Source organism: Solenopsis invicta, chromosome 5, assembly GCF_016802725.1.
Source record: "Solenopsis invicta isolate M01_SB chromosome 5, UNIL_Sinv_3.0, whole genome shotgun sequence".
In the NCBI taxonomy this organism is placed as follows: Eukaryota; Metazoa; Arthropoda; class Insecta; order Hymenoptera; family Formicidae; genus Solenopsis; species Solenopsis invicta.
Genome location: NC_052668.1, coordinates 6,157 through 136,639, shown reverse-complemented (window position 1 = coordinate 136,639; position 130,483 = coordinate 6,157). Strand labels below are relative to the sequence as shown.

The 130,483-nt window shown below is 32.3% G+C and overlaps 7 protein-coding genes and 1 pseudogene across 12 annotated transcripts; 7 read left to right on the top strand and 1 right to left on the bottom strand.

Moving 5' to 3' along the window:
• Positions 1–7,222: 7,222 nt before the first annotated feature.
• Positions 7,223–8,443, bottom strand: LOC120357957. The gene has a single exon (XM_039450085.1). The coding sequence runs from the start codon at positions 8,441–8,443 to the stop codon at positions 7,223–7,225; it is 1,221 nt and encodes a 406-aa protein (XP_039306019.1).
• A 1,967-nt stretch (positions 8,444–10,410) lies between these two features.
• Positions 10,411–43,764, top strand: LOC120357710 (aminopeptidase Q-like). 2 transcript variants are annotated; one of them, XM_039448969.1, is made up of 11 exons: positions 10,411–11,000; positions 15,312–15,764; positions 17,853–18,027; positions 18,101–18,257; positions 19,313–19,394; positions 19,490–19,878; positions 40,691–40,968; positions 41,218–41,408; positions 42,124–42,390; positions 43,377–43,446; positions 43,522–43,764. In XM_039448969.1, the coding sequence occupies exons 1-11, from the start codon at positions 10,480–10,482 to the stop codon at positions 43,657–43,659; spliced, it is 2,721 nt and encodes a 906-aa protein (XP_039304903.1). In that variant the 5' UTR covers positions 10,411–10,479; the 3' UTR covers positions 43,660–43,764. The 2 variants fall into 2 exon arrangements, with proteins under 2 accessions (XP_039304903.1, XP_039304904.1); XM_039448970.1 differs by having other exon boundaries at positions 43,526–43,719.
• Positions 43,765–47,095: 3,331 nt separating this feature from the next.
• On the top strand, positions 47,096–50,329 carry LOC113005452. 2 transcript variants are annotated; one of them, XM_039448975.1, is made up of 3 exons: positions 47,096–49,340; positions 49,981–50,065; positions 50,137–50,329. In XM_039448975.1, the coding sequence occupies exons 1-3, from the start codon at positions 49,144–49,146 to the stop codon at positions 50,290–50,292; spliced, it is 438 nt and encodes a 145-aa protein (XP_039304909.1). In that variant the 5' UTR covers positions 47,096–49,143; the 3' UTR covers positions 50,293–50,329. The 2 variants fall into 2 exon arrangements, with proteins under 2 accessions (XP_039304909.1, XP_025996843.1); XM_026141058.2 differs by having other exon boundaries at positions 47,108–49,340; positions 49,999–50,065.
• Positions 50,330–51,288: 959 nt separating this feature from the next.
• On the top strand, positions 51,289–67,506 carry LOC113005455 (aminopeptidase N). Its single transcript, XM_039448976.1, is given in 11 exon segments — positions 51,289–51,857; positions 57,522–57,974; positions 60,229–60,403; positions 60,474–60,627; positions 61,704–61,785; positions 61,881–62,269; positions 64,367–64,644; positions 64,883–65,073; positions 65,803–66,069; positions 67,101–67,170; positions 67,241–67,506. Coding segments are annotated over 11 exon segments (2,715 nt in total). The 5' UTR covers positions 51,289–51,339; the 3' UTR covers positions 67,379–67,506.
• A 2,522-nt stretch (positions 67,507–70,028) lies between these two features.
• Positions 70,029–73,023, top strand: LOC105194136 (annotated as a pseudogene).
• A 3,703-nt stretch (positions 73,024–76,726) lies between these two features.
• Positions 76,727–100,881, top strand: LOC105201062 (aminopeptidase Q). 4 transcript variants are annotated; one of them, XM_039448967.1, is made up of 11 exons: positions 76,727–77,244; positions 81,399–81,851; positions 83,485–83,659; positions 83,729–83,888; positions 90,114–90,195; positions 90,292–90,680; positions 97,742–98,019; positions 98,258–98,448; positions 99,178–99,444; positions 100,476–100,545; positions 100,616–100,881. In XM_039448967.1, exons 1-11 carry the CDS (start codon positions 76,727–76,729, stop codon positions 100,751–100,753), a joined length of 2,721 nt encoding a protein of 906 aa, XP_039304901.1. In that variant the 3' UTR covers positions 100,754–100,881. The 4 variants fall into 4 exon arrangements, 2 of the variants coding, with proteins under 2 accessions (XP_039304901.1, XP_039304902.1); XR_005574725.1 differs by lacking the exon at positions 100,616–100,881 and having other exon boundaries at positions 99,200–99,444; XR_005574726.1 differs by lacking the exons at positions 100,476–100,545; positions 100,616–100,881 and adding an exon at positions 99,566–99,902 and having other exon boundaries at positions 99,200–99,444.
• LOC120357712 lies at positions 84,019–89,947 on the top strand. Its single transcript, XM_039448972.1, has 2 exons — positions 84,019–85,472; positions 85,566–89,947. The coding sequence occupies exons 1-2, from the start codon at positions 85,094–85,096 to the stop codon at positions 86,414–86,416; spliced, it is 1,230 nt and encodes a 409-aa protein (XP_039304906.1). The 5' UTR covers positions 84,019–85,093; the 3' UTR covers positions 86,417–89,947.
• An 8,960-nt stretch (positions 100,882–109,841) lies between the features above and the next one.
• On the top strand, positions 109,842–127,164 carry LOC105206898 (aminopeptidase N-like). Its single transcript, XM_039448966.1, is given in 11 exon segments — positions 109,842–110,424; positions 117,491–117,943; positions 119,546–119,720; positions 119,791–119,944; positions 121,507–121,588; positions 121,684–122,072; positions 124,158–124,435; positions 124,615–124,805; positions 125,535–125,801; positions 126,809–126,878; positions 126,949–127,164. Coding segments are annotated over 11 exon segments (2,778 nt in total). The 5' UTR covers positions 109,842–109,906; the 3' UTR covers positions 127,150–127,164.
• The last annotated feature ends 3,319 nt before the right edge of the window (positions 127,165–130,483 follow it).

Sequence of the window (130,483 nt, the reverse complement as noted above, 5' to 3'; positions counted from 1 at the left end):
TTCCTTTCTCTATTAATGTTACCTCAGACATTGCATAAGTCATGTCAATATTTTTAACAATATTTTGTAGACATTCATTGTTTTTTAGGATTGTATTTAATAAAAATTAATACAAGTTTTAATATGTCTTACAATATCCATGAACCATTAATTCTTCAGAAAATTATTAACAATAGTTTCAGGGAAAAGAAACTTGACAAGGTTATACAGCATTATTAAATATTTTTTTGTTCTATTATTTTTATCTGGAATTATGAAATATTTTGTTACAGATAAAAACATTTGCTGAACAATATGGAATAAATATACAAACGAATTTAAACAACAGGAAAACAATCTTAGACAAAATGAACAATAATTTGTCGAAATTTTTTGGTGTTTTAAAAAATATAAGTTAATCAATACGTTCAGCAATGATACATCATAATCAGATTTAATCCAGGTTTAAAATAAAAGAATGAAAAAGGGTGTACAAATTATATATATTATATATTAGAAGAAATAATATTCTAATATAGCATTATACTTTATATTGCGTATTAATACTATTAAATGATGCTTTTTAATTCACAATTAATCTAATACTAATTTTAAATAAAAAATGTTTAATGATGAGTTTCTAAAATGCGTTTTTATTTTTATTTTATAATTCTCATTATCCCTACAGCCCCCAAAAATTTTGGATGTATTCTAGGTATAATTTGAAGATTAAACGAACTTGAAAAGTGAAGTTCGATCTTAATTATGCCTGGGTCTCGTCCGGATGGACTTACTATGTAGTTATGCTCCTGCTCGTGTTTCGACAACAGTGTTCACAGAAATAAATCCGCGCGCACCCCGCCGCCGCGCGGTAGCGCGGCTCGCGTCACGTGGTCCGTTCTGCGCCATCACACTCATTATTTTCAAAGTGTTGAGGCAAATAGTCTATCTAGAGCCGTAATCTTGGAAGAGCAAAAAAGGAAGCATGGCAAGTAGGCCTATATTTCCTTTGGGTGTGGAAGGTCCATCCGGATGAGACCCAGGCATAATTAAGATCGAACTTCAAGTTCGTTTAATCTTTAAATTATGCCATTGTGTCTCGTCCGGATGGACTTACTATGTAGATGTTCAAAGAAAGATTTGCCCCACTCTAAATCACTATATAGTCTCTATCATATTTGGCGGTGTTTACACCGAGAACAACTTTCACTTCGCATAAAATATCATTTGTAACAGACTTTGCAACATAAATTAAAAATAAAAGGATTTGCCATAACGTGTAGAAAAACGAAACGCAAGTTTAGGTATAATTTGGTTTACATAAATAAGGCTAAACGGTGCTTATGTAGAAAAAACCGCGTTACAGAAGTCTTCCGGATTAAGAATCGGTCGCTTATAAAATCTTACAAAGATTTGGGAGTCGTCTGACCATCCCGCCGCACGTTTAATTAAGTCTGTTGTAATTCTATTTCTATCTGCTAGTAAAGTAGAGGCGTGTCGAGTGCTGTGGACCGAGCTCACTCCGCACTCCACACTCCTCTAGTCCTTTGCGCAACCATCGACTTAAAGTGTACGCTAACTGCTTTATGAGGTTTTTTGCAAGCTATAAATAATTGCAAGCTATAAATTGTCACATTGCGCTGCGCGTAAGTTCTTAGTGATTCGTAAATAGTGTTCTAAAATATGGGCGATACATAAATTCGGGCGGTCAGAAAAACGGGCGAAGGTAAGTATTGGTTGCGGACGCCCTGGGGCAGACGTCTTAACTCGGTCCGGAATTCTAATGACGACTTTCTTTGTCGCGAACATAATTTGCGAAATTTGCGAATTTTGATGGCTGACAACGTTTGCGCTCGTTGTCCTGAGCCCAGTGCTAGTAACAAAATAAGCTTTGTAGTAATGGTTTCTAATGACATAGTGTCATATGGAAATATTTTTGCTAATTTGGCGATCACTAGGGCTGGATCCCAAATAAAATCATAACGGGGTTTTTGAGGTTTTACAATGCTAGCCCCTTTGCAAAAGCGTTTTATTAAAGAATGATCGCCTATTTTATTGTTTGAAATGAGAAAAACTGCTGAGCGAGCAGTGTTAAGCATAGAATACGATCTTGAGTTTTGTAATTCTTGAGTTAGAAATTCTAATACTTGGTTGACTTCTGGCGAGAATAGGTGAATCCGCTGTGTTTGACAGAAGTTTCACCAAGCTTGAAGTGGGCGAGAATATTGTTTAATTGTAGACTTAACTAGAGAGGCTAAGATCGTATCTAATGCTGTTGCCGGTACGGCCCGAGCTTGGAAAGTTTCCCTGATAACTTCTCTGCTGCCAGGGAAAGGTTTTTCCACTGAGAGTGTTGGTCCCTAAAAGGAGATGATAAGAGCGAATGAGATGACTGAAAAACAATTGGGTCGTTAAGTAAGAGGTGATGAAAGGTGGGGAACCATGGTTGTGAAGGCCATCATGGCACAACCAAGATCCCCGTTGCCTCGTCGTCTACTATTTTGCGTAAGACCTTGGGCAACAAAATAAATGGAGGAAACGCATAAAAGAAGAAACAATGCCAATTTATGGTGAAAGCGTCTATTGCCCATGACCCTGAGTCCGGGAACCGCGAGATATAAATATCGTTTTTTGTATTAATTGCTGATGCGAAAAAATCGATATCAAAATCTCCATACCTCTCTTCAACACCTTGAATGCTTGATTTGATAGCGTCCACTCCGTGTTCACATCTCGAACTCTGGATTCACTGTCCGCAATGACATTGTCAATAAAGGCAATGTAAGAAGCGTGAAGATAGATATTTCTCTCCTTACACCACTTCCAGATTTCTCTGGCTATTTGTGATAGTAGGGGGTACCAAACTGATCCGAATCTATTCACGTATGAGAGAGCCGTTGTGTTGTCAATGCGGAGCAAAATGTTACAACTATGTAGATCCGCTGCAAAACATCTTAGTGCGTTAAAAGCTGCTTTTAATTCTAAAATATTGATATGGAAAAACTTATCGTCAGGTGACCACCATCCGTGTGTACTTTGATCATTGCAAGAGGCTCCCCAAGCTGTTAATGATGCGTCTGAAAATATTTCGCGTGTAAATGGATTTGAACGGACAATATTAAATTGCTTGATATTTGAAAATATTTTGGTCCACCACTCAAAATTTTCTTTTAAATAACAGGGAATATACATTTGTTTAGAATAATTTCCAGAACAGGTTTCTAGAGCCAAGTATTTTTCTCGTTCAAAATTCTTTATATATAAAGGCCCGTATTTAACGGCTGGACACACTGCTACTAAAGATCCGATAAAGCTCGCAAATTTCCTAATAGAGCAGTGCGACTTGCTCGACATGCGTCGTACTAGCGATAAAAGTTTTCGTCTCCTGTCAGGTGGTATGGCTATTGATTGTTGAGTAGAGTCGAACATGAAACCGAGATATCTACATCGCGATGACGGATTTAGCTGAGACTTAGAATAATTTATAAGGAAACCTAAAGATGTAAATAACTGCAGTGATGCATCGACATTATTTGCACAATCTTTGGTCGACGTTCCAAAAAGCAGTAAATCGTCGAGATAGATTACTGACTGGAAACCTTTTTCTCTTAGGTTTGTAACAATTGGGCGTACAATCTTAGTAAAGATAAATGGTGCTGTTGCCAGACCAAATGGCATTGACGTGAACTCATAGCATCTACCCCTCCACTGGAAATGAAGAAACTTCCTGTGAGTAGAATGCACTGGTACTAGTAAATATGCGTCTTCAAGATCTAATGATGTCATTTTTGTGTTTGGAATCATAAACCGTATTACCGTGCGCCAGTCTTCCATTTTAAAATGTGGAGGAGAGATGTATGAGTTCAGGTCTCGGAGATTTAAAATAAAGCGTTTCCCTCCGGAGGCCTTGTCGACTAGAAAAAACGAAGATAAAAATTGATTTTCTGACTGCTCGACTCTCAGTATCGCACCCTTTTGTTGTAAACGTCTTATCTCCTTGTTGCAATCCTCGGCCTCTGATGTGGAGAAAGAAGGCTCCCTCAGAGAGGGTCGAGGTATTGGCGGTGTGATGAACGGAATCTTATAGCCTTGTACTGCTTCCAAAACTTTCGGGTTTGTGGTTATTTGTCTCCATCTATCCGCGAACAAGGCTAACCGGCCTGCCGACCTTACCGGGTTTAACGGCGTGTCCGTGATCTAGAGTGGGCTCTCCTGCTGCGACTTTGGTGTTGAGAGTTGTCCCTCCTCGGTTGATGAGTTGACGGCATTCCGCGAGGAGGGCCCATCGGGTTTTTTGATTTTTGCTGTATATTCTTCTGGCGTTGAGCTGGCTGTGTCGGTGGTTGTGATTTTCTGGCCATTTTGCGAGCGACCTTTTCGACCGTCTGAGCGGTGCTAATTTGCTCAGCAAAGTTGGCCCCAAAATGGCAGTCGTCTACCACTGCTGTATCTGATACCGTTTTTGCCAAAAAATTGAGTGACGGGACAATAAATGCTCGTCTTGCTTGCAACAAACGGTAATGATGATCTGCTAAGAGACGAATACCCTCTGCAATTTTTGTGGCTGCGTTTCTCGCTTCTTCCGAAGCCTGAAGAATTTCAAGATTTGCCAAATCCGAAAAACCTGAGCCGATGGCGTTTAGCGATGCTCCTACTTGAGCCTGAGCTTGCAGTTGATGCTTGTCTCGAACCCTAGCCGTATTGCCTAGGTTAAGAAGAATTACCCCATTTAATTTGGGCGAGCTGAGAAAATCCAGATCCTCTTTCGGTTCATACTTAACGAGGAGTGCGTCTCTCAACTCGTTTTTAAGCCCTGTGCGAACGTCGGTTTTTGTAGTGCTAAGAATACCTGGTAGCCACGATGCGGTCGGAGGCCGCTGAGTTTGCTCGCCGAACAGTTCTAAGACGAAGGAATCTGGGCCTGTCGTTTCTCCGATAGCGTCCGCTTTGCTAGTATCCATTATTATGGCATTGCTAAATACGACGTTGTTAGTTCTCGCTGGACTAAGAACGTCAGCACTCCCGGAAAAGGAAAAAATGGTCTTGCAGAACAGTCGGTTGTGCTTCCTCTTTGCCATAACATACGTACGGGTCGACAAGGAAACCCACCTGGTTCGCTGTCCCGACCGTTACTGGTCGTCTGTTCGTCAGCGAGTCTTTCGGGAGTGTGAGACACATCGCCTGAATCTGTCGAGATTCCCGCCAAAGAAACTAAATTCGCCGATCTGTCGTGTTTCTGCGGAAAGGCTGTCCCGCCGGAAGCCCTCGATTTTTCATGAAAACGAGAAACTCGTTAAAAGTTTCTAACAGCCTTACATGTTGCTGCGGCAAGATATCTCGCATGCCGGGCGCGTGGCCGAAAAGGGTTGCTGGAGAGGTTTCGCGCTCTATCCCGCGTTGACTCGTGATGTCTGCGTCTCCTCTTCCTGGAAGAGCTCGATAGATCCTCCCCGAAGAACTACGACGTTTCCTGTTCTTTGGTATTGCGTAAAAACACACTGTCCTGTAAACTGACCTGTTGAGTCTTACACGAACAGAAACATAATGAGTGTGATGGCGCAGAACGGACCACGTGACGCGAGCCGGGCCACGCGGCGGCGGGGTGCGCGCGGATTTATTTCTGTGAACAGTGTTGTCGAAACACGAGCAGGAGTATAACTACATAGTAAGTCCATCCGGACGAGACACAATGGCATAATTCTTTATTCCACCACGCTAAAAAAAAATGGTCTTGCAAGTACAACAATTTTTTGGCTGCAAAAAGATAACTAAGATAAACGATTATCAAATATTGTGATTTTGCATGATGTTTGATACTTAACTGATCTATATAATAGAGACAGAATTTATATCTGAACTACTTGTGAAATTTAGGAAGAAAATTTGTCGTGACGTCTATTCAACCATATTTATAATAAAATTTGACTATAATTGGCAATAAAATTTAAATTTTCTAGAAGATATTGTTAAATGTTACTTCTATGAATTTTATATGTGACAAACAATTCTTTTCAGCGGATACAAAAAATAGTGAGAAATTTAACTACATCAGCAAAATATTTTTTTGAATGGAAAAACAACTGTTTGAACAAAATGGCTCCAACAAATAGTTACAAAATATATAAAAGTTAAGAAAAAAGTACTTTGCCGTTCAAAGGCCAGCGCGCACCTCACTCGTTTGTACTTTTAGTCCTTGATCTTTTTTAGTATTGTATTACTTAAAATGTGAAAAGTTATGCAAAGAAGGATACCATTTTTGGCCAAGACAGATCTTAATCCTAATAATATAATATATTGTCTAAATAAAAGACATTCAAATCAGCGAATATGATAACCTATGGAACTACAGCAACACAGTCAAGCGATAATATTTTTCTTAAACCGTTTTTCTATTAGGGGAGAGTGGGCACCCTTGAACCACGTTTTTTCAAATGACATTAAAAATGGTTTTTAATAACTTCATTAGAATATAAATGGGACTATTCGATGCTTAATATAATAAACTTTGTTTGTAAATGACTTAAGAAGTAAATTTTCAGAAATATTTTGCAAAAATATTGATATTTCGAAATGCTGCGTTTGTCACAGTGGACCCCACGCGTGGGGTCGATTGAGTCACAGCGTAGGGTACACTGTGACATGCAATGTGAAAGGTAGGGTACCCTGTGACATGTAATGTGAAAGGTAGGGTACTCTGTGACACGTAGAAGAAATCTGTTTAAATCCTGTTTATTACAGATTTTTATAAAATCCAACATAGTAATCGGCAATATACTATTATATTATAATATAACATTTGGTTTATGCGACTAGACTTATAATCTAAGACGTATTGCATTTCAAGACGTATTGCATTTAGTTTTATTGCTTAGCAGCAGTTTTTCGGGTCGTCTTTTTTTTCGATGCAGTCTTAGGCTCAGTCTTAGATTTCGCAACGAGCGCCGCACTCCTTTTACGCTTATTCTCGTCGATTAATTCTTTTTTTATGAGTCTGGCATTCATCTCTTCACATAAAGAGTTCTTAACAGGGCTGTCTGTTAATATTGCACTACGGACTCTCTTTCTGTTAACACCCTTTCGTGGTGCAGCTTTTGGAAACGGCCGTACATCCTGAGATAAAACGAGGTTCTCTTTGTTACCAGCTTTTATGCTATCAATTGCGCCTGGTCTAACTTCGCAAGGCATAGGAACTTCCGGGTTTAATACCAAGACGTCACTAACACCAAGCGTCATGGTTGGTAAATTAAGGTCGATCGGCTCCATCGAAGTATTTAATACAAACGTCGTTGGAGTTTATAAGTTGAGCTTTATTATTAGGCAATTCGATAACATCGAGATTAGGATCAATATTCCTGTTCGAAAGAAGACCGGTATTTTCCGACGCAGTATCAGTAACCGCAGGATCGGGCCTATTCGTGACAGAAGAGCACAGGAAGTCGGAGTCTTTGAATACATTTCGATTCAATTTCCAAATACCGGTCGATTCAAATCCTTTCTTAATATTATCAGGTGTGAAAGCCGAAGGATAAGCGATTCCAAAAAGTTCCGCCACTTCATAAATAGAAATTGTTTTGCCCGGATTACTGATCATCCACTCGTTACAAGCCGCGTTAAAAGCACTTTTCAAGGACTTATAAACGGTACGGTCAAGTGGTTGTAGTTTGTTAGAGGTATGCGGAGGCAGAGTCAGAAGGATGATTCCATTTTGTTTACAGAAATCTAAGCTCGTTATGGTGACGTGTGATTCGTGGTTATCAAGAATGAGTAGAACCTTTTTCTCTATAGACGCACGCGCGTATTTTTGAAAATGCTCCAAAACTTCAACAAACAATTGGCCATTCATCCAACCGCTTTTGGATGCTCCCCCGCTAGAGCCCGGCGGAGCCCCTTTCAACATGTGCTGTTTGAAACCTACGCGCGGAAATACCATGTAAGGAGGAATCGAGTTTCCGTTAGCCGCAATAATACCGCACGCCGTAACCAAAGTTCCCCGCTCACCCGATGTCACTTGGCCTACTTGTTTTTGTCCTTTTGGAGCGATAACATTGGGTGGATTGTGAACCGTCGACAGAGCAGTTTCGTCTAAGTTATAGATTACAGCGGGCGATAAGTCAGCTCCGAGCTGTTTATACGCGGACTCTAAATTATCGAAAAAATCGGTAACTGAAGTACGATTGAAACTAGTGGACCGAGCTAAGCTAGTTCCTTCAGGTTTTCTTAGCGAAAGCTCAGAATGCCTTTTCATAAAGCCATAATACCAGTCGACACCGGCAGACTGTTTTTCTTGCCAATTCTGTGGGCAATCAAGCTTGTTCGCAACAGCTAGCTGGTATGCTAATTGCATAACTTGCTTGCGAGTTAATCCATGATGCATTTGGGATGCAGTTATTAGGTATTCTTTCAGATTTTCTTCAATAATAGGTGAGAAGACCACTTTTGTTGCGTAGTTCGGTGTGAGTCTCATACATCTACGCTCCTCTGGTGCAGTCTCCTTATACTTTTTGACATAGCGTTGTAAAGTTGTTCGGTTTGTAAAGTTGTTCGGTTTGTGCCCAAGCTCTCTGCTGTAGCTCGAATACTCCACTCATCATCGACAACTTTGCGAATCCCCAGCTCCATCGTAGCGGCGTCAACAGTCTGCCGGTCCGTTTTCTTCTTTCTCTGTCGCGGCATGTTTTTCAACGTAATATATTAACTCCTCTCTCTACAAAAAGGACAAACCAAGACTGTGCTAGAGAATCAATTTATCAATAATCGTGTCATATTTGTTTCATCAGATGACCTAAGAAATTGAAAACTGAAAACAAAGTCCTATAACCTTATTTTTTATCGTAACCTAGCAGAGATAAACTCACAGCGACTCGATTACATGTGATCTGTAACTAAAGGGTGAAAAAAAGAGAAAATGAAAGTGTGGATATGATTATCGATGGAAATTATTTCATTTTATAGGAAAATTTAGGCACTAACATTTACTATTCCACGATCGAAACACACTACGGAAACTCGCGCTGTCACGTACCTAGGTTAGGTAGTTCTGTAAGCGTGGCACAGAGGACCCCATCAACCTGCGTCACATTGGACCCCACTAAACATCGATATTATTTATCGTAAATATTTCAGATACAGAACAATTAAACGTTTTTGTGCGCACGTTGGTATTGAACCTAGATCCCGACGAACGTCTTATGAATTTTTTTTTAACTGTAGAATTCCTAGAAATCTATACATATCAAAAAGTTATGACAAGTAAAAATTTAATTTGCAAGGCTCCAATTACATATCTGCCTTTAACTAAAGTATACATGCTTATTTCGGCATAATTTTTTGATGGAAGTTATATATTTTGAAAACGAAAGTTTTCATACCCACCGTGACAATTTTGCAGAACGTTAATACAGAAAACTTGCACTGTCACATTGGACCCCGTGGCTCAAGGGAGCCCACTCTCCCCTACTAAGCATATAAATGGCATATAAACAGAATTATTTAAACATTATATGCGACGAGCAGGACATTTCATCAATCTTATAGAGTCATTTTTATATGTTCTTGCAACCGCTGAATAAATAACTACGTAATGGCAATTGTTAAAAGTTTATTGGCAGCAGTCTGTTAAATACATAATTTTAATAATGTTACTTGATTTTTACTGAAGACGTCCGCATTGGTCAAAAGGTCTAAAAATTCATAGTATTGAATCAGTATATTGTTATTATCTAAAGATTGTTTATATCAACACGACGACCTAGCTCTGCTTCTATAGCCCTTGACAATTGTTTGTTTGATTTTAAATCTAAAGAACATTGATTTAACATACTATTGTAAATAACTAATATTTTACTTAATATGCTATTTTATACACAGAAAGAAAAATTTTCGCTGTCATAGCTAACCATGGCTTGCAAAGGCTATACTTACTGTCGTAACTATAAATTTATGATTACAGCAAAACGATTTGCTGTTGTTCCTAATAGATTAGTAAAGTAGCAAAACATGCATGTCTATCAGAATCACATCGTATATAACATAAAAATAGTTATCGGATCTAACCAATATGTTAGTGTATAGGTAATACACTTGGTAGCTAATTATGAAGTTATCTAGAATAACTTTTAGCTACTAATTGTAAGTTTTTTTTCCTTTAAAGTATATTTTGGATATAACAAATGAAATATTTATAAATAATTGCAGATAAAATATTTGCTGCCCATATATTATGACGGAATTTAGATACCATATGCATTTTTTTAGCTACGACAACTATTTTTCTCCGTGTAATAAAAAACATTCAAAGCAGCGAATATGATAACCTATGGAACTATAGCAACACAGTCAAGCGATAATATTTTTGTTAAACTGTTTTTCTATGACTAAGCATATATATAGTATAATATAAATAGAATTTTTCAAACATTATATGCGATGAGCAAGTCATTTCGTTAGTCTTATAGAGTCAGTCTTATAAGTTCTTGTAACCGCTATATAAATAATTACGTAATGGCAATCGTCAAAAGTTTATTGGCAGCAGTCTTATTACTTCTCACCAGCCAAGGCGTTTTTCTTCAAGATAGTGAAACAGTAAATGATCAAATAGTGCAAGATGTCAACGAGAATCGATTTCGTCTACGACAGAATGTTGTGCCCATCCATTACGATATAAAACTAATACCACATATTGTGGAAAATAACTTTACTACTAATGGCGAAACGAACATCGATGTTGAAGTGCGCGAATCGACGAATGACATCGAATTGCACGTTTTAGACCTCACAATAGACAAATCGCTGACAAAGCTAATTCGCAAAGGCGTAGATGTAAATTCTAAATCGGAGTATGTTCCAGAGCAGCATGTATATAACTTTGAAACACAAATTTTGACAATAAGATTTGAGGAACTATTGGATCCTGTAATGTATACGTTGCATTTTACTTTTACGGGTGTGATACGCTCGAATGATTATAGGTATAATCGCGGATTGTTCAGAAGACTTTATATTAACGACAAAGGAAACAAGGCGTAAGTATTCATTTTAAAAATTAATTTAAATTATTAATAATAATTTATGCAAATATAACGTTATATGCTAATATAACAAGATGACATAAATATGAAGCAAATAACTGCAAATAGAAAACATTTATTGATCTACATATATTATATGACATAAGAAGTAATTGTGGCTCAAAAAGTTGTACATCTACTCTGTATGCTAAAGTCCCGAATTCAAATTCGACCAATGAGAAACATTTAATTTTATTCTATCGCTATTTCGGAAGGCAATCGTAAACTGCAGAAAATATTTTGCCATAAGGACCTTTTTAAATTAGGCCAGTTGCAAGTGGCCTTAAATTGCAAATCTCTCTAAATCTGTGTAAATTGTAAATAAGCGTACACCCAAAGTACGCTAACGGGTTACCACTCTAAAAAAAGATTAAAGACTGACTGAGTAGAAGATTGTATAACAAAGAATATATATTTCCTGCTAATTTATTAATTTTTATACTTTTAATAAATATTTATGTTATAGTATTTATACTCATAAATTGAACACCATGATCGTCGTGTTATCATATACTAAAGACTTAAAACTTAAAAAGTTGTATAGGTGGTAACATTAAACAAAAGGATTAGAATGTTAAATAACTGATATTATTTTCAGTTAAATTTAATTATTTCATCTGTACTTTGATTCATATTTAATTATTAAATTACATATTAAACGTTTATTAGTTCTATGACTTTCTTGCAATAATTAAAGAAAAATAATCGATACCGTGACGTATCACATTGTTTATGAATTATATATCATAACAAAAACTAAAATAAAGCTTTGAAAACATAATACAAGTAAGACAGTGTTATGTATTAGTTGTATTACGTATATTATTATAGCAATTTTTATAATATTGTTTCAAATTTTACAATTACTTCGGAACTTTAATGTGCTGATGAAAATTGGCTTGTGATATAATATGTTTTAATATTCAAAAATCTATAAAAAACATTTTGTTCGATTTAAAATAATTAAAAAAATCATTATTTTATAAGACTGTTATTTATAAAAATATGACGTATCGATAATCTGGTAAAAAGGAAAAGTACGGTAATATGATTAGCAAGAAAAGTAAAATTAAAAATTTGGTTTAATTTAAAATATACAAAATATTTTGTTACAAAATTGCATAATTTTAATTTTTTATTTTTTAGAATCTTTTTGCGTTCAAAAACATTCAAAGTATCTTTAGAAATATTATTTTTTCCCTGTTTAACGTTAACCCTTTCATGCCCTTTTAACCCTTTCATGAAATTAGCATCCAATTCATGCTATATTAGAGATCTTCAGAGACGTTGATTATGAATATGTAATTAAGATTTCAAAATTCAAAATAGCGGATTTAATCTAGCAGACCAAATATCACTTTCGAACCCAACAAAATTAAGTACATTTGTCCGCCATATTAAAGAACAATGGCACTTTAGGGCTAAAATTTGCCCATAACGGGAAACCTGTGAATTTGGTATATTTTTGTTTTTGGTTCTGCTGAATTCAAATATAAAATTTAAAATTGTTCAAAATTGTTTAAAGAAATTTATAAAAAAAGAGGTCTTTGAGTTCAAAATTACTATTAGAAAACATGTATCGCAAAACTAGGTTTTTGTGTAGAAATATCGCCTTTTCATAAAGTTCCCTGAACTTTGGATAATTTTAAATTGTATATTCAAATTCACCAGACGCAAAAACATAAAAATATACCAAATTTACAGGTTCCCCGTTATGGACAAATTTCGGCCCTAAAGTGCCTTCGTTCTTTAACAGTTTAATTACAGATTCATTATCAGTTACCCCAAAAATCCTTAGAATACGATTTGATCAAATCCCAAAAAATTTTACATTTTGGTCCGCCATATACAGAGTAATGCTTGGTGATTCATTATGTTTGGAACAACTATTTACCATAAGAGATGACATACCGACTGCACTCTATGTAATTTATATGGAAATCAGTAAGTCATCTCTCATGGTAAATAGTTGTTCCAACCATTATGGATCACCCTGTATATCGGATCTAGTGACAATGTGGCATAAGGAGTTGCGAGTTTGCTCTTCATGCTAAAGATTCGAGTTTAAATCCATCCAGAACAGTATAAAATTGGTTTTTAATCGGTTTAGAAGTACCCTAGTAGCACAAAATATTGGTTCAATAATGGAAAATAATGTAAACCCAATCTATTGGGTGTGAATTGATTTTCAATATTGGTCCAATATTGCAAACTATGATATTGACCCTTATTTAACCAATATTGGAGTTGTAATATTGGTCTAATATTGAAAAAAAATATATATATAAGTACGATATTATATATTGGCTGTGCATTGGGTTTTCAACATTGGTCTAATATTAGAAGGTTAACACTTTAACTCTGTTTAACCAATATTAAAGTTGCAATATTATTCGAATTTTTTTTGGACATAAGCGGTCATCCATCCAAGTTGCAACTTCGGTGAACGTTGCTTGACCTGTGTGATTATTGCAAACTAATCCCTCGTGATGACCTGTGAACACTTTGTGCTGATACGTATATAAAACTGGTAGATCAGGTCAATATAAGTTATCAAAAAAATGGAATATGTGTATAACTAAAGCACATCATTTATAAAAACAAATATGAAGTTATAATTTTTTTACGAATTCCATAAATGCGGAATAGTATCTGGAATAACTTTTCTGCTATTTGTTTGAGTAAGAATGCAATTAGAAAATATATGTCAAAATAATATAATAATTAAATTAATTATAAAAAATTTTTATTAAAAAAATTTTTTTTTAATAATTGGAAAATGTTGTTTGCTCATTGAGATGTAGATCGAGGTTTCTTCATTTATGACCTATTTCATCTATTGATAATATTTAAAATACAATTATTGACTCGTAACATTGGCAGCACATCAGCAGCACATTACCGTTTCTAAAAAAAACAATATTTGCTTTTAATGGACAAATCTTGGCCAATGCACTTCCAATGTAAATGCAATATTGTATAACAATTGGCGAAGAATATTACAAGTACATGTGCAATTAATTCTATGAACAATATTGGCTTTTTATTGGGAAATATTGGCCAATGTACTTCCAACATAACCAATGTTTCGCCAATGTTAACCAATGTAAAGCCAATGTACTGTAAATAGGCCTTACATTGGCTTTCAAAATATAGCTAGAAAAATTACGCTATCTTAATTTTTGTAAGAGATGTGTACATATTTCACTTTCACACTATTTTACGAATTTTTAATACAGTATATGCAAATCAAGAAGAAAGGCGGAGGAGAGAAAAATCCTAAGGGTGTTGACTTTTTTGTTAAAAGTCTTATGTCTCATTTTTTAAAAAAAGTTTAGAAACACAGTCTTTTAGAGTGACAATCAATTTATCAATGATATATTTTGATATAAAAATTTTGATTAAAAAGCCATATTATCAAAATTGTGGTTTTGTATAACTTTGCATAACTTAAAATATATACAAATAAATATATAGTTAAATAACAAAAAAAAAACACTCGCATGTACATGCATTTGTGTGATAATACGCTCAAGTTTAAAAATGATTAAGTGATGAAATGTATACCTTAAGAAAGTTTACAAGTACTCAAAAAGCAAAACGCTTTATAATAATTGTCAGTTATTGCGCATTGACATATTAGCACCACTATATGTTCAATCACAAAATGAATAATTCCATAAACAGTTATTAAAATTCGTAATATAATAACAGAGATAATAGGGGTAAACGTATTGTTCGCAGTACATATAATATACCCCCTTCTCCTCTCCCTAGTAGTAATTTACTGCAAGACTGCTGCAAGACTACGATCTGCTTCCTCATTCTGCTTAAGTCCTCCGAAAAAGGCAAATTCTTGCAAAAGAAACTTGCATATATCTGATGCAAGAATTGCAGCATTCTGTTTACAGACTCCAATTAGCGGAAAGAATCGGCTTCAATTAAATTCAATTTCTGCAGCAAGTATCTGTAAACAGAATTCATATATATATGTCATTGCACAAATCTTTCTGACAGACTGTCAGCAGGACTATAGTGAAAATAATCTTTTGCACATCTGACTCAATTTTGCTGCATTTAAGTGCACGCAGATTCTGCCGGATTCTGCTCTGCATCTTGTTATTAGGACTATTCGTAAAGTTTAATATCCGAGAAAAAAAAGCATGTCAATTTAGAAAACTTATGTTGGTATTAAAAATTTTCCTTTATATCATATGTCAACACAGAAATGTTTAAAATGTAAAGAAGAAAATAATAAATTTATAGATTGTTAGCAGTAACACATTTACAACCAATTAGTGCGCGAGAAGTATTTCCATGTTGGGATGAACCTGCCATAAAAGCGACCTTCAAGTTTTCTATCAAGCACTATCCTAATTATACAGCATTATCGAATATGCCATCCGTGCGATCAGAAATCGACGAAGCCGATGGAAAATTATGGACGTACTTCGAGACAACTCCTGTTATGTCTACCAATTTAGTGGCATTCGTGATTGCTGATTATGATTATGTTTCAAATTTAGACGGTAATATCAAAATATGGGGTCCAAAACACCTTCTTTCTCATGCCGCACATACTCTCGATATTGTCGAAAAGGTAATGCAGGAACTTGAAAAATTCACCAATAGTACTGTTCGTGTGCCAAAAATAGATCATGTTGCCATTCCACTTTATGGTCATGTGGCCACTGAAAATTGGGGTATGATTGTCTATGAGTGAGTATAAATCTTCCATCAAAGGAAAATTTTTAAGAAGAGATTTTTGATCTAAGGTTTTAAAAATTATGCATTTTTTCAATTTTTTTAATACTTTATTTTTACGGAAACACTACTGTGTAACAAGTAGTTTTTTCGAATTGTACGCATGTCTTCAAATCTGTATACATATATCATCACAATCATCTTCTTCCCTCTATATATAAGTATATATAAAATTCTGTAAAGAACAAAGTGACATTCGTCAATACATAGCATTGTTATTTAAAGCACTTCTTTTATTACTTCATCACGTGCCTGACAACCTTAAACATTAACAATTGAACTTATATTGCAGAATCACGTGGATGCACGCTGATTTGTAAATCTTTATAATATAAATTAATTTCTAATGAACTACTGCAAAAAAAGCAAAATGGTACAGAATTTGATAATTATTAACTTTAGACTCAAAACTTGAAACTGTCTCTAATATTGAAATTTTCGGTAATTAATTAATATACAAGTCCAGCTCCGATTACGTTGATCTTGACATATGTTATCAACATCATTATTCTAAGTGAAGCTTATAGCATATGAAAGTTATAACAGAACATAGACATAACATAAAACTAATGAACGTCTAACATAAAATCGTCATAGTGATTTTACCATAACACAAGATCATATTTGGTATATTTGTCTTATGTTGTGCTTATGTGATGTTATGCATTTTCTATGCTATCAGCTTAATCTTCAAAAGCTTTTAGTTGGCGTGATTTGTTAAAAAGTTGTTATCAAAATAAGTTTAACAATATATTATTTATTTAAGCATTATAATTTTATTTATTTTTACTATTTGTTTTAACAACATCATCATCATTATTAATAGTGTAGAACATAGCTATTATTTTAAAAAATTTATCTATATAATCATGGTATTGAAATTGTCGTTTAAATACAAATTCAGTCAAGTAATAATCATAGTGATAACGTTTGATTCTATAGCGTGAAATTCCACCTGGAACAGGAGAGGGGTGAAGTTAGCTTCGTTTTGCGTGAAAGTTAATGCTTAGTCACCTATTGGGATTTTAACTATGGCCGCCTCAATAAGATTATTTCACGTTTGTGTTCACACTACACTCTCATATTTGAGTGTGTAGTGAACATAGTCATAGAAAAACTTTATTGAGGCGGCCATATTAGACACGAGTTAAAATCCCAATACTAATAGCGTTTTCGACTGCAGTGTGTTTTAACCATTGAACTATACTCTGACTGGAATAAGCACTAGCCGCCAGAAAACGTGACGAGAGAGTGAGCCATTTCGAAGGGCCAGTCAGTATAGTCTTTCTTTGTCAGTATAGTTACGTTAGAAAGTTTTGCAGTACCGGCATATGAGAATAGATAAACAAGAGACTCGAGTGACATACATAAATAAAACAAAAGCAAAATTGTATTATATTTTTTTAAGTATTTAAGTAACTTTTTAAGTAAAAGTTAATTTCTTCCTCGTTTCCACGAATTCCGTTACATGCTGTATCAACATAAACACAAAGAAAAAATTTAACTTTTGAGTAGGAATGTAAGGTGAATGCTGACGCATGCGCAGAGAACGCTTAGAAAAAGGAGGTTGGCCCCTTGCATCATGCTATTTCTATCACGTTTTCCGCTTACGGACGTTATATAGCAGTTCCCATTCCAGTTAGAGTATAGTTCAATGGTTTTAACCCAGGTTCGTCGCCATTTGGCGGAATCGTCCAATTAGAACGGACAATCGAAGAGAGAAACGTCCGGACGAGAATCATACACAATTGGCATAATTTTTCTTGTCAGTGCAAGATTTGTTAAATAGTAAAAAAAATACAAAAAAAATCGAAAATTTTAATATTCTAGGCCAGAGAAAATATACCTTCAATTAAAAAGAAATTACAATAAAATGTTTACATAATTAGAATAGAGGGATATTTACTAATTCTGTATTATAAATAACAATATACATGTCACACAATATTTCCTTCCAATTATTTTACTATTACATAACATAACAGATACATCATAATTTCTCTTTCAATATACTTCAACTATTTGTACATAAAAAATTTTTAGACAAGATTTACTTCTTGGAGACAATAGTTTAAGTAGTAACATACAAAATATTATGACAATCACTCACGAATTAGCGCACCAATGGTTCGGAAATTTAGTCAGTTCAGTTTGGTGGAAATATTTGTGGTTGAGCGAAGGCATCTCGACATATCTAAAACATTATATTTCTGACAAGGTATCAACAGATTATGCAATCAAAATATGTCATACATATGTTTTCGTTTTTAATATGAATTTGTTTTTCTCAGTTTTTCAAAGAAAAGCGATTGATGGATTATACTGTAGTGACCTTGGAACAACAAATGCTGGATTGTGATTCAAGGAAATCTGAGCCAATTCATGTAAATATTACCGGTCATTCAGATGTCTTTTTTAAAGCATTTTCCTCCAGAACGTATAGGAAATGTAAGAAATTTTTATATAATTCATCATACACGAATAATTATTATTTATGGAATGTGACAACTTAAGTACCGAAATAATAATGTAAAATTGCAATAACACTTTATCATACGGAAAAACTCTTTGTATAACTCGTGTGCAATGCAACGCATAATGAGACCTTTCTTTAAAACGGAATCAATATGTAATCACTAAAAAATAGTAAATAATCATTGATCATCATAATTATAATTCTAACACTATAAATCAGGAAGATTTCACTAAAAGTTGTTAGTTACAGCGTTTTTTAATGAACAATAATGAGGCGTTTGCATTAAAATTGATATACTGTCCTTGTACCAAAACTCTGTAATTAGTCCACTGAGTGCGCACTAGTTCGATTAATGAAATATATTAGAAATATCAAGGAAATATAAAATAGAAATATAAAGTGCGAATATTAACATATATACTGAAGAACAGTGATATTCATTAATTCTCGCAATCAGTGAAGTTTCTTTACTATCTTCAAGAGTGATATTTTTATTAGTGTAATTTAAGAGAGTATGTATTAAATTAACATTATTATATATAAAACGTTTTATATCAACTTAATTTTTATAGACACATCTGTTTATAATGTAATTATTTGTGAATAAATAATGACGTGTTAAGACGGTGATGTATACTAACACATTTTCCATTAAGAAAGTGGCTACATCCTAGTTGAAAACGAATTTCGGTGTTCAATAATAATTTCTTAAATGAATTTATAGAGTTGTGTTCAAAACTTAGCAAATATACTGTGCATAGTTTAAATGAACCCGTAAATATATATAAATTCTTGAAATTATTATTGAATATTAAGATCCGCTTTTGCAACGTAGCTTTTTTCTTCTTAATTGTGTAATTATTTGTGTTCGCTTTAAGTTTTTAAAAATTTTAAATAAAATTATAACAATCGTTATAAAAAGGTTTTATGTTAAAAATATAAATCTGTATAAATCTTATTTTACTTCATATTATATATTTGTCTGCTTTTTAAAAAATAATTTCATATTATGCTTCTCATTTATTAGCGGCTTTTCTCCTGCGAATGGCATCGCATTTCTTGACAGAAGATGTGTTTCGGAACGGTTTAATAAAATACCTTCAAGCACAGTCAGTATACAATAAATTTTTAAAACATTTATTACTTTATTATAATTTTTATATGCAAAATAACAAATAATTTTACACATATTATTGGTTTTTAGCGAATATAGTAGTGCTACGCCAAACGATTTATGGAAGACATTACAAGACGCTCTCGATGAGTCAAATGTACCCCATGATGATTTTAAAGTAAAAGAGGTAATGAACACTTGGTTTGAGCAGGCATGGTATCCTCTCGTTACTGTTCATCGAGATTATACTACAGGCGAAATCAGGTTGACGCAAGAAATATTTACATATCTGGAAAACAATTCTAACTATAAAGGAAACAAGGAGGAAACATGGTGGATACCTATAAATTTTGCAACGCAAAGTAGCTTGGACTTCTCGTCTACGTTAGCCACTCATTGGTTGAAACCGCATGACGAGGATACAATAATCGAAGGAGTGAACACTAATGACTGGATTATTGTAAATAAGCATCTAACAGGTAAAAACATTTTAAAATGTAAATTTTTTAAATTGAAAAATAGAACTGTGCTCTTAGTATTTGAAATCAATACGTAGAAAATTAGGTTAATAAGCAAGCTGGGTTGAAATGTTATTTATAAACAATGATTTAATAGACAGAACATAACATCAAATGTTTTGACTGTGCACTGTGATTATCCTCAGTGATAAACATTATTTAAAAAACAATTAATTTCAAACGCTACAAAAAGAATTAAATGGTATTTTTTTATCACTAACAGTCGTCACTGGATTTTATTGTGCAAATATTCATAAGAACTATGAAAAAGGGCGTTCATATAACCCAAATTACATTATTCAACCCAAAGGTTTTGACTCATATTAAGTCTTCTTCATATAATCTCCTTGTATTAGGAACGATGATCATAGCATTTCAATTATACAGTGCATACCCTGATAGCCAAATGACCGTAATCAGATGACATTTTGCTGTCACTTATTCCGCATTCAATTTCATCAAACTAGAACCTGTTTCTACAAACTGTCTATTGTTTTGACGTCATTAAAGTCTTCATTTAAATACAGCAAATTACCAGCAAATTGTTATCATGCGTGCACTACATTCAACTGATGTGTTTGATATCAAAATGTCAGCAAGTCATCATCATACATGATATCTACACGTGAAGCTTTGTTGTCAGCAATTTGATTACTATTCTAGTAGTCATTTTCTGCAAAACTGCAGTAAATCTTGCAGCAGATTCTTGAAAGATTCTGCGAACAGAACGTTATGATCTGCTTTTTCATACTCAATTCTTCTGAAAGATTCTGTAGTTGAATTCTTGCAAGAAATTTGTATATATCTGCTGCAATATTTGCAAAATTCTTTCACCAGAATATTAATATAGTCTCAAGATACTTCTCTGCCGAAAATGTGCGATTAAAATCGATTTAAAAAAAAAAGTAATTCAGATTGATTGGAATTTCTACACCATAAATATAAAATTTTATGTAGAACAGCGTTCTACACACGTCATGTTTTGAAAGAATGAGAACGAGTATTCGTTTCGATGCTACAATATGTAGCTCCTAAAGGCTCACTGACGTACGAACCATGGTATGAATTGAGGAGTCGGCCGTGGGGGCGCCTAGATATAACGCTTGTGACCGCACTTGACTCACGAGAAATCCCCCGCGGCGTGGCCGCCTAGCGGTAGCGCCAGCACTCACTTGTTCGCGTGGGGTCTTACACATGGCGGGACCGAATATTGTCATGTCACCAAATTGTCGATAATAAGTTGCAATTTAGAATCTTTAACAATATTCACCAAATATTCTACTTCTTGTATTAAACTTTTGATATCATACGTGCCATCATTTTGATGACATATTGCTGTCATTATGATATATACGAATGCAAGCTCATGACGAGCCGATAGTTTGCTGTCAACGTGATATGTTATTATTAATTAACGTTTGGTCTTAACATTTCATTAACTGATGTTGTGTTTTTGCTCTCCTGTTGCTGACTCAGTGTTACGTTAAATTTTGTAGCCAGCAAATTGCCTGCAAATTCACAACAATACATGCAATGCATTAGATTGCCCGATGTGCTGAGTCTAACTTGGTTATCTGGGTAGAGTGTGAGATGTATGCTTTTTAGTATTATGACAACGTGTTTGTCAAATTGTGTACAGATTAAAAACGTCAAACTTGATTTTTTACAACTGTTACTTTTAAAAGTAAAAATAGTAATTATGATAATCGTATATATAATATACGATTATATATAATATTATATTATATATAATATACGATGCTGAATCTAATTGCACACACATACACACACACACACACACACACACTGGCACGCTGGCACGCACGCACGCACGCACGCACGCACGCACGCACGCACGCACGCACAATTTTTAGAAATTAGTTTAATATAGGCAGAATTAATATAATATTAATCAAGAACAAAACATACACTTAAAAAGTCAAGAACATCGAGCAATGGTAAAAAAAAATGTTAAATTAATGCTCGCAATATTCCGAATTACTATTTCTTCAATTGAATTATACTTATAATTAGCGTCAATGAGTGAATAAAGAGCAAAGATGCTGTGAATCCGAGATGGATTATTATTTTTATAACAATGTGTAAAATCAATTGAAATGTCTCCGTCAGTATAAAGAATTATTTATTAAGCTGTATGTAAATATTTAGACAGAAATTAAAAATTAGAAATGAAAGAATAAAGAAAGAAAAAGCAAACATTAATTTCATAATAAAAGTCATATTAATTAAAAGAATTTAAAAATGCCAAAAACATGGTCATTGATTTATAAAAGAAAAGAAAAAATTAAAACAATTAATTTAAACAGTAATAAGTTACATTGGATTGACGAAATTAAAACACAAGATTAGAAGGCCTTTGTCACAGCGGTTCTTAAGGCCAAATAATAATTTTAGGCTTTCTAATTTTATGTACTTAATTTAAATCAGAAGAGAATAAAATTAAAGTAATCAATTGTCACATTAATAAAAGAAAATTAAAATTGAATATACATGATCATAGATTTAAGAAAGAAAAATAAAATTAATTGTATTTCGCGCCTCTTTCCTCAAGATAAAACGTAGTACTCCTCAATCCTACGCCGGGGTGCCACAAATTTTAAAGACCAAAGACTATCATCCGTGAAGTCTACCATCCATGAACTCACATCGATGTTGTCATTCTTTTTTCTTGTGCCGAGGATGTCACATCGTCTTTCAACATATCAAGGAAAAATGGGAAAAAGAAGATATGAAGATTCGGATGAAAAAAAGAACAGATTAGAGAGAAAGATGAGACGCCTGATGAGAAAACTTAAGAAACACAAAAAAAGTTTGAGTAAGTATCAAAATTATTCGAGGTTTCCTACATCTACTTTAAGTAGAAAAGGAAGAAAACGCATCTTATGCGTAGCATACGTTCGTCACGTCGTAGGCTCTATCTAATAGACGATCCACAGGCTCTTACCTGCTGGTTAGCTTCGGCTGAGACGAAAGGCTAAATGAGCCTTGGTATGCGAGTCAGAGCATAAACGTGCTCGAGAAAAATTGAGAATAAATTTGAGAATAAATTTATTCACAAGTTTCTACATCTACCTTAAGTAGAATAATAAAAAAAAAAGAAAAAATAGCACAGTTTGTGCATAGCACACGTTCATCATGTCTTAGGCTCTAACTTTCGACAGCACAGGCTCTAACCTGTAGGCGAGAATTGCCTGAGACAAGAGGTTAAGTTAAACGAACCTCTGCGTAAAGGCCACAGACGAATAAACGGTCTTAACGGTTGCGGAGATTATCTCTCTTTATTTTCGATATATATGTTTATTTTAAATATATATATATATATGGGGCATTCTCCGTCAAAAAGGCCACCCCTGCTGCCCATTTCAATTTTTGAGATAAAATGTTCGAAAAGGGCTTAAAATTTTCGTTAAAATGTCTATTTTTCGATGCCGTTTGGCCTTTTGGAAAATTCAAAATGGCGGACCTAATATCACGGCTTGAATGAAAAAAGCCTTTGAAAAAATACATAATAACGTGAATAAATGTGCAAGATATGACGTAGCAGAGGTCTAATCCTTATGTGTAAGTGTGTAAGTGTGTGTGTGGGGGGAGGTGGGGAGAAGGGGGATACGCGCGCTCATACGCGTGCGTGTATAAATGAATCAGGTAAAAATCCTTGCTCAACATGGTCTGGCTATCAAGACATTTGTATACAAAATTTCGAATCATTTCATTATCCTTGTCCTGAAAAAGTACGTCACAAAAAACCTACGGTACAGAAAATATTGTTCTTTAAAAAACATTTTCTCCACAGAATAATAGTAAGATTACTTAAAATTACTTTGAAACTTATATTATCCCTCATAACGTTTTTTACAATTGCAAATGTTGGCAACAGATTAGTTAGTAGAAAAACCGCAAACAGAAAACATACTTTGTTATAGTCAATTATGGTAGCACACTTTTGTTAATATGTAATAATCTTGGTAAAATATATGACAGAGTGGTTAACAGTAAACAAATATCGAACATATTGATGACAGACTGTTAACAAACGCCAAGCAGTTTTTTTATTGCAAATAGTGTTAGCAAACATCACGTAAAAATGCAGCAGCATCTATTGATCAAAATACATAAGATTGACAGTCGATAGCGAACAAGTCAATCGAATATATTGACGACATATTGACTGCATGAACCCAAAAGATCTATCTTTAAAGTCGTACACCTGCGAGTAGTACGCGGTATCGCCGCTAGATGGATGTGGCAGTGCTTATATCTCGTACATAAAAAACTTCTCATATGGAATAAAAGGCACAGCAATATTTTTTCATTTTTCAAATTTTCTCGTCTTGTTTTGGATTAGAGAACCTCATCACAATACATTTATTAGTCACAGTCACAGAATTTATCGAGTTAATTAATTATAGTTTGCAATTCAGTCAATCAATAAGTTTTTTTATGTTAAATAGAATATTCAACTCACGTTTTTGTCTCTTCTTTATCGACTTTTACTTTTTCTACAATTATTCCAATTATCTCTTACCTGTACCACATCCAAAATAAAAAATGTCGGCTAAATCTCGTACAGATAGATGTATGAATCCATTCAAGAAACTTGGTGAAAAAGGACATTGTGGTAAAGATTTACGAGTGATACCAAAATTCATTCGGGACAAATTTCCTGAGATACCGACTAATTCTAAAATTTGTTGTACATGTAGGAAAAAAAGTAGGACTGAATATGTTGATATGTCTTTAGATGAATCTAATGATTGTGTCACAAATATGGAATGTGATGGAAGCTCATTAACAATGGATATTGATAACTCAGAGATTTCTTATAACATTCGATCACCTAGAGAAATTGAACTGGAAGAAATGCTTGATGGTCTTAAACAAAAATTTTCCACCTTGAAACACAATGATCCTTTAAGGGTGCGAATTCTCACTATAGCTCCGTCGTCTTGGAGTGTGAGAAAAATAGTAAAAGAATTTGGTGCATCACCATATTTAGCAAAAAAATCTAAGGAATTGAAATTCAACCATAGCGTATTAGCTGATACTACTAAAAGAGTTGGGAAAGTTTTACCGCAAACTACTGTTGAAAAAGTAATTGAGTTTTATAATAGTGATATAAACAGCAGGATAATGCCTGGAATGAAGAATGCCATTTCCTTAATAAATAATAATAAACGGATAATAGTGCAAAAATGTTTTTTACTATTAAATTTAAAAGAACTGCATGCCTTATTTAAAGAATCCAACCCAAAATATGATGTTAGCTTTAGTACATTTGCTAAACTTAGACCTAGAAATTGCATACTCCCTGGGGCTTCTGGAACACATTCCGTTTGTGTTTGCACAATCCATGAAAATGTCATGTTAATGATTGATGCAATTGATGTACGGAAACTAATAGAAAATATAGACAAGCCACTTTCCAATTATAAAGATTGTTTGAATGAAATTATATGTAAGGAATCGAATCCTGATTGCTATCTTGATAAATGTGATCAATGCCCAGGTACTACCGAACTTTCTACAAAGCTTTCTAAACTATTGGACGATTCATGAATTTCCCATGTTCAATGTTCTTTATGGACCGGAAATGATCGATCAACTCTATTAACGCAACAGTTAAAAGTTGATGAGTTCATAAACGAGTTATGCAACAAATTACAAATTCTGAAATCTCATTCATTTATCGCCAAACAACAAATGCTTTTCATTTCAGAAAAAAAAGAGAATCTTTGTGAAGATGAAGTAATTGTCATATTTGATTTTTCTGAAAACTATTCATATGTTTGTCAAAATGCCTCACAAGCATTCCACTTCAACAATGATCAGTGTGCTGTGTTTTCTGTTATTTACTATAAAGAAAATTCTGAATTGAAGCACAAGAGTAATGTATTTTTATTAGAGAGTTTGAAACACGATACCGCTGCCGTTTACACTGTACAAACATTATTAATTCCAGAGATTTTAAAAAATGTCAAAAATCTTAAAAGAGTATTATACATGACGGATGGGGCGAAACAGCATTTTAAAAATGAATTTCAGATTGCTAACTTAGTGCATCATAAACATGATTTTAATATTCAAGCAGAATGGCATTACAGTGCGACTGCTCACGGTAAAAGTGCTTATGATGGCATTGGTGCTACTTTCAAAAGAGAGGCATATAAAACAAGTCTTGTTGCTAAACCACAGGATGCAATACTAACATCTCAAGTTCTTTTTAATTGGGCTAAAAAACATTTCAAGAACATAAAGATTTTTTATTTAAAAAAACTGACCATGAGAAGGTAAAAAGAAAACTTAAGAAGAGATTTGAAACTGCACCGCCTGTACCGCAAATTCTTAAAAATCATGGGTTTATAGTTGTGGACGAGAATAAAGTACTAATCAAAAGGTATTCCAATGATACAAATGGAATACTATGGCAGTTATGAGAACAAAAGTAAGAAATATAGGATAAAAATAAAAAAATATTTCATGAAACATCTATCTACATATACAGACACACATACACGCACACACGTACACACGTGAGAGGCAAGGGAACTCACGTAAATCAAGCACCTCGAATGTGAGAGGCAAGGGGACTCACGTAAATCAAGCACCCCAAATGTGAGAGGCAAGGGGACTCACTTAAATCAAGCACCTCGAATGTGAGAGGCAAGGGGACTCACGTAAATCAAGCACCCCGAATGTGAGAGGCAAGGGGACTCACGTAAATCAAGCACTCCGAATGTAAGAGGCAAGGGGACTCACGTAAATTAAGCATCCCGAATGTGAGAGGCTAAGGGATTCGCGTAAATCAAGCATTTCAAACATAAGAGTTAAAGTGACTAATACAGATCAACTATCTCAAAAAGAGGAACATAAGTATAGTATAAGTTTCAAAGTAATTTTAAGTAATCTTACTACACTACTTAAAAGAAAATAGGGAACACTTTCCAGACACCAAAAATTAGGCTATTTTCAAATGACTGTAACTCGGTGAAAAATCATCGTAGATAAAAAATAAAAAAAGCATTTTAAAGCTCGAAGTTCCAGCTTGAAGATCCAACTTTAACGCTCTATCAGCAGATTTTCAAAATTCTTTTAACTTCCTTGTCTTATGCAGTAAAAAAGCACACCCTGTTTTGTTCCTTAAAATTTCGTATTTTTGACACTTTGCAGCTCGACCAACAAATTTTTTTCGAACAATTCAAGTAAAGTTTCATAAACTACAACATTTTGCCTACAAAATGCTTTTTTTAAAATTTCTCTACCATTTTTTTTTGACCGAGTTACGCTACTTTGAAGCTAAACCTGCATTTTTTACAAATGATATCCGTACTCCGTGAAAAATCATCGTAGACAAAAAATCAAAAAACCATTTTAAAGCTCGAAGTTCCAGCTTTAACATGCTGTTAATGGTTTTCAAAAATTTTCTCAATTTCTTAGTACTATGCCCCAAAAAAGATACACTGTTTTTTCCTTAAAATAACGTATTTTTAACAGCCTGTAGCTCAATAAAAAAATTTTTCTCGACAAATCCAATGCAAGTGCCATAAAGTATGACATTTTCTCTACAAAATGCTTTTTTTAAAGTTTTCTCTACGATTTTTTTGACCGAGTTACAAGACTTTGAAGATATACATTTTTTACAGTACATTTTTCCGAAAAATGACGTCTACCGCCGACGTTAGCATTACCCAATGTGCACCACGTGGAGGTTGTCGGTCGGATTTTTGCACATCGTGTGTGTGTGTGTGTGTGAGTGTGTGTGTGTGTGTGTGTGTGTGTGTGTGTGTGTGTGTGTATGTATGTATCACAGCAGAGATAAGGACCCCGCAGTTCGTCACTTCTGCAGTATTTAATGACTCCAAACCCTCTCTGCTGTGTGTGTATGCGCTCGCGCGCATGAGAGTTCAATAGTGTGTATTTCCTCCTCTCTGATCAATTACTGCTTGCAAGCGTTCTCGCATATTTATACATCTTGCAATACGATCTTGCGGAATGTTGTGCCAAATTTCCGTTAAAATTTCTCCCAATTCTTCTAAATTTCGCGGCTGTTCCTCACGACGCCTTAATCGTCGTTCCATTTCATCCCAAATGTGCTCGATTGGATTTAAGTCCGGGCTATTGGCGGGATGATTTAACAGTCTAATTGCGTGTCGTTGAAAAAAACGTCGCGTTATATTCGCCGTATGTGGTCGAGCGTTGTCCTGCATAAAAATAAAGTTCCGACAGGTTCGATTTAATAGCAAAACGTGTGGTCGTAGAATATCGTTGATATAACGAACACCCGTCATTGCCGGAGGTGGCAGGATCACTAGATCACTTCGTCTTGTAAGTGATATACACCCCCACACCATCACGGAACCGCCGTTGTAGGATCGTATTGGCATAACGCAACGTCGATCATAGCGTTCATTTCGTCGACGCCAAGTACGTATACGAGCATCATTGCCATAAAGGCAAAAACGTGATTCGTCGGAGAAATATACATTTCTCCAATCCCTAGCGGTCCAATTTATGTGATCGCGCGCAAATTGATAACGTACTTGGCGATGTACGAGTGTGAGTCTTGGTACTTGTGCACGAACACGAGAACGAAGACCGGCTTCTCTCAAACGGTTGCGAATTGTTTGTTCGCACACATGGCGCAAATGAATGTCATTACGAATGTTTCTTGCGGTAATTATTCGTCTTTCTAATGCATAACGAACAATGGCTCGATCTTGTCTATTTGTCGTTAATCGAGAACGACCACTACCTTCACGTCTCGTGTAATTTCCCGTGTCTTGATATCGTAACCAAGCTCTACTCACTACGGACACAGATGCACCAATATCTTGCGCCACATAACGCATACTAAAACCTTGTTGCAAAAGCGCAATTATGCGTGCAACTTCTACGGCCGATAAATGTCTACGCGGCATTTTGAAAATTCCGTGTCGCTTATCACACTGCGAGAATCGCCGGCGTACTAAACAAAATTTTATTGTATTGAGCATGCAATGTTTACATATGGTCATCTTTGTCTAAAGAGAGATTTTTGTTAGACTAAGACGACTATATGTTTACAGTTCACAGGATTGGAGAAATGTATATTTCTCCGACGAATCATGTTTTTGCCTTTATGGCAATGATGCTCGTATACGTACTTGGCATCGACGAAATGAACGCTATGATCGACGTTGCGTTATGCCAATACGATCCTACAACGGCGGTTCCGTGATGGTGTGGGGGTGTATATCACTTACAAGACGAAGTGATCTAGTGATCCTGCCACCTCCGGCAATGACGGGTGTTCGTTATATCAACGATATTCTACGACCACACGTTTTGCTATTAAATCGAACCTGTCGGAACTTTATTTTTATGCAGGACAACGCTCGACCTCATACGGCGAATATAACGCGACGTTTTTTTCAACGACACGCAATTAGACTGTTAAATCATCCCGCCAATAGCCCGGACTTAAATCCAATCGAGCACATTTGGGATGAAATGGAACGACGATTAAGGCGTCGCGAGGAACAGCCGCGAAATTTAGAAGAATTGGGAGAAATTTTAACGGAAATTTGGCACAACATTCCGCAAGATCGTATTGCAAGATGTATAAATATGCGAGAACGCTTGCAAGCAGTAATTGATCAGAGAGGAGGAAATACTATTGAACTCTCATGCGCGCGAGCGCATACACACACAGCAGAGAGGGTTTGGAGTCATTAAATACTGCAGAAGTGACGAACTGCGGGGTCCTTATCTCTGCTGTGATACATACACACACACACACACACACACACACACACACACACACACACACACACACACACACACATACACACACACACACACTCACACACACACACACACGATGTGCAAAAATCCGACCGACAACCTCCACGTGGTGCACATTGGGTAATGCTAATGTCGGCGGTAGACGTCATTTTTCGGAAAAATGTACTGTAAAAAATGTATATCTTCAAAGTCTTGTAACTCGGTCAAAAAAATCGTAGAGAAAACTTTAAAAAAAGCATTTTGTAGAGAAAATGTCATACTTTATGGCACTTGCATTGGATTTGTCGAGAAAAATTTTTTTATTGAGCTACAGGCTGTTAAAAATACGTTATTTTAAGGAAAAAACAGTGTATCTTTTTTGGGGCATAGTACTAAGAAATTGAGAAAATTTTTGAAAACCATTAACAGCATGTTAAAGCTGGAACTTCGAGCTTTAAAATGGTTTTTTGATTTTTTGTCTACGATGATTTTTCACGGAGTACGGATATCATTTGTAAAAAATGCAGGTTTAGCTTCAAAGTAGCGTAACTCGGTCAAAAAAAATGGTAGAGAAATTTTAAAAAAAGCATTTTGTAGGCAAAATGTTGTAGTTTATGAAACTTTACTTGAATTGTTCGAAAAAAATTTGTTGGTCGAGCTGCAAAGTGTCAAAAATACGAAATTTTAAGAAACAAAACAGGGTGTGCTTTTTTACTGCATAAGACAAGGAAGTTAAAAGAATTTTGAAAATCTGCTGATAGAGCGTTAAAGTTGGATCTTCAAGCTGGAACTTCGAGCTTTAAAATGCTTTTTTTATTTTTTATCTACGATGATTTTTCACCGAGTTACAGTCATTTGAAAATAGCCTAATTTTTGGTGTCTGGAAAGTGTTCCCTATTTTCTTTTGAGTAGTGTATTATTCTGTGGAGAAAATGTTTTTTAAAGAACAATATTTTCTGTACCGTAGGTTTTTTGTGACGTACTTTTTCAGGACAAGGATAATGAAATGATTCGAAATTTTGTATGCAAATGTCTTGATAGCCAGACCATGTTGAGCAAGGATTTTTACGTGATTCATTTATACACGCACGCGTATGAGCGCGCGTATCCCCCCTCCCCCCACCTCCCCCCACACACACACACTCACACACTTACACATAAGGATTAGACCTCTGCTACGTCATATCTTGCACATTTATTCACGTTATTATGTATTTTTTCAAAGGCTTTTTTCATTCTAGCCTAGTGATATTAGGTCCGCCACTTTGAATTTTCCAAAAGGCCAAACGGCATCGAAAAATAGACATTTCAACAAAAATTTTAAGCCTTTTTCGAACATTTTATCTCAAAAATTGAAATGGGCAGCAGGGGTGGCCTTTTTGACGGAGAATGCCCCATATATATATATATACAGGGTGTTTCAGACCACCCGTACACCCCTTTTCTTTTCGCAGGATTAGGACCAATCAAAAATATGTTCAGACGAAAGTTGTAGGGTTTCAAAAGATCTATTCAATGATCTTATCAGTTTGACCTTGGATGGCGTCGCCAAGGTCAGATCGAAATCACATTAAGTTTTTTAAATGAAACACCCTATTTTTGATTCCAGAATCTAATAGCTGGTGTCAAGACCTTCCCAAAACACTACAAGAAAGTTTATTTTCGTTGACTACTTTCCGAGTTGTGCGGCTTGAAAGTTACACTACCGCCAACACCATGTAAATAACAATATAAAATCACGCGTTACGCAAAAAGCCGTGCAGCCGACACAAAGAAAGTAAACACGCGAGCCGGGCCAACAAAAACAGATCATGAAAAATCGTGAAAGTTAGCTGTCGCGACCGTAGATAGTCACATACATATGTATGTCATAATATTATGTAATTACATTATTACTTTAACGGTAGCACACGAGCAATAACGAGCGCGGCTTTCTGCGTAACGATGTCTAACTCGTGATTTTATACATATTGTTATTTGCATAGGATGTAGTAGAGATGTATTCACCACAACGCTATTGTGACTCAACTCAACACGAGTGACAATAACTCTCTCAAACTTGTCACCTACGTCTTCAATAACCGTCATATCAGTATCAATCGCGCAACAAAAATCCGACCCTCTTTATTAGTCTAGGTTTATTTAGCCATGTCCTATTCCAATGAAGAAGCATATGATATGCTGCTAATTTTAGGTGAGTGTCAAGGTACATTCATTGCAGCGGAAAGATTGTGGCGGGAACGTTATCCTGATCGGACTCCTCACTCGCGAAATGTTTTTTCACGTTTGGCTAAACGAATCAAAATTAAAGGTGTCGTTCAGCCTCAACATAACAAAGGTACACAAATTCGTCGTCCGATTATGGATGAAAGAACAGTGGAAATTCTTGCATCGACAGAATTGAACCCTTATGATTCTTTAAGACGACGAGAACAAGATTCTGGTGTTAGTAAAATCAGTGTTTGGCGCATTCTAAAAAATAACAAATTTCACCCTTACAGAATGTCTGTTCATCAAGCGTTGAATTATAACGATATTAGACAGAGACTTGTATTTTGCAACTTTATAAGACAGCAACCACTTGATTTCCACTTGAAAATTTTATTTTCTGACGAATGTACACTTAAAAGTGATGGATCTGTTAATACTTGGAACTCTCGTTATTGGGCACAAAATAATCCTCACTGGTTGAGAGAAGTAGATCATCAAACCATTTGGAAAGTCAATGTTTGGTGTGGAATTATTGGAAGTCAAATCATAGGTCCTGTTTTCTTTGACGAAAATCTAAACGGTGATAGATATTCCGCCTTGATAATGACAGATCTTCCTGTCTTACTAGAAAATATTCCTCTGCAATTGCGCCTGAACATGTGGTTCCAACAAGATGCATGTCCGTCTCATACATCGAGAGTTGCTCGTGCGGCATTAAACACTATGTTCCCCGACAAGTGGATAGGCAAATACGGTCCAATCAATTATCCACCCCGATCACCAGATCTCACCGTCCTTGATTATTATATGGGGAAGGATAAAAAACTTGGTCTATCATGAACGTCCGACTACGAGGGATAATATGATTCGTAGAATAAGTGAAGCAATTCGATCCTTACGTGCCGAGGAAATTCTTCGAGCAACCAATGATTTTCAAAATAGAGTTGATGCTTGCATCGCAGAGAATGGTGCTCACTTTGAACATTTAGTCGCTTAACAAAACATACACTCATTCATTCCCGAACGTGAGAGGCAAGGGGACTCACGTGAATCAAGCACCCCAAACGTGAGAGGCAAGGGGACTCACGTGAATCAAGCACCCCAAACGTGAGAGGCAAGGGGACTCACGTGAATCAAGCACCCCAAACGTGAGAGGCAAGGGGACTCACGTGAATCAAGCACCCCAAACGTGAGAGGCAAGGGGACTCACGTGAATCAAGCACCCCAATGGGATGAAATTCTCGTCACGTCCACGTCGTTCATTCTGGATAATGCTAAGCACGGGAAAATGCATACAGTCAATCTGGACATGATTGATCATCAAACATAATCAATCCAGTTAATAAACAAAAGCAGAGTACATAAAACTTTGACTCCCCTTTTCCTCCCCCATACACATACGCATGCACGTATGCACACACCCACACACAAGATTAAATCCGACTAAGTAACCACCACATGGTACATCTTGAGTAATGCTGATGCTGGCGGTAGTGTAACTTTCAAGCCGCACAACTCGGAAAGTAGTCAACGAAAATAAACATTCTTATAGTGTTTTGGAAAGGTCTTGACACCAGCTATTAGATTCTGGAATCAAAAATAGGGTGTTCCATTTAAAAAACTTAATGTGATTTCGATCTGACCTTGGCGACGCCATCCAAGGTCAAACTGATAAGATCATTGAATAGATCTTTTGAAACCCTACAACTTTCGTCTGAACATATTTTTGATTGGTCCTAATCCTGCGAAGAGAAAAGGGGTGTACGGGTGGTCTGAAACACCCTGTATATATATATATATTTATATACATATGAACAGAATTTTTTATTCTGAATGTATATTATCGATTAGGGTACCGTGATTCGAGATCAAGAAGATCTGACCAAAGAGGTCAGGGACAATGCGAGGAGAAGGATACAAATTATTGATCCCAGAGTCCTTCTCAGTCTCCACTACATTCTCCACCGTTTTCAGAGAATTATTGCATACACTCTGCGACCGCACTCACGAGCGTGGTGCAACTGCGTTAATTGCTCGTGGCGCTAGTTAGGTAGCCAGGGGGTTCGCGAAGTCGCTCACATCAAGTGCGCGAAATTAGACGATACGATTGGGCGCCAGGCACGAGCGAGCGTGCCGCTCTGAAATCGGGACGTGACCGATCTCTCGATTCACGCCCGAAAAGAAACGCGAAAACACTCTACGTCGTCACGAACAATAACGGGCTCCCTTAACCGATAGCTCAGCCACGGAATTGGCAGAGGGGGTGGTTCGCGACGGACGGGGTGATAGAGGAGAGCGAGGGAACTTAGAGAAAACGCTTCAGTCCGATAGAAAAATGAATAATATATTTCCGAGATATGACGCTACTCACAAGGTTCTGCGACGGGGTCTCGCGACCCGGACGCGAGCGGAAAATATCGCGCGGTCGTCGGTACGAGCTCACCGAACGGAGAGAGTCACAATTCCACTCTGAGCAGCGGCAGACAAACACCGTGCACTCTCGCCACTCTACACACGCACTCTCAGTTCACGCCAAATTATGGCGATTCGGCACGAAGCAAGCGTTCGGAAGTACGCTGAACAAAACGGACATCGCCCAACAGAAACGCATACATACGCTACTACAGACAACATACAAGAATGTATCACAATTAACGCGACTTGGCTGTGGTGTCGGCGACGCTCTCAATAAACGGAACCGAACGAATCCCGACGCGACTTAATCGGATGAGGCGCACGGCGGCCGAGCACGCGGACAGCACGCGATCACTGGCGTGTTCCCGGCGGAGGATTTTACGGCGAACGATAACTCTAACGGCAGCCGCGCGCGCGACTCATCCGACCGGCGAAATCGGTGGCTTTACACAAATCTCGTTCGTCTCACCACGACGCTGGCCTGGCTCGCAAATCGTCCTCGCACGGGGATGTGGCACGTCCTCGGCTCCCGTCGTCTCGGCTCGTGGCAGCGCACTTGCGACGATCCACAGCGAAGTGATCGATAGCGCGAGGAAATTCGGCAGGCGGCACGCAGGATCTCTCGCCCCACGCACGGGGGTTCGTCGCGCCGCGCTATTGGTTCCGCCTTATAACGCGGTCCTCGCGACCCTCTAATCAGGCTGTCGCGCCGCGGCGCGCAATTCGAGGTAGGTCGGTCTCTTCGGGCAGCTCGCGACTCTTCCCGTGGTTTTCCCGAGGCCGGATGGCTATCCCTACGGACTCTTCGACGTCCGGTGCCCCCGCGCTCGGGACCACGTCAGGAACTTTCTCTCGCCGCTCCTCGTTCGGGATCTCCTACGCGATGATCGGCGTGGAGTGTCGACATCCCCTACGCCGGACCTTCCCTCTTTGTGTCCTGCAATTTCAGCGGCTTTACTGTTGCGTACAGGCGCGAAGGTAAGAGATAACGTAATTAAAATGAAGAGAGATCACCTGTCGTGCGCGCTACTGCGATCCTGCGCACGGTCCGGAAGGTCTCAAGTGGCGGGAGGTCCTCCTTCTTGTAGTCTGCTCGCCGGGTGAGATTTCGTCGATACAAAAATTGAATATCCGCTAGCCGCCAATCCGCAAAACGTCGCTAAAATTAACGGACGGACACACGCACACAAAACAAAAACGCGGAATTGTAAGCGCACTCGCCAACACGTCCGTCTCCGAGCCGAGAGGACGTAAAGCCGCAGCGCGCGTTCCTCGTTCGGATCTTACGATCCTTGTGACGGACAGCCAAACGGGATGTCACGTCACAACTCTTAACGGAAGTCACTTCCAAAAAAGGATTTCCGATTCCTTCAAGGGATCCAGAGCCTAGTCATACAGTGACAAGTCAGGTAGATGTCCATGTTCCGGCGGAGGTTCAGCTGACATCGAATAAAGATACACCTTCCTCAAATATCCAGATAGTAATGGATGCAGCTAATTCATCGGAGGAAGTGGTCATAGAAGACTTAGATGTAGAAATTCTGGAAGCCATTGGAAAACGAGTGGCGGAAGAGAGAATTTTGGCTCCAGCCATTCCCAAGAGTGTAGCTGTTTGACTGATATTTTAAAGAAAAGCCTTCCAATAGAAGAGAGAGATAGACTTATTAAAGAGCATGCTCCTGCAAAGAATTGCGTCCTAATTGATCCTCCAAAACTTAATGAAGAACTTAAGGCTTCTTTAAATGAAATATCAGTAAAACGCGATGGTCGCATCGTGGATAAACAAAAGAAAATCACGGCTTGTCTTGCTTTGATGGGTGTATCACTGAGATCATCAATAACAATAAGTCCGATATCGAAAGAAATTATCTCCTTCTCAGATCTCTTTAGTAAAGAGACTTAGAGAAGCTGCACGATTATTGGCATACCTACAAAGGGATGAATCCTTGACTCGTAGAAGTCTGATTCTTGCTACCATTAGCAGCTCTCAAAACGTTAGAATCATCGACAGCAGAGGAGTGGCTTTTTGGCCAAAAATTAGGAGAACGGCTTAAAGTAGCTAAAGCGATTGAAAGATCGGGCAAGGAATTAAAAGCGAAACCAAAAATCACTGGAAAGGCAAAAAACTTCAAAGGCCCGCCACGACGTCAACCATTCAGAGCTATGACATCAGGCGGGTATCGAAACAGATTCTACAACCAGAATTAATTCAACAAGAAGAAGTCGACCAATCAGAATGTGGGAAGTCGCAACGATCTTCAACCGCAGTCAACAACTCAACAGAAAAAAGCTTAGTTGTAACTGAGGTGGGTAAGCCAGCTGAAAGGCTGGGTTTATTCTTAGAGAAATGGAAAGTTTTAACTTCCGATTCCAGGATTTTGAGTTGGATAAAGGGGTATGTAATTCCTTTTTCCAAACCAGTGGTGCAAGATTCTGTTCCTAGAGAACCTTCATGGTCTGCAAAAGAGCGCGCCGGAATTTGCAAACAGATTGAAAAATTAATTTCAAAAGGAGCTTTTAGCCAATGTGAACCATGTAAAGATCAATTCTTATCCAGTATTTTCTTAATCCTTAAGCCAGATGGGACAAGCAGATTAATTCTTAATCTTAAAAGGTTAAATAAATTTATTAAAACGGATCATTTTAAACTGGAAGACTATAAAGTTGCGTGCAAGTTACTTAGTCGTAATTGCTTTATGGGTAAACTGGATCTTAAGGATGCTTATTACTTGGTCCCCATTGACAAAGTTTACAGAAAATATCTAAGATTTTTCTTTGAAAGCGTTCTATATGAATTTAACTGCTTACCTTTTGGTCTTAATATAGCTCCATATGTTTTTACAAAAATCATGAAACCGGTGGTATGTCATTTAAGAAACTTAGGTTATTTATCGGTTATTTACCTCGATAATCTGTTACTTCTAGGAAATTCTCAGGCAAGTTGTTCAGACAATATTAGGGCGTCAGTGGAATTATTGGAAAATTTAGGTTTTATCATTAATAACGAAAAGAGTTGTAAAATTCCGACGCAAATTTGTAGTTTTCTGGGATTTGTCCTAAATTCACATAAAATGATATTAGAATTACCATTAGATAAAAGGAAAAAGATTCATGATCAAATACTAGTTTTCAAAAAATTAGAGAAATGTAAAATTAAAGAGTTCGCTCAATTGATAGGTTCATTAGTATCTTGCTGCCCGGCTATTCAATATGGTTGGGCACACGTCAAATGTTTTAAGAGGGAAAAATATTTAACCCTGTTAAGAACCAATGGCAATAATGAAGCAATTATAAGTTTAAATAAGAAGTTACAAGAAGATTTCTTATGGTGGGAACACAATATTCTTCATAGAGTTTCGAATATTGCGATTCATGAATACAGGTTGGTTATTTTTTCAGATGCCTCTCGTACAGGTTGGGGGGTGGCATGTGAAAAAGATAGAGCTCTTGGACATTGGAATGAGTTAGATAAACTACATCACATAAATTATTTAGAACTTTTATCAGCCTTCTTTGGTCTCAAATGTTTCGCTTCAGAACTCAAAAATTGCAATATTCTGTTAAAAATTGATAACACCACGGCAATTTCTTATATAAATCGTATGGAAGGTGTGAGATCAGTAATCTTGCTAAGTCCATTTGGAAGTGGTGTGAAGAACGCGAACTATTTATTTTTGCATCATATATTTCATCAAGCAATAACGCGGAAGCAGATTTCAAATCAAGGAAATTAAAAAAAGAAACGGAATTTGAGTTATCTTAGGTATGCTTTCGCAAGATTGTTAAAGAGTTAGGACTTCCAGAAATAGATTTATTCGCAACCAGGATTAATGCAAAATGCAAAGATTATGTTTCGTGGATAAGAGACCCCGTTCAATAGCGGTTGATGCGTTTACCTTGAATTGGAATAGTTTCTTCTTTTATGCATTTCCACCATTTATTTTAATTTCTAGAGTTTTGCAAAAAATTAGATCTGAAAAGTCAAAGGGTATAGTTGTAGAGCCACATTGGCCGGCACAACCGTGGTTTCCTTTATTCCTCTCAATGTTGGAATCGGAATCGTTAATTTTTAAACCTAACAAAAATACATTACTTTCATTGGACAGGAAACCGCATCCACTTTGGAGAACACTTACCCTGGTGGCAGGAGTATTATCAGGGAAGCTTTTCGGTTAAAAGATATTCCGGAAGAAGCCATAAAGATTTCTATGGCTTCCTTAAGCGAGTCCTCTCTTAAACAATATGATTGTTCTTTGAAGAAATGGTGGATTTTTTGTGAATCCAGAGATTTATCTTGGTGTAGAGTAGAAATATCTGACATTATTAGGTTTTTAACATTAGAGTTTGAAAAAGGAGCTTCATATGGGTCACTTAATTGCATTCGATCTGCTATTTCCCTTATTTTAGGTCCAGATATTGGAAAGAATGAAATGATTATGAGATTTTTTAAAGGCATTTTAAAGTTAAGACCCCCTGAGCCGAAATACGACTCCACTTGGGATCCAAAGATTGTTCTAGATTTTTTCAAAGATTTACCAAACTCAGAATTGTCTTTAGATAATCTCAGTAAAAAGTTAATAACTTTATTAGCTTTAGTATCGGACCAAAGAATCCAGACGTTATCATTAATAGATGTAAGAAATATTGTTATAAAGAAACATGTAATAGAAATTAAGATACCAGATAGAATTAAGACTTCTAAAGCAACCTATGATTGTTTTACCCTTTTACGACAAAGATCGGAATATTTGCCCCGCTAATACGCTCCAAGTTTATCTCAACAAAACTGAAAAGCTCAGAAATGATACCAATTCCTTATTCATATCATTCAAGAAACCTTTTAAAAAAGTATCATCTCAAACCTTAAGCAGGTGGCTAAAGGATAGTTTGCAGAGCAGTGGCATTAATACAGATATTTTCTCAACGCATAGCACTAGGCACGCGTCTACGTCTGCAGTTAAAAGAAAAGGCGTTAATATTGATATCATCCGAAAGTCGGCAGGTTGGACGGAAAGGTCAGCCACTTTCGCGAGGTTTTATGATAGACCGATTACTCAAGACTTAGGGTTGTTTGGACAGGCTATTCTAGATGAATAAGAGAAACAAAGATTTGTTTATTGATGTTACTTCATACAAGAATGTTTTTTGTAAACTTTGATTTTCAAATTAAATAATTATATGTTATTTTGTCCATGTTTAGTTGTTAGAGTTTAGTTATTCAGCCTCAGCCATCTTTCAACATCTATGTTTTATCTTGAGGAAAGAGGCGCGAAATACAATTTAATGATTAAACGAACTTACCTGTAAGTGAAGTTCTATCATAGTTGTATGAAGCGCCTCTTCCGAAAGATAAGTCCCGCCCTAAACCCATGTCCGAGGTTGTCGGACCCCAAAAATCGTAATCCGGCTTTGGCTGGACTTTTAAAAGAATGACAACATCGATGTGAGTTCATGGATGGTAGACTTCACGGATGATAGTCTTCTGTCTTTAAAATTTGTGGCACCCCGGCGTAGGATTGAGGAGATTGAGTACTACGTTTTATCTTTCGGAAGAGGCGCTTCATACAATTATGATAGAACTTCACTTACAGGTAAGTTCGTTTAATCATTAAATTAATACCGTGATAGTTTTTGTTAAACTCGAAGTCGAAAAGAAGAAAAAAAAACAAAGTTTGAAGTTAAAATTGTCAGAAATGCAAAGAAAACAATAACGACGAACACATAAGGAAGGAAGGAGTGTTATGGAGAGAAAGGAACAAGGATTAGGAAGGAGAGATGAGAGTTGAATTATTATTCTTTGTGTAAAAAAGATGTTTAAATCTATTGTTAATAGTATAGAAAATATAAGTAATCGGATAGTTAGATTAATCGAATTCTTCAATAGTATGTAAATCAATAAAATTTATTAATCCATCTTGATTTCACGGCTTCACCATCCTTGCACCTTACTCACTCACTGATGCTAAGTACAATTTCAATTAAAAAAATAGTAATTCTTGAATGTGGCAAGCATCAATTTTAATTTTTTTTTGTATTGCATTTGAAATTAATTGCTTTTGAAATAGTGTTTGTCACTGAGGATGACCGCAGTACACGGTTGAAATGTTTAACGTTATGTTCTGTCAATTTAACCAATGCATATAAATAACATTTTGATCCAGCTTGCTTAATTAGTACCTCTATTTTTCATATATTATGTATATTTTTATTTTAAACTACTGCGTTTTTCATTACTATTACGTTTATTGCTAGAACCTTTCTAAAAGTTTAATAGTGATTAATAGAGGCACATTATAAGTCAGTATAAAAATATTAAGTAGATTATTTAATTAATCAATCTTTTATATGTTTTTATTCCTGATAAAAGGATTTTATCGTGTAAATTACGATGCAACCAATTGGCAAAGAATCGCTGCTTTTCTTAATACCGATAATTACCACAAGATCCCAGTTTTGAATCGTGCACAAATTGTCGACGACGCTTACTACATGATGCAGACTGAACGGCTTGATTTTACTACTTTTATTGAAATTATAAATTATTTGTCAAACGAAACTGATCCTGCGCCATGGTTCAATGTCATTGAAAACATGTTTATAAAAAATAACTTCTTGCGATTACCTAAAGGAGAAGCAATCCTCAAGGTAAAATATGTATATTACAGTTTATGACAGTTTATGATATCGTTACGAAACTAAATTAAATTAATTTGAATTAATAAACTTAATAAGAGAAAAAAAGAAAACATTTGACTCTACCAAATAGATTATTATGCATTAAGTCTCTACAATTTAAATTAATTATTAAGTAGTTATCAAGAAAATAATAAATTATATCAAAACTTATCTATAATTTGCTAGAGTTAGCTTAATCATTATAAAATATTTTTTTAGCCATATTTATCGAATTTGATGCATAAACTATTTGAACATATCGGCTTTGAAGAAAATCCTGAGGATGACATTTTAACTATAGAAATGAGAAGGTATTTTCATAAATATGTTTGTTTATATGGATTTGCGGATTGTCAAGCAACAATTATTTCTAAATTACTTGCTTATATGGAAGATCCAGTCGCAAATAAGTAAGTTTGTTAAAAGATACATATACATTTGAAAAAATTCGTTTTCATTTTAAATTTTAGCACATGTACAATGACAATGACAATTTTTTATATAGAAATTTACTAGCAAATTAAGATTAATAAATTTTAAATTATCATTTTTACTTAATTCATCGAACTTTTGTATAATTGTAAATTGCACATAACTCTACTCTTATTGATTTAACATATATTTTGCTTTGTTCAATGTAGCCAATACTATTTAATTACAATATATTAATAGCGTGCAATTTCGAGTAGATATTTTATAAAAAGTATTATAAATTTTGGTAATTTGTTAGGCAAAAATTATAAGTATTGTTACGTCCAGTATTGACGGTCTGACATGGCTTGCCAAATATCGATATTGGATTGATGATCGGCCGTCAACAACTGTTGACTGTCAGTTGTTGTCTTGCCGTTTCTAAAGTCGTTATTTTATAAAGTCTGCTTCCTTATTTCTTGTGCGCGAGTGCTATTGTGATTTTGCGAGTAAGTGAGAGCGATCATACGCTCACGGACGTAACAGTATATAATTAAATATTTATAATCTATAGCATATTAGCATTATATTATACTAAAGAACAACATTTGCCAAAATAATGAAGTAGTACATCGAAGTAAAATAAAACTATTTCTTAAAACATGTATTTTTTATAGAATTTTTTAAATTACGTTTATTTTTCTTTCTTATTAGTCCATCATACCAGGAAGAACAGCTAATTTGCTTTGGTCTCAAGAAAGCGAATGAATCTTTTTGGGATCAATTGTTACAAACACAACAGAGAACATCAAATTCTTATAAACAATTTCTTGGTTGTTCGGAGAATCTGCACATTCTTGAAAGACATTTAAATTCTCTTTCTAACGATACAGAAGAATATTATATTTTTTCTGAAAAAATGTTTCAATTTTTTCCAAATACTGATGTAGTGCTTGAACTTGTTACTACTAATTACGAGAAGTAAGTAAAATTACGTTATATATACTGTAAAATTATTTGCATTGTTTATGTTAAGAAACATAATTATATAATATAGTTACATAAAATGCTATAAAAAGTCGATATATTTTTTTAAAAACAGGTTCTATTTCAAAACAAGAAAACAAATTTAGATCCTACAATAAATATCTATAGAGAGATATAGGGTAGTTTATTACTATAAGAGATACCTTAAGCATAATTTAAATAAAAAAGTCATATCTGCATTTTCTCTTGTAAAATAATAGGCTTTTATTAGATTGTTCAGTGTTTAAAATCTATAGACTAGAAAAATTGTATTGTTCCCAAAACTTACAAGACGTACTGACACCTGCATTCTTAATACTATTAAGAAGTAATTAGTGTACAGTTATTGCAATTAACAATTAAATTTAACAATATAATAGTTAAAAAATCTTATCAATTTTTGGAGAAAGGAGATTCTATGTGTTAAATGTTTCTAAACATCAAAAAATTACTAAATTATTATTTTAATATTGTTAAGTATTCCGAAATTATGTAATGAGTATTAATTACTGTTCAAGTCTGACGAATGTGTAATGTGCAGTTTGCATAAGCCTGAAATTATAAAAATTGTTATTCTACATTGAGGTTTGCTGATACATGCCATCTCATATTTAGATTTGCTTTTTTTTGCTACAGTATAATACCTATAGCAAAACAAACTGTTTAAGGGGATGTTATCTTTACTAACCGAATTGATCTATAAAATAATAACGTTTAATTGTTAAAACAGACCTACTCCAATCATCTCTTTAAATATATAAATAATTTCTATTACGATAATATTGACATTTATCTTTTAAAATATATGTTTACATCATCCCTGACAACGTACATATAATTAAAATACATAAGAAGGACAACAACTTTTACTGTCTGTTTTAAATGTATTGTTTGGAATAACCCTTTAGAACAATGAAAGCAATTTTTAATATATTTTGCAGGTTTAAGGACGATCCAAATATTGTTACAAAGCTCATTTACAATAGTTTCAGAGAAGAAGAATTTAACAAGGTTAGGTGATATCATTATTTAACATTTTGTTTCTTAATTATCTTTTAACTGCAATTATAAAATATTATGTTATAGATAGAAGCATTTGCTGAACAACATAATAAACATTACGAAGGAAATTTAAAAAGAAGGAAAATAATGTTGGAAGATATGAAAAATGATTTGCCAAAATTCCTAGGTGCTTTGGAAAATAAACAATCCATCTTAAAATAAATACTCCAACAACTTAAGTAATGATACATCATAGGATTTAATCCACGTATAATAAAATAAATAAATTGTGAATATATAAAAAAAAAATAAAATTATTCTAATATATATTATTATCGTATGTATTGCATGTTACGTCCGCGGATTCGCGGGATTGCGATCCGGGACGTAAATTTTTTCTTTAATTAGTTAGTCGGGAATTTTTTTAAATTTTTAAATCGGGAATGCAGCTGTCACTAGTCGTGTCCCTGAATCGTAAGGCAACACGCTCAGATGCACGATAATATATACAATTTAACCAAGATGGGAAATTTGGGAGGGGGTTTGATAATTAATTTTGTTAATAAACAATAATGCAAGCGTGGTTGAGTGGGCGAAGGTGAAAAATAATTAGATAACAAATCGAATAGTATATGCAAGAGAATATATTTACATGTGTATATATATAATTATTTATATTTTTACAAAGCTATAATAATATTAGAGCACGCCACTGATTGTGAGTCAAAGTTAAGGTTGATTTATTTTGGGCGGCGCGACTATGATCAAAAACCCGGAGGGGGTCCTTTTTACTCTAAACCAAGTTTTTAAGTCTTTAGTAACGCGAGACAATTGACGGTACGACCATGGAGTAGGAGAATAGGAGGCCAAACTTGATAGCGCGCGCGAACCAAAAGTGTTCCAGATTTATGTATAGTCGTTAGCTAAAAGGTAGCAACACATTTTTTTTTAATGATAGATGGTTTGATGCTTAATTGGTTGGATCCACAGGTAAGAACCAATGACGTTCGCCGTTTAATGAGCAAGTCTACATTTCAAAAACAATCGAAGAAAATGTGTTGCAACCTTTTAGCTCACGACTATACCTTATTGGGAGGAAGTACGCTAAACGGAATAACTTCTTACCGATGGTCGCCATCTTTAAAAGCCTCTCACACATGCAAAATGTGATGAATTCACGATCACGCATACATTGCATACACGAGATCATATACGAGATGCCAGTTGTTACTCCGATTTAAAAAAAAAATGTTGGAAAATATCATTTTTATTGCAACATTTTTAACAACAAAGTAATATTAATTGAAAACTAATCGTGAATTCTGTACATCGTGTTACAAGCTGAGTTCAATAATCGGAAATGAAAAATAGAAGTTGCATCAAACAAGCGACAGAGAGGTTATATTATTAAAAAGTACATAATAATTATGAAATAGTATATTTGATTAGTAATTAATACAAAAACTTACATTTTAGGGATATAATGGAAAGAAATTTCACGGAAATATATCATGCATCAGATGAAATTAAATTTAAATATTTGCAACAGAACTTGAATTTAGTGGAGCTGCCTTCTTCGGATTGGGGATTTTTGACTGGAAACGACAAATTCTTTGGTTTTACGAAAGTTGAAAGTGATTTTAGCATAAGAAAAAGAATTGCTGTCTTTCCAAATTTACATATTAATATTTATATCGATGATGAGATTATGCCCTTTTCAAGATATATTAAAGTATCGAGTATTAATAATTTAAATGAAATTTTGAAAACATTAGATACTGTTTAATTTATACTTTTTTTAACTGTATATATATTTATGGTATATATATTTATACTCCTTGTAATTGTATATACATTTTAAGGATGAAATAAGTGTGCATCCAAGGAAACTAAGGAAATTAAAGATTTTACATCGATAATTAAATTTGACAAGTGAAATGGAACTGAGTCATTAAAGAAAACCAATAATCAATTTTGATTTTTGAAGACTATTTGTTTATTTACTCTGATATCAAATAGTTTAATATAAGGTCTGAGATTTATATTTCAATTTGTATCGAAGTAACTTTAAGTCTTTATAATTACTTAATGCTGTACAATGAAAGTTTATTTGATATATCTATTCAACCGTTTTTAAATGATTGTACATTTTCATTATAAGAGAATATAAACTTAGTGGTTCATTAAATTTCTATGTTCATTTCCTTTTTATTTATCACCATCATATACATTAACAGATGCATAAATTAACATAAACTCATGTAACAACATAAACTTGAGTAACGACATAAATTTAAAAAACATAGAACATTTTCACAAATTATTATTCCATGTTACTTACAGTAAAAGCTGTAAAAAGACTTTTTTTGCCAAAGTACCACTTTTTTCACCTTTCGTGGTACGATCCTCGAATCCAACACGCTATTTCTACATTTGGTTTACAAATAAATAAATATTTAAATATTCGGGTAAAAACACCGAACTCTACGAAAATACATGAAAAGTCAGGTTAGGCTAACTATTACAAATGGCGCTCATCCGTAAGAAGTTATTCTTTTCAGCGACCATCCTCCCAATAGGGAACATAAAACGAGAACGTAATTGGAGTGCTGAGTTCGGCCTCCTATTCTCCTACTCCATGGGTACGACGACTGATTGTCGGTACCCGTTGGCTTCCGTGCCGTGATTGATAAAGATAAGGAGCGAGTAGGTAACCGAGTTGGAACGCTACCCACGGGTTTGCTGATGGGTCGCCTCCTGGGAGTCGGCGGGTCCCGATAGCGCACATCCCGATAGCCCACCAACCAATCATCTTGACTTATTTAACCCAACCTACGGAAAATCTCTAGGCATCTGCCATTGTGAGTGGTTTGTGTGCCAACCTCCCCCTGGAAGTTATAATTTTCCGCGATGGCGCTACTATTTTGCGATCCTCCTGTTCTAACGGTGCCGGATCATTTTGCGTCGTCAAAGATCTCATGGGTTCGGACATCGGGAGGTGTTCCGCTCCCAACGCCTCCTGCATCTCCTCCGGAGAAGGCAAAGAACTAAGACACGGGAGTGGAAACACCAACGGATCGAACTCGCCAGGAGTGTTAAATTCGCGCATTAACCGTCAGAAAAATCGCTTGCGCCCGCCAGCGTAGGCGCGATGAGCCTTCCGTTTGCCCATATCTGTATTAATGAACTCATAATTAACCAGGTGATTTGCCACGAGAATAAAGAGTATGTATGAAAACTCACCGACCTCTTCCGAAAAAAGTATTAAATGAGAGAGGTAAGCAAGAGATCTGTCGCGTAAGAGATCTATAATTTTTAATGAATTAATTATTAATTACAGCAATTTAAATAAGAAAGCAAAGAAAGTATATGTGTATATATATATATATATATATATATATATACCGGGTGACCCATTTTAAAGTATCCCCTAGAATATTTCGAAAACTAAGCATTTTCAGCAAAAATGTTTCAGACAAAAGTTATATGGTTTTAAGGGGGACATAAGTTGATGGTATTAATTTGACTTTGAATAGTTGCTTGAAGGTCACGTGAAGGTCACTTTTAATTTTTTAAATGGAACGATCTACTTTTTATTACATATTCTTGTATATAGTTTATCTCGAGACGTTTCCAAAACACTATAAACAAATGTTTTTTTGTATTTTTTGTATTTTTTAGTATTTTTTGAGTTGTGAGGCTTGAAAGTTAATTTTTCAAGAAATACACTTTAGATCAAAAAATAAAAAAAAAAACAGGTTTGATATTTTTTTAAATGCTGTGTAATAATGGCTATATTTTTGCATCATACCGCCGGCTTTAGCGTTACCCGATGTACACCGCGAGGAGGTAGCACAATCGGATTTTGTACATCATGTAGCCCTTAAAAGGGCTGATGTTATAATTGATCTTTTTAAGCAATAAGATGCTCAAAAGTGGCACCGTTAACCTGTTGACAAAGCTGGATTCGGCGTTGAAAATGAGTAACAGTATGCAGAAGTACTCAGAAGTCAGGAGCAGACTTCAAAAAGTTTTCATCATTTTGAATTTGCTGTACTGCCCACTGACAAAACAATTGCCGTTCTTCGTGATCCTGCTCATTTAACGCTTGGTTCAAGGACACATGAGTGTTTACATTGTATCCACACTGTATCCACGTTACATCCAAGTAGTTACATTTGAACCTTAAAGTCAATAAAGTCTTTTGTTTTGTGTCTTCCTTGTGTGTGAAAGTTTTCATTATCTGTTGCTTCGATTTCTGAACAAATTGTTAGATTTACATCATCTGAGAATCGGGCGGAATGGGTGATTATTCTTCAAATAAAATCGTGGATATTCTCCTTGTTCTAAGAGAATGCCACCGTTTTTATAAAAGAGCAGTAATATTGTATCGTAGACGATATCCTATGCGATTGCATCACCAGAATGCTTCCGCAATTCGCAAAATTGAATCAAGAATTCGAAGAGGAAATATTCGGCGTCAACGAAAACGACGTATGATCGACGATTATCGTATGAATGCGCGCTTTCTTACAGTTTTGGCGGCAGTTCATTTAAACCTTAACATATCAACGCGCCAAATTCAAATTCAAATTGGTATCCCAAGAGAGACTGCGCGAAGATACTTGAAAGTCGTGAAGTACCACCCATACCATTTGTCCTTAAATCAAGCGTTAAATGAGCAGGATCACGAAGAACGGCTATTGTTTTGTCAGTGGGCAGTACAGCAAATTCAAAACGATGAAAACTTTTTCAAGTTCGTAATGTTCTCTGACGAAGCCACATTTCACAGTGATGGAACATTGAATCGACACAACAGTCACTAATGTGGGCATCCAATGTGGGCCTCCGTGAACCCACATTGGATGCAGCAAATAGATCATCGACACCGCTGGACCGTCAATGTGTGGTGTAGAATTGTAAATGGCTATCTCATTGGTCCCTATTGTTTTGATAACACTGTCAACGGTGAAAGTTACTTTCGACTGCTAAGAGACGATCTTCCATTTTTGCTAGAAAACGTTGATCTGAATACAAAAATGAGAATGTGGTTTCAGCAAGATGGTGCTCCTTCACATTTTGCACACGTCGTGAGGAACTACCTTAATGAAATGTATCTTGAAAAGTGGATAGGCAGAGGAGGTCCAATTAAGTGGCAACCAGATTTAACTGCTCCTGACTTCTACTTGTGGGGCTTCCTCAAAGACTACGTCAATATAGAAAGACCAACCACCAGAGCCAATTTTTTTACAACCAATTTTAATATAAAAATTTATTCGCAAAGTATGACAGCTAAATTCTAAGTCAACAATTTTAGATACATTATTCATCGAACTTTTATTTAATGTTAAATGGCATATAACGCTAATCTTATCGATTTAATATGTATAATATTTTACATAATACGTTGTTAAGAGTCAACACTGTTTAATTTTTATTAAAGATGGTATAAAGTACGATAATTATTTTTGTTTACCAAATTAAAATAAAATATTAATAATCTTTTTTATATTATCATTATATTTTACTAAAGTAACGAAGGGTACCAGAATAGTGAAGTAAAATAAAAGTATACTTAAAACACGTACTCTTAAGCAAATTTTATTTGATTAATATTATTTTTTTCTTAGTGAACCATTATTTCAGCAAGAAAAGCCATATTGCTTTGGTCTCATAAAGGCGAATGAATCTCTTTGGGAACAGTTCATGCAAGCACAACAGAGAACATTCAAATCTCAAGGGCAGTTTCTTAGTTGTTCAGAGAATTTACACATTCTTGAAAAACATTCAAATTTTTGTTCCAAATATGTAGGATCATATTCCCATGATCTCTTCAATAATATGTTCACAATTTTTCCAACTACTGATGTAGCGATTAAATTTTTTATTAATAATCACGAGAAGTAAGTAAAATTACTTTGTATATATTGTAATTAAGATTATATAAACTGTTTACTTCAAAAAATATAATTGAATGATTTAATTATAAAAGGTGTTATAAAAAATGCGTTGCATGGTTTTTTGAGAGCAGAATGTATTTGTCAAAACAAAAAAAAATTTAATAAACACAGATTCTGAAACAAATATTTATTAAGTTATAGACCAGTTTTCATAGTAAAAGATGTTTTAAGTATTTAAGTATAAAAAAATTATGTCTGCATTATTCCCCTAATTGAAAAAGAATAACCTCTTAATAATTGATTAATGTTTAAATAAGTTCACTATAGAATAACAAAAATGTTCTGTGCTTACAAGACCTATTAATACATTTTAAATTACGTTCGTTCTAAATAATCGATAAACTTTTACTTATAAAGCGATTGATAAAACTCTATAGGTAACAAACTGCTGTTGATAAAAATTATGTCGCATTAATATTTACTACATTTTGATTTTATAAAAAAGAAATAGTATTCTCATCACTCTCTTCCTTTCTCTATTAATGTTACCTGAAACATTGCATAAGTCATGTCAATATTTTTAACGATATTTTGTAGACATTCATTGTTATTTAAGATTGTATTTAATAATAATTATTACAAGTTTTAATATGTTTTACAGTATCCATGAACCATTAATTCTTCAGAGAATTATTAACAATAGTTTCAGGGAAGAGGAACTTGACAAGGTTATACAGCATTATTAAACATTTTATTGTTTTAGGATTTTTATCTGGAATTATGAAATATTTTGTTACAGATAAAAGCATTTGCTGAACAATATGGAATAAATATACAAACGGATTTAAACAACAGGAAAACAATCTTAGACAAAATGAACAATAATTTGTCAAAATTCCTTGGTGTTTTAAAAAATATACAGTCAATCAATACGTTCAGCAATGATATATCATAATCAGATTTAATCCAGGTTTAAAATGAAAGAATGAAAAAGGGTGTACAAATTATATATATTATTTATAAGAAAAAATAATATTCTTGCTTTTTAATGCACAATTAATCTAATACTAATTTTAAATAAAAAATGTTTAATGCTTGAATTTCTGAAATGCGTTTTTACTTTTATTTTATGATTCTCATTATCCATATATCCCCCAAAAGTTTTGGATGTATTTTAGATATAATTCTTTATTCTACCACGCTAGAAAAAAATAGTCTTGCAAGTATAACCACAATTTTTTGGCTGCAAAAAGTTAATTAAGATAAACAATTATCAAACATTGTAATTTCGCATGATGTTTGATATTTAACTAATCTAAATAATAGAGACAGAATTTATATCTAAACTACTTGTGAAATTAAAGAAGAAAATTTGTCGTGACGTCTATTCAATCATATTTATTATAAAATTTGACTATAATTGGCAATAAAATTTAAATTTTCTAGAAGATATTGTTAAATGTAACTTCTATGAATTTTACATGTGACAAACAATTCTTTTTAGCAGATACAAAAAATAGTGAGAAATCTTACTACATCAGCAAAATATTTTTTTGAATGGAATAACAACTGTTTGAACAAAATGGCTCCAACAAATAGTTACAAAATATTAAAGTTAAGAAAAAAGTACTTTGCCGTTCAAAGGCCAGCGCGCACCTCGTTTGTACTTTTAGTCCTTGATCTTTTTTCGTATTGTATTGCTTAAAATGTGAAAAGTTATGCAAAAAAGGATACCATTTTTGGCCAAGACAGATCTTAATCCTAATAATATAATATATTGTTTAAATAAAAGACATTCAAATCAGAGAATATGATAACCTATGGAACTAGAGCAACACAGTCAAGCGATAATATTTTTCTTAAACCGTTTTTCTATGACTAAGCATATACATGGCATATAAACAAAATTTTTCAAACATTGTATGCGACGAGCAGGTCATTTCGTCAGTCTTATAAAGTCAGTCTTATAAGTTCTTGCAACCGCTGAATAAATAACTACGTTATGGCAATCGTTAAAAGTTTATTGGTAGCAGTTTTATTACTTCTCACCAGCCAAGGCGTTCTTCTTCAAGATAATGAAACAGTAAATGATCAAATAGTGCAAGATGTCAACGAGAATTAATTTCGTCTACGACAGAATGTTGTGCCCATCCATTACGACATAAAACTAATACCACATATTGTAGAAAATAATTTTACTACTAATGGCGAAACAAACATCGATGTTGAAGTGCGCGAATCGACGAATGACATCAAATTGCACGTTTTAGATCTCACAATAGACGAATCGCTGACAAAGCTAATTCGCAAAGGCGTAGATGTAAATTCTAAATCGGAATATGTTCCAAAGCAGCATATATATAACTTTGAAACACAAATTTTGACATTACGATTTGAGGAACTATTGGATCCTGCAATATATACGTTGCATTTTACTTTCACGGGTATGATACGCGCGGGTGATTATTGGAATCGCGGATTGTACAGAAGATTTTATATTAACGGCAAAGGAAACAAGACGTAAGTAATTATTATAAAAATTGATTTAACCCTTAAACATGTAAATGAATTTCTCAGACCCTATATGAAGTTTCGAACGCTTGCTGTGTAAAGAAGGAATGAGATAGGAGGTTCGGACCAAGATGTAAAAAAGTTTGAAATTTTCTCTTTCAATTGATATGGTTGATCAACTTTTTTGGTCCACTAGAATTTGAACGACACGGCAACAAAGTTTTGTTAGGGTCAATGCGACTCATATAATGTGTAAGTAAAATTTTTTGTGTGAGTATTTTACATAAAAAAGCTGGACCAAATACGTTCAAACAGGTCGGTTCGCAGATGTTACTCGTATATGCTTTGTCTAAAGTTGGTATACTATAAAATGCTCTAGAAAAGGGACTTTTTTCGAAATATGTCATGAAACACATCAATTTTTAATTTTAGACACGATTTAATCAAAAATACCTCATATTTGTCTTGTTACATAAGTACATTTTTTAATAGAAATGACAATGATATAATTTTTTTTTGAAAGTATGAATCTTTAGCTTTAAAATGCCGTATTGTAGGGTCCTTAAAAGTTTTTTGTTGCGAAGATATGATTTTTTGAAGGGAAAGTGAATTTTTGACCAATTTTTTATTTTTGCTTAATGATTTTTTCTTTATAACTTCACAATAAATTATTTTTCTTGCAATGCCGATTGTGCAGTAACACATTTGAGATTCTGAACTTTTATTAAAAGAAGAATTGTTGCAAAATATTGATTGTAATCAAAGTTATAGCTTCTCAAAGTTGGAAAAGTCTCTCAGACCCGAAAATGTGTTTCCCTATTTTACAGGATCGGTGTGTTTAAGGGTAAAATTCTTAATAATAATTTATGCAAATGTAACGTTATATGCTAATATAACAAGATGACATAAATATGAAACAAATAACTGCAAATAGAAAACACTTATTGATCTACTTGTATTGTATGACATAAGAAGTAATTGTGGCTCAAAAAGTTGTGCTTCTATTCTGTATGCTAAAGTCCCGAGTTCAAATTCGACCAATGAGAATTAATTTTATTTTATCATTATTTCTCGGAAGGCAATCGTAAACTGCAGAAAATATTTTGCCACCCTTTTAAATTAGGCCAGTTGAAAGCGGTATTAAATTGCAAATCTCTCTAAATCTGTGTAAATTGTAAATAAACGCACATCCAAAGTACGCTAACGGGTTACCACAACTCTAATAAAAGATTAAGGACTGACTGACAATGAGTAGAAGATTGTATGACAAAGAAAATATATTTCCTGCTAATTTATTAATTTTTATACTTTTAATAAATATTTATATTATAGTATTTATACTCATAACTTTAACACCATGATCGTCATGTTATCATATACTAAAGACTTAAAACTTAAAAAGTTGTATACGTGGAAACATTAAACAAAAGATTTAGAATGTTAAATAACTGATATTATTTTCAGTAATATTTAATTATTTTATCTGTACTCTGACTCATATTTAATTATTAAATTAAATATTAAACGTTTATGAGATCTATCGCTTTCTTGCAATAATTAAAGGAAAATCGATACCGTGACGTGCCACATTGTTTATGAATTATATATCTTAACAGAAACTAAAATAAAGCTTTGGAAACATAACACAAGTAACACAGTGTTATATATTAGTTGTATTATATATATATATATATATATATATATATATATATATATATATATATATATATATATAACTATAGCAATTTTTATAATATTATTTCAAATTTTACAATTACTTCGGAGCTTTAATGTGCTGATAAAAATTGACTTGTGATATAATGTTTTAGTATTCAAAAATCTATAAAAAACATCTTGTTCGATTTAAAATAATTAAAAAAATCATTATTTTATAAGAATGTGATTTATAAAAATATGACGCATCGTGGATAATCTGGTGAAAAAGGAAAAGTAACATGATTAGCACAAAAATAAAATTTAAAAATTGGTTTAGTTTAAAATATATAAAATATTTTGTTACAAAATTACATATTTTTAATTTTTTATTATTTAGAATCTTCTTGTGTTCGAAAACATTCAAAGTATCTTTAGAAATATTACTTTTCTCCTGTTTAACGTTAACCCTTTCATGTCCCTTTAATCCTTTCATGAAATTGGAATTTAATTCAAGCTATATTAGAGGTTTTCAGAGTCGTTGATTATGAATCTGTAATTAAGATTTCAAAATTTAAAATAGCAGATTTAATCTAGCGGATCAAATATCACTTTCAATCCCAACAAAATTAAGTATTTTTGTCGGCAATATTATTTAAAAGTTTAATTACCGATTCATAATCAGTTACCTCAAAATTCCTTGGAATACGATTTATTCAAATCCTAAAAAATTTTACATTTTGGTCCACCATATACAGGATGATGGTTGGTAATCCATAATGGTTGGAACAATTATTTACCATAAGAGATGACTTACCGACTGCACTCCATGTAATTTATATGGAATAAAATCAGTAAGTCATCTCTCATGGTAAATAGTTGTTCCAACCATTATGAATCACCCTGTATATCGGATCTAGTGACAATGTGGTATAAGGAGTTGCGAGTTTGCTCTCCGTGCCAAAGATTCGAGTTCAAATCCATCCAGAACAGTATAACTATAAATTGGTTTTTAATCCATTTAGAAGTAATCGCTACTTCTCGAAAGGCAAAAGCCACCGAGAATAACTCGAATCTGTTCATGAACATTTCTGATAGACCGTTCGGAACCAGCGTTGAAACTGTAGGTTCCATATATCTGCGGATATATACAAAAGATATCGCCTACACGCTAACAAACGTATGATACGGGAAGAAGAAAATATTGGATCCGCTATTTTGAAAGTAAAACGAGATTTTTTTTATAAATAGCTCTTATATTAGCTTTCAAAATAAGGATAGAAAAATCACGTTATCTTAATTTTTGTAAAAAATGTATATACTTTTCACTTTTACACTATTTTACGAATTTTTAATACAGTACTATATATGCAAATCAAGTAGAAGGGCGGAGGAGAGGAAAATCCTAAGGACGTTGACTTTTGTGAAAAGTCTTATCTTTTATTTTTAAAAAAAGTTTAAAAACACAGTCTTTTAGAGTGAAAATCGATTTATCAATGAAATATTTCGGTACAAAAATTTTGATTAAAAAACCATATTAACAAAATTATGTTTTTGTATAACTTTGCATAACTTAGAATATATACAAATAAATATATAGGTAAATAACAAAAACAAAAACACTCGCATGTACAGTCGTGAGCTAAAAGTTTTTACCTGTGTATCCAACCAACATGTTTATCCAATTACGTTCGCCGATCAATAAGCAAGTCTACATTCCAAAAACCATCGGAGAAAATGTGTTGCAACCTCTTAGCTCACGACTGTACATGCATGCATTCGTATAATAATACGCTCAAGTTTAAAAATGATTAAGTACTAAAATGTATAACTTAAGAAAGTTTAGAAGTACTCAAAAATCAAAACGCTTTATAATAATTGTCAGCTATTGCGTATTGACATATTAGCACCACTAAATGTTCGATCACAAAATGAATAATTCCATAAGCAATTATTAAAATTCGTAATCTAATAACAGAGATAATAGGGGTAAACGTATTGTTCACAGTACATATAATATACCCCCTTCTCCTCTCTCTAGTAACAATTTACTGCAAGACTACTGCAAGACTCTTGCATATTATAATCTACTTCCTCATTCTGCTCAAGTCCTCCAAAAAATTTTGTATGGCAGATTCTTGCAAAAGAAACTTGCATACGAGGTGTGTTCAAAAAGTATCGCGAATTTTGTGTTTTTTCAAAAATTATTTATTTATTCATGAATATCTATTTTGTCCCCTTCAAAGTAATCCCCATGAGATATTATACACTTGTGCCAACGGTTTTTCCAATCTTCGAAGCACTTCAAAAAATCATTTTTTTTTATCTTGTTCAGCTCCTCCTTCGATGCCGTCTTTATCTCGTCAAGCGTAGCGTAACGTCGTCCTTTCATGGGCCTCTTCAGTTTAGGGAACAAGAAAAAGTCACAGGGGGCCAGATCTGGGGAATACGGTGGCTGCGGCATCATTAGTGTGTTGTTTTTGGCCAAAAAGTCGCGCACAAGCAACGATGTGTGAGCAGGGGCGTTATCGTGGTGCAAAAGCCAATTTTTGTTCTTCCACAAATCCGGGCGTTTCTGGCGGATTGCTTCGCGCAAATTGCGCATAACTTGCAGGTAATATTCCTTATTGACCGTTCTACCCTGTGGCAAGAACTCATGATGCACCACGCCCCTGCAATCGAAGAAAACTGTCAGCAAAACTTTCACATTCGATCGAACTTGGCGCGCTTTTTTCGGTCTTGGTTCGTGCGGCAGCTTCCATTGAGATGATTGAGCTTTGGTTTCCACGTCATAACCATAAACCCACGATTCGTCACCAGTTATGACTCTCTGGAGCAAATTTGGGTCGTCGCGGACAGAGTCCAACATCTCATTAGCAACGTTCATGCGATGCTGTTTTTGGTCGCAATTGAGCAATTTTGGTACGAATTTCGCGGCGACCCGTCTCATGCCCAAATCATTGATAAAAATCGAATGGCACGAGCCAATCGATATGTTTAGGTCCTCAGCAACTTCTCTAACGGTGATTCGACGATTGGCCAATACCATTTTCTCCACTTCATTAATTTTTTCGTCTGTTGTTGAAGTGCTCGGGCGTCCGGCACGCTCTTCGTCGTTCACATCTTCTCGGCCTTCTGAGAACATTTTGTACCACCGATAAACGTTGCTTCGGTCCAAGGTAGCTTCTCCGTATGCCACAGTCAACATTCGGAATGCATCCGCGCACTTAATTTCGTTTTTTACACAAAATTTGATACAGGTTCTTTGATCCATTTTTTTGAATAGGTAAAAATCGAAGACGATCCAAAACACGTGCAAGCAAAGCAGCTGTCAACAATTAAGTGAACATTCAAAATGGCCGAGCTTGTCGGCATAAGTGAGAGACATGAGTACCAACATAACGCCACAAAAAGATCGAAATTCGAATATACGTAACCCGCGAAAATTCAAAATTCGCGATACTTTTTGAACACACCTCGTATATCTGATGCAAGAATTGCAACATTCTGTTTACAGACTCCAATTAGCGGGAAGAATCGTCTTCAATTAAATTCGATTTCTGCAGCAAGTATCTGTAAACAGAATTCATATCTGTATATATCATTGCACAAATCTTTTGGACAGACTGTCAGCAGGGCCATATTGAAAATAATCTTTTGCACATCTGACTCAATTTTGCTGCATTTAAGTGCACGCAGATTCTGCCGGAATCTGCTCTGCAGAAATTGTTACTAGGACTATTAATAAAGTTTAATATCTGAGAAAAAAGCATGTCACTTTAGAAAACCTATGTTGGTATTAAAAATTTTCCTTTATCATATGCCAACACAGAAATATCTCATGTTTAAAATGTAAAGAAACAAATAATTGTTACTAGGACTATTAATAAAGTTTAATATCTGAGAAAAAGCATGTCACTTTAGAAAACCTATGTTGGTATTAAAAATTTTCCTTTATCATATGCCAACACAGAAATATCTCATGTTTAAAATGTAAAGAAACAAATAATAAATTTATAGATGGTTAGCAGTAACACATTTACAACCAACTAGTGCGCGACAAGTATTTCCATGTTGGGATGACCCTGCCATAAAAGCGACATTCAAGTTTTCTATCAAGCACTATCCTAATTATACAGCATTATCGAATATGCCATCCGTGCAATCAGAAGTCGACGAAGCCGATGGAAAATTATGGACATACTTTGAGACAACTCCTGTTATGTCTACCAATTTAGTGGCATTCGTGATTGCTGATTACGATTATGTTTCAAATTTAGACGGTAATATCAAAATATGGGGTCCAAAACACCTTCTTTCTCATGCCGCATATACTCTCGATATTGCCGAAAAGGTAATGCAGGAACTTGAAAAATTCACCAATAGTACTGTTTGCGTGCCGAAAATGGATCATGTTGCTATTTCACGTTACACCGCTGGGGCCACTGAAAATTGGGGTATGATTGTCTATCAGTAAGTATAAATCTTTCATCGAAGGAAAATTTTTAAGAAGAGATTTTTGATCTAAGGTTTTAAAAATTATGCATTTTTTCAATTTTTTTTTAATACTTTATTTTTACGGAAACACTACTGTGTAACAGGTGGACTTTTCGAATTGTACACATGTCTTCAAATCTGTATACATATATCATCACAATCATCTTCTTCCCTCTATATATAAGTATATATAAAATTCTGTAAAGAACAAAGTGACATTCGTCAGTACAAAGCCATTGTTGTTTAAACCACTTCTTATTTTACCACGTGCCTGACAACCTTAAACATTAACAATTGAACTTTTATTACAGAATCAAGTGGATGCACGCTGATTTGTAAAATTTTATAATATAAATTAATTTCTGATTAACTACTGCAAAAAAAGCAAAATGTTACAAGATTTGATAATTATTTACTTTAGAATCAAAACTTGAAACTCTCTCTAATATTGAAATTTTCGGTAATTGATTAGTAGATACAAGACCAGCTCCGATTACTTTGATCTTGAAATATGTTATCAAGATCATTATCTTAAGTGAAGCTTATGGCATGTGAAAGGTATAACAGAACATAGGCATAACATAAAACCAATGAGCGTCTAACATAAAATCGTCATATTAATTTTAACACAAGATCATATTTGGTATATTTGGCCTATGTTGTGCTTATGCGATGTTATGCATTTTCTGTGCTATCAGCTTAATCTTCAAAAGCTTTTAGTTGGCGTAATTTGTTAAAAAGTTGTTATTAAAATAAGTTTAACAATATATTATTTATTTAAGCATTATAATTTTATTTATTTTCATTATTTGTTGTAACAACATCGTCATTATTATTAATAAGGTAGAACATAGCTATTATTTCAAAAAATTTATCTATATAATCATGGTATTGTCGTTTAAATACAAATTCAGCCAAGAAATGATCATAGTGATAACGTTTGATTCCATAGCGTGAAATTCTACATCGAAGAGGTTGAGAGGTGAAGTGAGCTTTGCTTTGCGCGGAAAATAAATGCTTAAGCCGGTATTCATAATCGATTCTTATATTTAAGATCGTCTTAAGTATCACCTTAAGAGGATGCTATACTGACGGGAATTACCGACCATTACAGTGTTCATTAATTTTCGAATTGGCTTTACAGATCACAAAATCTTTTAGCAAAATAAAAGTACGCACCACAACAAAGTCTGCTCTGGTAAATTTTATGAGAAAATCGATCAAAAAGTTAAAAATTCATTTATTTTCGACTCATGGATCTGTCAACCAAGGTTAATTTTTGTTATTTACTGACGTTCTGTAGCTCGTATGTATAAAATGAGACCAGGGCGGACTTCAGAAAACTTTAACAAACAACACTGACTGTATATCGTTTCAGTCAACAACCTAACAAAAAAGTTTAATAGGTGAACAGCTGTACATACAGTCAACAACCTAACAAAAAAGTTTAATAGGTGAACAGCTGTACATACATAAAATTTACCAGAGCAGACTTTGTTGTGGTGCGTACTTTTATTTTGCTAAAAGATTTTGTGATCTGTAAAACCAATTCGAAAATTAATGAACACTGTAATGGTCGGTAATTCCCGTCAGTATAGCATCCTCTTAAGACGTTGCTTAAGACAATCTTGTAATAAGACTCGACTATGAATACCGGCCTTAGTCTCCTATTGGGATTTGAACTATGGCTGCCTCAATAAGGTTATTTCACGTTTGTGTTCACACTACACTCTCATATTTGAGTGTGTAGTGTGAACATAGACATGGAAAAACCTTATTGGGGCGGCCATATTGGACACGAGTTAAAATCCCAATACTAATAGCGTTTTCGACTGCAGTGGGTTTTAACCCAGGTTTGTCGCCATTTGCCGGAATCGTCCAATTAGAACGGACGATCGAAGAGAGAAACCTCCGGACGAGAATCATATTCACAATTGGTATAATTTTTCTTGTCAGTGTAAGATTTGTTAAATATTAAAAGAAAATACAAAAAAAATCGAAAACTTCAATATTCTAGATCAGAGAAAATATTCCTTCAATTAAAAAGAAATTACAATAAAATGTCTACATAATTAGAATAAAGGGATGTTTACTAATTCTGTATTAAAAATAATAATATACATGTCACACAATATTTCCTTACAATTATTTGACTATTACATAATATAACAGATACATCATAATTTCTCTCACAATATACTTCAACTATTTGTATATAAAACATTTTCAGACAAGATTTACTTCTTGGAGACAATAGTTTAAGTAGTAACATACAAAATATTATGACAATCACTCACGAATTAGCGCACCAACGGTTTGGAAATTTAGTCAGTTCAGTTTGGTGGAAATATTTTTGGTTGAGCGAAGGCATCTCGACATATCTAAAATATTATATTAGTGACAAGGTACCAATAGATTATGCAATCAAAATATGTCTAACACTTTTCTTTTTTAATATGAATTTGTTTTTCTTAGTTTTTCAAAGAAAAGCGTTTGATGGATTATATTGTAGTGACCCAGGAACAAATAATGCTGGATAGTGATTCAAGCATATCCGAGCCAATTCATGTAAATATTACTGGTCATCCAGATGTTTTTAAAGCATATTCTTCCAGAACGTATATGAAATATAAGACATTTTTATATAACTCATCATGCACGATAATTATTATTTGTGGAATGTGACAACTTAAGTACCGAAATAATTATATAAAACTGCAGTAACATTTTATCATACGGAGAAACTCAATGTTTAACTCGTGTGCAATGCAATGTATAATGAGACCTTTCTTTAAAACAGAATCAATATGTAATCACTAAAAGATAGTAAATAATCACTGATCATCGTAATTATAATTCTAACACTATAAATCAGGAAGATTTTACTAAAAGTCGTTAGTTACAGCGTTTTTTAATGAACAATAATGAGGCGTTTGCATTAAAATTGATATACTGTCTATTGGTCCTTGTACCAAAATTCTGTAATTAGACCACACTGAGTGCGCACTAGTTCGATTAATAAAATATATTTAAAATATCAAAGAAATATAAAATAGAAATATAAAGTGTGAATGTAACATATATATTGAGGAACAGTGATATTCATTATTTCTCGCAATCAGTGAAGTTTGTTTACTGTCATCATGAGTGATATTTTTATTAGTGTAATTTAAGAAAGTATGTACCTATTAAATTAACATTATTATATATAAAACGTATTATATCAACTTAATTTTTATATGTACATGTGTTTTTAATGTAATTATTTGTGAATAAACAATCACGTGTTAAGACGGTGTTGTATACTAACACATTTCCCATAAAGAAAGTGGCTACATCCCAGTTGAAAACAAATCTCTGTGTTCAATAATAATTTCTTAAATAAATTTATAGAGCTGTGTTCAAAATCTAGCAAATATACTGTGCGTAGTTTATATAAACCCGTAAATATATATCAATTCTTGAAATTATTATTGAATATTAAGATCCGTTTTTACAATGTAGTTTTTTTTAACTTAATTGTATAATTATTTGTGTTCGCTTTAAGTGTTTAAACATTATAAATAAAATTATAACAATCGTTATAAAAAAGTTTTATTAATTAAACATTAAAAATGTAATTCTGTATAAATCTTATTTTACTTCATATTATGTACTTGTCTGCTTTTTAAAAAATAATTTCATATTATGCTTCTCATTTATTAGCGGCTTTTCTCCTGCGAATGGCATCGCATTTCTTGACAGAGGATGTATTTCGGAACGGTTTAATAAAATATCTTCAAGCACAGTCAGTATACAATAAATTTTTAAGATATTTATTAATTTATTATAATTTTTATATGCAAAATAACCAATAATTTTACGTTTATTATTTATTTTTAGCGAATATAGTAGTGCTACACCAAACGATTTATGGAAAACATTACAAGACGCTCTCGATGAGTCAAATGTACCCCATGATGATTTTAAAGTAAAAGAGGTAATGAAAACTTGGTTCGAGCAGGCATGGTATCCTCTCGTTACTGTTCATCGAGATTATACTACAGGCGAAATCAGGTTGACGCAAGAAATATTTACATATCCAGAAAACAGTTCTACCTATAAAGGAAACAAGGAGGAAACATGGTGGATACCTATAAATTTTGCAACGCAAAGTAGTTTGGACTTCTCGTCTACGTTAGCCACTCATTGGCTGAAACCGCATGACAAGGATGCAATAATCGAAGGAGTGAACACTAATGACTGGATTATTGTAAATAAGCATCTAACAGGTAAAAACATTTTAAAATGTATATTTTTTTTAATTGAAAAATAAAACTGTGCTCTTAGTATTTGAAATCAATATGTGGAAAATCTGGTTAATAAGCAAGCTGGGTTAAAACGTTATTTTTAAACAATGGTTTAATAGACAAAATATAACATCAAATTTTTCGACTGTGCACTGTGATTATCCTCAGTGATAAACAGTATTTAAAAAGCAATTAATTTTAAACTCTACAAAAGAATTAAATGGGTAAAGAAAAGTTAGGCACTCTATATACAAAATCTTAAATAATAAAGGTATTTTTTTGCAGTCGGTAACAGTCGGCACCAGATATTATTGTGCAAATATATATTAATTAGAACTATGAAAAAGGGGGTTCATATAACGCAAATTACATTATTCAACGCAAAGGTTTTGACTCAATTTGAGTCCTCTTCATACAATCTTCTTGTATTAAGAACGATGATCATAGAATTCCAATTAGACAGTGCATAGAGTGTGAGATGTATGCTTTTTAGTATTATGACGACGTGTTTATCAAGTTGTGTATAGATTAAAAAGGTCAAATTTGATCTTTTACAACTGTTACTTTTAAAAGTGAAAATAGTAATTATGATAATCGTATATATAATATGCTGAATGTAATTACACACATACACACATACAATTTTTACAAATTAGTTTAATATAAGCAAAATTAATATATTTATCAAGAACAAAACATATACTTAAAAAGACAGGAACATCGAGCAAAGGTAAAAAAAAAATGTTAAATTAACGCTCGCAATATTACGAATTACAATTTCTTCAATTGAAATTATATTTACAATTAGCGTCAATGAGTGAATAAAGAGCAAAGATGCCGTGAATCCGAGATAGATTAATATTTTTATAACAATGTGAAAAACCAATTGAAATGTCTCCGTTAATATAAAAAATTAATATAAAAAATTAAGCTGTAATGTATATTTAGACGGATATTAGAAATTAGGAATGAAAGGATAAAGAAAGAAAAAGCAAACATTAATTTCATAATAAATGTTATATTAATTAAAAGAATTTGAAAATGCCAAAAACATGGTCATTGATTTATAAAAGAAAAGAAAAAATCAAAATAATCAATTTAAACAATAATAAGTTGTATCGGACTGACAAAATTAAAACACAAGATTAGAAGGCTTTTGTCACAGTGGTTCTTAATGCCAATTAATAATTTTAGGCTTTCTAATCTTGTGTACTCAATTTAAATCAGAAGAGAATAAAATTAAAGTAATCAATTGTCACATTAATAAAAGAAAATTAAAATTGAATAAACATGAGCATAGATTTAAGAAAGAAAGAATAAAATAAAATAAATTAATACCGTGATAACTTTTGTTAAAATCGAAGTCGAAAAGGAGTAAAGAAACAAAGTTTGAAATTAAAAATGTCAAAAATAAAAAAAAAACAATATCGACGAACGCATAAGGGAGGAAGGAGTGTTATGGAGAGGAAGGAACAAGGATTAGGAAGGGGAGATGAGAGTTGGATTATTATTCTTTGTGTAAAAAAGATGTTTAAATCTATTGTTAATAGTATAAAAAATACAAGTAATGGGATAGTCAAATTAATCGAATTCTTTAATAGTATGTTAATCAATAAAATTTATTAATCCATCTTGGTTTCACGGCTTGACCATCCTTGCACCTTACTCACTTACTGATGCTAAGTACAATTTCAATTAAAAAAATAGTAATTCCTGAATGTGGCCAGCATTAATTTTATTTTTGTTTGTATTGCATTTAAAATTAATTGTTTTTGAAATAGTGTTTGTCACTGAGGATGACCGCAGTACTCGGTTAAAACGTTTAACGATATGTTCTGTCTATTTAACCAATGCATATAAATAACATTTTGACTCAACTTACTTAGTAGCTCTACTTTTCATATATTATGTATATTTTTATTTTAAACTACTGCGTTTTTCATTACTATTACGTTTATTGCTATTACAGTTCTAAAAATTTAATAGTGATTAATAGAGGCACATTATAAGTCAGTATACAAATATTAAGTAGATTACTTAATTAATCAGTCTTTTATATGTTTTTATTCCTGATAAAAGGATTTTATCGTGTAAATTATGATACAATCAATTGGCAAAGAATCGCTGCTTTTCTTAATACTGATAATTACCACAAGATCCCAGTTCTGAATTGTGCACAAATTATCGATGACGATTACTACATGATGGAGACTGAACGGCTTGATTCTACTACTTTCGTTGAAATTATGAATTATTTGTCACACGAAACTGATCCTGCGCCATGGTTCAGTGCCATTAAAAACATATTTGAATGTGGAAACTGCTGGCAATTACCCGAAGGAGAAGCAATCCTTAAGGTAAAATATGTATATCACAGGTTATGATGATACCGTCACAAAACTAAATTAAATTAATTTGAATTAATAAACTTAATAAGAGAAAAAAAACATTTAATTCTACGAAATAGATTGTTATGCATTAAGTCTCTACAATTTAAATTAATTATTAAGTAGTTGTCAGGAAAATAATAAGTTATATCAAAACTTATCTATAATTTGCTTGAATTAGCTTAATCATTATAAAATATTTTTTTAGCCATATTTATCGAATTTGATGCATAAACTATTTGAACATATCGGCTTTGAAAAGAATCCTGAGGATGACGTTTTAACTACAGAAATTAGAACGTACCATTTTGAACGTGTTTGTATGTATGGATTTGCGGATTGTCAAGCAATAATTACTTCTAAATTACTTGCATATATGGAAGATCCAATCGCAAATAAGTAAGTTTGTTAAAAGATACATATACATTTGAAAAAATTTGTTTTTATTTTAAATTTTAGCACATGTTGTCAATGACAATGACAAGATTTTATAACCATTTTTAATATAGAAATTTACTAGCAAATTAAGACTAGTAAATTTTAAATAATCACTTTTACTTAATTTATTGAACTTTTGTATAATTGTAAGTTGCACATAACTCTGGTCTTATTGATTTAACATGTATTTTGCGTTGTTCAATATAGTCAATACTGTTTAATTACAGTATATTAATAGCGTGCAACTTCGAGTAGCTATTTTATAAAAGATATTATAAATTATGATAATTTGTTTGCAAAAATTATAAGTATTCTTACGTCCGATATTGACGGCCTGACATGGCTTGCCGAATATCGATATTGGATTGATGATCGGCCGTCGACAACTGTTGACTGTCAGTTGTTGTCTTGCCGTTTCTAAAGTCGTTATTTTATAAAGTCTGCCTCTTTATTTCTCGTGCGCAAGTACTATTGTAATTTCGCGAGTGCGTGAGAGCAATCATACGCTCACGGACGTAACAGTATATAATTAAATATTTCTGATTTATAGCATATTAGCATTATATTATACTAGAAAACGAAGTTTGCCAAAATAATGAAGTAGTACAATGAAGTGAAATAAAAGTATTTCTTAAAACATGTATTTTTTATAAAATTCTTTAAATTACGTTTATTTTTCTTTCTTATTAGTCCACCTTACCATCACAAACAGGTACTTTGCATTGGTCTCAGGAAAGCAAATGAATCTTTTTGGGATCAATTGTTACAAACACAACAGAGAACATCAAATTTTCATAAACAATTTCTTGGTTGTTCGAAGAATCTGCACATTCTTGAAAGACATTTAAATTATCTTTCTAACGATACAGAAGAACATCGTGATTTTACTCGAAACATGTTTCAATATTTTCAAAATACTGATGTAGTGCTTGAACTTGTTACTACTAATTACGAGAAGTAAGTAAAATTACGTTATATATACTGTAAAATTATTTGCAATGTTTATGTTAAGAAACATAATTATATAATATAGTTATAAAAGATATTATAAAAAGTAGATATATTTTTTTAAATGCAGGTTTTATGTATTCGTCAAAATAAGAAAGCAAATCTAGATTCTACAATAAGAAAGCAAATCTAGATTCTACAATAAGAAAGCAAATCTAGATTCTACAATAAATGTCTGAGATATGGGGTAGTTTATCACTATAAGAGATACTTTAAGCATAATTTAAATAAAAGAAACATATCTGCATTTTTCCTTGTAAAATAATAGGCTTTTATTACGTTGTTTAGTGTTTAAAACCTATAGACGAATAAAATTTTATTGTTCCTAAAACTTACAAGACGTACTGATACCTGCATGCTTAATACTATTAAGAAGTGATTACTGTACAGTTATTGTAATTAACAATTAAATTTAAGAATATAATACTTCAAAATTCTTATCAGTTTTTTGGAGAAGAGAGTTTTTATGCTTTAAATGTTTCTAAACATCAAAAAATTACTAAATTATTATTTTAATATTGTTAGATATTCGGGAATTATGTAATAAGTATTAATTACTGTTTAAGTCTGACGAATGTGTAATGTGCTGTTTACATAAGTCGGAAATTGTAAAAATTATTATTCTACATTAAGGTTCGCTGATACATTCTATCTCATATTTAGATTTGTTTTTTTTTGTAACAGTATAATACCTATAGCAAAACAACTATTTAAGAGGATGTTATCTTTAGTAACCAAATTAATCTATAAAATAATAACGTTTAGTTGTTAAAACAGACCTACTCCAATTATCTCTTTAAATATATAAATAATTTCTATTACAATAATATTGACATTTATCTTCTAAAATATATGTTTTTATCATCCCTACATATGATTAAAATGTATATTAAGGACAACAATTTTTACGATCTGTTTTAAATGTATTGTTTAGAATAACCCTTTAGAACAATTAAAGCAATTTTTAATATATTTTGCAGTTTTAAACATGATCCAGATATTGTTACTTCGCTCATTTACAATAGTTTCACGGAAGAAGAATTTAACAAGGTTAGATCATTATTTAACATTTTGTTTCTTAATTATTTTTTAACTGTAATTATAAAATATTTTGTTACAGATAAAAGCATTTGCTGAACAACATAATAAATATTACGAACAGGATTTAACAACAAGGAAAATAAGGTTGGAAGAACTGAGAAATCATTTGCCGAAATTCCTAGGTGCTTTGGAAAATAAACAATCCATCTTAAAATAAATAATCCATCTACTTAAGCAATGATATATCATAATAGGATTTGATGCACGTATAATAAAATAAATAAATATACAAATTGTGAATATATAAGAAAGAATAAAATTATTCCAATACATATTATTACCGTATATATTGTATATTAATATTATTAAACCATGTTTCATAATTCACAATTTATATAATATTAGTCTTAGATTTTAACAAAATTTTAAATGCTTAAATTTCTAAAATGCATTTTTATTTTTGTGATATATATAATATATATAATTCTAATTATAAAATAAAATTATCCGAATGTCCCCCAAAACTCTCGGATGTATTCCAAATGATTCTTTATGCTACAAGAAACAACTGTTTCAACAAAACTGCATCCAACAAGTATGTTACAGAATATTAAAATTAACGAAAAGGTACTTTGTCGTTCCCAGGCAGCTTGCACCTTACTCGTTTGTACTTTTAGTCATTGATCTTTTTCGATACATAATCTCTCGACATTTGCGCGCAAGATCTCGTTTACCGTACCGCACGACGCGACGACAACGTCCAAACTAACTATAAACTTTCAGAAAGAACCTGAATTTTTGATTCTCTGTCCGCATTGTGTAATATCGCTCTAAGTCAATTTCCACTTAAGGATTTAAAATATCGTCACTATCGTGTGTATTCTATGTCATTTTCTATTTAAGAAGTTAGAATAATTTCGTTAACACTTATCGTGTAAATACAAACTCATTTTTTATTTAAGAACTTGGAATAATTTCAATAAAACTGATCGTGCAGTTTCTAAGCCATATTCTTATAAGAATTTATAATAATTCAGACTTAACACAGGGCTAATTTTCTAACAAAGGAACATAATCAAGTGTCCCGCACCGATTTTAATGATGGATATGTTAAAATAAAGATATAAATAAGTGACACATATTTTTTTATACTTCACACGTTAAGGGGGTGATACAGCCCTTTGAAGAAAATCGGTATTTTTTTCTCAAAAGAAATTGATTGTCGCAATGATAAGAAATAAAAAAAAAATTGTTTTGAATGAAAATTGAATGGTTTGAAGAATACATAATAACAAACATAAAAAAATTATTTTTTATTTTTTTTTTTAAAGAAACAAGAATTTTCAGAATTCAATCACGGCCCTGTAGTGGAGGAGTTAATTATGAACTGATTAAAAAAACAATGTATTAGACATGTTTTTACATATCTACTAAACAACAAAGTTAATAAAATTAAAAGATTAAAATTAGACTCATCCACTTTACATAAATTTTTTTTACATCAGATTAGAATATGCATCTATCGTATCCTGTGCTACGAGTAGTTGACATGTTCGGACCGTACCTTGCAAATCAAAATGATGCGATAATTTTGAAGAACATTGTTCAAGATCAAAATGGTTTATGTAAACTGTTAACAGAAGGTGATACTTTTGTCCTTGATTGCGGATTCCGAGATATAGTACATGATTTAGAGAAAAAAACGTTTACAGTTTTAAAGCCTGCATTGAAAGGAAAACAAAAGCAATTGTTAACAAAGGAATCTAATCAATCTCGATTTGTTACTAAAATTCGCTCGGCAGTTGAATCTGTCCATGGAGTACTGAAACAATAGTATCGTCTTCTGGATCGCAAAATTGATAATAAGTTAATTCCAGAAATTGAAGTTTATTTTAGAATTGCATCATTTTTGAACAATACTTTTGGGAAAAGATTACAATCCGATATAGAAATTGCGGATGAAATTGTGCATAGGATGCATGATCAAAAAAATATGGAAAATACTTTGACCATTGAAGAAAAAAAATTGTTTTGCCAAAAACTTCTTTTCCGAAGTATTACATCTGATAATTTTTTGGATTTTCCGGAATTGACCAAAAGAGATATGAAAATTTTATTTACCGGTTTGTACCAACTTTCTCAAGCCATGTCGTATTTGGTAGAGATGGTAGATAAAAATGGAAAATAAACATAGAGTATGTTAAATATGAAAAAATTGTCCTTAAACTATAAGTTTCATCCCGACATATTTCTCGTACAACAAACAGATGCTTCATACGGTACAAACCAAATAGTATCGGTGTTTCCGGTGTAACCCAATATTCATGTGAGTGTGCTAACGGTAGACGAACTGTTGGTAGTTGCTCACATATTTCCGCAATAATATACTATTTATTTCATACAAGGTATTTATCAAAAATTTTTAAACCAGCAGAAATACTTAGTAATATATTTGAAAAAGATAGTTCTATCCCAGTAATTCAAAATGATAGTGAAGATGATTAAAAAAATTTTCTTAATGGTGAGAGGCGAGGAGACTCACCTTAAACAAGCACCCCGAAAAAGGTGTTTGAAAACGTACTGCAACCTCCTCGTGGTAAACTCCGGGAACTATAAGTTTCATATAGGCTAACTGCAGACGTTATTAATGGAAATATTATGTATTATTATATATTATTATTATATTATTATATATTCATGATCCCTCTTTTCTTCTAATGATAAAGTTTAATTTCCGAGAAAAAAATTAAATCTCGGTTTAAGAGATCTATATTGCTATTGAAATTTTTTGTTTACATAATTACTCATGTGTCAACATAGAAAAATCTAATGTTCAAGAAATAAAAAAGCAAATTATAAATTTATAGATGGCCGTAACACATTTTCTCTCAATCTACCCGCGGCAAGCATTTCCCTGTTGGGATAAACCTGCCATAAAGCAACCTTCAAGCTTTTTATCAAGCACTGTCCCAATTATACAGCATTATCGAATATGCTAGCCATACGATCAGAAATCGACGAAGCCGACGGAAAATTATGGACATACTTTGAAACAACTTCTATTATGTCTACCTATTTACTAGGATTTGTGATCGCTGATTATGGTTATATCTCAAATTTGGACGGTAATGTGAAAATATGGGGTCCAAAACTCCTTCTTTCTCATGCCACATATTCTCTCCATATTGTCGAGAAGACAAAGCAGGAACTCGAAAAATTCACCAATAGCACTGTTCCTGTACCGAAAATGGATCATGTTGCCATTCCACATTACAACAGTAGGGTCAATGAAAACAGGGGCATGATGCTTTACACGTGAGTATAAATCTTTCAATGAATATAATTCTTGAGAAATTATTCTGGTCTAGAGCACAGAGAAAAATACATTTTTCTAACTTTTCTTAAAACTTCATTTTTTAACAGGAAGGCTAGAACAGGTAGGTTTTTGGTACTGAGCATATGTAGTGAAAAGGGGGAGATAAGAAGACAATGTTAAAATATGTCGATTATTCCTCATTTCTATGATAATGTAAAAACAATAATCTATCTTTTTTTAGATTTACTAAATGTTTATCATTTGTAAAAATTATAAGCTGTTGAGAGGTCACCTCGAAGTGATCTCATAAATCGGACTATTTTTGGCTAATCTATGATATCCGTTGCCGGTTCTTAGGAGATCGTTACATAATAATTCTTTTACAACAGATGTTTAGCATCGAGGGGGTCGCGGTCGACGACTGTCCGCGTTTTTCGTGCATCAACGTTTGCTTCCGGGCAAACCCGGCACGTGTCAAGCGTAAAGCAAACTCGTCAATTTGAACGACAAATTATAACTTGCGCGGCTAAAATGAACCACCTGTTTGTGATCTGCGGCCGCAGTTATGCTGTTCGGCCGCATCAATTTCGAAAAGAAAGAATCGTTACTGAACAGTAACAATATATTCACTGGTGTTTTAAGAAAGTACATATCTATTAACACTATCAAAAAAACTGTTATGTTATAATATGTAGACACGCGTATGTAATTATTACTGCTTGTCTTAAGTAAATTGTTCAGATACTCAAAATGAAAGTGTAACAATAGTTAAGACAAAGTTTCAGAAATAAAAAATCAATATAAATCTTATTTTACTTTAAACTATCTATTTGTACCTACGTTTTTAAAAGTATTTTATATTCTACTTATTACTTTTTAGCTGCTTTTCTCTTTCGAATGTTATCGCATTTCTTGACGGAAGATGTGTTTCAAAACGGCTTAATAAAATACCTTCAAGCACAGTCAGTATCATAAATTTCTAAGACATTTATTATTTTATTAAAATTTTTACGTGCTAAAGAAATACACCATAAATAAAAGTTGAAAGAGTTCGAATAATTTCACGTATCATTGAATTTAGCGCATACAGCAGTGCTACATTAGACGATTTATGGAAGGCATTACAAGAGGCTCTCGATGAGTCAGATGTACCGCATGACGATTTTAAAGTAAAAGACGTAATGGACACTCGGTTCAAACAGGCGTGGTATCCTCTCGTTACGGTTCATCGAGATTATGCTACAGGCGAAATCAAAATAACGCAAGAAATATTAAACCTAAAAACAATTTTAACTATAGAGGAAATAAGGTAGAGGCATGGTTGATACCTATAAATTTTGCAACGCAAAGTAGTTTGGTCTTCTTGTCTACGTTAGCCACTCATTGGTTGAAACCGCAATACAATTATATAACAATCAATGGAGTAAACATTAATGACTGGATTATTGTAAATAAGCACCTGACAGGTAAATATATTTTAATCTGTATATTTTTTAAATTTTAAACTATTCTTTGAATTACTATTACGTTTCTAAAAAGTTAATAGTGATTAAGAGAGGTATAAGTCAGTATAAAATATTGAATTAATTATTTAATTAATTAATCACTTATACGTTCTTGCTCTTAACGAAAAGAATTTTATCGTGTAAATTACGATGCAACTAATTGGAAAAGAATCGCTGCTTTTCTTAATTCTAACAATTACGACAAGACTCGTTTACTTTTTTTTATGTTTACGTTTACGTAATTCAGTTATGAATCGTGCACAAATTCTTGACGACGCTTACAACATGGTGAAAGCCAAACGGCTTGAATTACCTACTTTTATTGAAATTATAAATTATTTGTCACGAGAAATTGATCCTGCACCATGGTGGAGAGCTCTTAATAACATTTGGGAATTTAATGATTATTTGCGATTACCCGAAGGAGAAGCAGTCCTTAAGGTAATATATGTACAGTGCCGTGCAATGATTCGAAGAGCCTATAGTAGATGGCTGACTTATCGACGCCACAGTCTAACATTATTGTATAATATATGCTAGACTGTGGCGTCGGTAAGTCAGCCATCTACTAGGCTATTCGAATTATTGCACCGCACTGTACTCGTATATTACAGTCCAACACGATATTACCACGGAACCAAGTTTTTGAGTTAGTTTAAATTAATAAACTCAATGAGAAGAAAAGGATACAATAATTAACGTACAACAATACATTTCACAAATTGTTATACATTAAGCATCTAGCGTTGAAAATAATTATGAAACAGTTGTTAGGAAAATAATGTTATTTCACAACCTACCTTTAATTTGTTAGTGTTAGCACGATTATTATAAAATATTTTCTTTTAGCCATTTTTATTGCATTTGATGCGTAAACTATTTGAACATATCGACAAAGAAGGACATCGTTGTGATCTTTTCATTGAAAGTCTTAGAATGCATGTGTACAAATATGAATGTGTATATGGTCTTTCGGATTGTCAAGCAAAAATGACTTCTAAATTACTTGCATATGTGGAAGACCCAATCTCAAATAAGTAAGTTTTATTAGAAGATATATTTAAAAAGATTATAATTTCAAATTTAAAGAAACGTGCAATGGCAAAAACAATTTTTTTGCAACGAATTTTAATATAAAAATTTATTTCCAAAATATGACAGCCAAATTCTAAGTCATTAATTTTAGATACGTTATTCATCGAACTTTTATTTAATGTTAAATGGCATATAACGCTAATCTTATCGATTTAATATGTATAATATTTTACATAACACATTGTTAAGAGTCAACATTGTTTAATTTTAATTAAAAGGAAGTGGTATAAAGTACAATAATTATTTCTGTTTATCAAATGAAAATGAAATATTAATAATCTTTTTTGTATTATCATTATATTTTACTAACGAAACGAAGGGTACCAGAATAGTGAAGTAAAATAAAAGTATACTTAAAACATGTACTCTTAAGCAAATTTTATTTAATTACTATTATTTTTTTCCTAGTGAACCGTTATTTCAGCAAGAAAAGCTATATTGCTTTGGTCTCATAAAGGCAAATAAATCTCTTTGGGAACAATTTATGCAAGCACAACAGAGAACATTCAAACCTCAAGGGCAGTTTCTTGGTTGTTCAGAGAATTTACACATTCTTGAAAAACATTTAAATTTTTGTTCCAAATATGTGGAAGCATATTCCCATGATCTCTTCAATAATATGTTCACAATTTTTCCAACTACTCATGTAGCGATTAAATTTTTTATTAATAATCACGAGAAGTAAGTAAAATTATTTTTTTATATATTGTAATAAAGATTATATGAACTATTTACTTTGAAAAATATAATTCAGTAATTTAATTATATAAAATGTTATAAAAAATGCGTTAAATGATTTTTTTAAAGCAGAATGTATTTGTCAAAACAAAAAAAAGATTTAAGACAGATTCTGAAATAAATATTTATTAAGTATTAAATTATAAACCAGTCTTCATAGTAAGAGGTGTTCTAAGTATTTAAATATGAAAACATTATGACTGCATTTTTCCCCTAATTGCAAAAGAATAATCTCTTAATAATTGATTAATGTTAAATAACTGTTTACTATAGAACAACAAAAATATTCTGTACCTACAAGACCTATTAATACATTTTAAATTACGTTTGTTCTAAATACTCGATAAACTTCTACTTATAAAGAGATTGATAAAACTCTATTGGTATCAAATTGCTGTTGATAAAAACTATGTCGCATTAAAATTTACTGAATTTCGATTTTATAAAAAGGAAATGGTATTCCCATCACTCCTTTCCTTTCTCTATTAATGTTACCTCAGACATTGCATAAGTAATATCAATATTTTTAACGATATTTTGTAGACACTCATTGTTATTTAGGATTGTATTTAATAAAAATTAATACAAGTTTTAATAAGTCTTACAATATCCATGAACCATTAATTCTTCAGAAAATCATTAACAATAGTTTCAGGGAAGAGTAACTTGACAAGGTTGTATAGCTTTATTAAACATTTTATTGTTCTATTATTTTTATCTGGAATTATGAAATGTTTTGTTACAGATAAAAACATTTGCTAAACAATATGGAATAAATATACAAACGAATGTAAACAACAGGAAAGCAATCTTACAATTAGACAAAATGAACAATAATTTGTCGAAATTCCTTGGTGTTTTAAAAAATATACAGTCAATCAATACGTTCGGCAATGATACATCATAATCAGATTTAATCCAGGTTTAAAGTGAAGGAATGAAAAAGGGTGTACAAACTATATATATTATATATAAGAAGAAATAATATTCTAATACATCGTTATATTCTATATTGCATATTAATACAATTAAATGATGCTTTTTAATTCACACTTAATCTAATACTAATTTTAAATAAAAAATGTTTAATGCTTGAATTTCTAAAATGCCTATTTATTTTTATTTTATGATTCTCATTATCCGTATATCCCCCAAAAGTTTTGGATGTATTCTAGATATAATTCTTTATTCTACCACGCTCAAAAAAACGGTCTTGCAAGTACAACCATAATTTTTGTCTGCAAAAGTTAACTAAGATAAACATTATCAAACATTGTGATATTGCATGATGTTTGATACTTAACTAATACTCTATATACTAAAATAATAGAGACAGAATTTATATTTGAACTACTTGTGAAATTTCAAAAGAAAATTTGTCTGTGACGTCTATTCAATCATATTTATTATAAAATTTGACTATAATTGGCAATAAGATTTAAATTTTCTAGAAGATATTATTAAATGTTACTTCTATGAATTTTATATGTGACAAACAATTCTTTTCGGCAGATACAAAAAATTGTGAGAAATCTACCTACATCAGCAAAATATTTTTTTGAATGGAAAAACAACTGTTTGAACAAAATGGCTCCAACAAGTAGTTACAGAATATTAAAGTTAAGGAAAAAGTACTTTGCGGTTCAAAGGCCAGCGCGCACTTCACTCGTTTGTACTTTTAGTTCTTGATCCTTTTTTGTATTATATTGCTCAAAATGTAAAAAGTTAGGATACCATTTTTGATCAAGACAGATCTTAATCCTAATAATATAATATATTATCTAAATAAAAAACATTCAAATCAGCGAATATGATAACCTATGGAACTATAGCAACAGAGTCAAGCGATAATATTTTTCTTAAACCGTTTTTCTATGACTAAACATATACATGGCATATAAACAGAATTTTTCAAACATTGTATGCGACGAGCAGGTCATTTCGTCATTCTTATAAATTCTTGCAATCGCTGAATAAATAACTACGTAATGGCAATTGTTAAAAGTTTATTGGCAGGAGTCTATTAAATACATAATTTTAATAATGTTACTTGATTTTTACTGACGATGACCGCATTTACGGTCAAAACGTCTAAAAATTCATAGTATATTGTTATTATCTAAAGATTGTTTATATCAGCACGACGACCTAGCTCTGCTTCTATAGCCTTTAACAATTGTTTGTTTGATTTAAAATCTAAAGAACATTGATTCAACGTACTATTGTAATTTTTAAATAATTAATATTTTACTTAATATGCTATTTTATACACAGAAAGAAAAATTTTCGCTGTTATAGCTAACCATGGTTTGCTAAGGCAATATTTACTGTCGTAACAATAAATTTATGATTACAGCAAAACGATTTGCTGTTGTTCTTAGTACATTTTAGTAAAGTAGCAAAACATGCATGTCTATCAGAATCACATCGTATAGCAACATAAAAATAGTTATCGGATCTAACCAATATGTTAGTGATACGTATAGGTAGTACACTTGGTAGCTAATTATGTAGTTATCTAGAATAACTTTTAGCTACTAATTGTAAGTTTTTTTTTCCTTTAAAGTATATTTTGGATATAACAAATGAAATATTTATAAATAATTGCAGATAAAATGTTTGCTGCCCATATATTACGACGTAATTTACTATATGCATTTTTTTATCTACGACAACTATTTTTCTCCTGTAAGAAAAAACATTCAAAGCAGCGAATATGATAACCTATGGAACTATAGCAACACAGTCAAGCGATAATATTTTTGTTAAACTGTTTTTCTATGACTAAGCATATACATGGTATAATATAAATAGAATTTTTCAAACATTATATGCGATGAGCAAGTCATTTCGTTAGTCTTATAGAGTCAGTCTTATAAGTTCTTGTAACCGCTAAATAAATAATTACGTAATGGCAATCGTCAAAAGTTTATTGGCAGCAGTCTTATTACTGCTCACCAGCCAAGGCGTTTTCCTTCAAGATAATGAAACAGTAAATGATCAAATAGTGCAAGATGTCAACGAGAATCGATTTTGTCTACGACAGAATGTTGTGCCCATCCATTACGATATAAAACTAACACCACATATTGTGGAAAATAATTTTACTACTAATGGCGAAACGAACATCGATGTTGAAGTGCGAGAATCGACGAATGACATCGAATTGCACGTTTTAGACCTCACAATAGACGAATCGCTGACAAAGCTAATTCGCAAAGGCGTAGATGTAAATTCTAAATCGGAGTATGTTCCAAAGCAGCATATATATAACTTTGAAACACAAATTTTGACATTACAATTTGAGGAACTATTGGATCCTGCAATGTATACGTTGCATTTTACTTTCACGGGTATGATACGCGCGGGTGATTATTGGAATCGCGGATTGTACAGAAGATTTTATATTAACGACAAAGGACACAAGACGTAAGTAATTATTATAAAAATTGATTTAACCCTTAAAAGCGTAAGTGAATTTCTCAGACCCCATATGAAGTTTCGAACGCTTACTGTGTAAAGACGGAATGAGATAGGAGGTTAGGATCAAGATGTAAAAAAAGTTTGAAATTTTCTCTTTCAATTGATATGATTGATCAACTTTTTTGGTCCACTAGAATTTGAACGACACGGCAACAAAGTTTTGTTAGGGTTAATGCGACCCATATAATGTGTAGGTAAAATTTCTTTGTGAGTATTTTACATAAAAAAGCTGGACCAAATACGTTCAAACAGGTCGGTTCGCAGATGTTACTCGCATATGCTTTGTCTAAAGTTGGAATACTATAAAATGCTCTAGAAAAGGGACTTTTTCCGAAATATGTCATGAAACACATCAATTTTTAATTTTAGACACGATTTAATCAAAAATACCTCATATTCGTTTTGTTACATAAGTACATTTTTTAATAAAAATGACAATGATATAATTTTTTTTAAAAGTATGAATCTTTAGCTTTAAAACGCCGTATTGTAGGGTCCTTAAAAGTTTTTTGGTGCGAAGATATGATTTTTTGAAGGTAAAGTGAATTTTTGACCAATTTCTTATTTTTGCTTAATGATTTTTTCCTTTATAACGTCACAATAAACTATTTTTCTTGCAATGCTGATTGTGCAGTAACACATCTGAGATTCTGAACTTTTATTAAAAGAAGAATTGTTGCAAAATATTGATTGTAATCAAAGATATAGCTTCTCAAAGTTGGAAAAGTCTCTCAGACCCGAAAATGTGTTTCCCTATTTTAAAGGATCGGTGTGTTTAAGGGTAAAATTCTTAATAATAATTTATGCGAATGTAACGTTATTTGCTAATATAACAAGATGACATAAATATGAAACAAATAACTGCAAATAGAAAACACTTATTGATCTACATGTATTGTATGACATAAGAAGTAATTGTGGCTCAAAAAGTTGTGGATCAATTCTGTATGCTAAAGTCCCAAGGTCAAATTCGACCAATGAGAAACATTTAATTTTATTCTATCGCTTTTTCGGAAGGCAATCGTAAACTGCAGAAAATATTTTGCCATAAGGACCTTTTTAAATTAGGCCAGTTGGAAGAGGCCTTGAATTGCAAATCTCTCTAAATCTGTGTAAATTTTAAATAAGCGTACACCCAAATTACGCTAACGGGTTACTACAACTCTAATAAAAGATTAAGGACTGAGTAGAAAATTGTATAACAAAGAAAACGTATTTTCTGCTAATTTATTAATTTTTATACTTTTAATAAATATTTATGTTATAGTATTTATACTCATAAATTGAACACCATGATCGTCATGTTATCATATACTAAAGACTTAAAACTTAAAAAGTTGTATACGTGGAAACATTAAACAAAAGGAATAAAATGTTAAATAACTGATATTATTTTCAGTAATATTTAATTATTTCATCCGTACTCTGATTCATATCTAATTATTAAATTACATATTAAACATTTATTAGATCTATCACTTTCTTGCAATAATTATAGGAAAATAATCGATACAGTGACGTACCACATTGTTTATGAATTATATATCATAACAAAAACTAAAATAAAGCTTTGAAAACATAATACAAGTAAGACAGTGTTATGTATTAGTTGTATTACATATATTACTATAACAATTTTTATAATATTGTTTCAAATTTTACAATTACTTCGGAACTTTAATGTGCTGATAAAAATTGGCTTGTAATATAATATGTTTTAATATTCAAAAATCTATAAAAAACATTGTGTTCGATTTAATATAATTAAAAAAATCATTATTTTATAAGACTGTTATTTATAAAAATATGACGCATCGATAATCTGGTGAAAAAGGAAAAGTACGGTAATATGATTAGCAAGAAAAGTAATATTAAAAAATTGGTTTAATTTAAAATATACAAAATATTTTGTTACAAAATTGCATAATTTTAATTTTTTATTTTTTAGAATCTTTTTGCGTTCAAAAACATTCAAAGTATCTTTAGAAATATTATTTTTTCCCTGTTTAACGTTAACCCTTTCATGCCCTTTTAACCCTTTCATGAAATTAGCATCCAATTCATGCTATATTAGAGATTTTCAGAGACGCTGATTATGAATATGTAATTAAGATTTCAAAATTCAAAATAGCGGATTTAATCTAGCAGACCAAATATCACTTTCAAACCCAACAAAATTAAGTACATTTGTCCGCCATATTAAAGAACGATGGCACTTTAGGGCCGAAATTTGCCCATAACGGGGAACCTGTGAAGTTGGTATATTTTTATGTTTTTGTGTCTGCTGAATATACAATTTAAAATTGTCCAAAGTTCAGGGAACTTTATGAAAATACGATATTTCTACACAAAAACCTAGAGTGCCTGCATTGAAAGTTTAATTACAGATTCATTATCAGTTACCCCAAAAATCCTTAGAATACGATTTGATCAAATCCCAAAAAATTTTACATTTTGGTCGCCATATACAGGGTAATGCTTGGTGATTCATTATGTTTGGAACAACTATTTACCATAAGAGATGACTTACCGACTGCACTCTATGTAATTTATATGGAATGAAATCAGTAAGTCATCTCTCATGGTAAATAGTTGTTCCAACCATTATGGATCACCCTGTATATCGGATCTAGTGACAATGTGGCATAAGGAGTTGCGAGTTTGATCTCCATGCCAAAGGTTAAAGTTCAAATCCATCCAGAACAGCATCACTTTAATCGATTTAGAAGTAATCGCTACTTCTCCAAAGGCAAAAGCCACCGGGAGTAACTCTGTTCATGAACATTTTTGATGGACCGTTCGGAACAAGCGTTGAAACTGTAGGTTCCATATATCTTCAGATATATTCAAAAAATATCGCCTACACGCTAACAAGCGAATGATACGGGAAGAAGAAAATATTGGATCCACCATTTTAAAAGTAAAACGAGATTTTTTAAATAAATAGCTCTTATATTAGCTTTCAAAATAAAGCTAGAAGAATAACGTTATCTTAATTTTTGTAAAAAATGTATATATTTTTCACTTTTACACTATTTTACGAATTTTTAATACAGTATATACAAATCAAGAAGAAGGGCGGAGAGGAGAAAAATCCTAAGGGTGTTGACTTTTGTGAAAAGTTTTATCTTCTATTTTTTAAAAAAAGTTTAGAAACACAGTCTTTTAGAGTGACAATCGATTTATCAATGAAATATTTCGATATAAAAATTTTGATTAAAAAGCCATATTAACAAAATTATGTTTTTGTATAACTTTGCATAACTTAGAATATATAGAAATAAATATATAATTAAATAACAAAAAAAAACGCTCGCGTGAACATGCATATGTGTGATAATGCGCTCAAGTTTAGAAATGATTAAATGCTGAAATGTATACCTTAAGAAAGTTTAGAAGTACTCAAAAATCAAAATACTTTATGATAATTGTCAGTTATTGCTCATTGACATATTAGCACCACTAAATGTTCGATCACAATATGAATAATTCTATAAATAATTATTAAAATTCGTAATCTAACAGAGATAATAGGGGTAAACGTATTGTTCACAGTACATATAATATACCCCCTTCTTCTCTCCCTAGTAGCAATTTACTGCAAGTCTACTGCAAGACTTTTGCAGTATGATCTGCTTCCTCATTCTGCTCAAGTCCTCCGAAAAATTTTGTAAGGCAGATTCTTGCAAAAGAAACTTGCATATATCTGATGCAAGTATTGCAGCATTTTGTTTACAGACTCCAATTAGCGAGAAGAATCGGCTTCAATTAAATTCGATTTCTGCAGCAAGTATCTGTAAACAGAATTCATATACATGTCATTGCACAAATCTTTCTGACAGACTGTCAGCAGGACTATAGTGAAAATAATCTTTTGCACATCTGAATCAATTTTGCTGCATTTAAGTGCACGCAGATTTTGCCGGATTCTGCTCTGCAGAAATTGTTACTAGGACTATTAATAAAGTTTAATATCTGAGAAAAAAAAGCATGTCTCTTTAGAAAACCTATGTTGGTATTAAAAATTTTCCTTTATATCATTTGTCGACACAGAAATATATCATGTTTAAAATGTAAAAAAGAAAATAATAAATTTATAGGTGGTTAGCAGTAACACATTTACAACCAACTAGTGCGCGAAAAGTATTTCCATGTTGGGACGAACCTGCCATAAAATCGACCTTCAAGCTTTCTATCAAGCACTGTCCTAATTATACAGCGTTATCGAATATGCCATCCGTGGGATCAGAAATTGACGAAAGCGATGGAAAATTATGGACATATTTCGAAACAACTCCTGTTATGTCTACCAATTTAGTGGCATTCGTGATTGCTGATTACGATTATGTTTCAAATTTAGACGGTAATATCAAAATATGGGGTCCAAAACACCTTCTTTCTTATGCCGGACATACTCTCGATATTGCCGAAAAGATAATGCAGGAACTTGAAAAATTCACCAATAGTACTGTTCGTGTGCCGAAAATGGATCATGTTGCCATTCCACGTTATACCACTAGGGCCACTGAAAATTGGGGTATGATTGTCTATCAGTGAGTATAAATCTTCCATCGGAGGAAAATTTTTGAGAAGATATTTTGATCTAACGTTTTGAAAAATTATGCATTTAAAAAATTTTTTTAAATATTTTATTTTTACGGAAACACTACTGTGTAACAGGTAGGCTTTTCAAATTGTACGCATGTCTCTAAATCTGTATACATATATCATCACATTCATTTTCTTCCCTCTATATATAAGTATAAATAAATAAATAAATATATAAAATTCTTTAAAGAGCAAAGTGACATTTGTCAGTACATAGCCATTGTTATTTAAAGCACTTCTTTTATTACTTTATCACGGGCCTGACAACCTTAAACATTAACAATTGAACTTTTATTGCAGAATCACGTGGATGCACGCTGATTTGTAAATCTTTATAATATTAATTAATTTCTGATTAACTACTGCAAAAAACGCAAAATGGTACAGGATTTGATAATTATTCACTTTAGACTCAAAACTTAAAACTCTCTCTAATATTGAAATTTTCGGTAATTAATTAGTATACAGGACCAGCTTCGATTACCTTGATCTTGACATATGTTATCAATATCATTATTCTAAGTGAAGCTTATAGCATATGAAAATTATAGCAGAACATAGACATAACATAAAACCAATGAGTGTCTAACATAAAATCGTCATATTGATTTTAACATAAGATCATATTTAGTATATATGTCCTATGTTGTGCTTATGTGATGTTATGCATTTTCTGTGCTATCAGCTTAATCTTCAAAAGCTTTTAGTTGACGTGATTTGTTAAAAAGTTGTCATTAAAATAAGTATAACAATATATTATTTATTTAAGCATTATAATTTCTTTTATTTTCACTATTTGTTGTAACAACATCATCATCATTATTAATAGGGTAGAACATAGATATTATTTTAAAAAATTTATCTTTATAATCATGGTATTGTCGTTTAAATACAAATTCAGCCAAGTAATGATCATAGTGATAACGTTTGATTTCATAGTGTGAAATTCCACATCGAAGAGAAAAGGGGTGAAGTGAGCTTCGTTTTGCGCGGAAAGTAAATGCTTAATCCCCTATTGGGATTTCAACTATGGGCGCCTTAATAAGGTTATTTCACGTTTGTGTTCACACTACTCTCTCATATTTGAGTGTGTAGTTTGAACATAGGCATGGAAAAACCTTATTGAGGAGAACATATTGGACATGAGTTAAAATCCCAAAACTAATGGCGTTTTCAACTGCAGTGGTTTTAACCCAGGTTTGTCGCCATTTGCCGGAATCGTCCAATCAGAACGGACGATCGAAGAGAGAAACATCCGGACGAGAATCATACACAATTGGCATAATTTTTCTCGTCACTGCAAGATTTGTTAAATAGTAAAAGAAAATACAAAAAAAAATCGAAAACTTCAATATTCTAGACCAGAGAAAATATTTCTTCAATTAAAAAAAAAGAAATTACAATAAAATGTCTACATAATTAGAATAAAGGGATATTTACTAATTCTGTATTATAAATAATAATATACATGTCACACAATATTTCCTTATAATTAATTTACTATTACATAATATAACAGATACATCATTATTTCTCTTACAATATACAACTATTTGTATACATATAAAAAATTTTCAGACAAGATTTACTTCTTGGAGACAATAGTTTAAGTAGTAACATACAAAATGTTATGACAATCACTCACGAATTAGCGCACCAATGGTTTGGAAATTTAGTCAGTTCAGTTTGGTGGAAATATTTTTGGTTGAGCGAAGGCATCTCGACATATCTAAAATATTATATTAGTGACAAGGTACCAACAGATTATGCAATCAAAATATGTCATACAATTTTCTTTTGAATATGAATTTATTTTTCTCAGTTTTTCAAAGAAAAGCGATTGATGGATTATACTGTAGTGACCCTGGAACAAGAAATGCTGGATAGAGATTCATGGAGATCCGAGCCAATTCATGTAAATATTACTGGTCACTCAGATGTTGTCCTTTCTAAAGCATATTCTCCTAGAACATATAAGAAATGTAAGAAATTTTTATATAACTCATCATACACGAATAATTATTATTTGTGGAATGTGACAACTTAAGTACCGAAATAATTATATAAAATTGCAGTAACATTTTATCATACGGAAAAACTCAATGTATAACTCGTGTGCAATGCAATGTATAATGAGACGCTTCTTTAAAACGGAATCAATATGTAATCACTAAAAGATAGTAAATAATCACTGATCATCGTAATTATAATTCTAACACTATAAATCAGGAAGATTTTACTAAAAGTCATTAGTTACAGCGTTTTTTAATGAACAATAATGAGGCGTTTGCAAATCGATTAGTACTGTCTATTGGACCTTGTGCCAAAACTCTGTCATTAGTCCACACTGAGTGCGCACTAGTTCGATTAATGAAATATATTAGAAATATCAAGAAAATATAAAATAGAAATATAAAGTGTGAATATTAACATATATAGTGAAGAACAGTGACATACATTAATTCTCGCAATCAGTGAAATTTCTTTACTGTCTTCATGAGTGATATTTTTATTAGTGTAATTTAAGAAAGTATGTACCTATTAAATTAACATTGTTATATATAAAACGTATTATATCAACTTAATTTTTATGTACATAAGTTTTTAATGTAATTATTTGTGAATAAACAATGACGTGTTAAGACGGTAATGTATACTAACACATTTTCCATTAAGGCCCGGTTTTTCATTATCCGGTTATCTTGTGGTTAAACTTAACCTGATGTTTTATCCAATGAGCTTCACTCATGATGATGCCATAGGTGAAGCTCATTGAAACATCAGGTTAAGTTTAACTACAAGTTAACCAGATAATGAAAAAGAAAGCCGTGCCTAAGAAAGTGGCTACATCCGAGTTGAAAACGAATCTCAGTGTTCAATAATAATTTCTTAAATGAATTTATAGAGCTGTGTTCAAATTCCAGCAAATATACTGTGAGTAGTTTAAATGAACCTGTAAATATATATCAATTATGCCATTGTGTCTCGTCCGGATGGACTTACTATGTAGTTATACTCCTGCTCGTGTTTCGACAACAGTGTTCACAGAAATAAATCCGCGCGCACCCCGCCGCCGCGCGGTGGCCCGCATCGCGTCACGTGGTCCGCTCTGCGCCATCATACTCATTATGTTTCTGTTCGTGTAAGACTCAACAAGTCAGTTCACAGGACAGTGTGTTTTTACGCAATGCCAAAGCACAGGAAACGTCGCAATTCTTCGAGGGAGGATCTATCGAGTCCTTCTAGGAAGAAAAGACGTAGACATCACGAGTCAACGCGGGAAAAAGCGCGTAACCCCTCCAACAGCCCGCCTAACCTCTTTGGCCACGCGCCCGGCAATATCTCATCGCAGCAACATGTAAGACTGTTAGAAACTTTTAACGAGTTTCTCGTTTTCATGAAAAATCGAGAGCTTCCAGCAGGAACAGCCGTTCCGCAGAAACACGACAGATCGGCGAATCTAGTTTCTTTGGCGGGAATCTCGACAGATTCAGGCGATGTGTCTCACACTCCCGAAAGGCTCGCAGACGAACAGACGACCAGTAACGGTCGGGGCAGCGAACCAGGTGGGTTTCCTTGTCGACCCGTACGTATGTTACGGCAAAGAGGAAGCACAACCGACTGTTCCGTTCTGCAAGACCATTTCTTTTCCTTTTCAGGGAGTGCTGACGTTCTTAGTCCAGCGAGAACTAACAACGTCGTATTTAACGATACCATAATAATGGATACTAGCAAAACGAACGCTATCGGAGAAACGACGGGCCCAGACTCCTTCGTCTTAGAACTGTTCGGCGAACAAATTCAGCGGCCTCCGACCGCATCATGGCTACCAGGTATTCTTAGCACTGCAAAAACCGACGTTCGCACAGGGCTTAAAAACGAGTTGAGAGACGCACTCCTCGTTAAGTATGAACCGAAAGAGGATCTGGTTTTTCTCAGCCCGCCCAAATTAAATGGGGAAATTCTCCCTAACCTAGGCAGTACGGCTAGGGTTCGAGACAAGCATCAACTGCAGGCTCAGGCTCAAGTAGGAGCATCGCTAAACGCCATCGGCTCAGGTTTTTCAGATTTGGCAAATCTTGAAATCCTTCAGGTTTCGGAAGAAGCGAGAAATGCAGCCACAAAACTTGCGGAGGGCATTCGTCTCTTAGCAGATCATCATTACCGCTTGTCGCAAGCAAGACGAGCATTTATTGTCCCATCACTCAATTTTTTGGCAAAAACGGTATCAGATGCAGCAGTGGTAGACGACTGCCTTTTTGGGGCCAACTTTGCTGAGCAAATTAGTACCGCTCAGACGGTCGAAAAAGTCGCTCGCAAAATGGTCAGAAAATCACAACCACCGACACAGTCAACTCAACGCCAGAAGAATATACAACAAAAATCAAAAAACCCGATGGGCCCTCCTCGCAGAATTCCGTCGACTCATCAACCGAGGAGGGACAACTCTCAACATCAGAGTCGCAGCAGGAGAGCCAGGTCTCATTCCAGACCACGGACACGCCGTTAAATCCGGTAAGGTCGGCAGGCCGATTAGCCTTGTTCGCAGATAGATGGAGACAAATAACCACAAACCCGAAAGTTTTGGAAGCAGTACAAGGCTATAAGATTCCGTTCATCACACCGCCAATACCTCGACCCTCTCTGACGGAACCTTCTTTCTCCACATCAGAGGCCGAGGATTGCGACAAGGAGATAAAACGCTTACAACAAAAGGGTGCGATACTGAGAGTCGAGCATTCAGAAGATCAATTTTTATCTTCGTTTTTTCTAGTTGACAAGGCCTCCGGAGGAAAACGCTTTATTTTAAATCTCCGAGACCTGAACTCATACATCTTTCCTCCACATTTTAAAATGGAAGACTGGCGCACGGTAATACGGCTTATGATTCCGAACGTTAAAATGGCATCATTAGATCTTGAAGACGCATATCTATCAGTACCAGTGCACTCTACTCACAGGAAGTTTCTTCGTTTCCAGTGGAGGGATAGATGCTATGAGTTCACGTCAATGCCATTTGGTTTGGCAACAGCACCATTTATCTTTACTAAGATTGTACGCCCAATTATTACAAACCTAAGAGAAAAAGGTTTCCAGTCAGTAATCTATCTCGATGATTTACTGCTTTTTGGAACATCGACCAAAGATTGTGCGAATAATGTCGATGCATCACTGCGGTTATTTACATCTTTAGGTTTCCTTATAAATTATTCTAAGTCTCAGTTAAATCCGTCATCGCGATGTAGATACCTCGGTTTCATGTTTGACTCTACTCAACAGTCAATAGCCATACCACCTGACAGGAGACAAAAACTTCTATCGCTAGTACGACACATGTCGAGCAAGTCGCACTGCTCTATTAGGAAATTTGCGAGCTTTATCGGATCTTTAGTAGCAGTGTGTCCAGCCGTTAAATACGGGCCTTTATATATAAAGAATTTTGAACGAGAAAAATACTTGGCTCTAAAAACCTGTTCTGGAAATTATTCTAAACAAATGTATATTCCCTGTAATTTAAAAGAAGATTTTGAGTGGTGGACCAAAATTTTTTCAAATACCAAGCAATTCAATATTGTCCGTTCAAATCCATTTACACGCGAAATATTTTCAGACGCATCTCTAACAGGTTGGGGAGCCTCTTGCAATGATCAAAGTACACGCGGATGGTGGTCACCTGACGATAAGTCTCTCCATATTAATATTTTAGAGTTAAAAGCAGCTTTTAACGCACTAAGATGCTTTGCAGCGGATCTACACAGTTGTAACATTTTACTCCGCATTGACAACACAACGGCTCTCTCATACGTGAATAGATTCGGATCAGTTCGGTACCTCCTACTATCACAAATAGCCAGAGAAATCTGGAAGTGGTGTGAGGAGAGAAATATCTATCTCCACGCTTCTTACATTGCCTCTACTAACAATGTTATCGCGGATAGTGAATCCAGAGTTCGAGATGTAAACACGGAGTGGACGCTATCAAATCAAGCATTCAAGGTGATCGAAGAGAGGTTTGGAGATTTTGTTATCGATCTTTTCGCATCAGCAATTAATACAAAAAACGATATTTATATCTCGCGGTTCCCGGACCCAGGTTCATGGACGATAGACGCTTTTACTATAAACTGGCATTGCTTCTTCTTTTATGCGTTTCCTCCATTTATTTTGTTGCCCAAGGTCTTACGCAAAATAATAGACGACGAGGCAACGGGGGTCTTGGTTGTGCCATGGTGTCCTTCACAACCATGGTTTCCCACCTTTCGTCACCTCTTACTTAACGACCCAATTGTTTTTCAGCCATCTCATTCGCTCTTATCATCTCCTTTTAGGGACCAACACCCTCAGTGGAGAAACCTTTCCCTGGCAGCAGGGAAGTTATCAGGGAAGCTTTCCAAGCTCGGGCCGTACCGGCAACAGCATTAGACACGATCTTAGCCTCTCTAGCTAAGTCTACAATTAAACAATACTCTCGCCCACTTCAAGCTTGGTGGAACTTCTGTCAAACACAGCAGATTCATCTATTTTCGCCAGAAGTCAACCAAGTGTTGGAATTTCTAACTCAAGAATTACAAAACGCAGGATCGTATTCTACGCTTAACACTGCCCGCTCAGCAGTTTCTCTCATTTCAAATAATAAAATAGGCGACCATCCTTTAATAAAACGCTTTTGCAAAGGGGCTAGCATTGTAAAACCTCAAAAACCCCGTTATGATTTTATTTGGGATCCAGCCCCAGTGATCGCCAAATTAGCAAAAATATTTCCATATGACACTATGTCATTAGAAACCATTACTACAAAGCTTGTTTTGTTACTAGCACTGGGCTCAGGACAACGAGCGCAAACGTTGTCAGCCATCAAAATTTCGCAAATTATGTTCGCGACAGAGAAAGTCGTCATTAGAATTCCGGACCGAGTTAAGACGTCTGCCCCAGGGCGTCCGCAACCAATACTTACCTTCGCCCGTTTTTCTGACCGCCCGAACTTATGTATCGCCCATATTTTAGAACACTATTTACGAATCACCAAAAACTTACGCGCAGCGCAATGTGACAACTTATTTATAGCTTGCAAAAAACCTCATAAAGCAGTTGGCGTACAAACTTTAAGTCGATGGTTGCGCAAGGGACTAGAGGAGTGTGGAGTGCGGAGCGAGTTGTTCTCGGCCCACAGCACTCGACACGCCTCTACTTCATTGGCAGATAGAAATGGAGTTACAACAGACTTAATTAAACGTGCGGCGGGATGGTCAGGCGATTCCCAAATCTTTTCAAGATTTTATAAGCGACCGATTCTTAATCCGGAAGACTTCTGTAACGCGGTCTTTTCTACATAAACACCGTTTAGCCTTATTTATGTAAACCATATTATACCTAAGCTTGCATTTCGCTTTTCCACACGTTATGGCGAATCCTTTTATTTTTAGTTTATGTTACAAGGTCTGTTACAAATGATATTTTATGCGAAGTAAAAGTTGTTCTCGGTATAAACACCGCCGAGTATGATAGAGACTATATAGTGATTTAGAGTGAGGCAAATCTTTCTTTGAACATCTACATAGTAAGTCCATCCGGACGAGACACAATGGCATAATTTGAAGATTAAACGAACTTGAAAAGTGAAGTTCGATCTTAATTATGCCTGGGTCTCGTCCGGATGGACCTTCCACACCCAAAAAGGAAATATAGGCTTACTTGCCATACTTCCCTTTTTTGCCCTCCCAAGATTACGGCTCTAGATAGACGATTTGCCTCAACACTTTGAAAATAATGAGTATGATGGCGCAGAGCGGACCACGTGACGCGATGCGGGCCACCGCGCGGCGGCGGGGTGCGCGCGGATTTATTTCTGTGAACACTGTTGTCGAAACACGAGCAGGAGTATAACTACATAGTAAGTCCATCCGGACGAGACCCAGGCATAATTAAGATCGAACTTCACTTTTCAAGTTCGTTTAATCTTCAAATTCTTGAAATTATTATTGAATATTAAGACCCGATTTTGCAATGTAGTTTTTTTTTAACTTAATTGTGTAATTATTTGTGTTCGCTTTAAGTGTTCAAACATTTTTAATAAAATTATAACAATTGTTATAAAAAAGTTTTTGTTAAAATATAAATATAAATCTGTATAAATCTTATTTTACTTCATATTATATATTTGTCTGCTTTTTAAAAAATAATTTCATATTATGCTTCTCATTTATTAGCGGCTTTTCTCCTGCGAATGGCATCGCAATTCTTGACAGAAGATGTGTTTCGGAACGGTTTAATAAAATACCTTCAAGCACAGTTAGTGTACAATAAATTTTTAAAACATTTATTACTTTATTATAACTGTTATATGGAAAAGGAACCAATAATTTTACACATATTATTAATTTTTAGCGAATATAGTAGTGCTACACCAAACGATTTATGGAAGACATTACAAGACGCTCTCGATGAGTCAAATGTACCCCATGATGATTTTAAAGTAAAAGAGGTAATGAACACTTGGTTTGATCAGGCATGGTATCCTCTCGTTACTGTTCATCGAGATTATACTACAGGCGAAATCAGGTTGACGCAAGAAATATTTACACATCCGGAAAACAATTCTAACTATAAAGGAAACAAGGAGGAAACATGGTGGATACCTATAAATTTTGCAACGCAAAGTAGCTTGGACTTCTCGTCTACGTTAGCCACTCATTGGCTGAAACCGCATGACGAGGATACAATAATCGAAGGAGTGAACACTAATGACTGGATTATTGTAAATAAGAATCTAACAGGTAAAAACATTTTAATACGTATATTTTTTTAAATTGAAATATAAAACCGTACTCTTAGTATTTGAAATCAATATGTGGAAAATAAGCAGGTTAATAAGCAAGCTGGGTTAAAACGTTATTTATAAACAATGGTTTAATAGACAGAACATAACATCAAATTTCGACTGTGCACTGTGTTTATCCTCAGTGATAAACAATATTTAAAAAGCAATTAATTTTAAACGCTACAAACAGAATTAAATGGTATTTTTTTACCAATAACAGTCAGCACCAGATGTTATTGTGCAAATATTTATTAATTGGAACTATGAAAAAGGGCGTTCATATGACGCAAATTACATTATCCAACCCTAAGGTTTCGACTCAATTTATTATGAAATTAATGTTTGTTTTTTCTTTCCTCATTCTTTTATTCCTAATTTCTAATTTCTGTCTAAATATTTACATTACAGCTTAATAAATAATTCTTTATACTGTCTTCTTTATACAATCTCCTTGTATTAAGAACAGTAATCATAGGATTCCAATTAGACAGTGCATAGAGTGTGAGATGTTTGTTTTTTCGTATTATGACGACGTATTTGTCAAATTGTGTACAGATTAAAAACGTCAAATTTGATCTCTTACAACTTTTACTTTTAAAAGTAGAAATAGTAATTATGGTAATTATATATATAATATACTGAATTACATACACACACACAATTTTTACAAATTAGTTTAATGTAGGCAGAATTAATATAATATTTATCAAGAACAAAACATACACTTAAAAAGACAAGAACATCGAGCAATAATAAAAAAAATTTTAAATTAACGCTCGCAATATTCCGAATTACTATTTCTTCAATTGAAATCATACTTACAATTAGTGTCATTGAGTGAATAAAGAGCAAGGATGCCGTGAGTCTGAGATGGATTAATATTTTCATAACAATGTGTAAAACCATTTGAAATGTCTCCGTCAGTATAAAGAATTATTTATTAAGCTGTAATGTAAATATTTAGACAGAAATTAGAAATTAGGAATAAAAGAATGAGGAAAGAAAAAGCAAACATTAATTTCATAATAAATGTCATATTAATAAGAAGAATTTAAAAGTGTGGAAAACATGGTCATTACTTTATAAAAGAAAAAAAAATCGAAATAATTAATTTAAACAATAATAAGTTATGACGAAATTAAAACACAAGAATAGAAGGCCTTTGTCACAGCGGTTCTTAAGAGGATGCTATAGTGACGGGAATTACCGACACATTACAGTGTTCATTAATTTTTGAATTGGTTCTACAGATCACAAAATCCTTTTACAGAATAAAAGTACGCACCAAAACAAAGTGCGGGCTGGTAAATTTTACGAGAAAATCGAACAAAAAGTTAAAAATTTATTTATTTTTGGCTCGTGGATCTGTCAACCGAGGTTAACTTTTGTCATTTACTAATGTTCTGTAGCTCATATGTATAAAATGAGACCAGGCCGCACTTTAGAAAACTCTAACGAACAACACTGACTGTATTCCATTTCAGTCAAAAGCCTAACGAAAAAGTTTAACATGTAAACAGCTGTACGTGTACAAATTTCGCATAGCGCACGTAAACAATGGCAAGCAGAGTAGTGACTGTAGTTGATAGGTCTTTTCGCAGATGGCGAAATAATCGAAAAACAAATACAGATCTATGCGATGGACAAAGAGCGATAGCCTGGTTTCCCTCGAAAAATAACCTGCAATGCCGACGTCGAGGAAGTTCTTTGGTCACTATAGCACCCTCTTAATGCCAAATAATAATTTTAGGCTTTCTAATCTTATGTACTCAATTTAAATCAGAAGAGAATAAAATTAAAGTAATCAATTGTCACATTAATAAAAGAAAATTAAAATTAAATAAGTATGATCATAGATTTAAGAAAAAAAAAAAAAAAAAAAAATTAATTAATACCGTGATAGCTTTTGTTAAACTCAAAGTCGGAAAGAAGAAAAGAAACAAAGTTTAAAGTTAAAATCAAAAGAAAAACAATAACAACAAACGCATAAGGGAGGAAGGAATGTTATGGAGAGGAACGAACAAGGATTTAGGAAGGAAAGATGAGGTTGATGGATTATTATTCTTTGTGTAAAGAAGATGTTTAAATCTATTGTTAATAGTATAGAAAATGCAAATAGTCGGATCATCAGATTAATCGAATTCCTCAATTGTATGTTAATCAATGAAATTTATTAATCCATCTTGCTTTCACAGCTTGACCATTCTTACACCTTACTCACTCACTGATGCTAAATACAATTTCAATTAAAAAAATAGTAATTCCTGAAGGTGGTAAGCATTAATTTTAATTTTTTTTGTATTGCATTTAAAATTGATTGCTTTTGAAATAGTGTTTGTCAATGAGCAGGGGCGGTGACTTACGAATCTGCCAGATGTCGAGAAGCGAGGAAAGGGGGAACATTGAACACATACTTTAAAATACATAATATTGACAGATAACAGTATTTTTCAAAAATTTTTATCACTTGTAAATTGTTTAATACTATCTTTTATTAAACGTATGCTTAAAAATACACAGTTATTAGAATTGTTTTTAAAAAACTTTTTATCATATTCTTTATCATTAAATTATTGCATATTATTGCACGTAATATCATAGTATTACTACGCTATTTTAAAGCAAACGTGGCACTGCGAATTTTATTTCTGCGAATGAATTCATTCATCAGTGAATCCATATTTAAACTTTTTACGTCAGAGTGTACATGTAACACTGCTGTGGAATTGAGTAGGATTGGCAGCATTGTGGACCGTAGATACGTTTTCAATCTCCTTAATGCTGAAAATGATCTTTCTGCAGTACATGATGTCGCTGGAATTGTGAGCAGAAGTTTTATTACTTTTGTGTATTCTGAAATAAGTTTTCTCACAGTCGGATCTTGTTGTAGAATTGCAACCACATCATTTAACCCTTAAACACGTAAGTGAGCCTGAGAGACCCCGTATGAAGTTTCGAACGCTTGCTGTGTAAAGACGGAATGAGATAGAAAGTTCGGACCAAGATGTAAAAAAAGTTTGAAATCTCTTCTTTCGATTGATATGGTTGATCAACTTTTTTGGTCAACTAGGATTCGAATGGCACGGCAGCAAAGTTTTGTTAGGGTCAATGTGACCCATATAGTGTGTAAGTGAAACTTTTTTTGTGAGTATTTTACATAAAAAAGCTGGACAAAATACGTTCGAACAGATCGGTTTGCGAATGTTACTCGCATATACTTTGTTTTAAAGTTAGAATACTATAAAATGCTGTAGAAAAGGGAGTTTTTCCGAAATATATCATGAAACACATCAATTTTCAATTTTAGATACGATTTAATCAAAAATACCTCATATTTGCCTTGTTACATAAGTACATTTTTTAATAGAAATGACAATAATATAATTTTTTTTAGAAAATATGAATTTTTAGCTTTAAAACGCCGTATTGTAAAGTTCTTCAAAGTTTTTTGTTGCAAAGATATGATTTTTTTTAAAAAAGTAGATTTTTACATGTCCAAAAATACCCCATATTCTCCATGTTACATAATTATACTTTTTAAAAGGAATGACTTTGCCAAATTTTATTTTGAAAGTGTGACTCTTTAGCTTTAAAACGCCGTATTTGAAAGTTCTTATATGTTTTTTGTTGCAAAGATATGATTTTTTGAAGATAAAGTGGATTTTTGATCAATTTTTCATTTTTGCTTAATGATTTTTGTTTTTATAACTTCACAATAAATTATTTTTCGCCAATGCCAATTATGCAGTCACACTCCTGAGATTTCGAACTTTTGTTTAAAAAAAAATATTGTAGAAAAGTATTGATTGTAATCAAAGATATAGCTTCTCAAATTTGAAAAAGTCTCCTAGACCCAAAAATGTGTTTCCGTATTTTACAGGATCGGTGTGTTTAAGGGTTAAAGTCGAGATCTTTATGTTTCTTGCTGTCAAAAAACATTACTCTGTGTAATCTTAATTTATCAGCATCAAAATCAGTCTTATAGACTGAAACGATGCGTTCAATGTCACTTTCATCCTGGCAAATGGCAATATTTTTGATCAGATTTAAACGATCCATGGTCCTTGAAGAGAATCTCTCATTTAAAGATACGATGACTTGATCGTATACTTCAAAGTAGATTTTTTTTATAATGATCCTTCGGTGTATGAAACACGTGCCCGCTAACTGCACCTTCATTTTCTAATCGCCTTGAAATCTTGCGAACTCGAGGTAATTTTGGTTCTTCTAATCCCAGATTATTGGCATAGTCGCTTCATTCCACACGGTTTCGAAACTCTTTTCTCTAGGACAAAAGCTTCCATGATGGCTTGCACTTTACCATGCGCTTCATGGACGTTTAGATTCGATTTTTGTAAACTCGCATTCAAAATTTCGATTTTGTCGAAAATAGCAATCATAAAGGAAATGCCATTTGTTATATGGAACCACGGCAAAGAAGAAATACATATATAATACTATTATATGCTAATATATATATACAATATCGTACACAATGCAAATATGTATACTATACTCTCTAATAAGAATTAAAGTGTATGTTATTTAAATTGAATATTTGTACCTGGTCGGACAAAATTGCATTAATGCAGGACTGTCTTCTGATTGAAGATTTTTAAATTGTGCAAGCCGCTTAGGGGAGTCGCGAATGAAGTTTATCATCTTTTTTACACTATCGATAAAATTTTTTGCAATAGGTACTCGCTCCATTCCATCTTGGACTACTAGATTTAAAGTATGGGCATTGCAATGTACATATACTGCTCGAGGCTCTACACGCAGAGAAAAGATTAGCCAACAAAGCTAAAATGTAGTAAGCCTTAAGCCGTAAGAAATTGACCAATCATAGTTGAATATGAGGAGAATAATCGACCATGGTCAATTTTTACGATTTAAGGCTTGCAACATTAATTGTAGTCCGGGACTAAGATATTGAGAAATAGCTGCCACTTTTTTAGCTACACGTGTTAAAACACACATTTTATTGTAGCTAATAAAACTGTATTTTGCAGCAAATATATTTTATCTTTAATAGTCAATTTTTAGCACTGATAAAAAATATCGAACTAGCTACTGATATTTAATTACCACTTCTAAGTCATTTTTTTCCGTGTACTTTCTTAATATGAGCTTGCAGTTCTGTGATTCGTCCACTGACATTCGCTGCTCCATCATAGCACTGTCCTCTTAAGTTATGGATGTCTAAATCGTACCGTGCCAAAACATCTTTCACTATTTGAAAGAGTGTTTCGGCTGTCGTGCTGTTCGTTTTAAAGAAGCCCGTAAATATTTCTTCGACTATTAAGTCATCGTCCACAATTCTTATCGAGAAGGATACTTGTTCCGATCGTGAAATATCCGAAGTTTCATCAATAATAATTGCAAAAAATTTAACATTTTAATTTTGTTGAGTTGCTTTTTGATTACTTTATTTGCCATTGAATGAAGTATTTCGTTCACGCTATCATGGTGAATCCATTTGTATGTTTTTTGATTGAGCCATCTATTTAATATTGCGACATCTTCAGCTCTCAGTTCTAATAGCTTTAATAAATTTGATGACTCATTAGTTTTTCCCCGGAAAGCTAAACCTTGCCGCGCTAAATAGCTGATTGTGGAAAATATTTTCCGTAGAGCTTCTCGAGCATCTGCCATTTCCTTTTGCTTTGCAATAGACAAATGGTGGACAACTGTTTCCTTCTTCAGATTCAATAAAGCAGTTATAGCAGCAAGATGAAATTTACTTCTTTCGTGAATTTTAAAACGAGTTATTGCGTTTTTCCAGCAACGGAATCCCTTTTTTACGAACGCTTCTTTCGTACTTACAGCATGAGAAGTTGAAGGCAGTGGTAACTGTAGAGTTGAAGCTTCCATACAGATGGTACAAACTGCTCTTTAGTCTGCATTTAATTTTAGCCACAGAAATTCTTTTTTCCAGCGATCATAGGCTTTAGGTGGTACAATATTACTATTACCTGTATCGCGAAACATTCATAGACATTACATTTATTTGATTAAATTATTGTTTCTTTAAATAGATACGTTAAAAGGACAATAAATGAGAAATATATATTACAATAATGTTGAATCAAACCTGCTTTATCTAATTTTGTATAGTTTTCTTGGTTTTCTTTATTATCACTTTTGTCAGAATCTAGCTTCAAAATTTTTATTGAACTGGACTCTACAGTTTCTGGGCTCTCATTGGAAAAATCTACAAAGTTGCAATAATTAGCACAATTATAAATTTAATTAGATAATAGCCGTGAAAGAAAACTAAATTTTATTTTTATTTGTTTTTTGTCCGACATTTTTGTGACAAACGGTTAGTTTGGGAATGCACGCAATTTTTTCTCGAACACCTGAGTTTGTACTGGTACTGCTAACATTTTCAGGATCATTTGTACCTGTAACAAGCGCAGCCTTCTTTTGTGATATATATTTATCCATCATGTATTATACACTCACACTTTTACAAATAGTGTATTGCAGGCCACAGGGCTGTCACTTACGACCATGAATATTCGTGACTCGCTGTTCGCTGGGAGCGCACCGATGCGTTCCAGCCGAAATCGTTTAACTGTTCATAAAAAAAGTGCAATATATATATATATATATAATTCAGAAAAAAATTTATTTAATTTTAATCTTGTTTTTCGGGATTCTAGGTGTGGAATTCCATACCTGAAAAAATCTTAGGTGTGGAGTACTCCATACCCACCACCATAAAGTCACCGTCCCTGTCATTGAGGATGACCACAGTACACGGTTGAAACGTTTAACGTTATGTTCTGTCAATTTAACCAATGCATACAAATAAAATTTTGATCCAGCTTGCTTAGTAGCCCTACTTTTTATATATTATGGATATATTTATTTTAAATTACTGCGTTTTTCATTACTATTACGTTTCTAAAAATTTAATTGTGATTAATAGATGCACATTATAAGTCAGTATAAAAATATTAAGATTATTTGATTAATCAGTCTTTTATATGTTTTTATTCCTGATAAAAGGATTTTATCGTGTAAATTATGATACAATCAATTGGCAAAGAATCGCTGCTTTTCTTAATACTGATAATTACCACAAGATCCCAGTTCTGAATCGTGCACAAATTATCGATGACGCTTACTACATGATGGAGACTGAACGGCTTGATTCTACTACTTTCGTTGAAATTATGAATTATTTGTCACACGAAACTGATCCTGCGCCATGGTTCAGTGCCATTAAAAACATATTTGAATGTGGAAACTGCTGGCAATTACCCGAAGGAGAAGCAATCCTTAAGGTAAAATATGTATATCACAGGTTATGATGATACCGTCACAAAACTAAATTAAATTAATTTGAATTAATAAACTTAATAAGAGAAAAAAAACATTTAATTCTACGAAATAGATTGTTATGCATTAAGTCTCTACAATTTAAATTAATTATTAAGTAGTTGTCAGGAAAATAATAAGTTATATCAAAACTTATCTATAATTTGCTTGAATTAGCTTAATCATTATAAAATATTTTTTTAGCCATATTTATCGAATTTGATGCATAAACTATTTGAACATATCGGCTTTGAAAAGAATCCTGAGGATGACGTTTTAACTACAGAAATTAGAACGTACCTTTTTGAACGTGTTTGTATGTATGGATTTGCGGATTGTCAAGCAATAATTACTTCTAAATTACTTGCATATATGGAAGATCCAATCGCAAATAAGTAAGTTTGTTAAAAGATACATATACATTTGAAAAAATTTGTTTTTATTTTAAATTTTAGCACATGTTGTCAATGACAATGACAAGATTTTATAACCATTTTTAATATAGAAATTTACTAGCAAATTAAGACTAGTAAATTTTAAATTATCACTTTTACTTAATTTATTGAACTTTTGTATAATTGTAAGTTGCACATAACTCTGGTCTTATTGATTTAACATGTATTTTGCGTTGTTCAATATAGTCAATACTGTTTAATTACAGTATATTAATAGCGTGCAACTTCGAGTAGCTATTTTATAAAAGATATTATAAATTATGATAATTTGTTTGCAAAAATTATAAGTATTCTTACGTCCGATATTGACGGCCTGACATGGCTTGCCGAATATCGATATTGGATTGATGATCGGCCGTCGACAACTGTTGACTGTCAGTTGTTGTCTTGCCGTTTCTAAAGTCGTTATTTTATAAAGTCTGCCTCTTTATTTCTCGTGCGCAAGTACTATTGTAATTTCGCGAGTGCGTGAGAGCAATCATACGCTCACGGACGTAACAGTATATAATTAAATATTTCTGATTTATAGCATATTAGCATTATATTATACTAGAAAACGAAGTTTGCCAAAATAATGAAGTAGTACAATGAAGTGAAATAAAAGTATTTCTTAAAACATGTATTTTTTATAAAATTCTTTAAATTACGTTTATTTTTCTTTCTTATTAGTCCACCTTACCATCACAAACAGGTACTTTGCATTGGTCTCAGGAAAGCAAATGAATCTTTTTGGGATCAATTGTTACAAACACAACAGAGAACATCAAATTTTCATAAACAATTTCTTGGTTGTTCGAAGAATCTGCACATTCTTGAAAGACATTTAAATTATCTTTCTAACGATACAGAAGAACATCGTGATTTTACTCGAAACATGTTTCAATATTTTCAAAATACTGATGTAGTGCTTGAACTTGTTACTACTAATTACGAGAAGTAAGTAAAATTACGTTATATATACTGTAAAATTATTTGCAATGTTTATGTTAAGAAACATAATTATATAATATAGTTATAAAAGATATTATAAAAAGTAGATATATTTTTTTAAATGCAGGTTTTATGTATTCGTCAAAATAAGAAAGCAAATCTAGATTCTACAATAAGAAAGCAAATCTAGATTCTACAATAAGAAAGCAAATCTAGATTCTACAATAAATGTCTGAGATATGGGGTAGTTTATCACTATAAGAGATACTTTAAGCATAATTTAAATAAAAGAAACATATCTGCATTTTTCCTTGTAAAATAATAGGCTTTTATTACGTTGTTTAGTGTTTAAAACCTATAGACGAATAAAATTTTATTGTTCCTAAAACTTACAAGACGTACTGATACCTGCATGCTTAATACTATTAAGAAGTGATTACTGTACAGTTATTGTAATTAACAATTAAATTTAAGAATATAATACTTCAAAATTCTTATCAGTTTTTTGGAGAAGAGAGTTTTTATGCTTTAAATGTTTCTAAACATCAAAAAATTACTAAATTATTATTTTAATATTGTTAGATATTCGGGAATTATGTAATAAGTATTAATTACTGTTTAAGTCTGACGAATGTGTAATGTGCTGTTTACATAAGTCGGAAATTGTAAAAATTATTATTCTACATTAAGGTTCGCTGATACATTCTATCTCATATTTAGATTTGTTTTTTTTTGTAACAGTATAATACCTATAGCAAAACAACTATTTAAGAGGATGTTATCTTTAGTAACCAAATTAATCTATAAAATAATAACGTTTAGTTGTTAAAACAGACCTACTCCAATTATCTCTTTAAATATATAAATAATTTCTATTACAATAATATTGACATTTATCTTCTAAAATATATGTTTTTATCATCCCTACATATGATTAAAATGTATATTAAGGACAACAATTTTTACGATCTGTTTTAAATGTATTGTTTAGAATAACCCTTTAGAACAATTAAAGCAATTTTTAATATATTTTGCAGTTTTAAACATGATCCAGATATTGTTACTTCGCTCATTTACAATAGTTTCACGGAAGAAGAATTTAACAAGGTTAGATCATTATTTAACATTTTGTTTCTTAATTATTTTTTAACTGTAATTATAAAATATTTTGTTACAGATAAAAGCATTTGCTGAACAACATAATAAATATTACGAACAGGATTTAACAACAAGGAAAATAAGGTTGGAAGAACTGAGAAATCATTTGCCGAAATTCCTAGGTGCTTTGGAAAATAAACAATCCATCTTAAAATAAATAATCCATCTACTTAAGCAATGATATATCATAATAGGATTTGATGCACGTATAATAAAATAAATAAATATACAAATTGTGAATATATAAGAAAGAATAAAATTATTCCAATACATATTATTACCGTATATATTGTATATTAATATTATTAAACCATGTTTCATAATTCACAATTTATATAATATTAGTCTTAGATTTTAACAAAATTTTAAATGCTTAAATTTCTAAAATGCATTTTTATTTTTGTGATATATATAATATATATAATTCTAATTATAAAATAAAATTATCCGAATGTCCCCCAAAACTCTCGGATGTATTCCAAATGATTCTTTATGCTACAAGAAACAACTGTTTCAACAAAACTGCATCCAACAAGTATGTTACAGAATATTAAAATTAACGAAAAGGTACTTTGTCGTTCCCAGGCAGCTTGCACCTTACTCGTTTGTACTTTTAGTCATTGATCTTTTTCGATACATAATCTCTCGACATTTGCGCGCAAGATCTCGTTTACCGTACCGCACAACGTCCAAACTAACTATAAACTTTCAGAAAGAACCTGAATTTTTGATTCTCTGTCCGCATTGTGTAATATCGCTCTAAGTCAATTTCCACTTAAGGATTAAAATATCGTCACTATCGTGTGTATTCTATGTCATTTTCTATTTAAGAAGTTAGAATAATTTCGTTAACACTTATCGTGTAAATACAAACTCATTTTTTATTTAAGAACTTGGAATAATTTCAATAAAACTGATAGTGCAGTTTCTAAGCCATATTCTTAAAAGAATTTATAATAATTCAGACCTAACACAGAGCTAATTTTCTAACAAAGGAACATAATCAAGTGTCCCGCACCGATTTTAATGATGGATATGTTAAAATAAAGATATAAATAAGTGACACATATTTTTTTATACGTCACACGTTAAGGGGGTGATACAGCCCTTTGAAGAAAATCGGTATTTTTTTCTCAAAAGAAATTGATTGTCGCAATGATAAGAAATAAAAAAAAAATTGTTTTGAATGAAAGTTGAATGGTTTGAAGAATACATAATAACAAACATAAAAAAATTATTTTTTATTTTTTTTTTTAAAGAAACAAGAATTTTCAGAATTCAATCACGGCCCTGTAGTGGAGGAGTTAATTATGAACTGATTAAAAAAACAATGTATTAGATATGTTTTTACATATCTACTAAACAACAAAGTTAATAAAATTAAAAGATTAAAATTAGACTCATCCACTTTACATAAATTTTTTTTACATCAGATTAGAATATGCATCTATCGTATCCTGTGCTACGAGTAGTTGACATGTTCGGACCGTACCTTGCAAATCAAAATGATGCGATAATTTTGAAGAACATTGTTCAAGATCAAAATGGTTTATGTAAACTGTTAACAGAAGGTGATACTTTTGTCCTTGATTGCGGATTCCGAGATATAGTACATGATTTAGAGAAAAAAACGTTTACAGTTTTAAAGCCTGCATTGAAAGGAAAACAAAAGCAATTGTTAACAAAGGAATCTAATCAATCTCGATTTGTTACTAAAATTCGCTCGGCAGTTGAATCTGTCCATGGAGTACTGAAACAATAGTATCGTCTTCTGGATCGCAAAATTGATAATAAGTTAATTCCAGAAATTGAAGTTTATTTTAGAATTGCATCATTTTTGAACAATACTTTTGGGAAAAGATTATAATCCGATATAGAAATTGCGGATGAAATTGTGCATAGGATGCATGATCAAAAAAATATGGAAAATACTTTGACCATTGAAGAAAAAAAATTGTTTTGCCAAAAACTTCTTTTCCGAAGTATTACATCTGATAATTTTTTGGATTTTCCGGAATTGACCAAAAGAGATATGAAAATTTTATTTACCGGTTTGTACCAACTTTCTCAAGCCATGTCGTATTTGGTAGAGATGGTAGATAAAAATGGAAAATTAAACATAGAGTATGTTAAAGATGAAGAAAGAAAAAATTGCCCTTAAACTATAAGTTCCATCCCGACATAGTTCTCGTACAACAAACAGATGCTTCATAAGGTACAAACCAAATAGTATTGGTGTTTCCGGTGTAACCCAATATGCATGTGAATGTGCTAACGGTAGACGAACTGTTGGTAGTTGCTCACATATTTCCGCAATAATATACTATTTATCTCATGCAAGGTATTTATCAAAAATTTTTAAACCAGCAGAAATACTTAGTAATATATTTGAAAAAGACAATTCTATCCTAGTAATTCAAAATAATAATGAAGATGATTAAAAAAATTTTCTTAATAGTGAGAGACGAGGGAACTCACCTTAAACAAGCACCCCGAAAAAGGAGTTTGTAAACGTACTGCAACCTCCTCGTGATAAACTCCGGGATCTATAAGTTTCATATAGGCTAACTGCAGACGTTATTAATGGAAATGTTATGTATTATTACATATTATTATTATATTATTATATATTGCTCTTCAAAACGTCCTTCGACGTTGTGCGATGCCTAAGAACTCCGCCCGTGGTTCCGAGGCTATTTCTAGGCTGCTTAGCACTTCTCTATTTTTTCTAAGAGCCAGGTAGCGTCTCAACCCTCAACCTGGAGAACTAGGTAATTTTCTTTAAGTTTTTTCCTTTAGGTTTTTTTCCCTTAAATTGGTTGCCTTACTGGGCTTTTGAGACCAATTTTCCCTTGCCTGTTCCCTAGGTAAGGGCCCTTACAGGGTGCTATCACGCAGGCCAGATAAATCCCGGTTTTTTTACAGAGGTGTTACTCCTCTTTCCCTTCTCCTTCCTCCTCTTTTGTGTAAGAAGGTCCCAGGCTTGAGACTGATATAGCAAAGTTGTAGTATTATTATATATTATTACCAGAATATTTTGAATAAATGTTATGCAGTAATTAAATCTTTATTTCTATTAATTTTCTTGACAACTAAACATTGCAATACTGCAACAAGGCTAGTATGTACTCGTAAGTTCCATGGCAACGACCGTCGTACGCTGCGGCGCATCAGGGCCATGGCCTCCCGGTCGGCGCGGCGCGCGTAGCGCAACGTTACGTGAATGATTGTTATTTTTAACCATGTTCCCCAACTACAATCAATTTGAAAAAAAATATGTTAATGTAGAAAGTCTAGAAAAGATATTGTATAAATATAAAAGTGGTACTCCAAAAATATTACAAAAAAATTTGTAAAATATTTTTTTTACCATTTTTATTTATCACAAAAATTACACAAAATTTCCTTATATTTACCTAAAAGATGTTTACAAGATATATTTTTTTTATTAAAATCGATTCAGCCGTTTTCGAGAAAAACCACTTTTTTAATTTTATTACCCCCCTCCATAACTCCGCTTGTCCTAAGTAAATTATTCAAATATTCAAAATAAAAATGTAACAATAGTTAAGACAAAGTTTTAGAAATAAAAATCAATATAAATCTTATTTTACTTTAAACTATCTATTTGTACCTACGTTTTTAAAAGTATTTTATATTCTACTTATTACTTTTTAGCTGCTTACTTCTTCCGAATATTATTTCTTGACGGAAGATATGTTTCGAAACGACTTAATAAAATACCTTTAAGCACAGTCAGTACCATAAATTTTTAAGACATTCATTATTTTATTAAAATTTTTACGTGCTAAAGAAATAAATTAAAGTTGAAAGAGTACCAATAATTTCGTATCATTGAATTTAGTGCATACAGCAGTGCTACATCAGACGATTTATGGAAGGCATTGCAAGACGCTCTCAATAAGTCAGATGTACCGCATGACGATTTTAAAGTAAAAGACGTAATGGACACTTGGTTCAAATAGGCGTGGTATCCTCTCGTTACGCTTTATCGAGATTATGCTACAGGCAAAATCAAAATAACGCAAAAAAAATTTACACCTAAAAACAATTTTAACTATAGAGGAAACAAGATAGAGGCATGATAGATACCTATAAATTTTGCAACGCAAAGTAACTTGGACTTCTCGTCTACATTAGCCACCCATTGCCTGAAACCGCAATACAATTATATAACATTCATTGGAGTAAACATTAATGACTGGATTGTTGTAAATAAGCACCTGACAGGTAAACATATTTTAATCTGTATATTTTTAAAATTTTAAACTATTCTTTGAATTACTATTACGTTTCTAATAAGTTAATAGTGATTAAGAGAGGTATAAGTCAGTATAAAATATTGAATTGATTATTTAATTAATAAGTCACTTACATGTTCTTGCTCCTAACGAAAAGGATTTTATCGTGTAAATTACGATGCAACCAATTGAAATTGAATGCAACAAAAAAGAATCACTGCTTTTCTTAATTCTGACAACTATGACAAGATCCCAGTTTTGAATCGTGCACAAATTCTTCATGACGTTTACAACATGGTGAAAGCTGAACGGCTTGAATTACTTACTTTTATTAAAATTAAAAATTATTTGTCACAAAAAACTGACCCTGCACCATGGTGGAAAGTTCTTAATAACATTTGGGAATTTAGTGATTATTTGCGATTACCCAAAGGAGAAGCAGTCTTTAAAGTAATATATGTACATTGCCGTGCAATGATTTGAAGAGCCTATAGTGATGGCTGACTTATCGACGCCACAGTCTAACATTATATAATATATGCTGGACTGTGCTGTCGGTAAATTAGTCATTTATTAGGCTCTTTGAATTGTTGCACCGCACTGTACTCGTATATCACAGTTCAACACGATATTATCACGGAACCAAGTTATTGAGTTAATTTAAATTAATGAACTTAATGAGACAAAAAGAAAACTTTTGTATATTGCACAAATTGTTATACATTAAGCCTCTAGCGTTGAAAATAATTCTTAAACAGTTGTTAGAAAAATAATAAGTAATTTTACAATTTATCTTTATATTGCTAGTGTTAGCATGATTATTATAAAATATTTTTTTTTTGCCATTTTTATCGAATTTGATGCGTAAACTATTTGAACGTATCGACAATGAAGGAAATCCTGGTGATCTTTTCATTGAAAGTCTTAGAATGCATGTGTACAAATATGAATGTGTATATGATTTTTCGGATTGTCAAGCAAAAATTACTTCTAAATTACTTGCATATGTGGAAGACCCAATCTCAAATAAGTAAGTCTTATTGAAAGATATATTTAAAAAGATTATAATTTCAAATTTAAAGAAACGTGCAATGGCAAAAACAATTTTTTTGCAACGAATTTTAATATAAAAATTTATTTGCAAAATATGACAGCCAAATTCTAAGTCATTAATTTTAGATACGTTATTCATCGAACTTTTATTTAATGTTAAATGGCATATAACGCTAATCTTATCGATTTAGTATGTATAATATTTTACATAATACGTTGTTAAGAGTTATCACTGTTTAATTTTTATTAAAGGTAGTATAAGGTACAATAATTATTTCTTTTTACCAAATTAAAATAAAATATTATTAATCTTTTTTATATTATCATTATATTTTACTAAAGTAACGAAGGCTACTAGAATAGTGAAGTAAAATAAAAGTATACTTAAAACATGTACTCTTAAGCAAATTTTATTTAATTACTATTATTTTTTTCCTAGTGAACCGTTATTTCAGCAAGAAAAGCTATATTGCTTTGGTCTCATAAAGGCAAATAAATCTCTTTGGGAACAATTTATGCAAGCACAACAGAGAACATTCAAACCTCAAGGGCAGTTTCTTGGTTGTTCAGAGAATTTACACATTCTTGAAAAACATTTAAATTTTTGTTTCAAGTATGAGGGAGCATATTCCCATGACCTCTTCAATAATATATTCACAATTTTTCCAACTACTGATATAGAGCTTAAGTTTTTTATTAATAATCACGAGAAGTAAGTAAAATTACTTTGTATACTCGTATATTGTAGTAAAGATTATATGAACTATTTACTTTGAAAAATATAATTGAGTAATTTAATTATATAAAATGTTATAAAAAGTGCGTTACATGATTTTTTGAGAGCAGAACGTATTTGTCAAAACAAAAAAACAAAAGATTTAATGAACACAGATTCTATAACAAATATTTATTAAGTTATAGACCAGTCTTTATACTAAAAGGTGTTCTAAGTATTTAAATATGAAAAAAATTATGTCTGCATTTTCCCCTAATTGCAAAAGAATAACGTCTTAATAATTGATTAATGTTTAAACAACTGTTTACTATAGAATAAAAAAAATGTTCTGCGCCTACAAGACCTATTAATACATTTTAAATTACGTTTGTACTAAACACTCGATAAACCTTTACGTATAAAGCAATTGATAAAACTGTATAGGTAACAAACTGCTGTTGATAAAAATTATGTTGCATTAATATTTACTGAATTTTGATTTTATAAAAGCAAAATGGTATTCCGATCACTCTTTTCCTTTCTCTATTAATGTTACTTCAGACACTGTATAAATCATGTCAATAGTTTTAACAATATTTTGTAGTCATTCATTGTTATTTAGGATTGTATTTAATAATAATTAATACAAGTTTTAATATGTTTAACAGTATCCATGAACCATTAATTCTTCGGAGAATCATTAACAATAGTTTCAGGGAAGAGGAACTTGACAAGGTTATACAGCATTATTAAACATTTTATTGTTGTATGATTTTTATCTGCAATTATGAAATATTTTGTTACAGATAAGAGCATTTGCTGAACAATATAAAATCAATATACAAACGGATTTAAACAATAAGATGTTATAGGTGAAAGATTTGATGTGTTAATTTAAACTAAGAAGAATGTGTAGATGTCGCGCTTGATTTAGTTTCTTCCCTTCTTCACTTCTTACGTTCTCTGTTACGCACGCTCGCGCCCTTTTTTTTCCCCTCTCGCTAAGTGCATGTATGTAAGACTTATTCTTCTTATCACAAGATTGTACTTTATTTTGTCACTATCAAGAAGTGTGTACAATAAACAGTTCTTACACGGAAACAAGTAAATACCTTGTGTATTTTCTTTCGTAATTGTTTGATTTGAACGCATAGATTAAACGCGTTAAGACTAACTTGAACATAAGAAAGTAATCTTAGACAAAATGAACAATAATTTGTTGAAATTCTTTGGTGTTTTAAAAAATATACAGTCAATCAATACGTTCAGCAATGATACATCATAATCAGATTTAATCTAGATTTATAATAAAAAAATAAAAAAGGGTGTACAAATTGTATATATTATATATAAGAAGAAATAACATTTTAATATAGCATTATACTGTATATATTGCATATTAATACCATTACATGATGCTTTTTAATTCACAATTAATCTAATACTAATTTTAAATAAAAAATGTTTAATGCTTGAATTTCTAAAACGCGTTTTTATTTTTATTTTATGATTCTCATTATCCGTATATCCCCCAAAAGTTTCGGATGTATTCTAGATATAATTCTTTATTTTATCGCGCTCAAAAACGTGATCTTGCAAGTACAACCACAATTTTTTGGCTGCAAGAAGTTAACTAAGATAAACGATTATCAAATATTGTGATTTTGCATAATGTTTGATACTTAACTAATCTAACTAATAGAGACAGAATTTATATCTGAACTTGTGAAATTTAAGAAAAAAATTTGTCTGTGACGTTTATTCAATTTTATTTATTATAAAATTTTACTATAATTGGCAATAAAATTTAAATTTTCTGGAAGATATTATTAAATGTTACTTCTATGAATTTTATATGTGACAAACAATTCTTTTCAGCAGATACAAAACATAGTAAGAAATTTAGCTATATCAGCAAAATATTTTTTTGAATGGAAAAACAACTGTTTGAACAAAATGGCTCCAACAAGTAGTTACAGAATATTAAAGTTAAGGAAAAAGTACTTTGCCGTTCAAAGGCCACCGCGCACCTCACTCGTTTGTACTTTTAATACTTGATCTTTTTTCGTATTGTATTGCTTAAAATGTAAAAAGTTATGCAAAGAAGGATACCATTTTTGGTCGAGACAAATTTTAATCCTAATAATATAAGTTATTGTCTAAATAAAAGACATTCAAAGCAGCGAATATGATAACCTATGGAACTACAGCAACACAGTTAAGCAATAATATTTTTGTTAAACCGTTTTTCTATGACTAAACATATACATGGCATATAAACAGAATTTTTCAAACATTGTATGCGACGAGCAGATCATTTTATCAGTCTTATAGAGTCAGTCTTATAAATTCTTGTAATCGCTGAATAAATAACTACGTAATGGCAATTGTTAAAAGTTTATAGGCAGGAGTCTGTTAAATACATAATTTTAATAATGTTACTTGATTTTTACTGACGATGACCGCATTTACGATTAAAACGTCTAAAGATTCAGTATATTGTTATTATCTAAAGACTGTTTATATCAGCACCTAGCTTTGCTTCTATAGCTCTTAACAATTGTTTGTTTGATTTTAAATCTAAAGAGCATTGATTCAACGTACTAATGTAATTTTTAAATAATAAATATTTTACTTAAAATGTTATTTTATACACAAAAATTTTCGCTGTTATAGCTAACCATGGTTTGCTAAGGCTATATTTACTGTCGTAACTATAAATTTATGATTACAGCAAAACGATTAGCTGTTGTTCCTAATACATTAATAAAGTAGCAAAACATGCATGTCTACCAGAATCACATCGTATAGCAACATAAAAATAGTTAACCGATATGAAAGTGATACTTATAGGTAATACACTTGGTAGCTAAACTTATGTAGTTATCTAGAATAACTTTTTGCTACTAATTGCAAGTTTTTTTACTTTTAGAGTATATTTTGGATATAACAAATAAAATATTTATAAATAATCACACATAAAACATTAGCTGTCCATATATTACGACGTAATTTAGTTACCATATGCATTTTTTAGCTACAACAGCTATTTTTTTCCGTGTAATAAAAGACATTCAAAGCAGCGAATATGATAACCTATTGAACTATAGCAACACAGGCAAGCAATAATATTTTTGTTAAACCGTTTTTCTATGACTAAGCATATACATGGTATATAAATAAAATTTTTTAAACATTATATGCGACGAGCAGTTTATTTTGTCCATCTTATAGAGTCAGTCTTATTAGTTCTTGTAACCGTTGAATAAATAACTACGTAATGGCAATCGTTAAAAGTTTATTGGCAGTAGTCTTATTACTTCTCACCAGCCCAGACGTTCTTCTTCAAGATAATGAAACAGTAAATGATCAAATAGTGCATGATGTCAACGAGAATCGATTTCGTCTACGACAGAATGTTGTGCCCATCCATTACGATATAAAACTAATACCACATATTGTGGAAAATAATTTTACTACTAATGGCGAAACGAACATCGATGTTGAAGTGCGCGAATCGACGAATGACATCGAATTGCACGTTTTAGACCTCACAATAGACGAATCGCTGACAAAGCTAATTCGCAAAGATGTAGATGTAAATTCTAAATCGGAGTATGTTCCAGAGCAGCATGTATATAACTTTGAAACACAAATTTTGATATTAAGATTTGAGGAACTATTGGATCCTGTAATGTATACGTTGCATTTGACTTTCACGGGTGTGATACGTCCGGATTATTCTTGGAAACGCGGATTGTACAGAAGATTTTATATTAACGACAAAGGACACGAGGCGTAAGTAATTATTTTAAAAATTAACTTAAATTATTAATAATAATTTATGCAAATGTAACGTTATATGCTAATATAACAAGATGACATAAATATGAAGCAAATAACTGCCAATAGAAAACATTTATTGATTTACATATATTATATGACACAAAAAGTAATTGTGGCTCAAAAAACTTTGCATCTACTTTGTATGCTAAAGTCACGAGTTCAAATTCGACCAATGAGAAACATTTAATTTTATTCTATTGCTATTTCGGAAGGCAATCGTAAACTGCAGAAAATAGTTTGCCATAAGGACCCTTTTAAATTAGGCCAGTTGGAAGTAGCCTTAAATTGCAAATCTCTTTAAATCTGTGTAAATTGTAAATAAGCGTACACCCAAAGTACGCTAACGGGTTACCACAACTCTAATAAAAGATTGAAGACTGAGTAGAAGATTGTATGACAAAGAAAAAGTAGTTTCTGCTAATTTATTAATTTTTATACTTTTAATAAATATTTATATTATAGTATTTATACTCATAAATTGAACACCATGACCGTAATGTTATCATATACTGAAGACTTAAAACTTAAAAAGTTGTATACGTGGAAACATTAAACAAAAGGATTAGAATGTTAAATAACTGATATTATTTTCAGTAATTTTAATTATTTCATCTCTACTCTGACTCATATTTAATTATTAAATTACATATTAAACGTTTATGAGATCTATCATTTTCTTGCAATAATTAAAGGAAAATAATCGATACCGTGATGTATCACATTGTTTACGAATTATATATCATAACAAAAACTAAAATAAAGTTTTGAAAACATAATACAAGTAAGACAGTGTTATGTATTAGTTCTATTACGTACATTACTATAGCAATTTTTTTAATTGATATTTTATAACAATATTTTATATTGTTTCAAATTTTACAATTACTTTGGAACTTTAATGTGCTGATGAAAATTGGCTTGTGATATAATATCTTTTAATATTTAAAAATCTATAAAAAAACATCTTGTTCGATTCAAAAAAATTAAAAAAATCATTGTTTTATAAGACTGTGATTTATAAAAATATGACGCATCATCGATAATCTGGTGAAAAAAAAAAATACGGTAATATAATTGGCAAGGAAAAGTAAAATTTAAAAATTGGTTTAGTTTAAAATATACAAAATATTGTGTTACAAAATTACATACTTTTAATTTTTCATTCTATAGAATCTTTTTGCGTTCAAAAACGTTCAATGTATCTTTAGAAATATTATTTTTCCCCTGTTTAACGTTAACCCTTTCATGTCCTTTTAACCCTTTCATGAAATTGGCATCTAATTCATGCTATGTTAGAGGTTTTCAGAGATGCTGATTATGAATTAAGATTTCAAAATTCAAAATAGCTGATTTAATCTAGCAGACCAAATATCACTCTCAAACTCAAACAAAATTAAGTACTTTTGTGCGCCATATTAAATTTAAAAGTTTAGTTACAGATTTATAATCAGTTACCCCAAAAATTTTTGGAATACAATTTATTTAAATTCCAAAAAATTTTACATTTTGGTCCGCCATATACAGGATAATGGTTGGTGATCCATAATGTTTGGAACAACTATTTACCATAAGAGATGACTTACCGACTGCACTCCATGTAATTTATATTGAATGAAATCAATAATCATCTCTCATGGTAAATAGTTGTTTCAACCATTATGGATCACCCTGTATATCGGATCTAGTGACAATGTGGCATAAGGAGTTGCGAGTTTGCTTTTCATGCCAAAAGTTCGAGTTTAAATCCATCCAAAACAGTATAACTTTAAATTGGTTTTCAATCGGTTTAGAAGTACCCTAGTAGCACAAAATATTGGTCCAATATTAGGAAATAATGTAAACTTAATATTAATTATTGCGTGTGAAATGATTTTCAATATTGGTCCAATATTGCAAAGTATGATATCGACCCTTATTTAACCAATATTAGAGTCGAATTATTGGTCCAATATTGAAAAAAATATAAATAGGATATTATAATATATTAGTTGTGCATTGAGTTTTTAACATTGATCCAATATTAGAAGGTTAATACTTTATCTTGTTTAACCAATATTGGAGTTGCAATATTAGTCGAATTTTTTTCGGACACAAGCAGTCATCCATCCAAGTCGCAACTCCGGTGAACGTTGCTTGACCTGTGTGATTACTGCGAACTAATCCCTCGCGATGACCTGTGAACACTTTGTGCTGATACGTATATATAACTGGTAGATCAGGTCAATATACATTATCGAAAAAATGGAATATGTATATAATTAAAGCACATCATTTATATAAACAAATATAAAATTACAGTTTTTTTACTAATTTCACAATTGCGGAATAGTATCTGGAATAATTTTTCTGTTATTTGTTTGAGTAAGAATGCAATTAGAAAATATATGTCATTATAATACAACAATTAAATTAAATATAAAAAATTTTTATTAAAAAAATTTTTTTCTAATAATTGGAAAATATTGTTTGCTCATTGAGATGTAGATCGAGGTTTCTTCATTTATGGACCTATTTCGTCTATTGATAACATTTACAATACAATTATTGACTAGTAACATTGGCAGCACATCGGCAGAACATTAATATTTCTTAATGATGAGGAAAATTGAGCTTGAGAGCCACGCAAGATGTCAGGTGCGAATAGATAAATAACAGCATAAATCCAATGATAAACGTTTCGACCTTTAATGTCGGTCATCCTCAGTATAAAAGTCAAAAATTAGAAATTGTGATGAGCCGCGATGTACATCCTCTATCCTCGTAACATAATAAACAACCTCAAGGAGCATGTGCCGAGACAAGAGCTTCGAAAAATCAACATGACTTGATTTGCTCTAGGCACCAAAACTCGTGTCACAGTAATATGAGGAAAGATGTTACATCTTGGAAGGAATAGATACAAAAAATTTTTTGTATCTATTCCTTCCAAGATGTAACATCTTTCCTCATATTACTGTGACACGAGTTTTGGTGCCTAGAGCAAATCAAGTCATGTTGATTTTTCGAAGCTCTTGTCTCGGCACATGCTCCTTGAGGTTGTTTATTATGTTACGAGGATAGAGGATGTACATCGCGGCTCATCACAATTTCTAATTTTTTGACTTTTATACTGAGGATGACCGACATTAAAGGTCGAAACGTTTATCATTGGATTTATGCTGTTATTTATCTATTCGCACCTGACATCTTGCGTGGCTCTCAAGCTCAATTTTCCTCATCATTAATTTATTTAAGTGAGCCTTAATCTTTGACTAATTGTATTAATATTTCTTTTACAGCCAATATTTGCTTTAGATTGGGAAATCTTGACCAATAATGCACTTCCAATATAGATGCAATATCGTACAACTATTGACTTGTAACAAAGGCAGCACATTACCGTTAAAAAACATTATTCGCTTTTGATTGGCAAATCTTGGCCAATGCACTTCCAATGTAAATGCAATATTGTATAACAATTGGCAAACAATATTACAAGTACATGTGCAATTAATTCTATGACCAATATTGGCTTTTCAATGGGAAATATTGGCCAATGTACTTGTTACGTCCAGAATTCTCAAAATAGGTCTCTCGGATCGATTGGCAGATAAAAACTTATGGAAATAATTTGAGTGAGATAGGAAGAACGAAACAGGCCTAATCTCGCGCACACATGTTTCCGGGCGACGAGTCGAATGCGTCAGGTGAGTTAGAATGTAGGTCAGGTGTCGAGAATGACGGCCTATGACTCTCATTCAAACTCTTGCATTCGTGTAGTCCTTATTTTGCGTAAGCGAATTAAATCGCTTTTACGCGGGATCGGACCAAGTGTAATTTTATCGGAGCGGGAATTAGAGGTGATTGAAATAAACGAAAATGGTTAAAATTAAAGATTACAATTTATTTTAACATAATAAAAGAAATAAACGATTACAATGATAGGTGGTAACTATTAAAATAATAATAATTAATTTACGAATAACATTTTTGTTAGCGGAGAACATGTATGATAAAAGAAAGAAAAATCTTATGATTGATTTAAGAAATCTTAACAGAAAATGCAATTATAACTTAAATTCTAATTGGTTACATTTGTGCTTAACGAGATATAAATGTGCGTGTGTGGGTGTGTATTGTGATCAGGGGATTTTTAGCTATCCAGATAGTTTTTGGAGCGAGTCGAAGATTTCTTCCACCTCATTGGCTACTCTTCGATTTGCTTCGATATTTTCGTTTACGATATTCTCTATTTCTTCGGGAGTAAATAATGAGTAGAAATGCGAGTTTTCTTGGGGAAACTCTAACGCGGGGGAGTATGGATCTTCCATGGGTCTTCGAACAGGTGAATCAAGGTTACGATGAAAAAAATCGGGGGAAGGTGTAGGAGGAAAATATGTAGGAGATAAGGTTGAATCCCGAGGAGATACTAAGGGTTCTGCAAAGGGATCAAAAATAGAAGAAGGTGACCCTGGTGATTGTTTAAAATCTGTTTCTACATGAGATCCAGGGGTGTAAGAGGGGGAGGGATGACGACAGGGGGAAAGAGAGAATGATTCGGCGGACGGATTTGAGATGAATCAGTCGGTTCGTCGAAAGTTCTTAAATTAATTAAAGCGTTAGGCAAAACAGAATTTTTTCCTCGCAGATTGTGTAATTTTCCGTAGAGCGATAACGATGCGCCAAGCTTTCGGAGCTTCCTATTTCGACGATTCCAACAGTTCTTAATGCCTTTTCGAGATTTATGTTCAGGGACTCGCTTACGCACTAGAATGAATTTGAGAATTAAGGCTACGTTCTCTCTTTCTAATAAAGGAAAATAAAATCTAGATTGTAACTTCTTGAAAGAAAAAAAAGAGGAAATAAAGGGAAAAAGTTTGAATTAATAAAAGGAAAGGAATTCTTCGTTTCCGATGGAAGCAAAGAAAGCTGCGAATTCAATCAAACGAGAGTTCGATTGTATCCTACAGAAAATAAAAAGAGAGTTGCGGACCCAATCGAGAGAGAGAGTTCGATTGTATCCTGCGGAAAGTGAAGAGAGTAATAGAGGGAGGAAAGGAAGGGTGGTGAAATAATACGGGGTATATAAGTGTTTTGAAAAATATAATAAATATCTTACTAGAGAGAGAAGGTAGTCTTATGAAGAGTAAAAAAAATAATGGATGGCTAAGACTTACTGTTGGGTGAAATTTATGAAGATGCAAACGATTTGGTGTTTGGCGGAGCGGATTCAGCTTACAACGGCGGACGGCTGGTCGACGGTTGGCACTCAGAGTGTTCGGAAGTTGCAAAAGAACTTGTTGACTAATTCTCACAATGCCGCGTCAAATTTAAGTATGATAAATACGAATCCGAACGTTACAAACTCGGACATATAATGTCACGGAATGTGCGACGGATCGAACTGGAGTGAATCGTGAACAATGAATGACGAAAAATGAGCGATTGAGCAGAATGAAAAAAAAGTGCGGTAAGTGCACGCGACCTCCGGAGCTCCTTCCTTTTATACCTGATTCTGCCTATGATTCCTATGGGATTATAATCCGCAGGTGTACTGTCTCTTATTATTGCCCACGCGCTACCTATTAATTGCGCGACAAGTGTTTCGTGTCGATGGAGTCAATCATCCGCGTTTCAACGCTTGCTTCCGCCAAAATCGGCACGTGTCAAGGGTAGATCAGCCGTATTGACTCGACCGGACAATTTTAGCGTATCTGCGCGGTTAGATAGACCATCTTTTCGCAATTTTCGGTTGCTTGGCTGCCTCGATTTCGAAAGAAAAGAATTGTTACTCCGCAGGACGTAACATACTTCTAACATAACCAATGTTTCGCCAATGTTAACCAATGTAAAGTCAATGTACTATAAATAGCCCTTACATTGGCTTTCAAAATAAAGCTAGAAAAATTACGCTATCTTAATTTTTGTAAAAAATGTGTACATTTTTCACTTTTACACTATTTTACGAATTGTTAATACAGTAAATGCAAATCAAGAAGAAGGGCGGAGGAGAAGAAAATCCTAAGGGTGTTGACTTTTGTGAAAAGTCTTATCTTTTATTTTGTAAAAAAAGTTTAGAAACACAGTCTTTTAGAGTGACAACCGATTTATTAATGAAATACTATGTTTCGATATAAAAATTTTGATTAAAAAGCCATATTAACAAAATTATGTTTTTGTATAACTTTGCATAACTTAGAATATATACAAATAAATATATAGTAAAATAACAAAAAAAAAAAAACATTTGCGTGTACATGCATTTGTGTGATAATACGCTCAAGTTTAAAAATGATTAAGTGCTAAAACGTATACCTTAGAAAGTTTAGAAGTACTCAAAAATCTAAACGCTTTATAATAATTGTCAGCTTTGCGCATTGACATATTAGCACCACTAAATGTTTAATCACAAAATGAATAATTCTATAAACAATTATTAAAATTCGTAGTATAATAACAGAGATAATGGGGGTAAAGGTATTGTTCGCAGTACATATAATATACCTTCTTCTCCTCTCCCTAGTAGCAATTTACTGCATGAATGCTCCAAGACTCTTGCATACTATGATCTGCTTTCTCATTCAGCTCAAATTCTCCGAAAAATTTTGTAAGACAGATTCTTGCAAAAGAAACTTGCATATATCTGATGCAAGAAGTGCAGCATTCTGTTTACAGACTCTAATTAGCGGGAAGATCGGCTTCAATTAAATTGGATTTCTGCAGCAAGTATCTGTAAACAAAATTCATATATATGTCATTGCACAAATCTTTCTGACAGACTATCAGCAGGACTATAGTGAAAATAATCTTTTGCACATCTGACTCAATTTTGCTGCGTTTAAGTGCACGCAGGTTCTGCCGGATTCTGCTCTGCAACTTGTTACTAGGACTGTTAATAAAGTTTAATATCTGAGAAAAAAAAGCATGTCACTTTAGAAAACCTATGTTAATATTAAAAATTTTTCTTTATATCATATAGTATGTCAACACAGAAATATCTCATGTTTAAAATGTAAAGAAGCAAATAATACATTTATAGATGGTTAGCAGTAACACATTTACAACCAACTGATGCGCGACAAGTATTTCCATGTTGGGATGAACCTGCCATAAAAGCGACATTCAAGCTTTCTATCAAGCACTATCCCAATTATACAGCATTATCGAATATGCCATTCGTACGATCAGAAATTGACGAAGCCGATGGAAAATTATGGACATATTTTGAAACAACTCTTGTTATGTCTACCAATTTAGTGGCATTCATGATTGCTGATTACGATTATGTTTCAAATTTAGACGGTAATATCAAAATATGGGGTCCAAAACATCTTCTTTCTCATGCCGCATATACTCTCGATATTGCCGAAAAGGTAATGCAGGAACTTGAAAAATTCACCAATAGTACTGTTCGCGTGCCGAAAATGGATCATGTTGCTATTTCACGTTACACCGCTGCGGCCACTGAAAATTGGGGTATGATTGTCTATGAGTGAGTATAAATCTTTCATCAAAGGAAAATTTTTAAGAAGAGATTTTTGTTTTAAAAATTAAGTATTTTTCAATTTTTTTAAATACTTTATTTTTAACGGAAACACTACTGTGTAACAGGTAGGCTTTTTGAATTGTACGCATGTCTTCAAATCTGTATACATATATCATCACAATCATCTTCTTCCCTCTATATATAAGTATATATAAAATTCTGTAAAAAACAAAGTGACATTCGTCAGTACAAAGCCGTTGTTATTTAAAACACTTCTTTTGTTACTTCACCACGTGCCTGACAACAGTGACAACCTTAAACGTTAACAATTGAACTTTTATTGCAGAATCACGTAGATCACGCTGATTTGTAAATTTTTATAATATAAATTTCTGATTAACTACTGCAAAAAACGCAAAATGGTTCAGGATTTGATAATTATTCACTTTAAACTCAAAACTTGAAACTCTCTCTAATATTGAAATTTTCGGTAATTGATTAGTATACAAGACCAGCTCTGATTACTTTGATCTTGACGTATGTTCTCAAGATCATTATCTTAAGTGAAACTTATAGCATATGAAAGGTATAACAGAACATAGGCATAACATAAAACCAATAAGCGTCTAACATAAAATCGTTATATTAACTTTAACACAAGATCCTATTTGGTATATTTGTCCTATGTTGTGCTTATGTAATGTTATGCATTTTCTGTGCTATCAGCTTAATCTTTAAAAGCTTTTAGTTGGCGTAATTTGTTAAAAAGTTGTTATTAAAATAAGTTTAACAATATATTATTCATATAAACATTATAATTTTATTTATTTTCACTATTTGTTTTAACAACATCATCATCATTATTAATAGGGTAGAACATAGCTATTATTTTAAAAACTTTATCTATATAACCATGAAATTGTCGTTTAAATACAAATTCAGCCAAGTAATGATCATAGTGATATCGTTTGATTCCATAGCAAAATTTCACATTGAAGAGGAAAGGAGTGAAGTGAGCTTTGCTTTGAGCGGAAAGTAAATGCTTAGTCTCCTATTAGGACTTTACCTATGGCCGCTTCAATAAGATTATTTCACGTTTGTGTTCACACTACATTCTCATATTTGAGTGTGTAGTATGAACATAGACATGGAAAAACCTTACTGAGGCGGCCATATTGGACACGAGTTAAAATCCCAATACTAATGGCGTTTTTAACTGCAGTGGGTTTTAACCCAGGTTTGTCGCCATTTGCCGGAATCGTCCAATTAGAACGGACGATGAAAGAGAGAAACGTCCGGACGAGAATCATACACAATTGGCATAATTTTTCTCGTCAGTGCAAGATTTGTTAAATAGTAAAAAAGAATACAAAAAAATCGAAAATTTCAATATTCTAGACCAGAGAAAATATTTCTTCAATTAAAAAGAAATTGTATTAAAATGTCTACATAATTAGAATAGAAAGATAATTACTAATTCTGTATTATAAATAATAATATACATGTCACACAATATTTCCTTACAATTATTTTACTATTACATAATATAACAAATACATCATTATTTTTCTTTCAATATACTTCTATTTGTATATAAAAAATTTTCAGACAAGATTTACTTCTTGGAGACAATAGTTTAAATAGTAACATACAACATATTATGATAATCACTCACGAATTAGCGCACCAATGGTTCGGAAATTTAGTCAGTTCAGTTTGGTGGAAATATTTGTGGTTGAGCGAAGGCATCTCGACATATCTAAGTCATTATATTACTGATAAGGTACCAACAGATTATGCAATCAAAATATGTCATACACTTTTCGTTTTTAATATGAATTTATTATTCTCAGTTTTTGAAAGAAAAGCGATTGATGGATTATACTGTAGTGACCCAGGAACAACAAATGCTGAATAGTGATTCAAGAGAATCCGAGCCAATTCATGTAAATATTACTGGTCATCCAGATGTTTCTAAAGCATTTTCTTCCATCACGTATGAAAAATGTAAGAAATTTGTGTATAACTCATCACACATGAATAATTATTATTTATGGAATGTGACAACTTAAGTACCGAAATAATTATATAAAATTGCAGTAACATTTTATCATACAGGGAAACTCAATGTATAAGTTGTGTGCAATGCAATGCATAATGAGACCCTACTTTAAAACGGAATCAATGTAATCACTAAAAAATAGTAAATAATCACTGATCATCATAATTATAATTCTAACACTATAAATCAAAAAGATTTTAGTAAAAATCGTTAGATACAGCATTTCTTAATGAACAATAATGCGGCGTTTGCATTAAAATCGATATACTGTCTACTGGACTTTGTGCCAAAACTCTGTAATTAGTCCACACTGAGTGTGCACTAGTTCGAAATATATTAGAAATATCAAAGAAATATAAAATAGAGATATAAAGTGTGAATGTTAACATATATACTGAAGAACAGTGATATTCATTAATTCTTGCAATCAATGAAGTTTCTTTAATGTCTTCATGAGTGATAATTTTATAAGTGTACTTTAAGAGAGTACGTACTTATTAACCAGGGTTGGCAAAGTTACTCCATAAAAGTAATTCATTATCGTTACCGTTCTTCTCTCTATAAAGTAACTCGTTACCGTTACTCGTTATTGATTTTAAAAAGTAATACGTTATCGCTACTGTTACTTAAAAATTAACGAATTTTTACTATTTTTGTTACTTTTATATATTAATAAAATGTACACAAATTTCTGAGATAAATATAAATAGATTTTTTATCTTTTAAAGAAACAAGGTTTAAAATATATGTATACAATTATACTAAACATACGTATAATTTTAAGTCAACTTCTCTTTATTCTATGTACTAACGTCACACATATTTTTATCCAATCTAATCACAGATGGTTTAATTTTGATTGCAATTTTGCATCGAACTTCAACAAAAAGATCTGTTAATTATTTTTAAAAGATGTTGCTGTTCTATAGAATCATCATTAAGATGACCTCTTTCTTAATAATACTGTAACGATGTTATAAGTAACGCGTTACTTGCCAACCCTGCTATTAACATTATTATATATAAAACGTATTATATCAACTTAATTTTTCTATGTATATATGTTTATAATGTAAGTATTTGTGAATAAACAATGACGTGTTAAGATGGTGATGTATACTAACACATTTTCATTTAAGAAAGTGGCTACATCATAGTTAAAAACGAATCTCAGTGTTCAATAATAATTTTTTAAGTGAATTTATATAGCTGTGTTCAAAATACAGCAAATATACTGTGCGTAGTTTAAATGAACCCATAAATATATATCATCAATTCTAGAAATTATTATTAAATATTACGATCCGTTTGCAATGTAGCTTTTTTTTAACTTAATTGTGTAATTATTTGTGTTCGCTTTAAGTGTTTAAACATTTTAAATAAAGTTATAACAATTGTAATAAAAAAGTTTTATGTTAAAAATGCAAATCTGTATAAATCTTATTTTACTTTATGTACTTGTCTGCTTTTTAAAAAATAATTTTATATTATGCTTCTCATTTATTAGCGGCTTTTCTCCTGCGAATGGCATCGCATTTCTTGACAGAGGATGTGTTTCGGAACGGTTTAATAAAATACCTTCAAGCCCAGTCAGTATACAATAAATTTTTAAGACATTTATTACTTTATTATAATTTTTATATGCAAAATAACCAATAATTTTACGCATATTATTGATTTTTAGCGAATATAGTAGTGCTACACCAAATGATTTATGGAAGACATTACAAGACGCTCTCGATGAGTCAAATGTACCTCATGATGATTTTAAAGTAAAAGAGGTAATGAACACTTGGTTCGAGCAGGCATGGTATCCTCTCGTTACTGTTCATCGAGATTATACTACAGGCGAAATCAGGTTGACGCAAGAAATATTTACATATCCTGAAAACAATTCTAACTACAAAGGAAACAAGGAGGAAACATGGTGGATACCTATAAATTTTGCAACGCAAAGTAGCTTGAACTTCTCGTCTACGTTAGCCACTCATTGGCTGAAACCGCATGACGAGGATACAATAATCGAAGGAGTGAACACTAATGACTGGATTATTGTAAATAAGCATTTAACAGGTAAAAACATTTTAATACGTACATTTTTTTAAATTAAAATATAAAACCGTGCTCTTAGTATTTGAAATCAATATGTGGTAAATCAGGTTAATAAGCAAGCTGGGAGAAAATGTTATTTATAAACAATGGTTTAATAGACAGAACATAACATGAAATGTTTCGACTGTACACTGTGATTATCCTCAGTGATAAACAATATTTAAAAAACATTTAATTTCAAACTCTACAAAAAAAATTAAATAAGTAAAGAAAAGTTAGGGATTCTATATACAAAATCTTAAATAATAAAGGTATTTTTTTGACAGTAACAGTCGGCACCAGATGTTATTGTGCAAATATTTATTAATTGGAACTGAAAAAGGGCGTTCATATAACGCAAATTACATTATTCAAACCAAAAGTTTTGACTCAATTTAAGTCTTCTTCATACAATCTCCTTGTATTAAGAACGATGATCATAGGATTCCGATTAGACAGTGCATAGAGTGTGAGATGTATGCTTTTAATATTATCACGACGTGTTTGTCAAGTTATGTACAGATTAAAAACGTCAAATTTGATCTCTTACAATCTGTTACTTTTAAAAGTGAAAATAGTAATTATGATAATCGTATATATATGTAATATGCTGAATCTAATTACACACACACACACACACACAATTTTTACAAATTAGTTTAATATAGGCAGAATTAATATAATATTTATCAAAAACAAAACATATACTTAAAAAGTCAAGAACATCGAGCAATGGTAAAAAAAAAATTTTAAATTAACGCTCACAATATTCCGAATTACTATTTTTTCAATTAAAATTATACTTATACAATTAGCGTCAATGAGTGAATAAAGATGCCGTGAATCCAAAATGGATTAATATTTTCATAACAATGTGAAAAACCAATTGAAATGTCTCCGTCAGAATAAAGAATTATTTATTAAGTTGTAATGTATATTTAGACAGAAATTAGAAATTAGGACTAAAAGAATAAAAAAAGAAAAAGAAAACATTAATTTCATAATAAATGTCATATTAATAAGAATTTAAAAATGTGAAAAACATGGTCATTACTTTATAAAAAAAAAAAAATCAAAATAATTAATTTAAACAATAATAAGTTATATCGGACTGACAAAATGAAAACACAAGAATAGAAGGCCTTTGTCACAGCAGTTCTTAATGCCAAATAATAATTTTAGGCTTTCTAATCTTATGTACTCAATTTAAATCAGAAGAGAATAAAATTAAAGTAATCAATTGTCACATTAATAAAAGAGAATTAAAATTGAATAAGTATGATCATAGATTTAAGAAAGAAAAAATAAAATAAAATTAATTAATACCGTGATAGCTTTTGTTAAACTCAAAGTCGGAAAGAAGAAAAGAAACAAAGTTTAAAGTTAAAATTGTCTGAAATCAAAAGAAAAACAATAACGACGAACGCATAAGGGAGGAAGGAATGTTATGGAGAGGAACGAACAAGGATTTAGGAAGGAAAAATGAGGTTGATGGATTATTATTCTTTGTGTAAAAAAGATGTTTAAATCTGTTGTTAATAGTATAGAAAATGCAAATAATCGGATCATCAGATTAATCGAATTCCTCAATTGTATGTTAATCAATAAAATTTATTAATCCATCTTGATTTCACGGCTTGATCATTCTTACTCATTCATTGGTGCTAAGTACAATTTTAATTAAAAAAATAGTAATTCCTGAAGGTGGCAAGCATTAATTTTATTTTTATTTTTTGTATTGCATTTAAAATTGATTGCTTTTGAAATAGTGTTTGTCACTGAGGATAACCACAGTACACGGTTGAAACGTTTAACGTTATGTTCTGTCAATTTAACCAATGCATGCAAATAAAATTTTGATCCAGCTTGCTTAGTAGCCCTACTTTTTATATATTATGTATATTTTTATTTTAAACTACTGCGATTTTCATTACTATTACGTTTATTGCTATTACGTTTCTAAAAATTTAATAGTGATTAATAGAGGCACAATATAAGTGAGTATAAAAATATTAAGTAGATTATTTAATTAATCAATCTTTTATATGTGTTTATTTTTGATAAAAGGATTTTATCGTGTAAATTACGATGCAACCAATTGGCAAAGAATCGCTGCTTTTCTTAATACTGATAATTATCACAACATCCCAGTTCTGAATCGTGCACAAATTATCGACGACGCTTACTACATGATGGAGACTGAACGACTTGATTCTACTACTTTCGTTGAAATTTTGAATTATTTGTCACACGAAACTGATCCTGCGCCATGGTTCAGTGCCATTAAAAACATGTTTCAAAATGATCTCTGCTGGGTAGTACCTGAAGGAGAAGCAATCCTTAAGGTAAAATATGTATATCACAGTCTATGATGATATCGTCACAAAACTAAATTAAATTAATTTGAATTAATAAATTTAATTTAAATTAATTATTAAGTGGTTGTCAGGAAAATAATAAGTTATATAAAAACTTATCTATAATTTGCTAGAATTAGCTTAATTATTATAAAATATTTTTTTAGCCATATTTATCGAATTTGATGCATAAACTATTTGAACATATCGGTTTTGAAGAGAATCCTGAGGATGACGTTTTAACTACAGAAATTAGAACGTACCTTTTTGAACGTGTTTGTATATATGGATTTGCGGATTGTCAAGCAATAATTACTTCTAAATTACTTGCATATATGGAAGATCCAATCTCAAATAAGTAAGTTTGTTAAAAGATACATATACATTTGAAAAGATTTGTTTTCATTTTAAATTTTAGCACATGTACAATGACAAAGACAATTTTTTAGTACCATTTTTAATATAAAAATTTACTAGCAAATTAAGACTAGTAAATTTTAAATTATCACTTTTACTTAATTCATTAAACTTTTGTATAATTGTAAGTTGCACACAACTCTGGTCTTATTTACTGGATTTAACATGTATTTTGCGTTGTTCAATATAGTCAATACTGTTTAATTACAGTATATTAATAGCGTGCAACTTTGAGTAGTTATTTTATAAAAGATATTATAAATTATGATAATTTGTTAGGCAAAAATTGAAAGTATTGTTACGTCCGATATTGACAGTCTGACATGGCTTGTCAAATATTGATATTGGATTGATGATTGGCCGTCGACTGCTGTTGACTATCAGTTGTTGTCTTGCCGTTTCCAAAGTCGTTATTTTATAAAGCCTCTTTATTTCTCGTGCGCGAGTGCTATTGTGATTTCGCGAGTGCGTGAGAACGATCATACGCTCACGGACGTAACAGTATATAATTAAATATTTCTAATCTATAGCATATTAGCATTATATTTTACTAGAAAACGAAGTTTGCCAAAATAATGAAGTAGTACAATGAAGTAAAATAAAAGTATTTCTTAAAACATGTATTTTTTATAAAATTCTTTAAATTACGTTTATTTTTCTTTCTTATTAGTCTACCATACCATCACAAACAGGTATTTTGCATTGGTCTCAGGAAAGCAAATGAATCTTTTTGGGATCAATTGTTACAAACACAACAGAGAACATCAAATTTTCATAAACAATTTCTTGGTTGTTCAGAAAATCTGCACATTCTTGAAAGACATTTAAATTCTCTTTCTAACAATACAAGAGAATATCGTGTTTTTACTCGAAACATGTTTCAATCTTTTCAAAATACTGATGTAGTGCTTGAACTTATTACTAATAATTACAAGAAGTAAGTAAAATCACGTTATATATACTGTAAAATTATATGCATTGTTTATGTTAGGAAACAAATATATAATATAGTTATACAAGGTGTTATAAAAAGTGGATATATTTTTTCAAAAGCAGGTTCTATATATTCGTCAAAACAAGAAAGCAAATCTAGATTCTACAATAAATATCTGAGATATGAGGTAGTTTATCACTATAAGAGATACTTTAAGCATAATTTAAATAAAAAAATCATATCTGCATTTTCCCTTGTAAAATAATAGGCTTTTATTACGTTGTTCAGTGTTTAAAATCTATAGACTAATAAAATTGTATTGTTCCTAAAACTTATAAGACGTAGTGACACCTGGATTCTTAATACTATTAAGAAGTGATTAGTGTACAGTTATTGTAATTAACAATTAAAAACAATGTAATAGTTAAAAATTCTTATCAGTTTTTCGGAGAAGAGGGTTTCTATGTGTTAAACGTTTCTAAACATCAAAAAATTACTAAATTATTATTTTAATATTGTTAGATATTTCGGAATTATGTAATAAGTATTAATTACTGTTCAAGTCTGACGAATGTGTAATGTGCTGTTTGCATAAGTCGGAAATTGTAAAAATTATTATTCCACATTAAGGTTCGCTGATACATGCTATCTCATATTTAGATTTGCCTTTTTTGTGACAGTATAATACCTATAGCAAAACAAACTGTTTAAGGGGATGTTATCTTTACAAACCGAATTGATCTGTAAAATAATAACGTTTAGTTGTTAAAACAGACCTACTCCAATCATCTCTTTAATGTATGTAAATATATAAATAATTTCTTAATAATTAATTACGATAATATTGACATTTATCTTCTAAAATATATGTTTATCATCCCTGACAACGTACATATGATTAAAATACATATTAAGGACAACAATTTTTACAATCTGTTTTAAACATGTATTGTTTGGAATAACCCTTTAGACTTTAGAACAATGAAAGCAATTTTTAATATATTTTGCAGGTTTAAGGACGATTCAGATATTGTTGGAAAGCTCATTGACAATAGTTTTACGGAAGAAGAATTTAACAAGGTTAGATCATTATTTAATATTTTGTTTTTTAATTATCTTTTAACTGTAATTATAAAATATTATGTTACAGATAAAAGCATTTGCTGAACAACATAATAAATATTACGAAAGATATTTAACAACAAGGAAAATAGAGTTGGAAGAACTAAGAAATTATTTGCCAAAATTCCTAGATGCTTTGAAAAATAAACAAAATATCTTAAAATAAATAATCCAACAACTTAAGCAACGATACATCATAATAGGATTTGATCTACGTATAATAAAATAAAAAAATATACAAATTGTGAATATATAAGAAAAAATAAAGTTATTCCAATATATATTATTATCGTATATATTGTATATTAATATTATTAAACCATGTTCCATAATTCACAATTTATATAATATTAGTTTTAGATTTTAAAAAATTTTAAATGCTTGAATTTCTAAAATGCATTTTTATTTTTGTTATATATAATATATATAATTCTAATTATAAAATAAAATTATCCAAATGTCTCTCAAAACTCTCGGATGTATTCCAGATATGATTCTTTATGCTACAAGAAACAACTGTTTCAACTAAACTGCATCCAACAAGTATGTTACAGAATATTAAAATTAACGAAAAGGTATTTTGTCGTTCCCAGGCAGCTCGCACCTCACTCGTTTGTACTTTTAATCATTGATCTTTTTCAATACATAATCTCTCGACGTTTGCGCTTATGATCTCGTTTACCCTTGTACCTCACGACGCGATGACAACGTCCAAACTAACTATAAATCTTCGGAAAGAACCTGAATTTTCGATTCTCTATCCGTATTATATATTTCATAAGTGAATATCGCTCTAAGTCAATTTCCACTTAAGGATTTAAAATAACGTCAATATCGTGTGTATTCTAAGTCATTTTCTATTTAAGAAGTTAAAATAATTTTGTTAACACTTATCGTGTAAATACAAACTCATTTTTTATTTAAGAACTTAGAATAATTTCAATAAAACTGATCATGCAGGTTCTAAGACATATATTCTTATAAGAATTTATAATAATTCAGACTTGACACAAAGCTAATTTTCTAACAAGGAACATAACCGAGTGTCTCGCACCGATTTTAATGATGGATATGTTAAGATATAGATAAAAAGTGACACATATTTCTTTATACGTCACTCGTTAAGGGGGTGAAAGAGCCCTTTGAAGAAAATCGGTATTTTTCTCTCGAAAGAAATTGGTTGTCGCAATTATAAGAAATAAAAAAAATGTTTTATATAAAAGTTGAATGGTTCGAAGAATACATAATAACAAATATAAAAAAATTATTTTTTATTTTTTTTTTCAAAAAAAATAGAATTTTCAGAATTCAATCACAGCCCTGTAGTAAAGGAGTTAATTATGAACTGATAAAAAAAAACAAATTATTAGATATGTTTTTATGTATCTACTAAACAACAAAGTTAATAAAATTAAAAAATTTAAAATTAGACTGATTCACTTTATATAAATTTTGTTTGACATCATATTAGTATATACTATGCAGCTATCGCATCCGATACTATTTTTCCTTCTTTAAGATATTAAACAAAATGTAAGAAAATCTCTGAAATATCTATCAATATTGTAATTGAAGATTTTACAGTATTATTGTCTGTTCTTACGAAGAAATGGTTTACTTTATGCTGTACAGCAATTGTATGTTTCAAATCGCATTACAAACAAAATATGAAAAAGAAAATTAAGAACAAAACACTTTTAAGTATTCAACTATACAATTTATAGAGAAGATCGTGCAAACTTTACATTCATTTTTCAAGAAAGATTTGTTTTTGGCAGACTTTATGTAAATTAAGCTATAAATATATAAATTGTGAATTGTAATTTTTTTAATTATCTACGTAGATTACGTTTTTATCAATATTAATACAATATGTTTAATTTCCGATAAATATGAGAGTACCAGTTTAGGCCACTATATTAGCGGTTTTTCTTTATTAATTAATAATTTAACATATTTTTAAAGCAGAAATATTTTGTTTATTTAAAAATTCACATAACTATGTGCTCCTATATCATGATAGAAATACACAAAAATTATCTTCCCTCTTCCATTTTTTCTTCATAAAGATTTCCTGCATGGATTCTCAATATTTTATGCGTACCAATATCTACACTATCTAAATAAGATGATGTGTTACATATTAATCTTTTATTATATTTATTACGGAATCAGGCAATACAACAAGTGGCAGGAACTGATGAGTAGATTGAAAGAACTCGGTCAGAGGATCAGGAAAGAAATATCCATAAATGTCTGGTTTATAAAAATTAGACCGCTAAATATAAAGCGCTAGCAGTTTTCATGATATTCACTTTCTTTTCTTTCATGCTGATTATTTGAGTTCTGTATGATTACCTTATCTTATATCCAGTAAACAAAATTTTTATAATGGATATTCTGCTACATATTAGGGCAGATGTTGATCAACAGCTTTGTTTTTAACGTTATCGTCTATGTGTTATACTGCAGATTTTAAACATTAAATAAATTTAATGGCCAGTTGGATAAGTTATCCAATGTGCAAGATCCAAGATTAGAAGCGTCAGAGAATTTCATGCCGATGAGTTTTTGCGAATAATACACACTCCGATAATGTAGATTTATATGGCTCGATATATAATTTAATATCATTTATGAAAAAATTGCAATGATACTGCAGTCAAATTGTAAATTTTATTGTGCAGGTATTTGTGACGTTACTAACATGGTAAACGATATTTACGGTCTTCATCTTCTCTTCTGCTCAGCAAATTTCTTCGTCTCATCTGTAACTAGACTATTCAACTTTTACGTTAAACTTTTTATCATGAACAATAACGCATTACTACTGATACTCGCAGTCATTCTAATTGTATATGCCATGCAATTCTTCCTCATTTGGTGGATTTGCACGCTCACGCGTGAAGAATCCAATAGGAACGGGAGAATCATATACAAAATTATACTGAATTGCAAACCCGTGAATTTTGATGAGCACGAGGCGAGTAATCAATTGAGTTTAGAAGAGCGAACTTTACTAGAAGTTTCAAACAGCGAGTAAAATTCTAATTGTAGCAATAGTCACAACCCGTAGGTCGTGGAAAAATTTTTGCGCAGAAATCTGGATCGAGTGTGTGTCACAACAGAGATCAATGATTTTTCGATTTAACTGCATCAGTGTCGAATAGTATTTACCTACAATTTCTTTGCAATAAACAATATGCTTTGTTTGGTTGTGTGAGTATATAATTTACTTACTGCATTTTCAATTTCCGTAGAAGCTCTTTTCGAATTGCAATGTAAAAATACGAGTTATCAGAAAAATTATATAAGGTGAAATTGTTTTTTCAGTTCGTCGGGGTGATCGTCTCTTATCTCGTAATCTTCATTCAATTTTACAAACAACCTAAAGGTTATAACAAGCCACTATAAAAAAACATGATCTCAAGATTTGAGACCGCAGGCTTTTACTTCTTTTTGTATTATAGAACCAATTGTAAACATTTCTTATTTTCTAAAAATTTCTACCTTTATATTGTATAATAATATTATTTTATTGTGTCTCGTGTTCTTATATCCTG

What these genes read in the sequence shown, in the direction of transcription:
- LOC113005452 (XM_039448975.1), top strand. Translation starts at nt 49,144, where the DNA reads ATGCAAGCACAACAGAGAACATTCAAATCTCAAGGGCAGTTTCTTAGT. An exon ending in TTTATTAATAATCACGAGAA is followed by an intron (nt 49,341 to 49,980) that starts GTAAGTAAAATT and finishes AATTATTACAAG; the next exon opens with TTTTAATATGTTTTACAGTA. An exon ending in GGGAAGAGGAACTTGACAAG is followed by an intron (nt 50,066 to 50,136) that starts GTTATACAGCAT and finishes ATTTTGTTACAG; the next exon opens with ATAAAAGCATTTGCTGAACA.
- LOC105201062 (XM_039448967.1), top strand. Translation starts at nt 76,727, where the DNA reads ATGGCAATCGTCAAAAGTTTATTGGCAGCAGTCTTATTACTGCTCACC. An exon ending in AACGACAAAGGACACAAGAC is followed by an intron (nt 77,245 to 81,398) that starts GTAAGTAATTAT and finishes ATAAATTTATAG; the next exon opens with GTGGTTAGCAGTAACACATT. An exon ending in CGGAAGAAGAATTTAACAAG is followed by an intron (nt 100,546 to 100,615) that starts GTTAGATCATTA and finishes ATTTTGTTACAG; the next exon opens with ATAAAAGCATTTGCTGAACA.
- LOC120357710 (XM_039448969.1), top strand. Translation starts at nt 10,480, where the DNA reads ATGGCAATCGTCAAAAGTTTATTGGCAGCAGTCTTATTACTTCTCACC. An exon ending in AACGACAAAGGAAACAAGGC is followed by an intron (nt 11,001 to 15,311) that starts GTAAGTATTCAT and finishes ATAAATTTATAG; the next exon opens with ATTGTTAGCAGTAACACATT. An exon ending in AACATTATATTTCTGACAAG is followed by an intron (nt 18,028 to 18,100) that starts GTATCAACAGAT and finishes TGTTTTTCTCAG; the next exon opens with TTTTTCAAAGAAAAGCGATT.
- LOC120357712 (XM_039448972.1), top strand. Translation starts at nt 85,094, where the DNA reads ATGCCAAAGCACAGGAAACGTCGCAATTCTTCGAGGGAGGATCTATCG. An exon ending in CGGTCGGGGCAGCGAACCAG is followed by an intron (nt 85,473 to 85,565) that starts GTGGGTTTCCTT and finishes TTTCCTTTTCAG; the next exon opens with GGAGTGCTGACGTTCTTAGT.
- LOC120357957 (XM_039450085.1), bottom strand. Translation starts at nt 8,443, where the DNA reads ATGAGACTCACACCGAACTACGCAACAAAAGTGGTCTTCTCACCTATT.